Source organism: Neoarius graeffei, chromosome 16 (assembly GCF_027579695.1).
Source record: "Neoarius graeffei isolate fNeoGra1 chromosome 16, fNeoGra1.pri, whole genome shotgun sequence".
NCBI lineage: Eukaryota > Metazoa > Chordata > Actinopteri > Siluriformes > Ariidae > Neoarius > Neoarius graeffei.
In genome coordinates, this window is record NC_083584.1 from 44,141,183 (window position 1) to 44,285,361 (window position 144,179).

A 144,179-nucleotide genomic window follows, 5' to 3' on the forward strand; every position below is an offset into this window, starting at 1 on the left:
TGTTCCATATGTTATTTCGTAGTTTTATTGTCTTCGGTTTTGTCCTACAATGTAAAAAATAGTCAAAATACAGAAAAAAATTAGAATGAGTAGAGTAAGGGTGTACAAACTTTTGACTGGTACTGTAGAAATATATACATATAGATGTTGTGCTCTCTTTACAAGACCAGCTATGATCCTATGATGTGTGAGCTCTGAGATTATTGACGAAACACAAATAGACTTGAAATGTTTATGTTGTCATATGACTCCAGTATGTGTAAATCCATTGGGTTTTTTTATTTTTATTTTTTAGAAATCATGTTATTTTGTATTTAAAAACGGTGAATGTGTTGGCTGTATTATTGTTAATCGGGTGTAACTGGGTTTCAGGGTACAATTCCATGGGCTATGAAATGTCGAAGCCGGACCTGAGGGCAGAGCTCGAGGCAGACCTGAAACTCGTGTCTGAAGGGCGGAAGGACAAGGCATCTGTCCTCAGACATCATGTGGCAAAATACAAGACCGTTTTCATCGAATCTGTCAGGAAGGCAAAGAAGTACGTTCATACTGTTCTTCATAGTATTTCAGGGTTCTTCCTGGGAAGTGTGGAAAAGTACAGAAATGTAAAAGCAGTCATTTCCAGACCTGGAAGAGTAAGAATTCAGGAAACATTTTGAAAAAAGTATCCTGTTATTAAAGTGTTATAACTAAAAACTAGAAACTAAAGTAATGCTGCTGTCTAAAAGGATGACGGGAAAGCCGGCGTGTAAGTTGCTTCTAGGTTGGTGTGTGTGAGGGCAAAGAGACTTTTGGCTGACAGTCCCTGAGACACTTACAACAAATAAACATAGCAGCTTCCTTGTATGTTGATCTTGGTGTCCATGATCACCTGAGTACAGTGTAGAGTTCCAGTCTTTTCCCCTCTGTTTTATATCAGAACATTTTCTTTTCATTTCACTTAATTCAACTAATTAAAACCAGATTTTGGCATTTTCAGGTTATGCTGACGTGTGTGTGTGTGTGTGTGTGTGTGTGTGTGTCTAGAGAGGATATTACACAGTTCCGTGAAGATATGAAGTTTATCTTCGAATGGTGAACATATTCATGAGTGCTCACTCATTAAATATTTTTCAGCATGAGAAGATAAACTTCATATCTTTGCACCACCATGTAATGTTCTTTATATTATATAGACACATCTGAAAAAAAATATGCAAGTTAAGCAAAAGAATTTTAATTTTGAACTGGTTCGCCATTTTGACAATGTATGTCCAGTCAGTGAGAAAACATTGGAAGTTACATCATCAGAGTGAAATATCAGGAATTATTATACATACCGGACACTTTTTCCATGGTTTCCATGGAATAAAAACACGTGTTGTATTCCCTTCTAGCAGGTTTTGTTTGATAGCATGCAATATTATTAGCATATCGCTTATCCTACGTACATTATAGTACGTCACTCTACCCAATGGAGAATCCATCCATCTATTATCTGTAGCCGCTTATCCTGTTCTACAGGGTCACAGGCAAGCTGGAGCCTATCCCAGCTGACTACGGGCGAGAGGCGGGGTACACCCTGGACAAGTCGCCAGGTCATCACAGGGCTGACACATAGACACAGACAACCATTCACACTCACATTCACACCTACGCTCAATTTAGAGCCACCAATTAGCCTAACCTGCATGTCTTTGGACTGTGGGGGAAAACAGAGCACCCAGAGGAAACCCATGCAGACACGGGGAGAACATGCAAACTCCACACAAAAAGGCCCCTGTTGGCTGCTGGACTCGAACCCAGGACCTTCTTGCTGTGAGGCGACAGTGACTACACCACTGTGCCGCCCCCCAATGGAGAATGAGCGTTGAATATCTCATCTCATCTCATTATCTCTAGCCGCTTTATTCTGTCCTACAGGGTCACAGGCAAGCTGGAGCCTATCCCAGCTGACTACGGGCGAAAGGTGGGGTACACCCTGGACAAGTCGTCAGGTCAGCGTTGAATATGGTTTACAACAGGGTGTCAAACATATGGCCCGCGGGCCGGATCCGGCCTGCTAGATGGTTTAATCTGGCCCCAGACTTGTAGAGAAAAAATTTCTAAGGCTGTCAAAAAAAAAAAGTAAATCTCTAGCCCATTCCTGTGACAACTTCTCATCTCATCATCTGTAGCTGCTTTATCCTCTTCTACAGGGTCACAGGCAAGCTGGAGCCTATCCCAGCTGACTACGGGTGAAAGGCGGGGTACACCCTGGACAAGTCACCAGGTCATCACAGGGCTGACACATAGACACAGACAACCATTCACACTCACATTCACACCTACGGTCAATTTAGAGTCACCAGTTAACCTAACCTGCATGTCTTTGGACTGTGGGGGAAACCGGAGCACCCGGAGGAAACCCACACGGACAATATGCAAACTCCGCACAGAAAGGCCCTCGCCGGCCACGGGGCTCGAACCCGGACCTTCTTGCTGTGAGGCGACAGCGCTAACCACTACACCACTGTGCTGCCCCTGTGACGACTTATGAATTTTTAAAGAAATAACCGAAATGCTCAATTCAGCCGCTAGGGGCAGCCAAAAAAAGCAGCACTGACATAACAAGAGATCAGGAAATAAACAGCACATTTTAGCAACGTGCCCAGATATGCTGTCTGATTCCATGAATGGCAGTCTTGCCTCACCACTATTAAGTTGCTATCAAAATTATCAAGAGTGATACCCCCATTACCAAAATGTCTTTGTCAAAAAGAAGAAAAGTTGACAGAGTGCAGAGTTTTCCAGGAAAAATGGACTGAGTATTATTTATTCACAGAGGTGAATACAAAACCAGTGTGCTTGGTTAGTAATCAACAGGTTGTAGTGCTCAAAGAATATAATATTCAGCGCCTCTATGAGACTCATCATAAAGAAAAATTTCACAATTTGTATGAACAATTAAGAAAAGAGAAGATAAACGAATTGTTAACTGGTCTGAAGAAACAGCAGTCTGCATTTACTCGCAGCCATGAGGTCAGTGATGGAGCAGTGAAAGCATCCAAGCCATTTTCTGATGGTGAGCTTGTGAAAAAATGCATGCTGAAGGCTGCAGAAGTCGTGCGCCCTGAAAAGCAATCTGCCTTTGCCAACATTAGTGTGGGGAGTTGGTTCACGTTGTCAGATGTAAAAATGCATTCACTCAACTGTATAAAATTAAACCAGTTGTTTGAGAGTGAAATGCATTTTATTTCAAATCCATTGGCCTCTCTGTGAATAAATGTGTAATAATCTAGATCCCTTGTGATCAGTGATTATGTAGGCTACAAATGTAGGCTGAAGCATAAAGCATAGCCTACTGAAAAAACAATGCTAAAGATTTGGAGTTGACAAAGGTTATTTTGCAATTATTTTACTGGTCCGGCCCACTTGAGATCAGATGGGCTGTATGTGGCCCCTGAACCAAAATGAGTTTGACACCCCTGGTTTACAATATTGCATGGTTGTCGAGACAACATGATGTTATACGTCAGAGACGTAAAACTTCCGCACTAGTGAGCAATTGTGATAATTTTTAAATAAACATGGCCGCCAGGTTTGCTTTGTTAAATATGGAAGATTTTGAGATAATTTTGAAAGAGAAAGACGCATTGAACACCCGAAAGGAATGTATTATAATAATAATAATAATGGGGCGGCACGGTGGTGTAGTGGTTAGCGCTGTCGCCTCACAGCAAGAAGGTCCTGGGTTCGAGCCCCGGGGCCGGCGAGGGCCTTTCTGTGTGGAGTTTGCATGTTCTCCCCGTGTCCGCGTGGGTTTCCTCCGGGTGCTCCGGTTTCCCCCACAGTCCAAAGACATGCAGGTTAGGTTGACTGGTGACTCTAAATTGACCGTAGGTGTGAATGTGAGTGTGAATGGTTGTCTGTGTCTATGTGTCAGCCCTGTGATGACCTGGCGACTTGTCCAGGGTGTACCCCGCCTTTCACCTGTAGTCAGCTGGGATAGGCCCCAGCTTGCCTGCGACCCTGTAGAAGGATAAAGCGGCTAGAGATAATGAGATGAGATAATAATGGCTTTTTTCATGGTATATCAGATATATTCCATTCAGCTAGCAGTCTTCAACTCGTTCAATATGATGCTAGCTGAATGGAATATATTTGATATACAGTGGTGCTTGAAAGTTTGTGAACCCTTTAGAATTTTCTGTATTTCTGCATAAATATGACCTAAAACATCATCAGATTTTCACACAAGTCCTAAAAGTAGATAAAGAGAACCCAGTTAAACAAATGAGACAAAAATATTATACTTGGTCATTTATTTATTGAGGAAAATTATCCAATATTACATATCTGTAAGTGGCAAAAGTATATGAACCTCTAGGATTAGCCGTTAATTTGAAGGTGAAATTAGAGTCAGGTGTTTTCAATCAATGGGATGACAATCAGGTGTGAGTGGGCACCCTGTTTTATTTAAAGAACAGGGATCTATCAAAGTCTGATCTTCACAACACATGTTTGTGGAAGTGTATCATAGCATGAACAAAGGAGATTTCTGAGGACCTCAGAAAAAGCGTTGTTGATGCTCATCAGGCTGGAAAAGGTTACAAAACCATCTCTAAAGAGTTTGGACTCCACCAATCCACAGTCAGACAGATTGTGTACAAATGGAGGAAATTCAAGACCATTGTTACCCTCCCCAGGAGTGGTCGACCAACAAAGATCGCTCCAAGAGCAAGGCGTGTAATAGTCGGTGAGGTCACAAAGGACCCCAGGGTAACTTCTAAGCAACTGAAGACCTCTCTCACATTGGCTAATGTTAATGTTCATGAGTCCACCATCAGGAGAACACTGAACAACAATGGTGTGCATGGCAGGGTTGCAAGGAGAAAGCCACTGCTCTCCAGAAACAACATTTCTGCTCATCTGCAGTTTGCTAAAGATCACGTGGACAAGCCAGAAAGCTATTGGAAAAAATGTTTTGTGGGCGGATGAGACCAAAATAGAACTTTTTGGTTTAAATGAGAAGTGTTATGTTTGGAGAAAGGAAAACACTGCATTCCAGCATAAGAACCTTATCCCATCTGTGAAACATGGTGGTGGTAGTATCATGGTTTGGGCCTGTTTTGCTGCATCTGGGCCAGGACGGCTTGCCATAATTGATGGAACAATGAATTCTGAATTATACCAGTGAATTCTAAAGAAAAATGTCAGGACATCTGTCCATGAACTGAATCTCAAGAGAAGGTGGGTCATGCAGCAAGACAACAACCACAAGACAACAAGCACACAAGTCGTTCAACCAAAGAATGGTTAAAGAAGAATAAAGTTAATGTTTTGGAATGGCCAAGTCAAAGTCCTGACCTTAATCCAATCGAAATGTTGTGGAAGGACCTGAAGCGAACAGTTCATGTGAGGAAACCCACCAAAATCCCAGAGCTGAAGCTGTTCTGTATGGAGGAACGGGCTAAAATTCCTCCAAGCCGGTGTGCAGGACTGATCAACAGTTATCACAAACGTTTAGTTGCAGTTATTGCTGCACAAGGGGGTCACACCAGATACTGAAAGCAAAGGTTCACATACTTTTGCCACTCACAGATATGTAATATTGGATAATTTTCCTCAATAAATAAATGACCAAGTATAATATTTTTGTCTCATTTCTTTAACTGGGTTCTCTTTATCTACTTTTAGGACTTGTGTGAAAATCTGATGACGTTTTAGGTCATATTTATACAGAAATATAGAAAATTCTAAAGGGTTCACAAACTTTCAAGCACCACTGTACCACTCAATGTCAGCCATATTATTTAAATATGTCACGGTTTTGGTTCTCCATGTCCCGGATGTAGCTCATATGAAAAATACGAGTGGTGTATTTCCCAGTAAAACTCTCATGTCTATACACACATACACACTGTTGGTCATCATTAAAAATGTCCGCTTAATTGAGAAAAAGAAAGTCCACCCTCCTTCAGTTCTAGGCTTTTATTTATCAAGGTCTAAATAACAATTGTGTGGTCCTCAATAACTACTGTAAACAAATAACCTCAGGTGACCAAAAAAAAAAGACAGATTTCAATATGCAATCATTTTTATAGTCAACATTTAGAAACAAGGTAGGATAAAATAAGTACACCCTTCCTACTTCCACTGACATTAAGAGAGTAATCGTCAGCCGGGTGTTACTAATGAAATGCCTAAGACTGATTCATTCTCAAGAAGTGTGACTACTGCTATGAAAGCAGAACTTATGGTACTTTGGTGTTATGGAGCACTCAGATGTGTGTTGACATCATGCCAAGAAGAAGCCATGACCTCAGAGAAGCAAGCATTGATGCTCATCAATCTGGGGAGGGTTATAAGGGTTATAAATTTAAAATGCACCAGTCTACACTACCGTTCAAAAGTTTGGGGTCACCCAGACAATTTTGTGTTTTCCATGAAAAGTCACACTTTTATTTCCCACCATAAGTTGTAAAATGAATAGAAAAAATATAGTCAAGACATTTTTCTGGCCATTTTGAGCATTTAATCGACCCCACAAATGTGATGCTCCAGAAACTCAATCTGCTCAAAGGAAGGTCAGTTTTATAGCTTCTCTAAAGAGCTCAACTGTTTTCAGCTGTGCTAACATGATTGTACAAGGGTTTTCTAATCATCCATTAGCCTTCTGAGGCAATGAGCAAACACATTGTACCATTAGAACACTGGAGTGAGAGTTGCTGGAAATGGGCCTCTATTGAGGTATTTCACCTGACGTCACAGGGTCACGTGACGCCCCGGTGTCCACCATTTTGGACGGCAAGCTAGCTAATGTCAACAACAGTAGCTAGTATGTTACTGTAGCAATATTTACGTTCAGTCATTTGGATGACTGTTAAAACCTTTCAGTCTCAAGTTTTTCCTTTACTGGATTTACTAGTTTACTGAGCTAGCGCGCGATGGCTCCCGGCCCGGCCGGAGAGCGCGCGATGGCTCCCGGCCCGGCCGGAGAGCGCGCGATGGCTCCCGGCCCGGCCGGAGAGCGCGCGATGGCTCCCGGCCTGGCCGGAGAGCGCGCGATGGCTCGCGGTTTGGCCGAGCGCGCTAGCTCAGTAAACTAGTAAATCCAGTAAAGGAAAAACTTGAGACTGAAAGGTTTTAACAGTCATCCAAATGACTGAACGTAAACATTGCTACAGTAACATACCAGCTACTATGTTGTTGACATTAGCTAGTGCTAACAGCTAGCTGCTAGTACACTGCTACAACACAGACACCGACCCTAATAATACAGTTCTTAGTCATTGCCTGGTAACAGCAAATTTATAACGGGCCATGTCTCAACAGACTAAGAAGTTATTCCAATGACATTTAATAACATTTTGTTTATCCTGAGGACCGAAAGTAAATGAAAATGTGAACAAACCTTAGCTGTAATCAGATGGCGACCACCAGCTCCAGGGACGACCCACTGATGTAGGCATGTTACCCAGCCTGACACAAAATATTTGTAGGCATCCAAACTCTTATACGCTTTCAGATCAATACCTGTGTATGGCGATGGGTTTTTAACGACATAGGTATACAGATCATGTGGGCCGAAGTCAGGTAAAGACGAGGGCTTCGTGTACTTCCGTACGTCAGTGAACAATCCTGGTGGAAGCAGGTAAACATCGTTCTCTAAGCCTGCTAACCTCAATTTTTGCAAATACCTCTCCCTCTGCTCGCCCTGTAAATGCCCTACATCACTGGATAGTGAAGGTGTTTTCTGCATCTCGCTCCTTTTTCTTTTGTTTTTCGTTTGTCGCCTTCCTCGCATTCAAACTGATTCGAGCTGTGCCGTCCAAAATGGCAGCATCACATGACTTGGTCACGTGAGTGAAATACCTCAATACACCTCTGGAGATATTGCACCAAAAACCAGACATTTGCAGCTAGAATAGTCATTTACCACATTAGCAATGTATAGAGTGGATTTCTGATTAGTTTAAAGTGATCTTCATTGAAAAGAACAGTGCTTTTCTTTCAAAAATAAGGACATTTCAAAGTGACCCCAAACTTTTGAACGGTATTGTACATTCAGAAGGATTGTTTACAAATGGTGAACCTTCAAGACAGTCAAGACAACCAATCTTCCCAGGAGTGGGTGTCCCAGCAAATTCAGTCCAAGGTCAGACTGTTTAGTGCTCAGAGATATTAAATAAAAACCCATGAGCTGTATCATGTGACCAACAGGGCTCTGTAATCACATTAAATGTTTATGTTCAGGACAGCACAATCAGAAAAAGACTAAACAAGTATGGCTTTCAGGGAAGGGTGGTGAGGAAAAAGCTCCTTGTCTCCAAAAAGAATATGGAGAATGACTTAGGTTTGCAAAATTGCATCTGAACAAACCACAGAAGTCCTGGAATGATGTCCTTTGGACTGATGAGACCAAGGTGGAGATATTTGGTCATCATGTACAGCACCTTATTTGGGGAAAGCCAAGCATGGTCGCAGACGGGTGATGGATTTGGGCTTGTTTTACAGCCACAGGGTCTGGGAAAATTGCAGTCAACTGAAACAATGATGAACTCCATGTTATACCTGAATATTCTTGAGACAAACATGAGGCTATCTGTCTCGCAGATTAAGTTGGGTTGAGCAACAGAACAATGATCTCAAGCACACCAGCAAAACGACTGATTCTGAATGGCTAAAGAAAAAACAAATCAAAGTGTTGGAATGTCCAAGTCAAAGTCCAGACCTCAACCCTATTGAGACCAATGAACTGAAGCAACGTTGTAAAGAAGAGGGGGAAGGGGCAAAATTTTTGCAAAGCGATGTGAGACTGATAAACTCCAAAACTTTGTGTGCATCTTTTATTGTTTTGTTTTGAGCAGCCTGATAAACTCCTACAGAAGATGTTTACTTCAAGTTATGGTTGCTAAAGATGGTTCTATGTGTTTCTGAATTATAGCATGTACTTATTTTTTGCCACTTGGTTTCTGAAATTTTGTTTAATTTTTGAAAAAACTACATATTGAAATCTGTTTATTAATGTCACCTGAACTTATTCGTTTCTTTACAGAAATTTGCTGAAGGCCATACAATTTTTATTTATGCACTAACTAACTAACTAACTAACTAACTAACTAACTAACTAACTAACTAACTAACTAACTAACTAACTAACTAACTAGCAAACACTATACGATAGGAGGAGGCTGCTTTCTTTTCCCCATGTCTGTAAATATGATTGTGGTGGAGAACGTCATCCAACATGTCCATCTCTTGTGACTGCAAAGGCCATAGCATGATTATCATTATGCTTATCATTTTTTTCATATTCATCAAATCATTCCTTTACCCTTATGCACTGTAGATGTGGGCATCATCATCATGGAAAAGACCACACCCATCAAGATAGAAATGTTTCATTATAGTATAAGGATGATCTGTTAGAATAACTTCATTTAATATGTCACGTGTTTGCACATGATACTCTAAGAAATATCTCACTTCCTGAACTAGCACGTTGATACTGCCACAAGAACCATCATATGGTTTGTCCTAAACTTCATGTTTTTTGAACTTTGGGAGAAAATCTACACTCCACGGAGAAATACCCCCATCAACTGTGAGGTTTGAACCTAGAACCTTCTTGCTGGGAGGCAACAGCGCTAACCACTACACCACTGTGCCACCAAAACAATATGTTCAACAAACTAGTAATTTTAGTATCTAGTAAAATAATAGTACTAATAGTATCTAGTAAAATAGCATTTACTATAAAATCTACAACAGTTATGCATTTTACAGAAGGATGGCCCAGAAAGGGCACAGAGGGAACCCAGGTGGGCATCAATAAATAATAGTCAGTCACTGTCTCAGTATACTGCAATACAGGAATTTATATTAACATTATTTTAAAGGTTACTGCTGACAAAAAAAAGAGACTCATTTGACAGATGAGAGGTTACGAACATCACATACGAGATGTTCCTTGCATTTCATTCAACAAATTAAATGCAAATACTATATTTTATTAAAATGTACATCCAATTAAATTCATTTCTGTGTGTCGAACCTTTTATGTAATTAGAGACAGAGTCATCTTTTCAATTTCTATTTCTCCGACTGAATAAATTCATAAAACAGTTTTCTTTCTTTCTTTCTTTCTTTCTTTCTTTCTTTCTTTCTTTCTTTCTTTCTTTCTTTCTTTCAATGTGGCATTTAAATTGTAACAAAGCATACGTACCAAAATATATCGAGCATATAAAATCAGATGGACAAAGAGTTTAACAGTTAAAACCTTTAAAGTATAAATCGAAGCAATGGCACTTCAGTCAAATGCACACCAAATCAGAAATATACAGTGATTCAGTATCAGACAAACAGAGTCCATCAGTTAAAACAATCATTCTGCTTTTGTGACTTTTAGCAAACTGTTTTGCAAATTTCCTGTCTTTGTTTTCAGCTGATGTACACAAGGAAAGTAAATGTAACTCAGTTAATGAGGTGTGTAATATTGCTCAAGTTATTTTGGAGCAAATGTGGGTAACCATTTCAAAGTTAGTGACCCCCCCCCCATGCATTCATAAAAATTGAGGACTAGCTAAAGTCACCAAAGTGAGAGGTGTAGTAGATTCTAGAAAAAGTGCATAACATTGTCCAAGCTGATTTAAAGAAACGTTCAGAACCGACCGGATTTTTGTCTTCTAAAGAGTTATTTGTTAACATTTGATCACAGTTAAGTGCACCAAAGTAAAGGGCGTAGTACATTCTAGGGAAGGAGCATAACAATGCACAGCTGGTAGGTTATAACTTGGACTGGCTTTGTACAGTGCCTTGAAAAAGTATTCATACCCCTTGAACTTTCATCTCATCATCTGTAGCCGCTTTATCCTGTTCTACAGGGTTGCAGGCAAGCTGGAGCCTATCGCAGCTGACTACAGGCGAAAGGCAGGGTACACCCTGGACAAGTCGCCAGATCATCACAGGGCTGACACATAGACACAGACAACCATTCACACCCACATTCACACCTACGGTCAATTTAGAGTCACCAGTTAACCTAACCTGCATGTCTTTGGACTGTGGGGGAAACTGGAGCACCCAGAGGAAACCCACGCGGACAACATGCAAACTCCGCACAGAAAGACCCTCGCCAGCCATGGGGCTCGAACCCGGACTGTCTTGCTGTGAGGCGACAGCGCTAACCACTACACCACCGTGCCACCCCCTTGAACTTTTTCACATTTTTCCACCTTACAACCACGAGCTTAAAAGTTTTTTATTGAGATTTTATGTGATAGACCAACACAGAGTAGCACATAATTGTGAAGTGAAACGAAAATGATAAATGTCCGCGTGGGTTTCCTCCGGGTGCTCCGGTTTCCCCCACAGTCCAAAGACATGCAGGTTAGGTTAACTGGTGACTCTAAATTGACCGTAGGTGTGAATGGTTGTCTGTGTCTATGTGTCAGCCCTGTGATGACCTGGCGGCTTGTCCAGGGTGTACCCCGCCTTTCGCCCGTAGTCAGCTGTGATAGGCTCCAGCTTGCCTGCGACCCTGTAGAAGGATAAAGCGGCTAGAGATAATGAGATGAGAGATATATCACCTTACACTTCACTTGTACATCAGATTAGAGACCGAGTGGTTTTATTAGTTGCTGTTGTGTAATTTCATAAAAATTTCCTGCAAGTTGAACAGTATTATTCATCCAGCTGCTAATCCTGTTCTACAGGGTCACATGCAAGCTGCCTGTCCGTACGCTCTTTACTTTGAACTGTTACTGATTTTTTTTTAATGAATTGTGATTTGGAAAAAGTTGAAGAGCTTCTGGATTGTTGTTGCAGAACAAGTTGTATAATATTGTGCATCTAGATTAAATTAATTTTCCTTCTGTGGACTACAACAGATCTTTCATTTTTGTGACTTCAGCAGTGACATATTTTTAATGGCTTTTTATTTTTTTAAAAAAGAAGAAAAAAGGGGAGAGAGAGAGAGAGAAAAGAAAAAAAAATCAGTAACTTTTGAATGGTATTGCTCCCAAACAGCTTGTACAACATTATACACCATTTATAAAATATATTACAGTCTTTATTTTGACCACACAATAACTTCCAAAGGGTTAGCACTATTGTTCCAAAACAAAATTTGTACAATATTATGCACCTTCTCACGAATATACTACCTTTAAAAAAAAAAAAAACTTTTAACACATTCAGAGAGAGAATGTGAAATTAGTGTAACATTTCAGCCACATGAGAAAGAACAGGAACTTAAAGAACACGGTTCATGTCTACAGGAACATCATCGTCATTATTATTATTATTATGAATCACAAGTCTTTTTCATTCCTAATAAAGTGCAGTGTGCGCACTATACATTAGAAATCCTAATATGTCTAAATAATAAAACTAACTTTATAGTTAGTCAATATGTGCTGACATTTCTGCATGTTATCCTTTTCATATATTATATATCTATATATAGATATAGAAGATATATATATTAAAGTGGATGAAAATATTGTATATCTTACTTTTTTCCTCCTCTCGCCTCTGTGTCAGATTTGAGATTTTACCATCAGTAGCACAGCGTTTTTCTTTCTTTCTTTCCTTCCCTCCTTGTCTTTTCTCCTCCCCTTTCCCTTAAAAAAAATCAGGAATTCACAGAAAATGCATCTTCTTGTGCACTTGTGAATATATTCATCTGTTGGCTACAGAATCAGTCAGAAGTTTAGACACAATTCAGTGGATTTAAAAGAGGCTGTGGAGGAGGTTTTCACCCAAAGCACAGCTGTTAATTGAAAAACATCCCATGTGACTACCTCATGTAGTTGGTTAAGATAATGCAAATAGTGTGTAAAGTGTCAGCAAGGGAAACTCTGGATACTTTGAAGGATCTAAAACATGAAACATTGTTTGTTTGTTTGCAACACTTTTTACCACATAATTCCATATGTTCCATATGTAATTTCATAGTTTTGATGTCTTCAGTATTGTTCTACAGTATAGAAAATACAACACACACACACAATATTATATACATTTACACGGATCAGCCTTAACATTATGATCGCTGACAGGTAAAGTGAATAACACTGATTATCTCATTACAAGGGGGCAGCACGGTGGTGTAGTGGTTAGCGCTGTCGCCTCACAGCAAGAAGGTCCGGGTTCGAGCCCCGTGGCCAGCGAGGGCCTTTCTGTGCAGAGTTTGCATGTTCTCCCCGTGTCCGCGTGGGTTTCCTCCGGGTGCTCCGGTTTCCCCCACAGTCCAAAGACATGCAGGTTAGGTTAACTGGTGACTCTAAATTGACCGTAGGTGTGAATGTGAGTGTGAATGGTTGTCTATGTGTCAGCCCTGTGATGACCTGGAGACTTGTCCAGGGTGTACCCCGCCTTTCGCCCGTAGTCAGCTGAGATAGGCTCCAGCTTGCCTGGATAAAGTGGCTAGACATAATGAGATGAGATCTCACTACAATGATACCTCTCAAGGGTGCTAATTAGTATTAGGCAGCAAGAGAACAGTCAGTTTTTTTTTTTTTTTTTTTTAAAGATTTTTTTTGGGCTTTTTGCACCTTCATTGGATAGGACAGCGCAGAGACAGGAAACGAGCGGGAGAGAGACGGGAAGGGATCAGGAAATGACCTCGGGCCGGAATCGAACCCGGGTCGCCCGCATTCATGGCATGGCTCCTTAACCACCCGAGCCACGACGCCCCCAGAGAACAGTCAGTTTTGAAGTTGTTGTGTTTCAAGCATGAAAATGGATTTAGGAAAAATGTTCCTTTCTGTAACAGTAACTTTTTCAGCAGTTTGTGCTACAGTAGCTCTTCTGTGGGATTGGACCATATGGGCTAGCCTTCATGCCCCATGCGAATCAATGAATCTTTGACACCCATGACCCTGTTGCCAGTTCACCAGTTGTCCTTCCTTGGATCACTTTTGGTCGGTACTAACCACTGCATACCAGGAACACCCTACAAGATGTGCCATTTTCTTACTGAGTCATCCAGCTATCACAATTTGGCGCTTGTCAAAGTCACTTAGATCCTTACACTTGCCCATTTTTCCTGCTTCCAACACATCAGCTTTGAGAACTGACTGTTCTCTTGCTGCCTAATACTAATATATCCCACCCCTTGACAGGTGCCAGTGTAACGAGATAATGTTATTCACTTCTTCACCCGTCAGTATTTTTAATTTTATGGCTGCTCTGTGTAAATATATACTGTAGTCATGTATTATATTTACCTCCACCAACTTTGTTGGAGGTGGTCATGTTTTTGCCTCCATTTGCTTGTCTGTTCCCAATGTAACTCAAAAAGTAGTGAATAGATTTTGATGAAATTTGGTGTACAGCTTTCATATTATCTTAGTTTCAAGTGATTTCGTTTTGATAGGTGGCTTGGAAGAGGTATGCGTTCCACTGAGGGACCTACTAATTACATATAAAATGCTATTGCAGTGTACTTCAATTTTGAGTAGCACAAAATTACTTGGCAGGCCCCCCCCCCAAAAAAAAGTTGAAGGTAAAATATTATTACGGTGGTGCTTGAAAGTTTGTGAACCCTTTAGAATTTTCTATATTCCTGCATAAATATAACCTAAAACATCATCAGATTTTCACACAAGTCCTAAAAGTAGATAAAGAGAACCCAGTTAAACAAATGAGGCAAAAATATTATACTTGGTCATTTATTTATTGAGGAAAATGATCCAATATTACATATCTGTGAGTGGCAAAAGTATGTGACCCTTTGCTTTCAGTATGTGGTGTGACCCCCTTGTGCAGCAATAACTGCAACTAAACGTTTGCGGTAACTGTTGATCGGTCCTGCACACCGGCTTGGAGGAATTTTAGCCCGTTCCTCCGTACAGAACAGCTTCAACTCTGGGATGTTGGTGGGTTTCCTCACATGAACTGCTCGCTTCAGGTCCTTCCACAACATTTCCATTGGATTAAGGTCAGGACTTTGACTTGGCCATTCCAAAACATTAACTTTATTCTTCTTTAACCATTCTTTGGTAGAACGACTTGTGCGCTCAGGGTCGTCGTCTTGCTGCATGATCCACCTTCTCTTGAGATTCAGCTCATGGACAGATGTCCTGACATTTTCCTTTAGAATTCGCTGGTATAATTCAGAATTCATTGTTCCATCAATGATGGCAAGCCGTTCTGGCCCAGATGCAGCAAAACAGGCCCAAACCATGATACTACCACCACCATGTTTCACAGATGGGATAAGGTTCTTATGCTGGAATGCATTGTTTTCCTTTCTCCAAACATAACGCTTCTCATTTAAACCAAAAAGTTTTATTTTGGTCTCATCCATCCACAAAACATTTTTCCAATAGCCTTCTGGCTTGTCCACGTGAACTTTAGCAAACTGCAGATGAGCAGCAATGCTCTTTTTGGAGAGCAGTGGCTTTCTCCTTGCAACCCTGCCATGCACACCATTGTTGTTCAGTGTTCTCCTGATGGTGGAGTCATGAACATTAACATTAGCCAATGTGAGAGAGGCCTTCAGTTGCTTAGAAGTTACCCTGGGGTCCTTTGTGACCTCACCGCCTATTACACGCATTGCTCTTGGAGTGATCTTTGTTGGTCAACCACTTCTGGTGAGGATAACAATGGTCTTGAATTCCTCCGTTTGTACACAATCTGTCTGGCTGTGGATTGGTGGAGTCCAAACTCTTTAGAGATGGTTTTGTAACCTTTTCCAGCCTGATGACCATCAACAATGCTTTTTCTGAGGTCCTCAGAAATCTCCTTTGTTCGTGCCATGATACACTTCCACAAACATGTGTTGTGAAGATCAGACTTTGATAGATCCCTGTTCTTTAAATAAAACAGGGTGCCCACTCACACCTGATTGTCATCCCATTGATTGAAAACACCTGACTCTAATTTCACCTTCAAATTAACTGCTAATCCTAGAGGTTCACATACTTTTGCCACTCACAGATATGTAATATTGGATCATTTCCCTCAATAAATAAATGACCAAGTGTAATATTTTTGTCTCATTTGTTTAACTGGGTTCTCTTTATCTACTTTTAGGACTCGTGTGAAAATCTGATGATGTTTTCGGTCATATTTATGCAGGAATATAGAAAATTCTTAAGGGTTCACAAACTTTCAAGCACCACTGTATAGGATTCAATTACAGTCATGTAATTGACTAGAAATAAATGCATGAATGAGATTTTCAGCAGAATAAGAAACATTCTGAGGTTTGCAGTATTTTTTTTTTTTTAGATTTGTTAAAATTCTGTTGTATCTCCCAAGTTGTCACCCATAACTTACCTCAGGTAACCCAGGTAATATTTTGGGTCAGAGGAGGGGATTTGGATGAAATGTGCACTAAATGTAAAAGAAATCTGAATTTCAGTACCATAATATATTAGAAAGAACCAGAGCCAAGTCCTAAGAAACCCCTCATGCGATGGCGATTTTTGAGGCATAGCCAGATAGAGTAAGGAATTATTTTCTTAAAGACTTTCTAATGGAATATCATGGCACACTGTGTGGAAACCTGCACCAACATATAAATAATAAAATGAGAATCTCAAGAGAGCATTTGAGAGCCAGCCAAAATGAGTCGTTTATAATATTAACCAAGGAAGTCTTCATGCTATGGAACGGCTGGAATCCAAATTGAAAAGGCTCACACAAGTCATCAAGTTGCAGATAACATGATCCGAGTGACAACAACACATCCCAGGATTTGGGATTAAAATAATAATAATAAAGATTACAAATAGAATGGAAGTTTTTCATACCTAAAGGACCAAAGCCAAAGGTGTAGAAGAATCGGCTGCAATTTCCTGGTTACTAGTTGTCAGTGACATGACCAACAGGCATCATTGTCAAACAAGAACAATATGAGTAACAGAAAGACGGGCGTTGGTAAGTAGTGAGCAGTAAAACAAAAAAAACCCAAAACCCACAAGGATTTAAGATAGTCGTGATAGTTAACCACACATTAGATAAAACACCACAAGACAAATTCCTATTAAATTTTTTTTATTTCACGCCTGAGTCATACACAATTCACTACTGTTTTTTTTTCTTTTGTTGATTTGCATGCACATTTATTCACACTATACAATGTGTGGCAGATGTCATTGGATATTGCAGTTAAAGCTCAGGTATCAGAACAGAGAATGAGGATTAGACTCATAGTTCTGGCAGTCCAGGCATGGGAAACTTTCCAGCAAAAGCCTCAACTTCAGCTCGGATTTCTGCGATTCTCTTTTGGTATTTTTCCTCCTGAGCCAATGTTTCCTTGAACTCCTTCAGAGTGGCTTTGGGGTTCATGCTTGTCTGGATCTCAATCGTTAACTGAATGCCTGAAGCCAAAGAGACAAATTATAATGTTGATTAAAATGACAATACTTACCTTTATAAATAATAATATATTGTAAAATGCAAGTAGCTCACATCTGTGAATAAATTCTGCAACCACACGGAAATCCTCCTCCACTAGCGCTCGTGACGTGAGAGCAGGAGAGCCTAAACGGAGACCGCTTGGGCGCAAGGCACTCTTATCACCTGCAATGTGTAAAATCACAAAACAGAGGTTCTCTTATCTTGTTTTTTTTGTTAAAAGTGTGCAGTGTGTTCTTAAATATTAATTGCCAATTACTAATAATTCAATTTAGTATAAATATGGAGGTGATTATAGAAAATTGCATGCGCCGACTGGTTGAGAAATTCGGACTATTTCTCGATAATCACGTCGAGCGACTCGGCAAAATGGTGGCCAATAGCTTTGTCACTGTAAATGAGGAAGAATTACAAATGATGAAAGAAAATGCTGTTCCTAAAAGCACTAAAGATACTACAAAATTTGGTCTAAAACTGTTCAAAAGGGAAGATGGAATTGTGATTTATTTTATCGATTTCAAAACAAAAGTATTTTATGTGAGTCGGCATAGATAAGTGACAAGTCTGCGCCGTGCCGTTATTAGATCAGAAACACTTTATTGCCAGGTATGTGGACACACACGAGGAATTTGACTCCGGTTTCACTTAGCCCTCATAGTACAAAGCAGGTGGCGGCACGGTGGTGTAGTGGTTAGCGCTGTCGCCTCACAGCAAGAAGGTCCGGGTTCGAGCCCCGTGGCCGGCGAGGGCCTTTCTGTGTGGAGTTTGCATGTTCTCCCCGTGTCCGCGTGGGTTTCCTCCGGGTGCTCCGGTTTCCCCCACAGTCCAAAGACATGCAGGTTAGGTTAACTGGTGACTCTAAATTGACCGTAGGTGTGAACGTGAGTGTGAATGGTTGTCTGTGTCTATGTGTCAGCCCTGTGATGACCTGGCGACTTGTCCAGGGTGTACCCCGCCTTTCGCCCGTAGTCAGCTGGGATAGGCTCCAGCTTGCCTGCGGCCCTGTAGAAGGATAAAGCAGCTAGAGATAATGAGATGAGTACAAAACAGATAAAAAGCGTATACACAAAACAAACAACAAAAAATGGGGTACAATAGGTGCATAGTGCAAAGTAATCCAGGTAAGTCAAGTATGAAATAGATAAATAAACAAAGTATACAGTGTGCACAGAATGACGGTATGAGTGTTCAGATATTTTACAAGTGATATGACTGATATACGAGTCTGGTTTTTAGCTGCTTATTACAGAAAGGATTTTCTGTTTTGGTGCATAGTGCAAACAGGCTTTCGTCTAAACCAGGGAACAGGGGCGCTGCACCCTCTTACTCTTGGCGTGCGCCCCCTTACCGAAACGCCGATTGAACCCCAAATCACACTTAGGCCATGCACTTTATATGCTACTGCACAACATGCAATCTTTCTCAAAACGATCTTTTCTCCGTGAAAACATCCCAGCGACACCATGTGACAATGTGTCTGATCATCAAATACGTTATAATTACTCCAAAAATATTCCAATCATAGTAGATACACCGACAGACAGTGCAAAAACAATCCGAACTGGCGGTTTCCAGACTGAGGCGCCATGTTGTTTACTTGTCGCGGCTGCTCTCGCGAGATTTGACATGGGTTACATACAAGGTCAGCTGACTTGTAGAGCGAGATTTCTCAAGACTGAATGACCTTTCACCCACCGGGGCGGGAGCTTTTGACAGAAGTAGTTCGCGGGTTGTTTTTGTTGACACTTGGGCATTTAAAGATGTCATCCAGCAGCACGAAATGAAAGAAAGCCAAAGACTGTCCGGGGCAGATGATGATTAACCCCGCCGACAGTAGTCGGAGGGGTTATTATTTTCACCTGCGTCAGTCTGTGTGTGTGTGTGTGTGTGTGTGTATCTGTCTGTCTGTCTGTCTGTCTGTGTGTCTGCAAGATATCTCAAGAACCAATGGATCGATTTGGACCAAATTTTGTACATGTGTTGCCAATCACCCAGGAAGGAAACCATTAAATTTTGGAGGTCAAAGGTCAAGGTCATGGCAGAACTTCGAAATTTTCGCCCAATGTATTTTAATAAAGAAAAGGCGGGGTTTGCACTCGTTAGAGTGTCCCTGTCTAGTTACTTCTTTCTTTTTCAATGTTGACAGACAATTTGTTACAATTTCCCTCTCAGATAGCCTCAGAATGTCCCATTGGAGCCTCAATTTTTCAAAGGCTTCGCACGGTGGGGGGGAGACGGACAACTGGCACCATCCCCCCCCCCGTCGCTTCGCTCCCTCGCCATGGTGAGCGCCCTCATACTAAATTTTTCTAGAAAAAACCCTGGTGCAAAGATGAAATAGTAAATATAAATAAGTATAATAAGCGGAAGAAGACGAGACGAGATAATATAAGTAACAGTGAGCACAGAATGACTGTATGAGTGTGCAGATATTTTGCAAGTGATATTACTGATATAGGAATCTGGATTTTAGCTGTTCATCACAGAGACAGCCTGAGGGAAGAAACTATTCTTGTGTCTGGTTGTTTTTGCATACAAAGAGCGAAGTACCGAGGCAACCGTCCGCGGCGCCATCTTGGACAAACCAAGATATTACATTTTCATGCTGCTTTTGAAGATTGAAATAAATTATTTAAAAAACTTTTTTTTAAATAAATCACCTGTGTATTTATACTAAAACAATTATCCGCTTCAAGCTCAGTGAATATTGGTGAATAATAACCTCGACTTCGTCTCTGCTATCATTCACTTCACCTTCGGCAAACCACTGTTAATTATTCAATCAGTAAAGCAAAACATTCACAGCAGTGCACCACAAGGACACTTGATCACTCAGCTCGCTTTGATGCAAGAAAATAAAACCTGATAACACATATCGTCACCTGGGCAGGTATTCTTGTTACAAGCAATCGCACATGCCTCCAGCACCTTCTCCGCCCTTCCACCATCAGTTCCATTTGGACGGAGGTCAAGCAAGATCAGATGAGTATCAGAACCTCCTGAGAGCAGATAAGACAGATAATTGGTCCGGTAATAAAATGTACAAAATTTCTGCAATGCAAAGTTGGTCTGTTTCCAGACAGATCACAATTTAAATTTTATTAAAAATTCCTCCGAGAAGATATTCATAGGACAGAAGGTACGACGAATACTGAATGTGGCAAGTGAATCAAAATCAGGACAAAAGGCTTCCCCGTGAACTTAGAATGAATTTACTCCCATTAGTAAAACGGGCTTTTGTGAAACTATTTACTCCCGAGAAGTTCTTGTGAGACATGTGACCACTGCAACTGCAACTTGTTTTTGCACTATAACCTTATGTAATCAGATTTCCTCTAAGGTCAATATAAACCATTACATAAGTTTCTTACACATTTTCACTGCATGACTGCAGATGTCATAAAAAAAAAATTAAGTGTTCTGTTGGCAGGTAAGCCATAGCAAAGAAACAAAGTGAGCAGCATACACTGCTCTGGCAAACTAAAAACACTTCACTTCATAGCCTGAAAATGACAGTGGGGCAAAAAAGTATTTAGTCAGTCACCAATTGTGCAAGTTCTCCCACTTAAAAAGATGAGAGAGGCCTGTAATTTTCATCATAGGTATACCTCAACTATGAGAGACAGAATGAGAAAAAAAAATCCAGAAAGTCACATTGTCTGATTTTTAAAGAATTTATTTGCAAATTATGGTGGAAAATAAGTATTTGGTCAATAACAAAAGTTCATCTCAATACTTTGTTATATACCCTTTGTTGGCAATGACAGAGGTCAAACGTTTTCTGTAAGTCTTCACAAGGTTTTCACACACTGTTGCTGGTATTTTGGCCCATTCCTCCATGCAGACCTCCTCTAGAGCAGTGAAGTTTTGGGGCTGTCGCTGGGCAACACGGACTTTCAACTCCCTCCAAAGATTTTCTATGGTGTTGAGATCTGGAGACTGGCTAGGCCACTCCAGGACCTTGAAATACTTCTTACGAAGCCACTCCTTCGTTGCCCGGGCGGTGTGTTTGGGATCATTGTCATGCTGAAAGACCCAGCCACGTTTCATCTTCAATGCCCTTGCTGATGGAAGGAGGTTTTCACTCAAAATCTCACGATACATGGCCCCATTCATTCTTTCCTTTACACGGATCAGTCGTCCTGGTCCCTTTGCAGAAAAACAGCCCCAAAGCATGATGTTTCCACCCCCATGCTTCACAGTAGGTATGGTGTTCTTTGGATGCAACTCAGCATTCTTTCTCCTCCAAACACGACAAGTTCAGTTTTTACCAAAAAGTTCTATTTTGGTTTCATCTGACCATATGACATTCTCCCAATCCTCTTCTGGATCATCCAAATGCTCTCTAGCAAACTTCAGACAGGCCTGGACATGTACTGGCTTAAGCAGGGGGACACGTCTGGCACTGCAGGATTTGAGTCCCTGGCGGTGTAGTGTGTTACTGATGGTAGCCTTTGTTACTTTGGTCTCAGCTCTCTGCAGGTCATTCACTAGGTCCCCCCGTGTGGTTCTGGGATTTTTGCTCACCGTTCTTGTGATCATTTTGACCCCACGGGGTGAGATCTTGCGTGGAGCCCCAGATCGAGGGAGATTATCAGTGGTCTTGTATGTCTTCCATTTTCTAATAATTGTTCCCACAGTTGATTTCTTTACACCAAGCTGCTTACCTATTGCAGATTCAGTCTTCCCAGCCTGGTGCAGGTCTACAATTTTGTTTCTGGTGTCCTTTGACAGCTCTTTGGTCTTGGCCATAGTGGAGTTTGGAATGTGACTGTTTGAGGTTGTGGACCGGTGTCTTTTATACTGATAATGAGTTCAAACAGGTGCCATTAATACAGGTAACGAGTGGAGGACAGAGGAGCCTCTTAAAGAAGAAGTTACAGGTCTGTGAGAGCCAGAAATCTTGCTTGTTTGTAGGTGACCAAATACTTATTTTACCGAGGAATTTACCAATTAATTCATTAAAAATCCTACAATGTGATTTCCTGGATTCTTTCCCCCCATTCTGTCTCTCATAGTTGAGGTATACCTATGATGAAAATTACAGGCCTCTCATCTTTTTAAGTGGGAGAACTTGCACAATTGGTGGCTGACTAAATACTTTTTTGCCCCAGTGTATATGAAGAAATTAAATTAAGTGAATTCTAGAGTCAACACCATGCAAGACTGCACCAGGAAAGCACCAGCTCTTTCGCTTTACTGGAACATTATAACTTCCCGAGCACTTTGTATAACAGAAGGAATTCCTCCCAGAGTTATATTCATCTCATTCAGCTAGTTTAGATCCAGATTTGTTTTCAGATGCTACCGAGTTAACAGTCCAACTCCTGGGTCATTATCATTATCAGCCCTGCTGTAGACATTGCATTCTTCATCCAAGGTCGTTCCCTGAGCTGTAAAGAGGGATCTGTTAACATGAACGTCTGTGTTGTACGCGCTCAGCTCCACAATCAAACATTTTAGCTGAGCTGCCAAGTTGTCCACATGAATTAATTTTAAGGATGTACAACAGTATTCTTAAAGTGTATTATGATACACAGATTCGGTATTTTGCACATTTTATGCACCAGTTTATTTATCTTTGTTTTCACTTATCAAAAAACCCCCATCAAAGCTGGAAATGTAATTTGTAGCATATACAAGTTTACTGAAATGCAGTTTGCTGTATTCTTTTTTTTTATCCATCAGCATTTATTTGCTCTAATAAAACATTGGTTTTTGCTTTAATTATGGAAAAGACAGACTGACTACTTCCACCAAGTCCAGTGGAATTTTATCAGCCTTTCTACAATGTCTGTCTCATCTCTGCAAATAAGAGGCAGCTTGCAGTTGCTAGTAAATGATAAACAAACATCAAGCTTACCGGTCACAATTTTGTAGCCCTTTTCCATCAGAGCTGCTGACAAAGCCTTGCAATTTGCCAGCACTTGTAACTGGTAGACCTTGAACTCTGGAGTCAGTGCCTGCTTCAATGCTACAGCCACTCCTATTCATCAAACCCCAGAAAATAAAAAGCATTCATTGGAAACACACAGTCCTGTGCAAAAGTCTTAAGCACATGTAAAGAAATGCTGGAGACCAAAAATGGCTTAAAAATAATGAAATGTTTCAACATGAATAAAAAAATACTATTAAGAGCAGTAAGCCTTATAAATGAAACAAATGCCTTGCGTTTCTTGCACGTAGACCGGCTGTAGGAGCATGTACGGCCGGTCTACGTGCAAAAAACGCAAGAAACGCACGGAGGGCACGCGTATGACGTGCTGATTTTCGAGCCGTAGACTGGCCGCAGAGGTTCTTTGTCATGTCAAACAAACTCTATGGGCGCTTACGTTTTTTTCAGGTTGCAAGACAAACTTACGGCCAACGTGCGTCTTTCTCCAAGAACAAAAAAAAACCCGCAGCGATTTGGGAAATGCCAAAAAAAAAAAAAAAAAAAAAATCACACGGCCAAAAAATCGTACGTCCGGTTGTGACCTAGGCTATAGTCAATATTTGGTGTGAGACGACCCTTTATTTATTTAAAAAATAAATAAAATAAAAAAGTAGTCTCAGGTACAATGAGTGCAGTTTTACAAGGAAATGAGCTGTAGGTTTTTCTGAGCATCTTGTGGCCCTTTTCCACTACCCTTTTTCAGCTCACTTCAGCCCGACACGGCTTGCGTTTCGACTACCTCAGAGCAGCACGACTCAGCTCGCTTCAGCCCTACTCAGCTCCCAAAACTCGCCCGGTTTTGGAGTGGGGCTGAAGTGAGCCAAACCGAGCCGAGTGGGGCTAGGGGCGTGAGCAGACACTCCCCTGTGCACTGATTGGTGAGGAGGAGTGTCCTCACACGCCCACACACGCCCCGCGAGCACGCTGGGATCTGTAAACACCGTAAACCCGGAAGAAGAAGAATTACGAGAATTTCTGAAGCCTTATGCGCCTCGCCTCATCTATACGCTCTTGCCAGTATCTGTTGGCGTTGTCGGTGACAAGAAGCCACAGCACCAAGACCGGCAACACTAACGACTCCATGTTTATTGCTTACTATCCGGGTCGTGAGACTACCACTTAAAAGGTCACTGATGTCACTGTTTGCGCCGCCTAACGACATCACGTGACGTCCACCCACTTTCGCTAACTCCACCCAATGTGTCCACCCACTTCCAGCCAGCACGGTTCAGCGCGGTTGTAGTCGAAATGCAACTCCAACAGCCCCACTCAGCTCAACTCAGCCCAACTCAGCACGGCACGGCTCAGCCCAACTCAGCCGCGTTGGTAGTGGAAAAGCGGCATTGCAGAACCAGCCACAATTCTTCTGGACACTGTCACACTCGCGTCTTAATTTTGCAAAGTTTGCATGACAAAACAAAGTTTGCGGGGGGGGGGATTGTTTGTGTGCCTAAGAATTTTGCACAGTACTGTACATCAGTTCTCAATATTGTTGATATGTTTTATTTTGAATTCAACAGCATTTGGTGAAAGTGGGTCCACCCCCTCTTTTGGGCAGCCATGAGCAACCTTCCCTAAAGGACAGAGAAGCAGCTTTGGGACCAAAACGTTGCCAGAATATTTGTGGGTGGGGGAGTGAATGAAAAGCACTTTCTCCTCCCTCTGTATCATGACTAAAATATCCTTGTGCAAGGCACCAAACCCTCAACTGCTCCCTGGGGGCTGCAGCATAGCTGCCCACTGCTCTGGGTGTGTGTGTGTGTGTGTGTGTGCGCACTGTCTGTTGTTGCCCAAATGAGGATAGGTTCCCTTTTGAGTCTGGTTCCTCTCGAGGTTTCTTCCTCATGTCGTCTGAGGGAGTTTTTCCTTGCCACAGGCTTGCTCATTGGGGATAGATTAGGGATAAAAGTAGCTCATGTTTTAAGTCGTTCAAATTCTGTAAAGCTGCTTTGCGACAATGTTTATTGTTAAAAGCGCTATACAAATAAACTTGACTTGACACTCATTGCTCACTTGTGTGCATGTGTGCACGCACGCGTCTCTTCATTGCTTCAGATGGGTTAAATGCAGAGAAAGAATTTCACTGTGCTCTAATGTGTATGCAACAAAGGCTTCTTCTTCTTCTGAAATTACGGTTTGTGTTCCTCATACAGGTGGATCTGAACCCACACTTTAATCTGTGACACTGTAAAGTACTGTATGGAATAGCTGTCCAAATATACATGCAAGCAGTATCCTAATCCAGAATTCTCAAAAAAAAGATTCCCTTGTTTAGCCACCCCTATTTTACCTCCTTGTTAAAATTATATTAAGGGTAATTACATGTGGCTATCTGGGAAAAGCCTGTTGGATGTCACTGGGCCTGAATTCTAGCAACCAGCCAAAAAAACACCCCACCCACCACCATGCAGTTGGTTTTCTACATATATCTTCAAGGGAAAAAAAAAAATTAGAAAATGTTTTTGCTTGCTTGTCAAGGTTTCTACAAAAGACCAGATTAGGTAAATAAGGAGATAAGCCCGTTTACAAAAACACAGCTGTGAAAAAGGCTGAAGGCTCTGAATAAAAGTGAGTATAAAGACAGATGTTCTATTGGCATATTGATTATTTTTATAGTGTTATTTAAATCAAAATCAATAAATAACAGTTACTTAATTGAGACAAAGCAATGTTTTTGCATCATTCAGTGAAACTGGAATGCAGTCTTTAAATGTTTTTCACATTTTTTATTGAATCAGATTTTAAGCTGCTTTTTTTCTTCACTTTATCTCTCTGTACCTAGGAGAAACAGTACTGTGCAAAAGTCTTAAAGCTATACAGCCTTTCGATTTCATAAAATCATTGAAATTTAGTTCCCTCTGAAATTTGGTCATTGTGATATGTTTATTTCTGTAATATCTCACAAAATATCAGGCCATTCTGTGGCTGGAAAGTTATTTAATTTGAGGGGATTCTCTAGCAAATAATGTGCATGAAATTTGTGATTATGAAATCCCACAATGCCTTGCGTGAACGGGGAAAGCCCAGCACGTGATGCATGACATAGGTGGGGTTTACATTAGACCGTATCAGCGGATCATCAGATTAATGTTTTTAAAATGATTAGCGTGCACACAGCAACGCCAATACACGATTCGCCTGCACACAGCAACGCCAATACACGGATACGCTCGGCTCAGCAGGCATCCTGCGCTCCAAATCACTCCGCCCTGAACAGCGAGTGCCCTCTGGAGGGTGCGCACTCCGGCCCTGCGCAGCTCACAGAGTGCGCGAGTGAAGCGCACGAGCAGTGATTCGGGACTGAGCCGCTGTGTGTGTGATCCCAGCGCATATCACTTACCACTTGCAAGTGGAAGGATGGCAAGCCTAAAGACAATCATAACTACACAATGGGCAGTATTTGCATCAGTATTTGCAGTATTTTCATACTTTTATACTCTTTAATGAAAGGTGATACAAGGCGGAAGTCCGCGCCGTTTTTCAGCAGTCGCGTCACATGACCAACGCCAGCGAATCAGGAAGGTGGATGTCACAGTGACGTTGTCCAATGACGACGCCAGCTAGAGCTCAGCACAGCGTATCCGCGTATTCTCAATGTTTTCACAGCACCGGACCAGACACGATCCGGATTGAATACGTGGACCCTGGCGGATTCCCGTTTCCCGGCGTTTTAATGTAAACGGACAGTGCATCCGCGAAGAAAACGGGACAGATACGGTCTAATGTAAACTTGGCCATAGTATCTTGTTTTGTATCATGGTGAAGCAGGAAAAAAATAGCAGAGAATTTAGCGGCATGTGGAGATAAATCATTAACTGTTCTATTTTAAAAAACAAACAAACAAAACTAATAAAATTGGAATTCAGTGATTTTAATTCAGTAGCTTTCGGTGCACTAAACAAAAATAATTGGGTGTCAGGGAAAATTCTTTTTATGACCTACACTTGAAAAATCTGAGAGGAAGTCTACTTTCAAGGCATTTTTTTTTAAAGTACAAACTTTGTTCTAGATTTTTATTTGATAACTTCTGCATTATCAAGTCAGTACAAAACATTTTAGATTCTAAAACAGTTTACCAGTCAAAAAAAAAAAAAAAAACACCTGGTAAAATTTGTTAAAATGCTATTTTACTATTAACAGACGAACCGAGAAGTAGTTGTCAGTGTGACAGGTCTCTGAAACTAATAAAAGACAACAGTGACATGCAAGAAAATAAAAAGAAACACCTTTGCATTTCCTGTCAGAGTTATCGTCAGAGCTATTGATCAGAAAGTAACTAAATTGATAAGTTAGGAGATACTAAAATCGGTTACCTGCAATGGCATGGTTATGAGGTCCTCCCTGCAGCCCAGGAAACACAGCCTGATTGATCAAACTCTCCAGGTTGTACAGAGTTTCTTTCCCGGTTTTTGCATCCACACTGCGCACGCCTAACAAGCAACATTTTCACACATTGAAACCGATATCTCACACACACAAAATCAGCTTCACTGTACAATCTGCCCTTTGTCCACATTCACAAAGTACCAACCTTTCCTGTAAAAGATGATTCCTGCTCTGCAGCCTCTCAGGGTCTTATGGGTCGTTGTGGAAACAATATCACAGTAATCAAAGGGAGATGGAACCACTCCGGCTGCAACGAGTCCACTAATGTGTGCCATATCAGCCAGCAGGAAAGCCCCATTATCATCCGCTATCTTCCGCAGACGACTATAATCCAGGTTACGCGAGTAGCAGCTGGTACCTATGAGAATAAGACAAAGCAGCTCAGTACAGTGGAGCAAAAAAAGTATTTAGGCCAAGTTTACATTAGACCATATCTGTCTCGTTTTCTTCGCGGATGCACTGTCCGTTTACATTAAAACGCCTGGAAACGCCGGGAAACGGGAATCCGCCAGGGTCCACGTATTCAATCCAGATCGTGTCTGGTCCGGTGCTGTGTAAACATTGAGAATACACGGATACGCTGTGCTGAGCTCTAGCTGGCGTCGTCATTGGACAACGTCACTGTGACATCCACCTTCCTGATTCGCTGGCGTTGGTCATGTGACGCGACTGCTGAAAAACGGCGCGGACTTCCGCCTTGTATCACCTTTCATTAAAGAGTATAAAAGTATGAAAATACTGCAAATACTGATGCAAATACTGCCCATTGTGTAGTTATGATTGTCTTTAGGCTTGCCATCCTTCCACTTGCAAGTGGTAAGTGACTTGCGCACAGCAGCTCAGTCCCGAATCACTGCTCGTGCGCTTCACTCGCGCGCTCTGTGAGCTGCGCAGGGCCGGAGTGCGCACCATCCAGAGGGCACTCGCTGTTCAGGGCGGAGTGATTTGGAGCGCAGCCGCTGAGGAGGAAGCGATGAGCCGCACTGACACATTTCAACTTGCGTGCCGAATTAGTCATGTGATTAGCGTATCCATGTATTGGCGGTGCTGTGTGCACACGAATCGTGTATTGGCGTTGCTGTGTGCACGCTAATCGTTTTTAAAAACGTTAATCTGATGATCCGCTGATACGGTCTAATCTAAACCCCACCTTAGTCAGTCACCAATTCTGCAAGTTCTCCCACTTAAAAAGATGAGCGAGGCCTGTAATTTTCATCATAGGTATACCTCAACTGTAAGAGACAAAATGAGGAAAAAAAATCCAGAAAATCACATTGTCTGATTTTTAAAGAATTTATTTGCAAATTATGGTGGAAAATAAGTATTTGGTCAATAACAAAAGTTCATCTCAATACTTTGTTATATACCCTTTGTTGGCAATGACAGAGGTCAAATGTTTTCTGTAAGTCTTCACAAGGTTTTCACACACTGTTGCTGGTATTTTGGCCCATTCCTCCATGCAGATCTCCTCTAGAGCAGTGATGTTTTGGGGCTGTCGCTGGGCAACACGGACTTTCAACTCCCTCCAAAGATTTTCTATGGGGTTGAGATCTGGAGACTGGCTAGGCCACTCCAGGACCTTGAAATGCTTCTTATGAAGCCACTCCTTCGTTGCCTGGGCGGTGTGTTTGGGATCATTGTCATGCTGAAAGAACCAGCCACGTTTCATCTTCAATGCCCTTGCTGATGGAAGGAGGTTTTCACTCAAAATCTCACGATACATGGCCCCATTCATTCTTTCCTTTACACGGATCAGTCGTCCTGGTCCCTTTGCAGAAAAACAGCTCCAAAGCATGATGTTTCCACCCCCATGCTTCACAGTAGGTATGGTGTTCTTTGGATGCAACTCAGCATTCTTTCTCCTCCAAACACAACAAGTTGAGTTTTTACCAAAAAGTTCTATTTTGGTTTCATCTGACCATATGACATTCTCCCAATCCTCTTCTGGATCATCCAAATGCTCTCTAGCAAACTTCAGACGGGCCTGGACATGTACCGGCTTAAGCAGGGGGCACTGCAGGATTTGAGTCCCTGGCGGCGTAGTGTGTTACTGATGGTAGCCTTTGTTACTTTGGTCCCAGCTCTCTGCAGGTCATTCACTAGGTCCCCCCGTGTGGTTCTGGGATTTCTGCTCACCGTTCTTGTGATCATTTTGACCCCACGGGGTGAGATCTTGCACGGAGCCCCAGATCGAGGGAGATTATCAGTGGTCTTGTATGTCTTCCATTTTCTAATAATTGCTCCCACAGTTGATTTCTTCACACCAAGCTGCTTACCTATTGCAGATTCAGTCTTCCCAGCCTGGTGCAGGTCTACAATTTTGTTTCTGGTGTCCTTTGACAGCTCTTTGGTCTTGGCCATAGTGGAGTTTGGAGTGTGACTGTTTGAGGTTGTGGACAGGTGACTTTTATACTGATAACGAGTTCAAACAGGTGCCATTAATACAGGTAACGAGTGGAGGACAGAGGAGCCTCTTAAAGAAGAAGTTACAGGTCTGTGAGAGCCAGAAATCTTGCTTGTTTGTAGGTGACTAAATACTTATTTTACCGAGGAATTTACCAATTAATTCATTAAAATCCTACAATGTGATTTCCTGGATTCTTTCCCCCCCATTCTGTCTCTCATAGTTGAAGTGTACCTATGATGAAAATTACAGGCCTCTCTCATTTTTTTAAGTGGGAGAACTTGCACAATTGGTGGCTGACTAAATACTTTTTTGCCCCACTGTATACTAGGGGCAGTAACGATGCAACATCATGTAGTTTCGTTTTATACAAAGCTCTAAACAATCAAACAATACATTCAATACTCAGCATAATAAAGCGGGCTTTTCATCATAAAACCCTGCTTTTATTACACGAGGCGTAATAATGGCTCACAACAGCTTCCTCTTTATTTTGAATCATAGATTTTTACATTCAGCAGCAAGCAGAAGCTGGAAGATTCCCCCATTAAGATCTGATATTTCAGCTTCCAGTTAAGTGGCGATTCTGTTGGTCAGAGAGTGATGATGGAAACATTACAGTGTACCAGATGGGCCAAATATATGTACAACACATCAGTGCTAATATCGCAAACATACAGCTATAAGGTGTACACAAACGAAGCAAAAACACTCTGCTGTACTTATCCAGCATTTTCTCACAGATTCAATCCAGAATAAGATATACCCTGTCCACACTAGGGATTTTGTACCGATACGAAACTACTTTCATACCGCAACACCTGTCCACACTAGCAACTATACCAGTACTGTAGCGGTATAACTGTATGGGTTTCGTACCGGTACAGTATCGGTATTGTAGCGCTTCGCTGTAGTGTGGACAGATGAAGCAGTTCTGTATCGATACAAATATAATGCGCATGCGCAATGAATCATTCCTACTTCTTCCGGCAATACGCACGTGCTTTCCAGCTGTAAATAAAATGTCAACATGGCTCAAAACGACCGTGGAGCTACATGGAGCAAAGAAAGGAGGGAGGGGAAAAGAGGGAGGAAGAAAGGAGGAAGAGGGAGAGAAAGGGAGGGGAAGAGAAGGAAAGAGGGAGAAAGGGAGGGGAAGAGAAGGAAAGAGGGAGAAAGGGAGGGGAAGAGAAGGAAAGAGGGAGAAAGGGAGGGGAAGAGAAGGGAAGAGGGAGAAAGTGAGGGGAGAGAAAGGGAGATTCGTTTTCTTTGTTTCTTTCTCAACTGCCTCGCGCGTTTTATACGATTCGACTGAATAAATGACCACCAGAAATACAGACTGTACACTGACAACAAAAAGCACACACACGTTGTTTCATATTCTCGGAAGGAAGTTACTCGGTAACCACGGAAACATTTCGTGCACGCGCATTTCAACTACCGTGAAAGAAAACCGCAAACATTTCTCGCTAGTGTGGACAGATGCACTAAACTGTACCGGTACACTTTGTATCGATACAGTTATACCACTTTCGTACCGATATATATGTGAACACAGCAGAAATCACCATGTCGATTGGGAAGTCCATTCAGTTTCTGAGAACGCAGGATTCAAAAACACATATCTGGCAACAGAGAGTTGCGTGACAGTGTGAAAAGCCCCATGGTTGAGCCACCTCAGTGAAAGCTGAGCCAGGATTAATTTAGTTCCATTCTGATGCAGAGCTTTTGCTTCGTTACATGCTGCTCAGTCTGGATGGATCGCTCATTGTATTGAGTCTTTATTAATTTAATCGCTACTTTTATAAACGTTTTAATCAACTGAAAATGGAAATCTGAGGCACACATTCGGGGAATACTTATGTTTGCTGTATCAAAAATGTATCGTATTAAAAGGCACCACTGTACTGAAATCATAAATCTCATCTCATCTCATTATCTCTAGCCGCTTTATCCTTCTACAGGGTCGCAGGCAAGCTGGAGCCTATCCCAGCTGACTACGGGCGAAAGGCGGGGTACACCCTGGACAAGTCACCAGGTCATCAGAGGGCTGACACATAGACACAGACAACCATTCACACTCACATTCACACCTACGGTCAATTTAGAGTCACCAGTTAACCTAACCTGCATGTCTTTGGACTGTGGGGGAAACCGGAGCACCCGGAGGAAACCCACGCGGACACGGGGAGAACATGCAAACTCCGCACAGAAAGGCCCTCGCCGGCCCCAGGGCTCGAACCCAGGACCTTCTTGCTGTGAGGCGACAGCGCTAACCACTACACCACCGTGCCGCCGAAATCATAAATCAAATTTGATTTTTGAAACCTCTGTATCTTATGGAATTCTTTGTTACAGTGATGAAATAAATAACCAGGTTGTCTCACAAACCTGCAATGATCAGTTTTGGGTGGAACAGACGAGCATTTTCCTCTAGTCGGTCATAATCGATGTAACCAGTGTCTGGGTTGACCTAAAAAAAAAATGGGGGGGGGGGGGGGGGGGGGGGGGGAAGTCATGTAAAAATCACACTACTGATTCAAGATACACTCACTGGCCACTTTATTAGGAACACCCATCCACCTGCTGTTTGATGCGGTTCTCTAATCAGCCGATCCCTCGACAGCAGCACAATGCATCAAATCACACAGATACAAATCAAGAGCTTCAGTTAATGTTCACTCCAAACATCAGAACGGGAAAAATTGTGATCTCAAAGTGTGACTTTCACTGTGGCATGGGTGTTGGTTTGAGCCAGATGGACTGGTTTGAGTATTTCAGAAATTGCTGGTCTCCTGGGGTTTTCACACACAACAGTCTCTAGAGTTTACACAGAATGGTGCACAAAAAAAAAAAATCCACACAGAGTGAGCGACAGTTCTGAGAGTGGAAACGAACGCCTTGTTGATAAGAGAGGTCAGAGGAAAATGGCCAGATTGCTTCGAGCTGCCAGGAAGGATATAGCAACTCACAGCAACTCTTTACAACTGTGGTGAGCAGAAAATCATCTCAGCATGCAACAGCAGAAGACCACACTGGGTTCCACTCCTGCAGCCAAGAACAAGTTCTTATTAAAGTGGCCAGTGAGTGTATAATGATTTACCAGTCAGAGAAAAAGTTAAGCAATAGAATGAACCTTGTACGGCATCGACTCAAAGAAAATGGAGGTGGCTGAAATTTTTTTCTTGTCCGTCATAAATCCATGGGTCAAGTGTCCACCATCAGGGAGATCCAGACCCATGATCCTCCCATGAGGCTCCACTACTGCGGTGTACACAGCAAAGTTGGCAGGTGACCCTGAACACAACATGTTCATGAGTAACCTTTGATACGCAGAAGACCAAGGCCAGAGTTTAAACCAGCAAATGTCCAAACTTACTTACCAGAATAAGGTTGCACATTCACACCCCATTTCTCCGGGTCAAGACCGTAAACCTTCAGTGCTCTTTGCTGACAGAGACGCTCCAGTTCATCTATATGTTCCGTGCCACCATAGTATCTAATGATATTTTTGGCAAGAGCAGATGTTTAGAATTACAATATACAGCATATAACAAATACTAAATACCTTACCCAATATTTACCTCTGGCCAGGATATCCTTCTGAATACTTGTTGTTCATGCATGAGCCCAGCGCCTCCAAAACAGCCCGACTTGTGAAGTTCTCAGATGCAATGAGCTCTAAACCATTCGTCTGTCTCTTCTTTTCCTTCTTAATGATCTCAAATATCTATTGACATGTTTGGCATGGATACAGAATTTGTTTAACCCTTATCCTTGATGCAACATATTAAAATAGCAAGTTTACACAGCAACATACCTCAGGATCATTGATGCTGAGTGCTTCCTGCAGCATCCTGTTGTGAGACTCCCATGCATCTTTGTCAATGCAGCTGTTGTGTGCCATGTTCTTTACATTAAAAAAAAAAAAAGTTAGAATGACAAAAAGTACAGTAGGTTTTCAAAGGCGTATGACACAATCTTGAACGTTTTCTCCGTCTACCAGTGTTCAACTGTTAAATCTACCTTTAAGAACTTGGAAAAAGGATGCCCAAGGAATTCCAATAGGAAGAATTAGTGTCAGCTGTTTGCATTTGTTCAACATTTGCTGTAACTACAAGTTCTACACTTATATATGGCCAAAGGTTTGTGGACACCTGATCATCACATCCCTAAATACTTTTTGAAGATCCCATTCCAGATTTAGTTCCTTTTTGTTATTATGATAAGCTCCACTCTTCTGAGAAAGGCTTTCCAATATATTTTGGAGTGTGGCTAGATTTTGGATATGTTCATTCAGCTACAAAGGGTGACATGGTAGGGCAGTGGTTAGCACAGTCACCGCACAGCAAGAAGGTTCCAGGTTTGAACCTCATGGCCGATGGGGGCCTTCCTGTGGGGAACTTGCATGTTCTCCGTGTCTGTGTTGGTTTCCTCCCACAGTTGAAATACAAGCCAGTGCATGCATAGTGTTGGTCCCAAGCCCAGACAGATTGAGGAAAAGTTGCGTAAGGAAGAGCATCTGGTACAAAAACCTATGCCAAATCAAATATGTGGCTCCGGATGATCCTAAACAGGAGCAGTCGAAAAAAGTAGTTCATTCAGCTACAACTGCATTACTAATATCAGATGCTGATATGGAGTGAAGATGAGGGGTGCGGTCAGTGTTCCAATAGACCGTTTGCACTTACATCACAAATCTCCCATGATGCTCTCCGATTTTGTTGTGCCCGCCGTCTTTGTGGCATAGGATCCATGCCGACCGAGGAGAGTACATTGGCAAACTGTAATCTTTCGCAAATATATCACAAATTGAGTAATAGTGACAAGGTCAGGTACAGGGAAAAGATAAAAGAATGTTCGGGGTGGATCCGTACAGCAATGTTGTAGAGTATGAAGACGATGTACGAATGTGGCCAAGTGTGAATTACACGGACATTGTGAATTACCTGGTGTTAACTACTAGCTTCGGCACTGGGAAGCAGATGGTGGCATACAAAAGTTTAGCACAAGTTTACTGTAAGAATCTAGTAGGTTCCTGATGTGGGCAAATGTTACGCTAAACACACACACAAAAAAAAACCCCACCCCTAATTATCGACATCTTCTAAGGCAATGTTTTACCAAGCTATCTACCTACATTTTACTGGGGCTTTGTGCTATGCATTTGTAACTGCAATATAAATTGGAGTAGTGCTTACATGTATATCACTTACAATATGTCACATCTTTATATATATATATATTTTGTCTATGGTTCATATAAACGGTAGAAATATAAACTTACCCTTTACGAAATGATCTGCACATGCTCGTACATATTTGTAGCTGGTCTCTTATGTCCGATCTGTTCAGATTTGCAAGCCGTTCAGTGCGTTTACATGCACATAGAGAAAATCAAATTTCTGCCGTAGCTCGACTGAAATCGAAGTTCTAAATGCCATGGAAACACCGTAGCTCGGCTGAAATCGAACCGAACTGGATTTCTTGTAATCGAGCTACGCGACCTAGATTATGCGATTGTAGCCGAGCTACTTAGTGCATGTAAACCCTGTCGAGCTACGTAGTCGAGCTACTTACTTCAGCACTGCCCCTTCCGGAAGTGAAGAGTGACGAGACCACAAGCGGGAAACACAACAGCCTCGGTCGGCATGACAACAGTAGTAGAAACGTGCACTTCTGGAGCAATGAGGAGATAGAGTTCATGCTCATTCAGCTTAAGGAGTTGAAAATATATATATCTCGATGTTGCTGTCCTCGTCGTCGTTCTTCTTGTGAACACGCAACTGATAACTTTGTTTATACTCTTGAATAGCTCTTCTTCATGACGACAACCGGAAGTGTACCATCACGATGGGGTGTGTAGCGCCACCTGTGGCTCGGGTGCACAATGTACCTCACACAATAGCTCGATTTCCTTGTGTGCATGTAGGATTGGATTTCTCTGGCACCCCTGCTGGGACCCTTAGCTCGATTACCGACAGTAGCTCGATTTGGATGTGCATGTAAACGCACTGACTGTCTCTGCCGTCTACGGGTTAGATCTTCCATTTGGGGTCCTTCTCGCATCTTAACAGTGGGTAAACTAAACAATCTGATTCCAGCCTTAGCAGAGTTGTTTGCGCAAATTTGCAGCATTTCGTATTAAGGTACTTGTTGCTATGCATGTGTCATTCCACAAAGATGGCGGGCACAGCTAAATCAGAGAGGATCACGGGACATGTGATGTCATGTGCAAACGGTCTCTTCATCCCAAAGGTGTTCAGTGAGATTCAGATCAGGAATCTCAGGTTCTTCCGCTACATAGTGAATCAGCCATTTTGTAGTGCTGCTTGAATTCTCAACTGTAAACCTTATTCACTATACGGTGCTCTGCAAAAGTGTCACGAGGCACACCAAAATATAATGGTAAGTAAAGCAAGTTGTGCCCTACATTGATCAACTTAGACCATCATGCATTATGGCCCGTCTTGTGAAAATGTTGTCAGAGTTGCAGAAAAAGAGCCATCGGATGTCTACGATGGAGCAAAGACATGTTGTACACGTGCAAGTAGTGTTTGTTATTGTAGTTTTATATACAAAGTCAGGAATTGTCAGAAGTTCAGTCATATGGAACCAGAGCTAGTGAATCACTTTTAATGAAGTTAAGAAAGAGAATAAATAAAAAAGTTATATGTGCACAGACGTGCTATAAAGTTTTATTTCAGCGTTATGAAGAGATGTCAATTACAATGTGTACCTAATCAAAAACAGCAACATTCTTGTCCATGGGCTCACACATGTGATGCAGATGTTTGAGATAATAATTACGAATCTACGAATTACCTCCAAGTAGTGTTCAAAATGCATCAACAGCCTTTATCCCTGCATGAGTCTTCTATGTCACAAAAACAAGTGAGCAAGTCCGAACACAGCTCATGTCTTTGCGGGGTGCTTTGTACATGGGGCGTTGTCACACTCGATCAGTTTTGGACCGCTTAGTTCAAGTGAAGGGAAATTGTAATGCCACAGCAAACAAAGACATTCTTTTATCTTTACAGGAACAGTTTGGAGGAAGACCCTATACTGGTGTGATGGTCAGGCGTCCACCCTGTAGACAGGGACTTCTTACTTAAAGCAGATACGCAGAACCATGGCCTCACTTTCGTTTATAAATGCCTTGAGACCTCAAGAATGGCACAGGAATAGTTTGAAGCGCCAACAATAAATCTAATATAGTAATTTTTACGATTAAAGTGATTCATATAGGTAGCGGTCTGAGTGAATGACCTTGACGTCCGCAACGTCACAGCAGGAAGTCTATCGGTCTCATCGCCATTTCCGCTATACTAAAACACAGAGCTGACTGCAAATTCGATCCTCCATTTTGAGCTAATTTATCGCCATGCCATGCAGATGTGTTGCTGGCGAGTGCAGCAACACGACAGAAGGTGGATTTACGTTGCATTCATGGCCCAAGAATGTTCAAACTGCAAAGATTTGGACGCGTTTTGCGAGAAGTTCACGGGCACATTGGGCGCCTGTGAAGTGGTCTCTCCTCTGCTCTGCACATTTTACTGAAGACTCGTACGAGACCTCTGATCTGTTGAGGAGCGTTGGCTATAAACCCGTATTGAAAGAGGGTGCAGTACCAACAATTAAATACAACTACAAGAAAAGGAATGCATTTTTTATTTATTTTTTTAAAAACAGAAAGTAAATTCAGTAGCACCAGTTCTCCCGGAGTGTGAACCGGGGTTGTTGCTAAAACCCGGGACGGAATGGGACACATCGCTCGGGCAGTGACCTCCCCACGGTTGTTGCTAAAACCGGTGACGTCCCGGGTTTTAGTAATTGCCTGAGCCGAGCAGTAATGGCGGAATGCCCAGCATGAAGAAAACAGTGAATGAGTGGAGCAGCTGTCTTATTTCTAAACTGGACATCACTGCCATCTCGCCCTTACATGGAAGAAGTGAATGAACGGAGAACTGAACGAACAACTGAAAGTCAGATTGTTTCAAAAACAATCGACCACAAGACCGGCCTTCAAGAAGCGAGAACACAGACGGGTAAACTCCGACTCTCATTTGGATAAAAAAACAATACGTTGTTTACCTGCATTTAGATTAATACATGTAACATGTATTGTGTGTAAGTTCCCGGTATAAGATTATTTAATTTGCTTCAGAATGTGATTGTCTCAGTTCATCTGATTATTTAATTAGCCTTTTACGTTTCCTCATCTTATCTCATTATCTCTAGCCGCTTTATCCTGTTCTACAGGGTCGCAGGCAAGCTGGAGCCTATCCCAGCTGACTACGGGCGAAAGGCGGGGTACACCCTGGACAAGTCGCCAGGTCATCACAGGGCTGACACATAGACCCAGACAACCATTCACACTCACATTCACACCTACGGTCAATTTAGAGTCACCAGTTAACCTAACCTGCATGTCTTTGGACTGTGGGGGAAACCGGAGCACCCGGAGGAAACCCACGCGGACACAGGGAGAACATGCAAACTCCACACAGAAAGGCCCTCGCCGGCCACGGGGCTCGAACCCGGACCTTCTTGCTGTGAGGCGACAGCACTAACCACTACACCACCATGCCGCCCCTTTTACGTTTTATCAGTGAAAATGCATGCATGTACATGTATGCTGCATAAGTTATAACACCCATCCTGTTTTAATGAGAGTCAATCCACAATCAATGAAGTCAAATCAGTCTTAGTTAAACAAGTCAGTAACGGTATTTCTTACTTTCAACGTAAATTTTTATTTATATGACTTTGGTCTATAGCTGTAAAAGGCCTCGGCCTTAAAAGTCATAGGCAAGGGTCAGAAGTGGAACGTAGAATATCAACTTTATTTTCTAGAAGACCAACTCAAAAAGCAAATTCAATCTTCCTGGTGTCTTATTTGCACCCTAAAATTGAATAAAACGGTTAAAATATACTGGTTTGCGCAAGTTCCAAAAGTTTGTTTACATCTCACTTACGTGCACTTTTACCGCCAGGGGACCGTCGTCGTGACATCATTCAAGGCAAACAGACTGGGAGCAGTTCTGTTTACGCTTGTGAACCGAGCACACGTGTATGGACTTTGATCGTGAGAGGTTGTGTAAAATGTCTGATAGCGATTTTGAAGTAGGAACTCTCCAAACAGTGTGTGAAATATCTTGCAAATCAGAAATGGCCAACAGGGCTCTTAACTTTTCAACGTTCATGGCCAGCATTAAAAGTTGGTGGCCAGTGTGAATATATGACCCTCGGATGCCTGATGCACATCTAGTGTGTGTTTTTTGAAGTTCTGTGAGCCCAACACAAGAGGAGCATTCGCATTCTTGTGATATTTGTCAGTTTTCAGTCCGGGTTTTCTAACAGCGTACGGACCATAAATTGAACGGCAAGGTCAGCAAAACATCAGGTTTTGTGTATTTGAGTACAACAACCAACTGTATGTCTGCAGCCAACCTGGTTTAAATGTCCTCTCCCGCTTTTCTTCCTTATATCGCTTCTTAGTAGCTTTGATTTCTTCTTCTGTTTTCTTCTGCTTCACTTTTTTCTCAGGCAAACCCAGAAACTTCCACATGATTGTCATGAAAAGGTGAAAAAGCGCACTCCTGTAGAATCTCACGCAACAATGTCGGCAAAATGTAATGTGATAAACTGCTCATTTAAGAGATGGCAGCTGATTCGCTTTCGTTTTACAGATTTGTGACGTATCTGACAAAATAACCAATGAAAACAGTCCTTGCAAAAGGTGTACGTGTCGTGTTAGGGACATACAAGCATGAAATCATCAAAATGTATGTTCACGGGTGGGCCAATGTTTGTGGCATGACGGACTCGCTACTTTTTATAGTTTATGGCCCGATAAAAAAGTTGATAGCGTCGGGCTACCAGGCATGCGGTAATTTCGCACACTGTCTCCAAATTGAATATTGAGAGGTGAAACCATAGATGTATGAACCTATGGCCGTTGCAAAGCAATCGGTGAATGTGGCTCACTGGTTTGACCGTGCGGCCTCGGAATCGGACAGCGACTCGGCCGACTCTGATCGCGGTGACCCCGGACCTCAACAAGACTCGCACCCAAACGATTTATCCTGCTAGCTATGATAAATTCTTACTTTCGTCATAATATTAAATAACAGCCCTTTTGAAGAATAATTAAACCACACGAGCGCACACACAATCCCTATAATATAACGTGGAATTGTTTATATTGCTAATAGTAATACAAGCATTATACTATTTATAGCCTACTCTAAGCGAGGAAATATCCCTTTTGACTCATTTCCACAATGATTGTACAGGATCACTGAGGATTCTTGACTTGTCAATTGCAAGCAAAGGTGAAAATGTTTACCTCCAATCTTCTCCTTTTTGCTTGAGCATTGCTGCTCCGTTTCTTCTTTGACTGCTTGATTTTGTGTTCGAATTTTGTTGGAACAGCCTGAGGTTTGAGCCTTCTCTGTCCGACACTGACACCTAAACTCTCCAACAGATGGGGATTCTTCAAAAATCGAATCAATGCTCCCCCCTCGAAGTGATCGGAGCACAGAGTGGCATATTTACCCGGCTGCCAACCCTCTCGCTTCACGCGCACAATCCACTTTCTCCGCCCCTTCTCCTCTCTCGGAAAAAGGTAAAAACTTCTTCCTGAACCGGTCCCGTTGTTATAGTTCACTAAACAACAATAAGGCATGGAGTTTTTCTTTGGAAATTCCCGAACGCACGTCTGCACTCAAGCAGAACAGCAATGCAAATAAACGGAAGTGGACTCAACTCAAGCGATTTGTTTGCCACAAATGACGTCACGCGCCGAGTGGTCACGAAAATGGCTGAGCAAAAATTCACTGCGATCCGCGCTAACTCATCTCATTATCTGTAGCCGCTTTATCCTGTTCTACAGGGTCGCAGGCAATATATATATATATATATATATATAAATATAAATAAAGGAGTCATTCAGGATTCAGCCATGTTTTTGCTGAATCCTGAATGACTCCTATTTGTATAAACAGCCATGTTTAAACAGTTACAGGTGTTTAGCTTTCTCCTGAAATCTCATCTCATCCCATTATCTGTAGCCGCTTTATCCTGTTCTACAGGGTCGCAGGCAAGCTGGAGCCTATCCCAGCTGACTACGGGCGAGAGGCGGGGTACACCCTGGACAAGTCGCCAGGTCATCACAGGGCTGACACATATCGCGTCCAAATGGGCAACGATCTGTAAAATATCAGGTCCATATGGCAACGCAATGCTTGCTGAAAACGATGCAATACACATGCCACACCTCTAGGGGCGCTGTAAGACGGTCCCTTCGGAGACACCAGAACAATAGAAGTAGTAAGGACGCATGCGCATAAACTATTATGCGCGAGACTCCATATTAGCCACAAAGTCAGGAAAATCTGTTCGTAAAATTACATTATAATGACCAAATACAATGAAAAGTATTTTTCCAGTCTCACCTGTGAAAGGTAATACCATGTGATCTCGTTTGGACGGTAAACCTGTAGGTACAGTTAAAGGCAGCGCATGAATCTTTATTCTCCGCTTTGACCTTTCCAATATCGCGTCGAGGATGACGTATGATTCTACGCGGAAGGCGGCGTCTTTAATGGTCCGGAATAAATTGAATGCTACACGTTGATGGATTAATTTGCTCCTCTATGCCCTTTTTGAGGAATGTATTGTCGGACTTAAACCAACATCTGAAGAGGTGAGATCGCTCCTTTTTTTCCCTATTTTTGCTGGCGGGATTGACTCTGCCCTAAGGGCAGAGTCTCTCTCTCTCTCACTTTGCACCATTACACAATAAATATTCACAGTGAAAATATTTTGTAAGCGCATTTCATGAACCAAGTTATAGGATTTGTTGACAACTCGCATCGCAATGAGAAGATCATTGGCACTACTGGTGTTAAGAATCAGACCATTTCATAAATGAATATTTTGCTGTAGAGCTGCAGTGTTTGTACAATTGCATGTTTTTGCTTCACTATTACTGTCACTATTCTGCTTCTTGCATTACTACTGTGAACTAACACTGAACATAATAATAATAATAATAATATCCAAGCTCGTGTTTCACTCTCACTAGTGCTCTGTGCTCTATCCTGGTGATATCCTGGTGATATTCGTTACACTTCTACCTGGCGTGAAGGACTCAGTCATGTGGTTGTGACGTCATCGTAAACAAATCCGTTCTACTCATCCAGACGACTTCACAACGGCAACGTTGCCAGATCTTTCCACTCTGGAACCCGTTCTCAAAAAGATTGCGTTTTGGGCACCCAAAACGCCGGTGCCGTGTGGACGCCAGGCCTAAACGATAAGCAATTGTATCGGCGTCACCTGAATCCGTTGCCGTGTGGACAGGGCCATAGACACAGACAACCATTCACACCTACGGTCAATTTAGAGTCACCAGTTAACCTAACCTGCATGTCTTTGGACTGTGGGGGAAACCGGAGCATGCGGACATGGGGAGAACATGCAAACTCCACACAGAAAGGCCCTCGCCGGCCACGGGGATCGAACCCGGACCGTCTTGCTGTGAGGCGACAGCGCTAACCACTACACCACCGTGCCACCCCTTTCTCCTGAAATGTTTTCTTTTATTTCTTCTCCCTCAGGGTAGTAAAACTCACTTTCACTGTGAACACTGTCGTTATCGCTGTCCATGCTGTGTATATATATATATATATATATATATATATATATATATATATATATATATATAAAACACACACACATTTATGCAGCATACAAGAGTCAAGGATAGAGATACTATCCACTACTCAGAAATTTATTTAAAAATAAAGGTTCTGCGTATCTGCTGTAAATACAGTAGTATGTTGTGTTTTGGCAAAGCAGAAGCTCATCTTCACAAACAGGGAATTTCCGCTTCATGATGGACAACAGTGATTTCACTGCTAGTGAAAATGTTAATAACTCAGAGACAAAATGAGGGTCTGTTGAGTTGCATAAAGCAGATATCTGATCGCACATGGCCTCGTTTCCCGGTTCAACATGATGCAACTACAGCAGGAGTGTCATCTGCTAACATCAGGTCATATTCACTCAACCGGAAACAGTAAAGTGAAGTGTTGTAACTGAATGCATTCTCAGTCTTTATAATATAGCAAACAAACAAACACACACATTAAGCCACTGCTGTATTAACCACGTGGTGATCAATCTAGTTAGCAGCATGCTATCCTAGGGTACGCTTGCTAACACTATAAACATGGATTTAATCCAGTCTCGATATCTACTGATCACTGTAGACAACGTTGCCTGAAGCGATAATATGCCCTATTAGTGCTATATTTCTTGTTTATTTTTGAAGATTAGATTAGATAAATTTTTATTGATCCCTTTGGGAGGGTTCCCTCAGGGAAATTAAGATAACAGATAAACAGAGAAAAGAAATAGAGAAAACTTCTAGATAAATTAAATTAAAATAAATTATTTACATATACAAATATAAAAGAATAAGATATGGGGAAGAGAGGAAGGGGGGATTAAACATTTACACCGAAACATATTACACCGAAATTAAACATTTTATGCAGCAACATTACATCATCTTACCTTTACCACTGAGAGAGAAGGCAGTTGCAGGGATTATGTAAGCTTTTCATGCAATAAGATCAGGATTCAAAGTTTAGAGAGAAAGAGCCTAGTCCTCTCCTCTCTTCACATAAGAATAATATCAGCACACACGCGGCATAAGCGTTCCCACTGAGGGGCGGGTTTACACCACGCCAACCTGTCAATCATTACATCCTGACTTTAAAAATAATGATAATTTTATTATCTTCTTAACCAAGCAGACTAGTTTCGTAAACTTAGTTCTGAAAAAAGGCATTCTGAGTTCAGTACTCTTGTTATGGACTCTAACAGCAGCAGCATCCAATGACACCCATTCCCGCTTCAATGTGCTGTTTAAACAACTACTACTACTATTTGTACTACAACAAGTGTTCTATAAATCTAAATAATAATAATAATAATAATAATAAATGGTGATGAAATCGTAGAAATGAGCTGCAACATGCTTTTTAGAAAGAAGAGCTTTGCAGCTGTTTATTAACTTTTCATCCAGTCGGAACTATATCCAGGCAGCACAATGCGCAGGGGACTCAATTGCGTGCGGACCACGAAGAGATTTCTTTTATCCGATTGGTTAATCTAATGAAGTATAATAAACATACAGTTATAAATAAATAATAATCATATTATTAAATATATTATAATATAAATAGGTTTTATTATACGTCATTGGGTTTATATCTTTATGGTCCGTATGCAATTGCGTCCGTTCGCATTTTGCTGCCAATATGTAGTTCCACTTGGATGATATAGAAAATGGGAAATTAACACACCGTGTCTTTTTTTTCCTCTGGTGTATTTCATCCCTATTTTTATAATAGTGATCGTGAAATAAAGCTTTATGAACCGATGAAGCTTCGAATCCAAATGAGTCGAAAAAAGTTTCATCACTCGAAGCTTTGTCTAACACAGTGCACGCTAGCGGCCCCTAGTGGTAAAAATAATAATAGCAGAGGTCAATGTACTGTTTGTTTTTGTAGAGTGTTGCGCAAAAGTCTTAGGCACCCTATTTTTTTTCATACAAACTTTGTTAGAGAGTTCTATTTTATGACTTCTACATTATCGAGTCAGGACAAAAGCATTTTAGAGTCCAAACGTTAGTTTTCCAGCACAAAATTAAATGTTACAGGAAAAAAAATGTTTGTATCTGAGCAGCATATTCCATAATAGACTTCTTTTCAGATTAAAAAAAGAAAACATAATGAAGGCTGCTGGGTTTTGGTGCAAAATGAAGAAGCGAGTGTGACAGTCAAAACTGTGTCCAGAAGAACTGTGGCTGGTTCTGGAAGATGCTCAGTAAAACCTACAGCTCATTTCATTATCAAACTGCACTCACTGGACCTCAGACTACTATTATTTTTTTTAAGCAAAGGGTCGTCTCACACCAAATACTGACTTTGTTTCATTGATAGCTTACTGCTGTTCACGGTATTTTTAATTTTTTTTAATGCTGAAACATTTAATTGAATTATTTTTGAAGCCATTTTTGGTCTACAGCATTTCTTTACGTGTCTAAGACTTTTGCACAGTAATGTATGACTGATTTAGCATATGCAAAAACAATATATTTTGCTTATGTGACAGATAAACAGGTGGTCAGTAGTGAAGTACATTTACTTGAGTACTGTACTTAAGTACACTTTTTGAGTATCTGTACTTTACTTGAGTCTTTTTTTTAAACTTATGACTTTAACTTCACTACATTTGAAAGACAAATATCGTACTTTTCACTCCACTACATTTCTGTCAAGGTCCTTGTTACTTGTGACTATGAAGCAGCTTTGAAAGTGGATGTTTTTTCTTTTCTTTTCTAAAGCATGATGGTTTTTTCACAGGTGACACTGAGACAGACTATCAGTAATCATTAGGGTCACATCACGTCCATAGACTGGATAAAATCAAGCTCAATGATTTCTCAGCAGCATTATTTAATGGAAGAATGGAAGGAGGTGGTTCTTCTGGAGAATACACACACTCAAGGCCAAACCTAGAACCCATGTTTCAGTTTTCTGAAAGGAATAAAGATTCGTTTCGTTTTAAATGTTTTTGTTTGCCAAAAACGAACCACGTCACAGTCTACAAAAACTCGCCATCCAACCTGCAGAAGCATACTGAGGAATATAAACGTTTTATTCCAAGAGAAAGCTTGCAGTGAAGTTGTCTGTGCTTTTAGAGCTAGTGATAACGTTGCAATAGCTATGCAGTCTGGTCAGTCAAATGACTTTCTATGGATTTGCCCGCCAAATTGCCATCGCCTTGTCCACGGCTAATGTTTACACATAGCTAGTTAACTTGGACACTGTTAGTTAGCATGTAAACATGGAGTTACGCTAACATGAATAACGTTAACTTTTCTGAAGTCCTTTCAGAAATATGTTTCGGCATAATCTTGCCAAATAAACAGAATGTAGAAATCTTTCTTTTCTAGTAGCGTTAGCTACCCAATATGATTTCGAGTTTGAAAAGAGTTTGCTAGCATGTCAGGTGGCACTTCACTGACTAGCTAGCTTAATGTTAAACCACCATGATGGCACAGCATGCATTCATATTGTGAATTCACATTTCTGTCCTGGACGGCACGGTGGTGTAGTGGTTAGTGCTGTCGCCTCACAGCAAGAAGGTCCTGGGTTCGAGCCCCATGGCCAGCGAGGGCCTTTCTGTGTGGAGTTTGCATGTTCTCCCCGTGTCCGTGTGGGTTTCCTCTGGGTGCTCTGGTTTCCCCCACAGTCCAAAGACATGCAGGTTAGGTTAACTGGTGGCTCTAAATTGACTGTAGGTGTGAATGGTTGTCTATGTGTCAGCCCTGTGATGACCTGGCGACTTGTTCAGGGTGTACCCCGCCTTTCGCCCGTAGTCAGCTGGGATAGGCTCCAGCTTGCCTGCGACCCTGTAGAACAGGATAAAGCGGCTACAGATAATGAGATGAGACATTTCTGTCCTTGGTAGCGGCATTACGTATTGCAAGCGTTGTGGCAATAATATAACAATGCGTTGACAGAAAATGTACTTTTAATACTTAAGTATTTTTAAAAGCAAGTACTTCAGTACTTTAACTTAAGTAAAAATTTGACTGGACAACTTTCACTTGTATCGGAGTTACATTTGACCAGTGGGATCTGGACTTTGACTTAAGTAATGAAGTTGGGTACTTTGTCCACTTCTGCAGATAAACATGCTTGTGTGACAGTAAGACATGGGGAGTTTAAAGATTTTTATTTAGGAAAAGTATTTGTTCAACAGTCCTGGGGCTTGATCTGTTCCTTTTCTTATTAACAGTTTCCTCTGCCTTTGAAAAAAATATGTTCACATGGAACAGAGGAGGCGAGTTTGTTTCATTTGTACCAGTAAAACTTTCATAAAACTAAAGCGTGTGATACAATGTGCACAAAAACACCACATTTTAACTGTTTCTAAATCACTGATGATGGACGACACGGTGGTGTAGTGGTTAGCGTTGTCATCTCACAGTAAGAAGGTTCTAGGTTTGAGCCCAGTGCCCAATGGGGGCCTTTCTGTATGGAGTTTGCATGTTCTCCCCGTGTCTGCATGGGTTTCCTCCGGGTGCTCCAATTTTCCCCACAGTCCAAAGACATGCAGTTAGGCTAACCATTGATCAAGCTTGGAGAGGGGTGGGCTCTGCCAAGTATAAATGCCCTAGAGACACCAATGATGGACTGTTAAATGTAATCAGTGGTGCCCCTATGGCCCTTGTTGGCTATGGGATGAAGAATTACTGACAACTCAGTCACCCAGGTTTGTACAGAACAGACCTTTGGGCGTCACTCGATCACGTGACTTTGGCAAGCTTCGAATCAGTGCTTTGTAGAAAACGTTTTTAATATTAAATTGTCAATACATCAGCTATTACAATGCAAATATAAAACAGTCATAAAAAAGTCCAAAAATACATGTTTAAAGTTTGATGGTGGGGGTGGGAGAGATGAAGATCTACATGAAAATGTTAAATACAGTAGGCTACAAGCTGTTAGTTTTAATTACATTTTTTTTAACAGAGAATTTCATCAAACCAGACCCTGAGAAATCTTATAGATTTAACTTACTCAAGTGGCTGTCCGTACAATTTAAGAGAGATAGGTGTTGATTTTATGCCCCCTTGAGAAACAGACTACTTGTGTTTTGGCTACTGATGACTTGAATCCCCATTGGTTTGCCCATATTTCCACTTTGTCTACTGTAGCTTGCATTTTATTGTTGACATATTGCACATTAAGGCCTCTTATCCACAGAGCCCTGTCATCTGCATATACAAATTTCCCTATGTTTGGTTCAACTTGGGAGAAAATAATAATAATGAGCTTTGTACACTGCTTTGCAGGGCTCCATCCTCCACCATATACATCCTAGAATATTCAGTTGCTTCAAGGACAATCGCAAAGTGTCCCTCAAAACCCTAGAAATCAATCTCAACTCCTGGGAGTCGCTTGCTCAGGATCATCCAGCATGGCGAGCAAAGCTCACCAGTGGCGCACGTGCAGCAGAGATGAAACGCATCCCCGAGGCCCAGAAGAAACGAGCTGTGCGGAAGGCTCGAACTATCGCCACCCCTACTACAGCACCTACCCATGCATGCCTGACATGTAGGCGTACCTTCAAAGCCCGGATTGGGCTCATCAGTCATTTCCAGACCCACAGCCGCCACTCACCAAATCGACCCCGAAGGACGAACATCATCAGAATACTCAGTGCCTACTGTGACTTGGAATTTCCTGTTGCATAGGAAGTTCAGGACCCAGTTATACGTTCTACCACTGATGCCCAGTAACTTTAGTTTAATGAGTAGTCCTTCTTTCCAGAGCATGATATACATGGGTCTTTCCCAGGTTTTAGCACAGGCACTATTGTTGTCCGTTTCCACTCTGAAGGGAGTTGGCCAGTAATCTAAATCCTATTAAACAGTTTGAGTATTATGTCTAGCGTGTCCTCAGTCATCTGTGCTCACATTTTTTGGCATATTCTATCTCTCCCAGGAGTCATATATTACAATTGTCCTGCCCACTACCCTTTATCCTCAGTCACACTAAAGAGGCATAGTTAAAACTCAGACTCTCTGCACAACAAAGTCACATGAGCATTTTCCCATGCTGCGGAATCGCCTGAAGGTTATTTTCATACTGGAGATATGCTATCTGGCCAGAAGTCCAGTACTGTGCAAAAGTCTTAAGCACATGTAAAGAAATGCTGGAGACCAAAAACGGCTTAAAAATAATGAAATGTTTCAACAGTAAAAAAATACTATAAACAGCAATAAGTCATAATAAATGAAACAAGTCAGTATTTGGTGTGAGACGACCCTTTGCTTTAAAAAAATAATAGTAGTCTCAGGTACAATGAGTGCAGTTTGATAAGGAAATGAGCTGTAGGTTTTACTGAGCGTCTTACAGAACCAGCCACAGTTCTTCTGGACACTTTGACTGTCACACTCGCTTCTTCATTTTGCACCAAAACCCAGCAGCCTTCATTATGTTTTCTTTTTTAATCTGAAAAGTGCTCCCTTATGGAATATGCTGCTCAGATAGAAACTTTTTTTTTCTGTAGCATTTAATTTTGTGCTGAAAAACGAACATTTGGACTCTAAAATGTTTTTGTACCGACTCGATAATGTAGAAGTCTCATCTCATTATCTCTAGCTGCTTTATCCTGTTCTACATGGTCGCAGGCAAGCTGGAGCCTATCCCAGCTGACTACGGGCGAAAGGCAGGGTACACCCTGGACAAGTCGCCAGGTCATCACAGGGCTGACACATAGACACAGACAACCATTCACACTCACATTCACACCTACGGTCAATTTAGAGTCACCAGTTAACCCAACCTGCATGTCTTTGGACTGTGGGGGAAACCGGAGCACCCGGAGGAAACCCACGCGGACACGGGGAGAACATGCAAACTCCACACAGAAAGGCCCTCGTCGGCCACGGGGCTCGAACCCGGACCTTCTTACTGTCAGGCGACAGCGCTAACCACTACACCACCGTGCTGCTCTAATGTAGAAGTCATCAAATAGAAATCTATAACAAAAAGTTTGTATGAAAAAAATAGGGTGCCTAAGACTTTTGCACAGTACTGTATGTGGATACCTGACCATCACACATGTGGTTCTTCCCCAAACTGTTTCCACAATGCTGGAAGCACACAATTACATACAATGTCTGTTTGCTCTGGCATTACAGCTTCCCTTCACTGGAACTCAAACCTGTTCCAGCATGACAATGCCCCTGTGCACAAAGCGAGCTCCGTGAAGAAATGGTTTGAGAAGTTTGGAGTAGAAGAACTCCACTAAACACCTTTGGGATGAACTGGAACACCATCTGCACCCCAGACATCCTCGTCCAACATCAGCACCCGATCTCACTAATGCTCTTGTAGCTGAGCGATCACAAATCTCCACAGCCACACCCCAAAATCTAGTGGAAAACCTTCCCAGAAGAGTGGAGTTCATTATAACAGCAGCAAATGGGTAATAAATCTACAGTGTGACAGATCAGGTGTCCACAATCTTTTGGACATACTGTATAGTGTATTTATGGTGTCATTTAGTGAAACATAACATGATTATGTTTCAAGAAATTAAAATGATCCACAAAGCATGTTCCATTTTTCTTTATTTCCTAAAATTCCTGTACAAAAACATATAGTGGTCAGGGCTTTTTTTTTTAATGAACATTGTCGTTTTATTAGAACATTCTTGGCAACATGTCAAACATGATATAGCCTGGTGAATGTAGTGCTCTCATGATTACAGTGACTGAGGTGAGCAGAAGGCTATGCATTAATAAAGAATAATGAGGATGGCAAATAAGGTTGTCTGGATGGTTTCAACAAGAGAGGTATACACAGACAGCCAGCATAGGGAGTATATTTCAGAATAAGTAGGAAGTGTGATGGTTTACTGATACTGTTGTTAATACATTATTACATTGTTGAATGTGAGAAAATCCTGATGCCACACTTTCATAAAGTAATATTTTAATAGTTTACTCCATCTAACATAGCAGTTGCAACACATCATATAATAATAATAATAATCATAATAATAATAAAATCATTATCTATGCATTGTCATTGAGCCATGTTGCAGAGAACACCCATCAATTATTGGCTTTCAAGGTTTCAAGCACTGAGAATGAATAAATATCCCTTTTCAATGAAATGTCGCATTGTAACTTCTTACAAAGCGTAACACAATCACAAAACAAACCTGTCCTCAAAAATAGTAAATTATATATAATTTTTTTCTATCATTTCAGAATTAGTATCATTTCAGAGACAGTGTATGAAGTCCTTTTGCTGCTGCCTGTGCTGCTTGTGCTGCTTCTTTCGCTACAGTAAACAACACACACGAAATAAACAGGAATAAAATTGATAGTGCTTATAACATTACAATAAGCATTTCATAAGCCTTATACAACATGCCATTTACTTATATTCCAGAGAAAATAAAGTGTTCCCCAGTTTACCTTTCCTTTCCTCTTCTTTTTTCCTCGCAGCCTCTTCACGTTGCTTTCGAATGATTGCAAGCCGGGCTAAGTCTGCTTTGGCTTGATCCGTCTTTCCTGCTAAATGCATCTTCATGTATCTTTCTTTGGCCTTTTGCTTTTCTATCTCCTCTCTGAATTGGCAGATTGTCATACAAAATCGTGTCTTATTTTAAATTCCGTCAGACATAATTCAATTTTCATTGACAAACCATACAGTACGTATGGAAAGAGCAGACAAACAGTCAGTGTTTCTCAGCCATTAACATTTGCTCTACCCACCTTGGTGGCTCTTACCTCTCTCTTCTAGAAAGCTGTTTGGGTCCCTCAAGTTCTATGTCGGTTACTTTCTTGGCTTTCTGAGCAACACGATTAGGGTTTTCAATTTCTATTAATCCTTCCACACCTTTTCTTCGCTGTGACAAAGAAGGAAAATTCAAATGAAATTCAAACAATTTTAAACAAGATCAACTGTGAGCTACTGCTCACTTATGTATCCCCCGCTCTCGCTTACACTGTATCAGAATGCAAGCAATCGAAGGAATAGGACACTTATTATGAATGCTGACTTCAACAAATAATTAACCCTGAAACAAGTAAGTAAAGAGCAGCGTTCTCCCCAGGGATTTCAAACAGCATCCTGGTAAACTGTCATTTTGAAAGAGCATTTTGCTTCTTGAAATAGCGTCAAAATCCACCCTATATGTTCCGTAAATACATTCAGTCGGTAAACAGGAAGTCGATGTGCGACAGACCTGAAAACGGTATACAGGGTATAGAACCCCAAGCTGAAGTTTAGTACAAAGTGGCTAAGATTTGTGGTTACTGAGAAAAAGGGTGTTTCGGACAGACGGAAATACAGAGATACAGTGGTGCTTGAAAGTTTGTGAACCCTTTAGAATTTTCTATATTTCTGCATAAATATGACCCAAGGGCGGCACGGTGGTGTAGTGGTTAGCGCTGTCGCCTCACAGCAAGAAGGTCCTGGGTTCGAGCCCCGGGGCCGGCGAGGGCCTTTCTGTGTGGAGTTTGCATGTTCTCCCCGTGTCCGCGTGGGTTTCCTCCGGGTGCTCCGGTTTCCCCCACAGTCCAAAGACATGCAGGTTAGGTTAACTGGTGACTCTAAATTGACCGTAGGTGTGAATGTGAGTGTGAATGGTTGTCTGTGTCTATGTGTCAGCCCTGTGATGACCTGGCGACTTGTCCAGGGTGTGCCCCGCCTTTCGCCCGTAGTCAGCTGGGATAGGCTCCAGCTTGCCTGCGACCCTGTAGAGGGGATGAATATGACCCAAAACATCATCAGATTTTCACACAAGTCCTAAAAGTAGATAAAGAGAACCCAGTTAAACAAATGAGACCAAAATATTATACTTGGTCATTTATTTATTGAGGAAAATGATCCAATATTGCATATGAGTGACAAAAGTATGTGAACCTTTGCTTTCAGTATCTGGTGTGACCCCCTTGTGCAGCAATAACTGCAACTAAACGTGTCCAGTAACTGTTGATCAGTCCTGCACACCGGCTTGGAGGAATTTTAGCCCGTTCCTCCGTACAGAACAGCTTCAACTCTGGGATGTTGGTGGATTTCCTCACATGAACTGCTCGCTTCAGGTCCTTCCACAACATTTCGATTGGATTAAGGTCAGGACTTTGACTTGGCCATTCCAAAACATTAACTTTACTCTTCTTTAACCATTCTTTGGTAGAACGACTTGTGTGCTTAGGGTCGTTGTCTTGCTGCATGACCCACCTTCTCTTGAGATTCAGTTCATGGACAGATGCCCTGACATTTTCCTTGAGAATTCGCTGGTATAATTCAGAATTCATTGTTCCATCAATGATGGAAAGCCGTCCTGGCCCAGATGCAGCAAAATAGGCCCAAACCATGACACTACCACCACCATGTTTCACAGATGGGATAAGGTTCTTATGCTGGAATGCAGCATTTTCCTGTCTCCAAACATAACACTTCTCATTTAAACCAAAAAGTTCTATTTTGGTCTCATCTGTCCACAAAACATTTTTTCAATAGCCTTCTGGCTTGTCCACATGATCTTTAGCAAACTGCAGACGAGCAGCAATGTTCTTTTTGGAAAGCAGTGGCTTTCTCCTTGCAACCCTGCCATGCACACCATTGTTGTTTAGTGTTCTCCTGATGGTGGACTCATGAACATTAACATTAGCCAATGTGAGAGAGGCCTTCAGTTGCTTAGAAGTTACCCTGGGGTCCTTTATGACCTCAATGACTATTACACACCTTGCTCTTGGAATGATCTTCTCCTGGTGAGGGTAACAATGGTCTTGAATGTCCTCCATTTGTACACAATCTGTCTGACTGTGGATTGGTGGAGTCCAAACTCTTTAGAGATGGTTTTGTAACCTTTTCCAGCCTGATGAGCATCAACAACGCTTTTTCTGAGGTCCTCAGAAATCTCCTTTGTTCGTGCCATGATACACTTCCACAAACATGTGTTGTGAAGATCAGACTTTGATAGATCCCTGTTCTTTAAATAAAACAGGGTGCCCACTCACGCCTGATTGTCATCCCATTGATTGAAAACACCTGACTCTAATTTCACCTTCAAATTAACTGCTAATCTTAGAGGTTCACATAGTTTTGCCACTCACAGATATGTAATATTGGATCATTTTCCTCAGTAACTAAATGACCAAGTATAATATTTTTGTCTCATTTGTTTAACTGGGTTCTCTTTATCTACTTTTAGGACTTGTGTGAAAATCTGATGATGTTTTAGGTCATATTTATGCAGAAATATAGAAAATTCTAAAGGGTTCACAGACCTTTCAAGCATCACTGTATGGACGGACAGAGGTAAACCAGTATATGCCCCAGTATATGGAGCAGGGGTATAATAAAAAATTTTTAAAAATCTGAAATTTAGTTTGCAGATGGCGACCTGCTGGTGGTAGAACGCCCTCCATCACAAACAACTGCCATTTTATAACGTATGCATCAGACTGGCATAGTGGGAACATTGTACATATAGCAAAAAATATTTTCGAACGAGTTTCAGTTACTAAATTTCTAGGAATTCTTATAGATGAAAACTTTACTTGGAAAAATCATACATTTCCAACAAGACAGCAAAAAAATACTGGAGTCATCAGAAGAATAAGATATACTGTATGTTCACTAGAAAAATCCTTCTCAATTTATATTACACACCGATTCATCCTTACATGGTCATATTGTTTGGGCAAACACCTTTAAAAGCCACATTAATGGTATTTTTACTCTGCAAAAACGTTTCGTCAGAATGATAACATTTTCCAATAGATTTGCCAGTTCCACTCCTTTGTTTAAATCTCAATGTATTCTCCCCAGTTTGGATTTAAACCATTTTTAATCAGTCGTTTTGTTTTTCACAACAATCTATTCACAACCTACTCCCAGTATGTTTTCAAAATTTATTTCACTTCAACTTTCAAATCCATAATTACAATACAAGGTCAGCCAATCATCTCCGTCCCACCTTTCCTAGGACAACTTTTTCTAAAATTTTCAATCCGATGCAGAGGTCCTTCCTGTTGGAACTGATTACCAGTAGAGGTCTGCGCAGGACAGAATTTTCAGTCCCGCTCCTGCATTGTGCAGTCCCGCTCCCGCAAAGAATTATGATTTTCAGTCCTGCTCCCGCCCGCAAATCCCGCATGATGCAGACGTTCACGTTATTTCTCACGAAAGTTCTTGTCATTGTCTTGGGGAATTAAACATGCTGAGCTTAGCTGAGCTCTTCACTGACCGATCCTTCACCTAGCGCACGTAGCGAGGGTGCGCGTTGCCAGGCGGCATGCGAAGCTGAGGCTTTACAGAGATACCCATTGTGAGCTTCACTAGAGGAGATCTGCTCTTCTGCCATGATCGGAGATCTCAAACACGGAAAAGCGGAAAGGAATCAGAAACGTACGCGAGATTAGACCACATCCGCAAATTTAGGCATCTTAAAATGTTTTTATTAATGCCAAATAAAATATCCAGCACAAGTTATATATGATAGACATAAATTAATAATTTATAAAATTTATTTTAAACACGTTTTTAGTTAGCGGGACTGCAGCTTATCACCTCTTCCGCCCGCTCCCGCATTGTGCACTCCCCCTCCCGCCCGCGCCCGCAATGAGCTTTCAAAATTTGTCCCGCGCCACACTGCTTTGCGTCGGGTCCCGTGGGACTCCCGCGGGAGTGCAGGGCTCTAATTACCAGTTCATATTAGAAATTCCACCAGTATAAAATCATTTAAGAAATTAACCATACTCCTCTTACTGGATCAGTTAAGCAATACAACATTTTGCACTCGTTGCATGTCACTCTGGGTAACAGCATCTGCTAAATGCCATGTAATGTAATACATCATCATAACCCGCTCTCACTACCATATTCTGTGTTGGTACATTGTCACCATTTTTGTTCGACTTGTAACACACCTTCCTTTTTTTTTTTACATTTTTGTTTAGTTTTCGTGTGTATTTGTCTGCATTTCCTTAAAAGTAAGTTTTGATGTTGATTGTCTCACCATAGGAGGGCCACTCGATAAACCCTTATGGGTTTTATTGGCTCTTCCTGCACATTTCTTTCTTTGTTATTTTTTTCTTTTCTCAGCCTCAAAAATAAAAATTCTGCATGTATTGCTTATTTTGTATTATGTATTTTTTATTTATTTATGTGCAAATAAATAAATAAAACATTGGAGAGAAATCCTGAATTAAAATGGAATCTATTGGTAGAACATTCACCAGATGAAACACTGCAGTGCATATCCAACTTGAATCAAAGGTCAGTAGCTAAGCACAAAGAGAGCAACTAATGCTGTGTTCACACTTATACCGGTACGAAAGTGGTATAACTGTATCGATACAAAGTATACCGGTACAGTTTAGTGCATCTGTCCACACTAGCGAGAAATGTTTGCGGTTTTCTTTCACGGTAGTTGAAATGCGCGTGCGCGAAATGTTTCCGTGGTTACCGAGTAACTTCCTTCTGAGAATATATGGCGGATGAAACAACGTGTGTGCTTTTTGTTGTCAATGTACAGTCTGTATTTCTGGTGGTCATTTATTCAGTCGAATCGTATAAAACGCGCGAGGCAGTTGAGAAAGAAACAAACGAATCTCCGTTCTTCACTATTTTATTCAGCGAAGACATCGATTGAGGTGTGGGACTTTGCGCATGCGCATTATATTTGTATCGATACAGAGCCGCTTCATCTGTCCACACTACAGCGAAGCGCTACAGTACCGATACTGTACCGGTACGAAACCCATACATTTGTGGGTTTCGTACCGATACAGTTATACCGCTACAGTACCGGTATAGTTGCTAGTGTGGACAGGTGTTGCGGTACGAAAGTAGTTTCGTATCGGTACAAAATCCCTAGTGTGGACAGGGTATAACAGAAATACCGTCACTGATACACCTTCTTCTCTCACCACTCAGACCTCGAAACTACGCTAATGTTGGTTTATTTCTTTTTAATCCAAACTAAACAATGGCTCAAAAGGGAATTTGATAGATCCAAGGCTTACTCGAGAGCTTTCATCATCACTGTCTTCTGAACCTGATCCTGCAATTTTGTCATCTCTCTGATTATCATTCACTGCTGCTCCTTCTTCCTCCTCTTCATTCTGGGAGAAAAAAAAAACAAAAACATTAAGTCTTACAAACACGAGATACATTACTGAGCAGGCGATGGTTTCCACTCTTCAGCAGTCCAGTTGCAGTGAGCCTCTGCCGAGTGTAGCCTCAGATTCCAGTCCTAACTGACAGAACTGGAACCTGATGTGGAGCAATTCCAGCGTTATGGACGTGACACTTGAACTCAAAATGGCAACACATGACCCAGTGCATGTTTTATTGTCTCCCAGTATTTAAACAGGTGTTGCATATTTTAAGGCTGTGCCATACTGGAGAAGTGATAGAACAAGAACAATTCCCATAGTACATCTAGGGCATGCCAGAAAACGCCAATAAAAGATGCGTTATGGATGTGACAGAAAAAGTATCACTTTTCTTGGGTGACTGTACATTTTTATCAAACTCTGTGAAATTGTAAACCTAATGTCGAAATGGAGATATCCATTTGATAGAGGGGTCCAAGGTGAATATTAAAAAATCTTTGTTTAAAATATTTTGTATTTCATGCAGAGTTTCGGAAGGAAAAGTCAGCGTTATGGATGTGACGAAATTCTGTCATGGATGTGACGTGTGCTTTTCTGCTGTTGTAGCCCATCGGGCTCATCAATCGGCATATTGTGTGTTCTCTGATGCTTTTCTGTCCACCACGGTTGTAAAGAGTGGTTATTTGTTATCCATATTGTCCCTATTATATGTTCAAGTTACGGTACCATATCCTTCCTTTCAGATTGAAACATGATCGCCATTCTCCTCTGACCTCTCAATCATCAAGGCGTTTGTAGAACTGCCCCCTTGCTGGATGGAAAGATATAAGTATTATTTTGCACACCATTCTGTGTAAACTCTACAGACAGCTGTGTGTGAAAACCCCAGGAGATCAGCAGTTTCTGAAATACTCAAACCAGTCCATCTGGTCCCAAAACTCATGGCATGCAGTCAAAGTCACTGAGATCATTCGAAAGTTTGATGTGAACTGAAGCTCTTGACCTGCATCCGCAAGAGTTTATGCATCATGCTGCTGCCACATGATTGGTTGAATGGATTGTGAATATGTTTGTGTGTACAGTTGAGGTCAGACGTTTACATACACTCATCATGGGCATGAATGTCATGGCAATATCGGGCTTTCGGTGATTTCTTTGAACGGTTCTTTTTCTGTGGAAGAATGACTGTACAAGATACATCTTTATAAGGAAATAAGCAAGAATTTGGTGCACAAATTGTAATTTATTTTGGGTTTTCTGAAATCAATACAGGGTCAAAAATACACACATATCCACTTAGATTATTAATTTAGTGGTGCTGAAAGTCTCATGTCAAAATGTCTTATCTTGCCAAAGGCAGATTCTGCCGTAACTGGATCCATTAATCATTTGCCCACAAAATAAGAAATTTTTCTTGTCCTTTTTTCAGTGAGGTAATATTTTCAAGATTGAAAATATGGTATTTGGTCTTCTAAAACAGCACGTCATTTAAAAATACACTGAGTATATCAATAAAAGATTTTTAAAGAATAAAGTTCTATTTCTTTGACATATCTGACAGACATAACTCCCATTTTAAAAATCCCTTTCATTATCCCTGTTGCTATCGTCAGTGAATTTCTGTCAGATGACCTGACGTTAGACTCAGCCATTATGGATCTTTGGTAGTTATCGTGTGGAAGCAGGCTTTATCATTTTTGGGTGTCAACAGATAGAGTTGAAATAGATTAACAGCGAAAAATCTATTTCGTTCACGAGAGAAGCCCACAGTTATTTTTAAAAAATGCTATCGTCAGTCTGTCAGTCAAATGCACCTGACGATAGCAAAATTGAAGCCCTCACCACGCACATGTTGACTGACGCAAAGAGGAAATTCTACTGCGCGTGATTTTTGTGACGGCAGACATTTACTTCCGGGCAAGACTTGGAGTTCTGACAGCTAGATTTCATCAAATAAATCAAGGTAAGATTTTCAGTCAGCTATCCTGACGATAGAAATTTTTGACGATAGAAACATTGAGAATATATTTGTGCATTCATATTTAAATTTTTCTGGAGGAAAACTATCGTAAGTTGAGATAAATCAGAGCCACTTGCGACCCTTTCAGCCGACAGGCCATTTCAATGTGTTATTTCCCCGCGAAAGTGACACAGTCGTGTCTATCGTCACTGTTCTGACAATTATTGTTGATATTTCAATTTTGAAAATAAATTTTATCTTTTTTATTTCAATATTTTATTATTTGGTTCTAGTGATGAGGTATTTAATATTATTACTAAATTTGTCAGATTAATAATGTAAGAAACAGTCTTGTTGCTATTGTCATCTAGAGTGTCCGTCAGAATATGATGGTAGATGTTAGTTTGTCTGTCAGATTTTGATGATAGAAACCGATGTGTTTCTATTGTCATTTAGCATGTCTGTCATGTCAGGCTTTTATTAATTAGTTACCAGGACTACTGTCCTAAAATTTACTATGACTGTCCAAGATCCCAAATGCTACTAGAAAAACTTAATAGAATGATCAAAATAATCAATTCAGCAATTTAAGGAGTGGGACTTAACTGGCCTCTGTTATGGTAGAATCTGCCCAAAGCCTCTTACCTTCTCTGTGCCAACATAAAAAAAAAGGTTTGTTTGACAAGTACAAGTTATTGGGAATTGTAGCCAAGGTCTCAAAGAAGACCCCAACTGTCACCCTCAGCAGAGAGGAAATAACCCCCAAGCATAAATACAGTACATCATCACTTGCTTAGCACAATGCATTGTGGGGGATAGCCAGGGCTGGTAGTTGAGCAATATGATGGTTGTCAGATTAATTTTACATGAGAGGAGCGATTTTGCTGTGCTCGGTCGTGGAAGACAATGAAATTGGTGATTTAAAGAGGTGGATAACATGTCAAGGGTTTACAGCAGGAAAATCTGAATCCAAATCAAACTTGGTGAGAAGGTAAGAGTCTAGACCAAGTCTACCACACTGTACAACAACATCAAATCTCAGAATGTCTTATTTCTGAGGCTGTATATTGCACCAGCTAAACTTTATCAAGAAAACAAATCTATCTGAATATCGTGAATTGTATGTAGCCTCTCTGAAATTGGCTGTAATGTCTATAGTGTTCATGGCGATGTTATATTCATGTTAGGCCTACTACATTATCAGTAAAAAAGTGCAATTTTTTTTTTAAACACCCCCCCCCCCAGACTACAGGCCCTGGGATCACAAAGCAATCTTAGACTTGGGGCCCGTTTACACGAGGACGCTGTCGGGTAAAAACGACTAAATATTTTATCGGAAGTGCCTTTCGTCTACACGGGGATGGCGTTTCCGAGGCTGAAAAACGGAAAAATTTGAAAACGCCTTCCAGAGTGGATAAGTTAAAAACAGCCCCCGTTGCATATCCGTCTAAACTACCCAATACGCGAAACTCTGCTCGGATCTGCTCACGTCGGGTACGCGTTTACGTCATACATGTGTCATATACTGTACATGCCAGCCCGGGAAGTAAGAAAGTAAGTAAAAAAGTAAGAGCATGTCTGATTACATCGATCCAACGGACCTTCAAGCTGCTCTGGCAGCTTTAATAAACGTCCAGGAGTCCTTCGAACATCTATACCGAATCTGCACCTTACTTTCTTACTTACCATAGCCAGAGTAGTCAAAGTTTTCGCGGCGCAGATGTGCAGATCAGACAAGACGGAAGATGTTGCGCATGCGTGCAAACATAGCGGAGGTCTTTCACAGCACCACCTAGCCGCCTGGCATGCACATCCAATTGAATTCCACACATTTATGCGTCACCGTATAGACGCAGATTTCCTCCTTGAAAACGGTCGTGTAGACGTGGAAAAAAGTGAGAACGAAAATGGACTTTTGCGTTTTTGTTTCAGACCGTCCCCGTGTAAAGTGGGCATTAAGTCCAAATTTGTTTCTTTTAATCTTCAGTTATTCCTTACCATTTCCTAAGAAGCTTTGTTCAAATGAAATCTTAGCCTTGTACTTAATCTTGATCCATCACAATGAAAGTTACAGACGCAGTAAGGGAAACTATTATGAAAAATCAACTGTTGATTTAAGTCTAAGATTGCTTCGTGGTCCCGGGCCCAGATGAACACCATCAAAACATTTATAGATGAGTGACTAGTTAAATAAAACTTGATTTCAGGAAACATTACAAAAAACAAACAAACCCTCTGGAAACCCACTGATCTGCCGTGTCATGTTCAGTATAAATGCATTTTCTTCAATAAATGCCGCTAGTGAGGTACAATGAACATTATCCATACCCAAAAGAGAACCCTTCGTGGTTTAGGAGTTTTATCGGTCCGACAGGCTCGTTCGGCTGCCAAGTGCTTCGGCATGTTGAGAGGCAAAGGCCAAAGAATGCTTCTTTGTTTTACAAGCTTTGGAATATTGCTCGTTTCAGACGATGAACAGTGTCGACTGTTATAATCTTCTACAACCAAAAGCCTTTCCGCAGACCACGGGAATATCGCTGGGTCACAGTTTAAGTATGTCTTTTTCCCACCAGAGAAATGTAAGCTACAAACACTGATCCATTTCGATTCAGTTTGAAGGTTTTCGTTGCAGATTAAACTTATCCATTTCTTTCTTCTCTTCTTCTCAACTGGCAGCTGATAAAAGCTCAAATTAGGTGTTCTCTTTGTTGTGGAGACACAGTAAGGCACACAGCAATTTACTTTAGGCATGGTTAAAACTGGTTAGACAGAACAATGCAGTGTTTAACAAAGGTGAAAGTAAACAATATGGTGGCGCTGACCCCGGGTATCACCCATAATGCATTGCAGTAAACAAGCGATGACATAGTTATGGGTTAGGGTCATTGGTTCAGATGGTCAGGAACCACCAAGGCACAGGCCTGCCACTGGACTGAGAGGCTGCCATCCAAAAAATAAGACAGAGGAGTTGTTTGGCCACAACAATCTGGCACCAACAATCATGCCATGCAGTCAAAGCCACTGAGAATGAGGTATGTTTGGAGAAATGAGTGCGAGGTATTCAACCCCACGAACACTGTGCCATGTGTTAAGCAACTGTTAAGCATGGTTAAACAAAGTGGATGGAATAATGAAGGAGGGCAACTACCTCAGAATTCTTCAGCATAACCTCAAACCATCAGCTAGACAGCTGAAACTTGGACACAGTTGGGTGTTCCAACATGACAATGACCCCAAACACATCAAAGCTGGTTGGAATGGATAAAGTCGGTAGGGGTCGACCGATAATCGGCCTGGCCGATATATCGGGCCGATATTCTGCATTTTTAGGGTTATCGGTATCAGCCATAATTTCCACCGATATGCCGATAACATGCCTTTTTGCAGCCATTTCGTTCCTAACGCGACTGTCACTGCACGTCCTTTCCTGCACTCGCCTCTCTGAGTTCAAGAACACGGTCCCGCCCACCACAACATCTGATTTGTTTGGCACAAGAGATATAGCCAATCGACACGCGTAGCTAAACGCTGGGAACCGTTTCAAGGCGCCCGTACGGGCACTCGGGCAGAAGCAGATCCCACTTCAAGGTAAGGACACGCTGCTTTTGCCGCAATAAGTCACAAACACACAAGTTGCAAAAGCACATCATCATTATATGTTTACATTCTTCATCTACTACTCGTTAAAATTGTCCATTTGCATCTGTGTAGCCAGGCAAACTTAGCTTATGGAAGGAAGCACTTGAATTAGCCTACAACCAACTAGTCTCGCTGAAACTACATGTAATGTTGTCCATAGTAAGCAGTCCCCAGCATAACGTAGGCTGCAGTCATTTTTAAATCCCCGTCTGGAAACGTTGTGAATGTGTCAGTAGTTCTACTCGAACAGTAGAATGACAGCCATACAGAGAGGTGGTCAAGGGAAGACGAAATAAAATGCAGTGTTTGTGTTCTGTAGGCTAGCGCAAGCCTACTGGCTATTTGTTATGGTAATGAGTGAACTTCATGACGTGACTCGTGCTCAAAAAGCGCATTGCACTTGTATATGTTAGGTAACTTTATAAAGCGCTAGCCTATTTGAACATTTAAACAAGCCAGGTGTGATATGGTGCTAGTAGGCTGTGTAATACTGTAGGGAGTTTGTCAGGACGCTTGTTGTGGGCTCAGTAATTAATTGTGTCGTGGATGCACACTTGCTTGGATAAATGCTAATGAACGAAATACATCAATTAAACTCTTGACTTAAATGTTCTTATGCTACTTCACATTGCGCTGTAATGTACTCCACTAGCATTTATAATTCTTGCGCAAGTGATTCTCCTCGCTAGCGCTTCTGATTCGGAAAGCGATATACTCTTAAAGGAGCAGAGCCGTAGATGGTTACTTGTTAAGTTGTTACATAATAGGGAGTGATAGCCTACTTTATGTTTGATTTTACTTTTTAAAAAATGCTGCAGGCAGCTCCCTACACTTGATTTGTTATTTAAAAACTACTTGAAGTTGGTAAGTCTTACTTAGTTCTTAGTGTAAAAGAATCCAGAGTGTATTTTCATTTATTTTCCACTGAAAATGGTGAGCTGTAATATAGTAGGGAGTGATTTATTTTTTTTATTGGTGAATATTTATTTTATTATTATTTTATTTCTCATTTTATTCTAACTAATGTTTGACTTTATTGTACAAATGCTGCTGGCATCTCCCTGCACAAAATTTCATGTTCAATTTTACAATTAAACATAGACCTTCATATCCATGAAATGTGTGTCAGTGTGTGCTATGTTTAATTTCATGTGAATTATAATGTTTACATTTATCGGTTGCACATATCGGTTATCGGCATCCCAATTCCATAATAATCGGTATCGGCCCTGAAAAAAAACATATCGGTCGATCCCTAAAAGGCGGCGAACATGAAGCTTTTGGAATGGCCTTCCCAAAGTCCTGACCTCAACCCTATTGCAAATATGTGGACTGAGCTTAAAAATCAGGTCCATGCCAGGAAACCAATAAATTAAACTAAACTCTACCAATTCTGCCATGAAGAGTGGTCAAATATCCAACCAGAATTCTGCCACAAGCTTACTGATGGCTCGCAAAAGCGTATTTTAAAGGTGAAACTTGCTAAGGAACATTTAAAGGGCTGATGACACGAACATGACTCTATGCAATTTCTTAAATAAACTATACAACATGGCAAACATGTTAGATTTCTGTTATAATTACGTGAAAAGAAGCTGTTGTTACGCAAATATCCAACTTTTAATTGCACAGCGCAAGAAAACTGGGTCCGTGGCTTGCGGCCATGTTGTGACGTCAGCGGGAGAACACGCTGCGGTTCACTGGCTGTTCTACTCATAGACATCCTATGGTTCTACTCTGGTTCTACTCAATGGAAATGGCGCATGAAAACGCCGATGAACTCTCTAGTGCTAGCTCTTCCTCTTCTGGGAGTCTAGAATTGTGTTGATCTCTTCCGAATAGAATCTATGATAGCCTACCCTCTTTACCCTTTGCCTTTCGTTGCTAGGCGGCAGTTACATGAAAGCCGCAAGCTTTCACAAGCAAATACATGACTGATATCACGCCGACTTTATGATTACATTTATGATTATCATGTAGAATCTACAGCTCTGCGTACCTTTATCTTATGTCGTTTCACAACACATGTTCTGACAGGAGGACTGTCTTTGGATCCGGCATAGCTACTAGTAGACCCCCTCCGGAATACTGGCAGTGTTGCCAGATTGGGATTTTTCCCGCCCAGTTGAGCGGTTTCAAGTGCATTTTGGTGGGTTTTGAACATATTTTGGGATGGAAAACTTCAGCAGTATCTGGCAACACATACTGCTGACGTTTTCCAGCCCAAAATATGTTCAAAACCCACCAAAATGCACTTGAAACCGCTCAACTGGGTGGGAAAAATCCCAATCTGGCAACACTGTGTAGGCACTGCTGATGGTAGTAACACACGTTTGTGCTGAACTGAACACCCAAGAGATTCGTTTAAGCTGGAAAGGGTGTCAAAACAATCCAAATCGAAGTGTTCAGAGCACAGGACGGATGTTGGTGAGGGCTCCCACTTGTCACGAGTGCGCCTGACTTGCTTCACCCACTTCGCATGCAGCTCGGGATCTCTGGGAAACTTGAATAAACTTACCCCATCCTTGTAGGTTTTGGAGCAAAAGCCGGCAACACAACGCGAAGGCATAATAACTAAAATATATAATAATGTATAATAATAATAATAATAATAATAATAATAATGACAAACTGAACACCTGTCGCATCAACAATAAACTGGTAAGTTAGGAGGAAGGTTCTTTCGCTGACGTCATATAGCTCCTCCTCCTCCGTCTCCTGGGTGCTGCAGCCCTGTCAAATTTGCCCAAATAGCCGCGTTTATCATAACTTGTAAAACAGGCGCCTTCGTGAATTAATATATGGATCATCGGGAATTACTTTTTATGTTATAAAACATCGCCAAAGATGTCAAAAACGTGTCATCAGCACTTTAACCAAATATTAGATGTACTGTATGTATATTTTTGACCCAGTGTTGATTTCAGAAAACCCAAAGTTAATTCTTGCTTTTTTTTCTATTTAAAGATGTGCTGTACAATCATTCTACCACAGGGAAAAAAAAAAGTTCAAAGAAATCACTCAAAACCCAGTATTGCCATGACATTCAGATACATGATGACTGCATGTAAACTTCTGGCCTCAATTGTACACATATAGATCATGTTATTAGAATCATGCGTGTGAAGTACGCTTTCCATGTTAACGCAGAGTGTACCTTATTCAGATGATGTAAACATTACCTTTTTTCGCTCTTTTTCAGCTTTCATCTGAGCATCTATCTCTTCAGGACTTGTGTACGTTCTCATTCGACCCTTATGTCCACCCTTCTTTCCTGGAAACAGAGCATTTGAATAATTAGAGCAGAATAAATAAAACCTAATGAAGTAAAGCTGAATACATTTGAATTCACTGGATAAGTAAAAGTGGCCTAAACAAGAATACAAGCAGGATTCCTGCTGGCGCTCGTCATTGATGAACATAATCCATCAGTGACGAAGAGAAAATTACTAGCAGTCATCACAGTGATGAAGGTATGTCATCTTAAGTCATCTTTTATAGAAATCCAACCCCAGTGAAGAGACTTCGGGAAGCCAGAGTGTAAACAATGAGCACGTGCTTGTGAGTAATAAAAATCGACCACAGACAATGACCGAATGAGCGCCAAGCTTTGGACCAATCGCAGCGTGTCTTAATCAGCCTGGTGTGGCGGTGTAATTACCTCTGCGTGAACCAAACAATGGCACAGTCTAAGCTGATGAAGTTTCTGGATGGTCTTTGTCAAGCACACAAGATGATTTAAGGGCTGAAACAGCCATAGGGGAGGCTCACTCAGAGCCCTGACCCTCCCCTAGCACAACGGACAGTGTCGGTAAAAAAAGTGAAAGCGCTGTCAGCCGCAGCAAGCGATTGGAGGGAGCTATGTTTCAAGCGGCATAGCGTGTTGAGTTCCTGTGGCTAATCTTTAACTAAGTATACTCCTAAATCAGCATAATTATAATAGGAATTGTTATAATGTAATAATAATAATAAACTACTGATAGTAAATTAAATAAATAAAATACGTTATATATAGTAAAATATAAAATCCATATAGAAGCAAGTTCAAAGTTCAAGAGTCGCCTCCAAGGCGCACGCGACCCCAACCCAAATCACCCACCCTTCACTGTCCAAGCCTACTTGTTCTTAATTAAACCAAAGAAGGTGAGAAATTCAGGATAAAATCGCCTGCGCAACGAAAACAACCCCCAAACAGTAGAAATTCTGATGGAGAAGGTAAGATTGCTCCAGACTCTGACGCATTTGTAACGTACACTTGATTGGAATAAGAATGTTTATATAAAGGATATGAAAGCTATTATTCTATCAACATTCACTGGATATGAGCAATCGGGCACTCTGATTGGCTACTCTACTACTAGGCTATCAGCTCATATACCATGAGTAGAGAAAAACAAAATGGTGGAGTGTGCTGCTGAACCAACCGAGGATGAAATAAAAACTGAAAACAAAACCATAAAAATCATTAATCAAGTATTTAAAAGAAACAGCTTTAAAAAAAAATTAAAAAAAAGATAAAAAATCCCTCCCAATGTCGCCTGTTCCACACTTCAGCCCAGTCAGTGGCAATAATGCACCTTTAAGTTGGTTTGCCAACCGCCAAAAAACCCTAAAGAAGACCCCCCCCCAAAAAAAGCAACAAAATATGAAAAGAAAGTATTTGATGGTAAGAACGCATCTTTTTTATTTTTCAAAAATTATTCACATTTTCCACAAATATTTCACCGGTTTGTTTCCATTCTAAGCGGAAATGATTTTGTTGGATGTTTTGTACAAAGTTTTTATTTATCGAATTTGCAAAAAATAAAAATTATCTGCTTCTCAAAATCTAGTGAATGCGGACAGAATAAAACAGTTATTCCACTCAATCTTGTCATACATGGCTTCTAGCCACCTTGGTGCTACGTGCCTTGTTGGCTATCGGCTCATGTACGACTCAATTTTGTGGAATAACTGTTAAATACAGTCAAGCCGGAAAGTCTGCACACCTCTTTCACCTTCTCCACGTTTTATTACGTTACAGACTTATTCCACAACAGACTGAGTTCCTTTTTTGTCACAAAATTCTACACAAAATAGCCCATAATGACAAAGTGAAAGCAGGTTTTAGGCATTTGCTAATTTATTAAAAATCAAAATGCAAAATATATCATATGTACACAAAAGTGTGCACACCCTTTGATATGACACCCAAAAGTGAGCTGAGGCGCATTTTGTTGCCATGGATACTGCTTGAGATGTTTCTACAACTTAATTGGAGTCCAGCTGTGGTAAATTCAATTAATTGGACATGATTGGGGATTGCCATCACCTGCCTATATAAGGTCCCACAGTTGACAGTGCATGTCAGAGTAAACTCCAAGCCATGGGGTCTGCAGACCTCAGAAACAGGATTGTGTCAAGGCATAGATCTGGAGAAGGGTACAGAAAAATTGCTGCAGCTTTACAGGTCCCAAATAACACAGTGGCCACCATCAATCGTAAATGGAAGAAGTTTGGAACCACCAAGAATCTTCCTGGACATGGCTGCCCGGCCAAACTGAGCGATCGGGGAAGATGGGCCTTGGCCAGGGAGGTGAGCAGAAACCAGAGGGTCACTCTGATGCCCCTTTTCCACCAAATCAGTTCCAGGGCTGGTTCGGGGCCAGTGCTTAGTTTGGAACCGGGTTTTCTGTTTCCACTGACAAAGAACTGGCTCTGGGGCCAGAAAAAACGGTTCCAGGCTAGCACCAGCTCTTTGCTGGGCTAGAGGAAAGAACCGCTTACGTCAGCAGGGGGGAGTTGTTAAGACCAACAACAATAACAAGACCACGAAAGGTCGCCATTTTTAAGCGACGAGAAGCAGCAGCTGTACAAACGCGAAGTCATCCATTATTATTATTATTGTTGCTGCTGCTTCTTCCGTGTTGTTTTTGCTTCGATATTCGCGCCAAGGTTTATGCAAACGTAGCGACGTAACTGACGTATACAGCGACATAATGACGTATACAACGACGTAACTGACGTACACAGCGACGTAATGACATGTCTTCCCTTAGCACCGTGAGCTATGGAAAAGCAAACTGGTTCTCAGCTGGCTCACAAGTTGAACGAGTTGTGAACCAGCACTGGCCCCGAACCAGCCCTGGAACTGGATTTGGTAGAAAAGGGGTATGACAGACCTCCAGCGTATCCTTGTGGAGATGGGAGAACCTTTCAGAAGATCAACCATCCAGGCAGCATGCCACAAATCAGGCCTTTATGGTAGAGTGGCCAGACGGAAGCCACTCCTTAGTAAAAGGCACATGACAGCCTGCTTGGCGTTTGCCAAAAGGCACCTCGAGGACTCTCAAACCATGAGAAACAAGAGTCTCTGGTCTGATGAAACCAAAATTGAACATTTTGGCCTGAATACCAAGCATCATGTCTGGAGGAAACCAGGCACCGCTCATCACCTGGTTAATGCCATCCCTACAGTGAAGCACAGGGTGGCAGCATCATGATGTGGGGATATTTTTCAGCACTGGGAACAGGGTGAATAGTCCTGATAGAGGGAAAGATGAATGCAGCCAAGTACACCAAGATCCTTGAAGAAAACCTGCTCCAGAGCGCTCTGGACCTCAGAATGGGGTGAAGGTTTACCTTCCAACATGAAAACAACCCAAAGCACACAGCCAAGAGAACAAAGGAGTGGCTTTGGAAAAAGTCTGTGAATGTCCTTGAGTGACCCAGCCAGAGCCCAGACCTGAATCCAATTGAACATCTGTGGAAGGAGCTAAAAATGGCTGTGTACCGATGCTCCCCATCCAACCTGACGGAGCTTGCAAGGATATACCAAGAGGAATGGGCAAAGATGTCCAGAAACAAGTGTGCCAAGCTCGTAGCTTCTTTCCCAAGACACCTTAAAGCTGTAATTGCTGCCAAAGGTGCATCAACCAAGTATTAGGCTAAGGGTGTGTATGTAACCCCTAAATAACCTATTTTTGTCAGTAAAATAAAATTGCATATTTTCTAAAAACCTGTTTTCACTTCGTAATTATTGGCAATTGTGTGTAGATATTTGAGGCAAAAAAGGAACTCAATCTATTGTAGAATAAGTCTGTAACGTAAAAACGTGGAGAAGGTGAAAGGGGTGTGCAGACTTTCTGGCCTGACTGTACATATAATCAAGTAACATTTGATTCAATTGGACTTGAATAATAATTCAATAATATAAAATGAAATATCTACATACACACAAAGTATTTTATATATATATATATATATATATATATATATATATATATAAAAATCTCATATCCCAGCTGACTACAGGCGAAAGGCGGGGTACACCCTGGACAAGTTACCAGGTCATCACAGGGCTGACACATAGACACAGACAACCATTCACACTCACACCTACGGTCAATTTAGAGTCACCAGTTAACCTAACCTGCATGTCTTTGGACTGTGGGGGAAACCGGAGCACCCGGAGGAAACTCACGCGGACACGGGGAGAACATGCAAACTCCGCACAGAAAGGCCCTTGTCGGCCACGGGGCTCGAACCCAGAACCTTCTTGCTGTGAGGCGACAGCGCTAACCACTACACCACCGTGCTGCCCCATATATGTATTACAATAGTAGTGCTAGGTTTCATTTAATACTAGAATTTGTTTTGCATTACTGTATACCTACTTTTGCAGCCCCCTGTGTGTGTGTATAAGATAAAGCCTAGGTCACAACCGGCCATACGTGCTCCTACGGCCGGTCTACGTGCAAAAAACGCAAGAAACGCACGGAGGGCGCGCGTGTGACGTGCTGATTTTCGAGCCGTAGACTGGCCGCAGAGGTTCTTGAATGTCAAACCAACTCTACGGGCGCTTACGTTTTTTCAGGTTGCAAGACAAACTTACGGCCAACGTGCGTCTTTCTCCATGAACAAAGGAAACGCCAAAATCGCATGGCCAAAAAAATCGTACGTCCGGTTGTGACCTAGGCTTAAGATAGCCTTTTATTATCCCACAAGGGGAAATTTGCACACATTATATTATAATATATTATCCCACAAGGGGAAATTTGCACACGCACACACACATACATTATATATATATATATATATACACACACACATAGATTTACATAGAAGACTAGATGCCTCGTCCCCGTTGCCCGTCAACGAAGTCGAACGTCCGCACATGGCGGCCATCTTACCTCAGACAGCTGGCTTACCTATTACATTGTGTTGGTAGCGATATGTACTTTTCAGATGACCGTAACTTCCTCAAATTTCAATCGATATTCAAACGGTTTGGTTTGTTATATAAAAAAAACAAACGGAAGTATGTATTTATGATATTAATGATGAGGAATCTAGTCTTCTATGTAAATCTATGCCCCCACACCCCACTGTGGTGTTGTTAGGCCCCATCACTCGGTGCTATAGCCCCAGGTATTTTCACCCTCAGAAAAAGTAAGAGATTAATAGAAAACAACTGACTTGGATGTCATCTGGGATTTTGAATGCTGTAATATAATAATTGAGCTTAGAATTGGAGTCTTTGGCTACGTTCACACTGCAGGCTGAAGTGACTCAAATCCGATCTTTTCGCCCATATGTGACCTGTATCCGATCTTTTATTGACAATATGAACGACACAGATCCGATTTTTTCAAATCCGACCCAGGCCGTTTGGATATGTGGTGCTAATTCCGATTCCTATCCGCTCTTTTCATATGCGACTTCAGTCTGAACCGCCAGGTCGCATTCATCCGACTTACACGTCATCAACAAGCCATAAACGTCACTATTCTGCGCTGAAGTAGGCGGCGGGTCTCTCAAAAAAGTTACAACAACATGGCGCATAATCACGGGCGCAGATAGAGGGTGGGACGAGTCATATTTAAATTCACCTCGTTTGGTCCCCCCCACTTATAGGGAGGAAAAAACGTCTATGCTGTCTTTCTTTGCATAAGGCAAACCTCACGGAAAAATCAAAAGACTAATTACCATTCGGTTTATTAAGGTGCACAGCAGTGTATACATAGTTGCAACAACTCACATAAAACAAAACAAAGACTGATATTCGGTTGGTTGAGCTGCGCAGACTGCACAGGTTGCGAGCTCGAGCTTGGTTGCTATGGTTACTAACAACAAGTTTGACAGGCATATCGGGGTTGGGGTTGGTTTGCTGGCAGCTTTGTCCCCCCCCAGTTTTTTGTCCCCCCCAGTTCAAAAAACGTATCTGCGCCCCTGCGCATGACATCAATGCGAGGGACGCTTCGGGCTGTGAAGGTTCTGAATCTTCTCAATGGAAGGACGCAGAGGTTAGGGAGCTGATTTCCATTTGGGGGGATGCAGCTATTCAAGCTAGATTGGATGAGTCATACCGCAACCGGGCGGTTTTACTTCCGTAAACACTGGCCATGCTCACTGCGTGTGACGTCGTCGTATCCTGCAATGCGCATGCGGAACACTTTTAGGTCGCTTTTCGTTCATACTGAGGATCACATACAAGTCGCATATATTTGTTAATGTGAACGACCTCACAAAAAAATCGGATTTCACAAAAAAATCGGAATTGAGCATTAAGCCTTGCAGTGTGAACGTAGCCTTTGTGTCCTAAAGGAGAGATGTGTGAGTGAGAAATTATATATATTTTATTAAACTGATGATAAATTTTACTAGTGATATTTAATAGTTAATTGACACATGCCTCAGTTTCCTGAGATATTGAGTGTTGTTGTTGTTATTATTATTATTATTATTATTATTATTAATAATAATAATAATAATAAAACAGAAACTGAAATGAAGTACATAAATTGTGGAGATATGGGGTAATACCTACAAATCTAACCTGCAGCCGTTATGCACATTACAAAAAAGAGCAATAAGAATCGTCAATAAAATGGGATATCTTGAGCATACAAACGCATTATTCGTAAAAGCGCACACTCTGAAATTCACTGATCTGGTTAAACACAAGACTGCACAAATTATGTATAAAGCAAGACATAACCTTCTTCCGGGTGAGGTACAAAATACGTTTATGGAAAGGCAGGGTGGGTATAACCTGAGAGGGGAAATGAATTTTAAGAGAGTAAATGTTAGAACAACTATGAAAAGTATGTGCATAACAGTCTGTGGGGTGAAATTGTGGAATGGTCTGGATAATGAACTCAAAAATAGCACCAACATAAAACTGTTTAAAAAATTATATAAAAACATGTTAATAAAAATATATGAGAATGAGGACAGGCAGACTATATAGATGATGATGAAATTGAGAGTAAGTCTGTGACTGGTCTTCTTGTATTTAGTGTATAGTTATAGGTATGTGTATATGTATGTACTGTATATATGTATTGTATGTGTGTATATATGCATAACATAAGTATCTGTATATATGATTTGGTCGATATTATACCATGTCGGTATGTTGGTACGTTTTCTTTTTTGTTTATTGCTTTTATTTTCTTTTGTATATATAGTTTATTATGGTGGAAAGTGACATTTGATTAGCGGTGGTATGGGCAATTCCATGTAAATGTCAACCTCACCATGCAAAAATAAAGCAACATGTAATACATCAAAACCACTCCCAGAGATATCACCTAGGCCTGTATTTTACAGATGTGAATAAGTTGAACCAATTTGTAACCAACCTAATATGTCACTGTCAGTCTTTCTTTCTTATAATGTAAACCCCAAGCTAAAATCAACTTTGATCATGTACAATTCTATATTATTGCCACAAGCCACAGAAATGTATGCAAAAATCCACAAAACAGCAAAACAATAGCCATCCTAAATATTATTTAAGAACTTTGATAGTTTTAGCTGATATTTAGAGAGTTTTTCAAAGGGTTACGGTGGTTAAATTGCTGATTTTCTAAACATACGCCATGTCTATTTCAGACGCGTCACATCCATAACGGAATTTCGTCACATCCATAACGCTGACTTTTCCTTCTGAAACTCTGCATGAAATACAAAATATTTTAAACAAAGATTTTTTTAATATTCACCTTGGACCCCTCTATCAAATGGATCTCTCCATTTCGACATTAGGTTTACAATTTCACAGAGTTTGATAAAAATGTACAGTCACCCAAGAAAAGTGATACTTTTTCTGTCACATCCATAACGCATCTTTTATTGGCGTTTTCTGGCATGCCCTAGATGTACTATGGGAATTGTTCTTGTTCTATCACTTCTCCAGTACGGTACAGCCTTAAAATATGCAACACCTGTTTAAATACTGGGAGACAATAAAACATGCACTGGGTCATTTGTTGCCATTTTGAGTTCAAGTGTCACGTCCATAACGCTGGAATTGCTCGTATAGAGGGTTAGGATTGGATAAGTTATTACTTCTTCCTAATCCTTTCTGAACATTGTTATGTTATTGCCTTGTGGCTACGCTATTCTGTTTGTTTATGACGATGTTTTGATTATTGCATTTTTATTTAAATTTTTATTTTTATATCTTTCTTCTTTATTGTTCAGAATAAAGTAATCAATCAATCAATTTAAAAAATAGCAGTGCAAAAATCACTAATAAAGTTGTCATAACCTTTAAAATGTGTGTGGGTGAGATTTCTTGTAAAGTTAGATATAACCTCGCCAACCTATCTCTGCCAATCTCCCTTAAAACTACAAGCCCCAGGAGACTCTGACTCAGTCCTGGTATTTTCAGTAGCTAGAACAGAAACGGCCCTCTAGAACTAATGTATGCTGTAAATCGCGGTGTCGTTCTGTGTTCGGTTCGGAAATCGACAATAAACTCGGATTCCTTCACTGCTGGTTCTCCCCGAATCCCAGACTGTTCTCAACGTAAACCAAGTTTTCTGCTGAAATAAATAAAGGCTAAAGGGAGTCCTTTAATTCCATGAATAAATCCATGCTAAAAAACAAACAAACACAACAACAACCTGAAGTAAGTAAGCTCAAACTAAAGAGGTTTATTTTAGCCTGATGGTGCACAGAGCGCCCAAAATCAAGGCTCTTTTATTAGAGGCTGGACTGGAGCCCAAGTTTTATTTACAGTAGAGAGGCCTAGCTGGATCTCTACACATATTTGTATTGTGCCAGTTTGGTTGGTATTTAAAAAACAAACAAACCTGTATTAAGTTCTCTTTGACATGACAATAACTAAGAAAAAATACTAAGAAAAAGTAAAGAACACTTATATGACTTTATTTTTCAAGGGAAAAAGTGGACAATGTTTTTCAGAACCCTGCACAAGTGGGATGTAATTTCAAAGCACATTCATAGGAACATATTATTATTATTATTATTATTGACCTGCTTGTCTGTGACAGCTGCACTACTGTCACTCAGAATAAGATCAGTGTCTTACCTCCTTTAGGCATGATGATGACGTTCACAGACAATTATCCTGACGTCTACTTTAGTGATGTAAATAAACCGAATCCCAGTTTGGGCAACGCGGCAAACTGATAAAGTGAAACTATGGCTAGCTTGTGAGCTAAGCTGCTAACAATAGCCCAAGTTTTATGTAAGCGTAACCAAGTCTATAAGTATAATCAAAGTTGGGAGTACCAGTGATTAATTCCTTATGATTGTGGAATACGAAAGAAACAAATGATAACATCCAGTTTTCTACAAAACACTAACACCAGCCTACAGCATGAAGCCTAAAAATCATTTCACCATACCATCGCATTTATTTTCTTTCAGGCACTGCCGGGACACCTAACCTGATGCAATATGACAAAATCAACACACTAGAGCTGTATCCGAAATCACTCATTCATTCACTATTCCCTGCTCACTAACTAGGGAGGAGCTCACTGGTTTAAAAAAAAAAAAAAAAAACTCCGTCGCGCCGTTATTTACGTCATTACTGTCGCACAATTAAAACGTGTCAGATCAGTCGGTTGGTGGGTTTTCAAAATAATAAATACATGCATGTATTTCCCACATTAATAAATACAAAGTACTTTGTGTCTGCTGCATCTTTCAGTTCTTTTAAATCAAGGCTGAATACTTTCTTCTTTGCTACTGCCTTTTATTAAATCAAATTTGAGGCTTTTGATTAATTCCTTGCTCTGCACTGTAACTTTTATTTGTGTATTTTATCTGTCATTCTATTTTAGCCTATTTTCTATTCTCTTACTATTTTTAATTGTACTTGAATGCCCGTGGGGCGGCACAGTGGTGTAGTGGTTAGCACTGTCGCCTCACAGCAAGAAGGTCCGGGTTCGAGCCCCGTGGCCGGCGAGAGCCTTTGTGTGTGGAGTTTGCATGTTCTCCCCATGTCTGCGTGGGTTTCCTCCGGGTGCTCTGGTTTCCCCCACAGTCCAAAGACATGCAGCTTAGGCTAATTGGTGGCTCTAAATTGACTGTAGGTGTGAATGCGAGTGTGAATGGTTGTTTGTCTCTGTGTCAGCCCTGCGATGGCCTGGCGGCTTGTCCAGGGTGCACCCTGCCTCTCACCCGTAGTCAGCTGGGATAGGCTCCAGCTTGCCCACGACCCTGTAGGACAGGATAAGCAGCTACAGATAATGGATGGATGGATGGATTGAATGTCCGTTTATATCCATTCACCCCATATATTGCTTGTTTAGTTACCATGCAGTAGTTGTTCACTACTTTGAGCAACTACTATATGGTAACTAAACAAGCATATGAGAAAATGCCAAATGAATGGAGAGTGTGCTAGTCCCAATATACAAGAATGAGGGAGATGTGCAGAGCTGCAGTAATTGCAGAGGGATAAAACTGATGAGCCATACCATGAAGTTATAGGAAAGGGAATTGGAGGCAAGATTGAGAAGAGAGGTAGCAATCTGTGAACAGCAGTACGGGTTTATGCCAAGAAAGAGCACGTCAGATGCAATTTTTGCTTTAGAATGTTAATGGCGAAGTAGAGGGAAGGCCAGAGAAAGCTACATTGTGTGTTTGTAGACCTGGAGAAGGCATACGATAGAGTGCCAAGAGATGAGTTATGGTATTGTATGAGAAAGCATGGAGTCAATGAGAAGTATATTAGAGTGGTGCAAGACATGTATGAGAACAGTGAAACAGTAGTGAGGTGTGCAGTTGGAATGACTGAATGGTTCAAGGTGAAGGTGGGACTCCATCAAGGATCTGCTTTGAGTCTTTTCTTGTTTGCCATAGTGATGGATAGCTTGACGGACGAAGTGAGGCAAGAGTCACCATGGAACATGATGTTTGCGGATGATATTGTGATATGTGGTGAAAGTAGAAAGGAGGTTGAGTTGGGTTTGGAGAGATGGAGGTATGCATTGGAACGAAGAGGAATGAAGGTGAGCTGTAGCAAAACAGAATACATGTGCATCAATGAGAATGGGGATGAGAGTGTAGTGAAGATGCAAGGAGTAGACGTAAAGAAAGTTGGTGAATTCAATTACCTGGGGTCAAATGTGCAGGAAAATGGGGGCTGCGATGGTGAGGTGAGAAAGAGAGCGCAGGCAGGGTGGAGCAGTTGGAGAAGGATTTCGGGAGTCATTCGTGATAGGAAAATCCCAGCAAAAGTGAAAGGTAAGATGTATAAGACAGTAGTGAGACCAGCTGTGATGTATGGATTGGAGACCGTACTCTTAACGATGAGACAGAAGGCAAAGTTGGAGGTGACGGAGTTGAGGATGTTAAGGTTTGCGATGGGAGGTTGGACAGGATAAGGAACGAGCACATCAGAGGGACAGCACATGTGGAGAGCTTGGGAATTAAGCTAAGAGAGATGAGACTGAGATGGTACGGGCACATCCTGAGAAGAGATGCAGAGCATGTTGGAAGGAGAATGTTGAAGATGGAGCTGCCAGGCAAACGAAAATGAGGAAGGCCAAAGATGTGGTGAGAGAGGACATGAAAGTGTCAGGTGTGGGGAAGACAGGGAGCAATGGAGACGAAAGATCTGCTGTGGCTACAAGAAGAAGAAGAAGTTGTTCACTACTTTTCATGGTGCATTGTGGGATACTATGAGTTCACTATCTAGGGTGTAATAAATCTCACTATACATTCGGACAGCACTATAAAATGGCGAATTCACTGCATAGTTCACTATGTAGTGGGTCATTTCGGATACAGCGTAGTTCTTTTTTTAATGCATTTAATTTAATGTGACATTCCTTTAACGTTGCTGTATCACGTGTATTTTTATTATTATTATCTCACAAATGTTTTAAGTATACACAGTTTTATAGGATATTTCAGGACAACTTGCGTTTGTAATGTTTTTTTTAATTGATATGTCACAAAAAGCAAAGTAGGACCTCTTGTGTGACGTCATCAAAACGCGACTCAGAGAGTCTGTACTGTAGAAGCTCTGACATAACCGAGATCATTATTACTTATTATTTTTAGGATTGATTTGAAGTCATGCCCAAAGTGAAAAGAAGCAGAAAGCCACCACCAGACGGTTGGGAGCTGATCGAGCCCACTCTTGATGAATTAGATCAGAAAATGAGAGAAGGTAAGTTCAGACATGGCTCGCTTTTTAGATGTTTTAAGCGAACCGAGTATCTAGTCGGCTATTATTTGGATCATTTATGTTCATGTACTACTTCCAGTTAATTACATGATGAGCTTTTATTACGATTGATATATATTTGATATACAGTCATCAAATCCATGATTGTGTTTCACAGCTGAAACCGAGCCTCATGAGGGTAAACGGAAAGTCGAGTCGCTTTGGCCAATATTCAGACTTCATCACCAGCGGAGCCGCTACATTTTCGACCTTTTTTACAAAAGAAAGGCAATCAGCAGAGGTAATTTCACCCCTGTAGACTTCACCACTTAGTTTGTTTTGAAGTATACAGCTGTATATTATGAAGTTGTTGTTGTTGTTGTATTTATTTGGTTTACAGAACTCTACGATTACTGTATAAAAGAAGGATATGCTGACAAGAACCTGATTGCGAAGTGGAAGAAGCAGGGTTATGAAAATCTGTGCTGTCTTCGCTGCATTCAGACACGAGACACCAACTTCGGAACAAATTGCATATGCAGAGTGCCGAAAGGCAAGCTGGAAGTGGTAAGATCATTTTGAAGTTCTCATCTCATTATCTCTAGCCGCTTTATCCTGTTCTACAGGGTCGCAGGCAAGCTGGAGCCTATCCCAGCTGACTACGGGCGAAAGGCGGGGTACACCCCGGACAAGTCGCCGGGTCATCACAGGGCTGACACATAGACACAGACAACCATTCACACTCACATTCACACCTACGCTCAATTTAGAGTCACCAGTTAACCTAACCTGCATGTCTTTGGACTGTGGGGGAAACCGGAGCACCCGGAGGAAACCCACGTGGACACGGGGAGAACATGCAAACTCCGCACAGAAAGGCCCTCGCTGGCCGCTGGGCTCAAACCCAGGACCTTCTTGCTGTGAGGTGACAGTGCTAACCACTACACCACCGTGCTGCCCCAACAACAATGTGTTTGAACCTTTTTTAGACTCAAAATCTTCACCAAATGTAGGTGATGGCAAAATTAATCTCATATCATCTCTAGCCACTTGATCCTGTTCTACAGGGTCGCAGGCAAGCTGGAGCCTATCCCAGCTGACTACGGGCGAAAGGCGGGGTACACCCTGGACAAGTCGCCAGGTCATCACAGGGCTGACACATAGACACAGACAACCATTCACACTCACATTCACACCTACGGTCAATTTAGAGTCACCAGTTAACCTAACCTGCATGTCTTTGGACTGTGGGGGAAACCGGAGCACCCGGAGGAAACCCACACGGACATGGGGAGAACATGCAAACTCTGCACAGAAAGGCGAACCCAGGACCTTCTTGCTGTGAGGCGACAGCGCTAACCACTACACCACCGTGCCGCCCCGTTTTGAAGTTGCACTACATAACCATAAGTTCGATCATCGCACCTATATGTGGTTCTTCCCCAAACTGTTGCCACAAAGGTGGAAGTTGTTAGGTCTTGATCTGTCTGTACTGAAGGCGGTTGAATTGACAAAGTATGATCTAGGAATGTAGACCTCTGCCGCCTCAGAGATTCTGCCTCATGGATCGATCCAGGAGCAAACACTCAGTGACACAGACACAGCTGTTCAGAGATGTTTCTCAGTTTATTGTAGGACAAACATGATTATACGGTGGTGCTTGGAAGTTTGTGAACCCTTTAGAATTTTCTATATTCCTGCATAAATATGACCTAAAACATCATCAGATTTTCACACAAGTCCTAAAAGTAGATAAAGAGAACCCAGTTAAACAAAGGAGACAAAAATATTATACTTGGTCATTTATTTATTGAGGAAAATTATCCAATATTACATATCTGTGAGTGGCAAAAGTATGTGAACCTTTGCTTTCAGTATCTGGTGTGACCCCCTTGTGCAGCAATAACTGCAACTAAACGTTTCTGGTAACTGTTGATCAGTCCTGCACACCGGCTTGGAGGAATTTTAGCCCATTCCTCCGTACAGAACAGCTTCAACTCTGGGATGTTGGTGGGTTTCCTCACATGAACTGCTCGCTTCAGGTCCTTCCACAACATTTCGATTGGATTAAGGTCAGGACTTTGACTTGGCCATTCCAGAACATTAACTTTATTCTTCTTTAACCATTCTTTGGTAGAACGACTTGTGTGCTTAGGGTCGTTGTCTTGCTGCATGACCCACCTTCTCTTGAGATTTAGTTCATGGACATATGTCCTGACATTTTCCTTTAGAATTCGCAGGTATAATTCAGAATTTATTGTTCCATCAATGATGGCAAGCCGTCCTGGCCCAGATGCAGCAAAACAGGCTCAAACCATGATACTACCACCACCATGTTTCACAGATGGCATAAGCTTCTTATGCTGGAATTCAGTGTTTTCTTTTCTCCAAACATAATGCTTCTCTTTGGATTAGATTAGATATAACTTTATTGATCCCTTTGGGAGGGTTCCCTCAGGGAAATTAAAATTCCAGCAGCATCATTACAGGACAAACAGAGTATAGAAAGTAGAGAAAACTTCTAGATAAATTAAGTATTTACATATACAAATATAAAAAATAAGATATGAAGAGGAAAAAAAAAGATATGAAAAAAGTCCAGCAGGAGAGGTATTGCACATTATATTGCACATTGTCCAGTATTGCTTTTTGTCAGGCTAGGCTACTGCTCCTTCCCATCCTCTGTCCTCTTGTTACACCCCCTGAGAGGAGTTGTACAGTCTGATGGCGTGAGGGACAAAGGAGGTTTTTTTTAAGATATTTTTTTGGGCTTTTTTTCACCTTTATTGGATAGGACAGTGCAGAGACAGGAAATGAGCGGGAGAGAGACGGGGAGGGTTTGGGAAATGACCTCGGGTCGGAATCGAACCCGGGTCCCCAGATTTATGGTATGGCGCCTTATCCACCTGAGCCCCGACAAAGGAGTTTTTAAGTCTGTTAGTCCTGCACTTGGGAAGGAGCATTCTGTCACTGAACAGGCTCCTCTGGTTGCTGATGACGGTGTGCAGAGGGTGACTGGCATCGTCCATGATGTTCAGTAGTTTGTCCATAGTCCTCTTCTCTGCCACCGTCACCAGAGAGTCCAGCTTCATGCTGACCAGAGAGCCAGCCCGCCTGATCAGTTTGTCCAGCCTGGATGTGTCCTCCTTTGATGTGCTGCCCCCCCCAGCACACCACGGTGTAATACAGGACATTGGCGACCACGGACTGATAGAACATCCACAGGAGTTTCCTGCAGGTGGTAAAGGACCGCAGCCTCCTAAAGAATTACAGCCTGCTCTGTCCCTTCCTGTACAAGTGTTGCAAGTCCAGTCCAGCTTGCTGTCCAGCCACAGCCCAAGGTACTTGTAGGAATCCACAGCCTCCACCTCGACTCCCTCAATCAGAACTGGTCGTGACCTTGGTCTGGACCTCCCAAAATCAATGACCAGCTCCTTGGTCTTCAAGGTGTTGAGCTGCAGATGGTTCCTGTTACACCAAATGGCAAAGTCCCTCACCAGGCTCCTATACTCCTCCTCTCTGTTGTCCCTGATACACCCAACGATGGCTGTGTCATCGGCGAACTTCTGAATGTGACACAGCTCCGAGTTGTAGCAGAAGTCCACAGTGTACAGGGTGAAGAGAAGAGGGGCCAGCACCATGCCCTGGGGTGCTCTGGTGCTGATAATCACAGTGTCAGATGTGATGTCCTTCAGCCTGATGTACTGCGGCCTGTCGGTGAGGTAGCTGGAGATCCAGGTGACCAGGCAGGGGTCCATTCGCATCCTGTTCAGTTTGTCCTGAAGCATAAGGGGCTGGATGGTGTTAAAGGCACTCGAGAAGTCCAAGAAGAGGATCCTCACTGTGCCATTTCCCTTATTCAGATGCGAGTGGGCTCAGTGTAGAAGGTAGAGGATGGCGTTTTCCACACCAACACCTGCCCGGTATGCAAACTGCAGACAGTCCTGGGCATGTTGCACCTGGGGTCTGAGGAGGCTGAGGAAGAGCTGCTCCAACGTCTTCATCAGATCTGAAGTGAGTGCCACTGGTCGGAAGTCGTTCAGCTTGCTGGGCCGGTTCTTCTTGGGAACTGGAATGATGCATGATGTCTTCCAGAGGGTGGGCACTCTCCCTAGCTGCAGGCTGAGGTTGAAGATGCATTGGAGTGGTTCACCCAGTTCAGCAGCGCAGGTCTTCAGTAGTCAGGGACACACCTTGTCCGGGCCCGCTGCTTTCCTGGGGTGAAGCTTCCTCAGTTGACCTCTGACCTGGTCTGCAGTAATGCATGGAGGAGTCTGTGTTGAGGTGGGGGAGGAGGGGGCTGCTATGATGACTGGGGGGAGGTGTGTTGAGGGAAGAAGGAGAGATGGCTGTAGGGTGGGGGGGACGTGGGCTGGTTGAAGTCATTCAGCTTGTTTGCCCTCTCCACTGTCCCCTTTACGACTCTGGTCTTTGTGTTGTGGCCTGTGATGGTTTTCACACTTTCCCAGACCTCCCTCATGCTGTTCTCCTTCAGCTTCTGCTCCACCTTTCTCCTGTAGCTGTCCTTAGCTTCCCTCACGCAGCGTTTCATCTCCTGCTGTGCTGCTTTCATCGCCTCCCTGCTCCTGAAGGCGGCCTTCTTCCTGTTGAGGACAGCTTTGACTTCCTGTGTTACTCATGGCTTGTTATTAGGGTAACACTGTACAGTCTTAGCGGGGGAGACCACGTCTGCACTAGGGGTGTGCAAAATAATCGTCATGACAATGCATCGCGATACTAACTTTCACGATATACTGCATCGATTCTTGACGCCAAATATCGATTATTAATTTTAAAAAATGAATAAATAAAATTGTATGAATGGTTGGCGAACATCAGCCAAAAACAAGTAGAATACAACTTCCAGTCCTGTAGATGTCGCCGTGGAGTTTTTGACGCCCGCTGCCTTCATGCCAGTGGCATTTCCGGTGGCGGGCTACTGCGACCTAGACATTCTGCATAGACATCATATGCGACTGCGACTCTCTTTACAAATCTCGCTGGAACAGCGCGCACGACATGCTTGAGCACTTTTTAGAGCAACAGCCTGTCATCCACGCTGCACTCCTGTCTGCAGAAATACGTAAATCTGAGAAGGACATCTGCACACTCACCGAGTCTGACATAACTGCTGCGGTACTACAACATGCTAAAAGAAATATGCTAAGTGAGTGTATTGTTTCCTAATTTGAGGATGCTCCACAAACTATAAATGCATAAGGCATTTAAATATAATGTAAAGTAATGTAACAAATAATACAATGATGATAATTTAATGTACTGAGTAATATAGTATATATATTTTGATATTTATTATTGCCTTGTCCTCCCATACTGCAGGTGCTGCAAAGAAATTGAAAACTGCTGCTATTAGTTTTCTTTTATTATTTTTAGTTTTATAAATCCTATGCACTTTTTGTCATTAGTGTGTCCACTTGTTAAGTATGGAAACAGTAATATTTGTTTTAATGGCAACTACCTCCAAAGTCGTTTCAATAAATTCAGTTATGAACTGAGTTGCTCTGAGTTATGCATCAATTGGAGACACTATCCAGATCGTACACAGCCACTGGTAATTATGCTCTTTTTTTTTTACATTTTCACTGAAGTATGTTGAATATATCGCAATGCATCGCAATAATTCAAGAATCGTGATGCATCGTGATAGTATCGCATCGTAGCATGTGAATCGTGATTCGAATTGAATCGTGACTTCTTTGCCAATACCCACCCCTAGTCTGCACAGAAGTTGAGGTAATCCGTCAGACAGTGTGTCAGCCCCTCTATGTCCTCACAGTGTGGGCTAAGCAGCACATCCCAGTCCGTGGTGTCCTAACAGTCTCTGAGGGCATCTTCCATTTTCAGGGGACCACCTCCTGATGGAGCTAGTTGTTGCAGGCTGCCTTTGGACCAAGGGGGTGTATTTCGGCTGTAGACGAACCAGGTTGTGATCAGACTTCCCTAGTGGGGGGAGGGGTGTGACTCTGTATGCATCCCTCACATTAGCATATAGCAAGTCAATTGTCCTGTTGTTCCTTGTTGGACAGTCCACAACCTGGTAAAAAGCAGCCAAAGTAGAGTCCAAAGTAGCGTGATTAAAGTCCCCAGAAATGATCATAAATGCCTCAGGGTGCTGTGTCTGCAACCTTGCTGTAACAGAGTGAATCCTCTCACATGCAGCAGCTGTGTCTGCCCTTGGAGGGATGTAAACACAGATGGTGATCACGTGACTGAACTCCCTTGGCAGATAATATGGCCGCAGGCTAACGGCTAGCAGCTCCAAGTCCAGGTAACATAAGACTGTGTCTTTACAGCGATATGTCGTGGGTTATACCAGCGGTTGTTCACGTAGATGATGAGTCCCCCACCTTTGCCTTTCCCGCATGCTTTAGTGCAGGGGTGTCAAACCTGATCCATAAAGGGCCTTGTGGCTGCAGGTTTTCATTCCAGCCATGCAGCAGCACACCTGACTTGGCTCATTCAATCAACTGAACTGTCTTCACACAGTCAAATACTTGCAGCCACACCCACCCTTGATTAAAGGGTGGGTGTGTTAGTTGATTGAATAAGCCAAATCAGGGTGCTGCTGCATGGCTGGAATGAAAACCTGCAGCCACACGGCCCTTCATGGATCAGGTCTGACACCCCTGCTTTAGTGTCTCTGTTGGCTCTCACAGCAGTGAATCCCCGCAGGTCCACATTAGCATCCAGTACGAGGTGTGTTAGCCATGTCTCCGTAAAGATAAACAAGCTGCTCTCATGGTAAATCCGCTAGCTTGTCGACCTTGTTCGGCAGTGAGTTCACATTCCCCATAATGGAGGGAATGGATGGTTTGTAGTGCCGCTGATTGTCCGCTAGCCTAGCCTTTAGCTTAGCCCCAGCTCTGCAGCCCCTGGGTCTCCTCCTCGGCTCCGCCGGGATGGGGTGTCGTATCCCGGCTCGTCCCATTGTTATCAGGGCCAGCAGCTCCTCTCTCGAATAAGCGAGAAAACTGGCTCTTGTTTGCGTGTTAAAGTTAAAAATATCCATGTGATATGAAGAAAAACACACTATGTCTTCGTAAGAAGAGCAGGAAAAGTAAAAAAGTGGAAAAAAGAGGTTAAAGAGCTAAAAACTACAGAGCTACTGGAGAGGCAGCCGTCTCCCACAGCGCCACAGCTGAAACTTTAAACCAAAAAGTTCTATTTTGGTCTCATCCATCCACAAAACATTTTTCCAATAGCCTTCTGGCTTGTCCATGTGAATCTTTAGCAAACTGCAGATGATCAGCAATGTTCTTTTTGGAGAGCAGTGGCTTTCTCCTTGCAACCCTGCCATGCACACCATTTTTGTTCAGTGTTCTCCTGATGGTGGACTCATGAACATTAGCCAATGTGAGCGAGGCCTTCAGTTGCTTAAAGTTACCCTGGGGTCCTTTGTGACCTCGCCGACTATTACATGCCTTGCTTTTGGAATGATCTTTGTTGGTCGACCACTCCTGGTGAGGGTAACAATGGTCTTGAATTTCCTCCATTTGTACACAATCTATCTGACTGTGGATTGGTGGAGTCCAAACTCTTTAGAGATGGTTTTGTAACCTTTTCCAGCCTGATAAGCATCAACAACGCTTTTTCTGAGATCCTCAGAAATCTCCTTTGTTCGTGCCATAATACATTTCCACAAACGTGTTGTGAAGATCAGGCTTTGATAGATCCCTGTTCTTTAAATAAAACAGGGTGCCCACTCACACCTGATTGTCATCCCATTGATTTAAAACATCTGACTCTAATTTCACCTTCAAATTAACTGCGAATCCTAGAGGTTCACGTACTTTTGCCACTCACAAATATGCAATATTGGATCATTTTCCTCAATAAATAAATGACCAAGTATAATATTTTTGTCTCATTTGTTTAACTGGGTTCTCTTTATCTACTTTTAGGACTTGTGTGAAAATCTGATGATGTTTTAGGTCATATTTATGCAGAAATATAGAAAATTCTAAAGGGTTCACAAACTTTCAAGCACCATTGTATATTCACATTTAAGAGTGTGTTGTAGCTGTCAGATTGGATGATGATGATGATGATTTAATTGATGAAGCTACGTTATCTATGGTGATGCAAATGAAGAGACTTTATGTACCATTACATCACCCGTCAGGATCATAGTCTTATGAAGGAAGAAAGACATTACTGGTCAACATAACCTTCATTAAGCAGAGAACAAATGTGCAAGAGAAGATAAATCTCAAGGATTTAACTAACCAAACCAAGCAATCAGACCAGCCTGTACCAGTTTCAACCATTATCTGTAACCACTTATCCTGTACAGGGTCGCAGGCAAGCTGGAGCCTATCCCAGCTGACTATGGGTGAGAGGCGGGTTACACCCTGGACAAGTCACCAGGTCATCACAGGGCTGACATATAGAGACAAACAACCATTCACACTCACATTCACACCTACGGTCAATTTAGAGTCACCAGTTAACCTAACCTGCATGTCTTTGGACTGTGGGGGAAACCGGAGCACCTGGAGGAAACCCATGCAGACACAGGGAGAACATGCAAACTCCACACAGAAAGGCCACCATCAGCCACTGGGCTCGAACCCAGAACCTTCTTGCTGCCCTAGTTTCAAGCATGCCCAACATATATTTCTATCAGAAGCATACATTTGGATAGAATGTCTTTGAATGTTGTAGTATTAGTTTCCTTTCACTGGAACTAAGAGGCCCAAACCTTTTCCAGCATTACAGTGCCCCTGTGCATAAAGTGAGCTATATGAAGACATGATTGGAGTAGAAGATCTCGAGTGTCCTGCACAGAGACCTGATCTCAGCTCTACTGAATCCTTTTGGGATGAACTAGAACATTGACTGCAGCCCAAACCTCTTCATTCAACATCAGTACCTGATCTTACGAATGTTCTTGTAGCTGAATGGACACAGCCCCAAAATCTAGTGGAAAACTTTCCCAGTTATTATAACAGTACAGGAGGATTAAATTTGGCTTAAAAAAAACCCCACACATGGGTATGATGATCAGGTGTCTATAAAAGTTTTGGCTGTGGACTAAATGAGCCTCCGCCCCTAATTTTTTTTTCCTTCTAATTATGGCATTGAGGCATAAATTATTATCAGTAGAGATGATCATGTTTCATTCAGTCAGCATTCATATTCTCTCTCTCTCTCTCTCCCTCCCTCTCTCCCCCTCATAGGGTCGTATCATTGAGTGCACTCATTGTGGATGCAGAGGATGTTCTGGATGATCGACTTCTGCTGTTGGGACTCATTATATGTTAATCTTGTATCTTAATTTTCATAATGCTTTCAAATTTTCTTTGTGAATATTTTTTCATTCCAGATTATTTTTTGTCCTTTATTGTTTGAAAATTCAGTTTTCATTAAACTTTGCCATCTTTAAAACCGTTATCTTTAATGACTTTTAACTCATGATTTGTATAATTTATGAATTATGTTATGCTGTAAAAGCCATAGATTCTTAGGAAAAAGAAATTACACCTTCTTTCAATTCTGTGTTTTATTTGTCATGGTCAAAATAACAATTGTGTGATCCTTAGCAACTTCTATAAACATGCAAATAATCTCGTGACCAAAAAAAAAAAAAAACACACACACAACAGGTTTCTATATGTTGTCATTTTTCCCCAAAAAAATAAACCAACATTCAGAAACCAGGTGAGGAAAAATAAGTACACCCTTACTAATTTCATAATCTAAGATAGTAATTAATAGTCAGGTGTTAATAATGAAATGCATAAGATTTGTTCATCAAAAAAGAATATGGAGCATGACTTAAGTTTGCAAAATTACATCTGAACAAACCTTAAAAGTTCTGGAACTGAGGAGACTAAAGGTCATCATGCACAGTGCCATGTTTGGCAAAAACCAAACACATCATATCACCACAAACTCCTCATACCAGCTGTTAAGCAGGGAGATGATTTGGGCTTGTTTTGCAGCCACAGGATCTGGGAAAATTGCAGTCATTGAGAGAGAGAGATGATCTCCACTTTACACCTGAATATTTCTGAGACAAACATGAGGTTGTCTGTCTTGCAGATGAAGCTGGGCTGAAACTGAGTCGAGCAACAGAACAATGATTCCAAGCACACCATCAAATAGACTGATTGCTAATGGCTAAAGAAGAAAAAAAAAGTTGTTGGAATGACCAAGTCAAAGTCCAGACCTCAACCCCATTGAGATGCTGTGGCTGGATCTTAAGAGCTGTGCATAAATGAAGGTCCTCAAACATTAATGAACTGAAGCAACATTGTAAAGAAGAAGGGGGCCAAAATTTCTGCAAAATGATGTGAGAGACGCCAACAAAACACGTTCATTTCAAGTTATTGTTGCAAAAGGTGGTTTTACATGTTACTGAATTATAGCGTGTACTTATTCTTTGGCACCTGGACTCTGAATTTTGGTTTACTTTTTGGGAAAAAAAAAAGTTTTCAGGCCCCTGAAAAGTTGTGAGCTCGGAAGATTAGAAAGAAACGAGAGGGCCATGCTGCGTTGGATTTTGCATACCAAGCCTGACGATAGATCGAGCACATCTATCTTGAGAAGGAGGCTCGGTCTGACAGACCTGGAGTCTACCCTCAGGCGTCGGCGACTTCGCTGGTTTGGCCACGTGCAGCGTAGCAACTCCATCATCAATCGCGCATGCCACCTCGAAGTCGCCGGGCGTAAACGTCCTGGCAGGCCCCAGAAGTCCTGGCAGGAATGCGTGAAAAATGATCTGAAGGCTGCTGGTCTGTCTGCCAGCGACACCCAAGACAGAGCTCGATGGCATGCTGCTGTTCTCCATGCGACGTCCGACCCACTCTGATGTGGATACACGGACGCTAATTTCCGGATAGTGAGTGAGTGAGTGAGTGAGTGAAAGTGACTACATACTGAAATCTGTTGTGTGTTTGTTTTTGTCACCTGAGGTTATTTTTTTGCTTATATAAATTGATAAAGTCCAGATAATTATTATTTTGGCCCTTGTTATGTTGGTGCAGAGAGAAATACACGGCCAAGCATAAGTTGAGTTTACTCTTTTACTGAACTGTTATTAGAGGTTACATGTCTGGGCACATGCTGGTGCGTATCTGAATTTCCTCTAGCCCCCCACATACGTCATTACGTCACTGTAACAAAACTAATCACACAACATCCGACTTTGTCAGAAATATCTGCAGGATATTATTTAAACTAAATTAGCAACACATCTGTGCTTAAACTCAAAATTCAGGACTCTCTTATTTAAAGTCACACAGTACTTAAATTGTTTAAATTCAGAATATTCCCTTTTAAAATCACACAGTAAACTGTTTTAAACTTGAACTGTTTTAACTATATTTGTGATTCTGACTATTCAATAGAACAATAATAAAGCTCTGCATTCAGCTTTATAAATCAAGTCTCTGAGGTTTAATTACTTCTCTGCCACTCCTGGTTCTGGTGGCAGACTCTGAGTGTAGAGGTGGCTGTTGTGGTGCAGGAGGGGCCTGTTCGGGAGGTAAGTGCGGTTGAGGGGGACCCTCTGATGGGCCCTCTAGAGGTAAGAGGTCTTTTCTGTTCCTACGCATAACTCCCTGTGGTCCATCCACCAGGTAGGCTCTCGGGGCTGTATGAGGTGACAGAACAGTCCCTTCAGCTTTTACATCTGCCATCCACACCTCAGTGCCTGGTGAGAGTGGGCTCAGGTCACGTGCGCGATGTCTTTTGTTGAACACAGCAGCATCCTTTTGTCTCCTCTCCCTTTCTGAAGAATGCAACTGCTCTCTGTCTGGAAGCTCAGGGAGCAACACAGAAGGAAGTTGAGGGACAGTGGTCCTGAGCCTGTGTCCCATCAGCAACTGTGCTGGGTTGTAGCCATTGGCTAGTGGTGTTGCTCTATAAGCAAGAAGTGACAGGTAAGGGTCTTTTGCTTTTTTGAGCAGGTTTTTCACTGTTTGAACATGGCACTCGGCTTCGCCATTACTTTGTGGATATTTTGGGCTACTAGTGATGTGCTTGAAGCCATAGTCCACTGCAAACTGAGCAAAGTGACTGGATGAAAACTGAGGCCCGTTATCAGAAACAAGGACTTCTGGGATGCCGTGCCTAGCAAACATTGATTTTAAATGCACAATTACATCCTCAGATCTTGTAGGTGTAAGTCTGGCTATTTCAACAAAACGTGAGTAGTAGTCTACAACTAACAGGTAAGTAGCAGAGTCCAGCGTAAACATGTCAGCACCCAATTTTTGCCATGGACGGTCTGGCAACTCAGACCTAATGAGTGGCTGTGCAGGATTGGTTCGTTCTTTGATGCAGGTTTGGCAATGCAGGTTTGGCAATGCAGGTTTGGCAAGCTCGTTCAACTGTCCACTCAATCCTGGCCACCAGGATTGGCTCGCTCTCTACACTTTATGACCCCCTGATGGCCCTCATGCACTTTCTCTAGGACAGCATTCCGCATGGCAGAGGGTATCACCAGTCTAGTGCCTGAGAGTAGGAGACCATTTTGCACTGTGAGCACTGCTCTTTCTCGCCAGTACTGTTTGAGGACTGCATTCAGTGTGGAGTACTCTGGCCATCCATTTTGACACATAGACATTACTTGTGAACAGGTGCTGTCTGCTTGAAGCTGCTCTCTAAGTTCTGCAAGGTAAGTGTCGCTGGCAGGTAAGTTACACATGATGCTATGCACATAAATGTTTGTGTCCTCCATTAAGCTATTGGCTGTGCTGCTGGCTCTGGTGCTATTGTTTACTGGTGCACGTGAAAGCGTGTCGGCTGTAAGAAGTGTCTTACCGGGTACATGGTGGACTGTGTAGGAGTAAGTCATGAGCCTCATACGAAATCTTTGAATTCGTGGCGGCAGGTCAGACAGTGCTTGATTCCCCAGCAGACTGACCAGGGGTTTGTGGTCTGTCTCGAGCTGGAAATGCTGCCCGATGAGGAAGGCCCTGAATCTCTCACATCCCCACATCAAGCCTAGGGCTTCTTTTTCCACTTGTGCGTATTGTCGTTCGGTCTCGGTCAACGATCTAGAGGCGTATGCAACTGGCCTCCATTCACCCTCTTCTTTTTGCAGAAGGACAGCCCCCAGCCCACATGAAGACGCATCCGCTGACAGCTTTAGCTCTTTGTTTGGGTCATACAGCGCGAGAACAGGCGGTGAAGACAGCTCCTGCTTCAGACGATCGAAGGCAGTCTGCTGAGCATGCCCCCACACCCACCCGTTTTTCTTGGAGAGCAGGTCTCTCAATGGCTTGTCTCTTTCTGCTAAGTGAGGAATGAATTTCCCAAGCTGCATGACCATGCCCAGGAAACTAAGTAATTCACTGACATTGGACGGCTCTCTCATGTCCTGCACAGCACTGGTTTTCTCCGGGTCAGGTCTCACTCCGTTGGCTGATATCACGTGACCTAAGAAGTTGACCTCTGATCTGTTCGGCTCGCACTTTTCCAGGTTCAGCGTGAGCCCTGCTTTGTGGAGTCTTGAAAGCACATTGTGGAGCCTTTCATCGTGCTCGGCCTGTGACACCCTCCATATGAGCACGTCATCGATATGGCACACTGTGCCTGGCAGACCCTCCAGCACGAGTGACATCCGCTGCTGGAAATGCTCAGGTGCAGATGTGATGCCAAATGGCAGTCTATTGAAATAAAAACGCCCAAATGGTGTAATGAATGTGGTGAGCTTGGCCGATTCTTCTGACAGGGGCACCTGCCAGAAGCCCATATTGGCGTCGAGCTTGCTAAAGATGCATGCACCTGCTAACATCCCTAGTGTGTGTTCGACTGAGGGCAGAATTAATTTCTCCCTACACACTGCTTCATTCAATTTTGTTAAGTCCACACAAATTCTCACCTTGTTATTCTTTTTAGGCACTGGCACCATACCGGCGCACCAATCCGTCGGTTCATCCACCCTGGATATTACACCTAATTGCTCCATGTGCTCAAGCTCTTCTTTAACTTTCCCTAGCAGGGGTATTGGAACACGTCTGGGTGTAGACAAAGAGTATGGTGTAGCGTCCGGCTTCAGTTTAATCGTGTATGGCTGTTGCACCCTACCAAGTCCACTGCACAGTGATGGGTAAGTCTCTTTCAGTGTCTGTGTGTCAATGCTATCGAGTATAGCCACCAGTCCGAGTTTCGTTATGGCAGGCCGGCCTAGCAGAGGAGTATGCAGGCCACGTACCACGTACAAATCCTCCTGAACTGTGTTCTCGCCCTTTTTGAGTGACTCACTGACTACTCCAACAACAGAAAGGCAACTGCCCCCCGGGCCGAAGAGGAGTTTGTCTGTTTGGGCCATTGGGCATTCACCATCGGATTCCATGATCGCCTTGTAGGTCTGATGCGGGATGACTGACACATCTGCCCCGGTATCAATCTTAAACCTGACTTTGTGTTTGCGAATCTCTAAATCCACTGACCATGGGTTTGTCCCTGCCTCAACAGAGCCCAGGAAGAGGCCGTCAGGCTGTTCATCTGCAAAGCCTACTGCATTCACAGATGTTGCTTTCCTACAGACCTTCTGGAAGTGGCCTTTCTTCCCACATGTATGACACACTACATTTTTAGCAGGGCACTTTCCCTTGCACTGTAAAATATAATAAGTTGACTTTACTTAAAAAAAATATGCAAAGTCGTTGCCTCAAAAAAAGTCATTTATGTTGATTTAGATAAATTAGATTGGGTTAACTTATTTTTTGTGAGTTTGCAGTACTCAAATTAACTTAGATTAGTTTGATTACATTAACTTATTTATTTTGAGTTTGCAGTACTCACATAAACTTATATTAATTTGATTACATTAACTTATTTATTGTGAGTTTGCAGTACTCATCTTATATAATTTTGATTACATTAACTTATTTATTTTAAGTTTACAGTACAAGTTAATGTAATCAAAATTATATAAGATGAGTACTGCAAACTCACAATAAATAAGTTAATGTAATCAAATTAATATAAGTTTATGTGAGTACTGCAAACTCAAAATAAATAAGTTAATGTAATCAAACTAATCTAAGTTAATTTGAGTACTGCAAACTCACAAAAAATAAGTTAACCCAATCTAATTTATCTAAATCAACATAAATGACTTTTTTTGAGGCAACGACTTTGCATATTTTTTTTAAGTAAAGTCAACTTATTATATTTTACAGTGTGGGATGAGCTGCATTTCCACATTTGTGACAGGTTAATTTCTTTGACTGACTTTTAGGCTCAGATCCACTTTTCTTTTGCTGCATCTTTGGCTTGAACTTCCCTTGCATTTGTTTCTTATTTTTGAACATCACAGCATCCACTTCCATGGCGCTTTTCGTGGGTTGAGCATCTGCTCTTAAATCAGACTGCTGTCTTTTGATTGCTTAGGATTGTCTTGCCATTGTGACAGATTTTTCCAGAGTCAAATTTTTGTCCAATTGCATCTTTTCAGATAATGCCGTGTCTCTCAGTCCAACTACAAGTCTATCACGAATCAGTTCCTCGTTCAGTGCACCGTAATTACAGTTTTGAGCAAGAGCATACAATGCAGTGATAAAACAATCCACAGATTCCGTTCCTGACTGCACTCTCCTATTAAATTTCGCCCTCTCATAAATGACATTTTTCTTTGGGACAAAGTACTTGTCAAAGGCATCTCTAACGGGTTTGTACTGGTGTCTTTGATCTTCAGTCAAGTTTAGGGTGGCCAGATTTCCCTAGTCTGAAACCGGGACACTTTTGCTCACGACCATGCTGGTGCACGCACACCTTTTTTTTACGTAAACGTGACACTCAGAGAGGTGCTCTTATCATTTTGTTGAAGCTCACATTTATCAACATCTCACATGAAATAAAACAAACAGGCATTTTGTTATCTAGTAGCATAGTGGTATACAGATCAGTTAAATTATGGTCAGACAACAGATTTTGTAATGGCTGAGAATAGGCCAGGCTATGTCCATAGGCCACATTTAAACTGATTTATTTCCCCTGTTTGTGAGAACACCAAGAAGAATGCATATGCACATGTAGGCTATATCTCTAAAATTGTATGCACTATAGCATGAACTTAAAAAGTAGATATGTGACCTCAACATAGCCTAGGTCAGAATCAACCTTACTAACCATTCCCCACAACTGAATGAATAAAGCAAGATGATGTGTACAAAAGTGAACACTTTAATGGAAGTGAACAAGCTGTTCAACACAGCAATATGGCCAAACTGTCAGAATGGTATGTTAAACAGAAACAAAAAAGAGACAAGTGATTTGAGAATATATACTACGGAAGCCGAGAGAGGTCCTTCATATAATCCTTTTTTTTATTCACCTTGTTATCCCGAGATAACGACATAATCATGGATTAAAGTTTTCCGTTGTGTGACGGATTGCCGTCAACACGATTTCCGTTTTACCGGGACAGTCCCGATTTGGGGTTGTGTGTCCCAAGTCCCGACAAAAGTCTGTCGGGACACGGACATGTCCCGGTTTTCGCCACTCGCGATGTTTGCGACTGAGCAGCGTGGGAATCATTAGCGGAGAAATGTCTGCATTTACTATTTTAATGAATTGACAGGAATCGCAAACTTTCCTGGTTACTGCCCCCTGGCCCTGTGGCATGGGTGTTTATTTAGCCACATTATTCCAGACAACAGAACGTGTTGCCATGCAACAATAAAATAAACATTAACTGGCGCGAATGTTCTTTGTCTAGCAGCTAGCAGCAGTAATGCCGCAGCAATTATGCCGAAAAGAAAATGTACCTTTTCCAAAGATTTACAGGGCACCTACCCCTTCCTCCGAGAGGTGCAGGACAATGCGCACGAAGCCTACTGCACACACTGTAAGTGCTTTGTTCTTGTACTGGTAGCCTGTGTTGCAAATGCTGTGCGCTCCTGTGCGGGCTTTCCTCGGGCTGTCGCCCCTCTCCTCCTTTACTGCTGAGAGAGGCCCTTCATATAATCTTTTTTTATTCACCTTGTTATCCCGAGATAACGACATAATTAATTCAGGATCTCGAGAAAACAACACAACTAATTCGAGATCTCGAGAAAACAAAACCGTTATTCCGAGATCTCGAGAAAACAAAACCGTTATTTCATGATCTCAGCTGGATCACTGTATCTCCGTCGGTAGAGATGAAGCCGGGCCAGTCTTCTGCGGAGGTGCCGCGGACTAATTTTGAAATTATCCCTTATTAAAAGACTTAATGCAATCTCTCCCTGTGTCAACCCCTGATCAAAATATTGCCTTATTAGGTGATCGATTATTCCAGACATTCTATTGACCGTCAGCATATCACAAGTCTCTTGGCGCACCTGAATGAACCATTTCTCAGCTGTTTACTCGAGATCATGAAATAATTGTTTTGTTTTCTCGAGATCTCAGAATAACTGTTTTGTTTTCTCAAGATCTCGAATTAGTTGTGTTGTTTTCTCGAGATCCTGAATTAATTATGCATGGATTGAAGCAAAAAAAAAAAAAATTATTTGACTGAAAATTTACGGGGGGGGGGGGGGGGGGGGGGGTTATGGGTGGATTTCGATGAAAATTTCATCGAAATCCACCCATAACACCCCCCCCCCCCGTAAATTTTCAGTCAAATAATTAAAAAAAAATTATTTATTATTAATAAAGTTATCAGTTCTAAGTTAACCATTCTCAGAATTTCATCAGGAAATTCTGAGAATGGCTAACTTAGAACTGATAACTTTATTATCAATTAATTAATGGATTAATATATTCAATTTATTGCACTTTCTTTCCATTGCTTCCGTATATTATTTTTTTGTGGCAAACCACACAAATGCAAGCGCCTGGAATGTTTAGTTTTTTGCACCATGAACTAAATGGCTTTCCGTTTTCACCTATTTCGTCCAGCCAAGCCCACCTCCACTTGTTTTTTACACCTTTATCGATGGCAGACACATCAGTGCCTTCTTTCATGTAAAGCGCATCCATGCTGCCGAAACCGGAAGCAGAATGACATGCTCCTCTGTGCTCGACGTCAATATAGAAAAAAGTTTGGATCTTCGCTTAAATTAAAATTGGGGTTTGACCTTACTTTGTGTTGAATACGACTTCAAAAACAATTCAAGATTTTATTAAGAGAAATATTGTGGCGGGCGGCACGGTGGTGTAGTGGTTAGCGCTGTCGCCTCACAGCAAGAAGGTCCGGGTTCGAGCCCCGTGGCCGGTGAGGACCTTTCTGTGCGGAGTTTGCATGTTGTCCGCGTGGGTTTCCTCCGGGTGCTCCGGTTTCCCCCAAAGACATGCAGGTTAGGTTAACCAGTGACTCTAACTGATCTGTATACTACTAGATAACAAAATGCCTGTTTGTTTTATTTCATGTGAGATGTTGATAAATGTGAGCTTCAACAAAATGATAAGAGCACCTCTCTGAGTGTCACGTTTACGTAAAAAAAAAAGGTGTGCGTGCACCAGCATGGTCGCGCGCAAAAGTGTCCCGGTTTCAGACTCGGGAAATCTGGCCACCCTATTCTGACACCATGTTATGTTGGTGCGGAGAGAAATACACGGCCAAGCATAAGTTGAGTTTACTCTTTTACTGAACTGTTATTAGAGGTTACATGTCTGGGCACATGCTGGTGCGTATCTGAATTTCCTCTAGCCCCCCGCATACGTCACTGTAACAAAACTAATCACACAACAGCCCTGATGAATAAAAACAGAATTGAAGGAAGGTGTACTTTCTTTTCCCCCATGACTATCATCATCATCATCATCTTCTTTTGGCTGCTTCTGTTAGGGATCACCACAGCGGATCATCCTTAACAATTTATGATCCACATATTTGATCTGGCATAGGTTTTACACCGGATCAGGGGCTTCAAAGTTTGGGAGAATAGCAGGGTACAAATAATTTACAGCAGGGTGCAAAATGGTAAAATGTCTGCCAGCGGCACACATAATGCACACAAAGCGTGCAGGGATAAATAGATAGATAGATAGAAGTATGAATTTTTCATGGGGCGGGATGGTCTGGAACAGGCCATCTAAAATTGGGATAACATTTACCTGGGACGGGTATTTGAGGCGGGTCGTCTAGCTTAAGCTTGATTAGCGTTGTTACGCACGCCAGTGTTTCCCACAGAAATTTTGGAGACTATGGGGGCAAGCCATGGGGGAGGCACGGGGGTTGTTTAAAATTGAGTGATATATGTTAAATATTAAGTTATTACTGAAAAACTATTGATTAAAAAAACAGACACTGAGAAATGGTCCTATAAACAACTTTACCAATATAAAAGATTACCAGGACTACAAAAATGCAGAAAAATAGGCTTTATTGTATGTGCAGTCTGTATTGTATGTGACGACTTGAGTTTTTCATGGATGTTTATGACTTTTTTTAGTTGTTTATTTTTTACTAAATCTATAATATGTTTGTATGTCTTTTTATGTAGTTATGTATCTATGGACCACTCTTGTGTCTGAAATAAAGGTTGATTGATTTACTTATCCAAATGCACCTGTTGGTTCAAAAGTTAAAGTGCAGAGAACCTCACAGCACAACATGAAGTTACCTTAAAATATAATATAAATGCCTCAGCTTTCATGTAAGAAAAAAAAAAACTATTAATACTAGTACTGTGTGCAGGCAGTCTCTCCTGAAGACTAAATCTCATCTCATTATCTCTAGCCGCTTTATCCTTCTACAGGGTCGCAGGCAAGCTGGAGCCTATCCCAGCTGACTACGGGCGAAAGGCAGGGTACACCCTGGACAAGTCGCCAGGTCATCACAGGGCTGACACATAGACACCCATTCACACTCACATTCACACCTACAGTCAATTTAGAGTCACCAGTTAACCTAACCTGCATGTCTTTGGACTGTGAGGGAAACCGGAGCACCCGGAGGAAACCCACGCGGACACGGGGAGAACATGCAAACTCCGCACAGAAAGGCCCTCGCCGGCCATGGGGCTTGAACCCAGGACCTTCTTGCTGTGAGGCGACAGCGCTAACCACTACACCGCCTGAAGACTAAATTAAACAATAATTATAAACTAATAAAATAAATGCCTCAGGCCTCATACAAGAAAAAAAAATTTGAACAGAATCTCTCAGTATGATGCTGAAGCTGCCTAAACAATGGAAAATAAAATACCATTTTGGCAAAAACGTTGGCATCCATTAATTTCTTGTATTAAGTAAAAAAATATGTTGCCAGATACTGCTGACGTTTTACAGCCCAAAATATGTTCAAAACCCGCCGAAATGCACTTAAAACCGCCCAAATAGGGCGGGAAACCGCTCAATCTGGCAACACAGGCGGCAGTAATGGCTGCACTCGTGTCGAGGATGTAAACACAGTTGACGCGGCAACGGACATACATGACATAGTGGATGTAATTTACGTTCACAACTTTTTTTGCTGTCAGAAATATTTAATATTAAATTTTGTGACTCGACTGACAATAGCCGGCGGCATAACAAGCCATAGCCGGCGATTTGCCGCTGGTGACCGGCTACTTTTGAGACCGCTGCCGGATGCCCTAGATAGATAGATAGATAGATAGATAGATAGATAGATAGAAAGGAAGAACTATACAAAAGAGAAAGCTCTCCACTGAAATAACTATAGTAGTAAAAGCTGGTCAAAAAAAGATCTCAGACTGGACTGGAAAAGGAAAAAAATAACAGTGAAGGGGAGCACTATAAAGATATGTAAGGAATGGGGGTAAAAGTGAGAAAATAAGAGGAGGTAATGAAAGGGGGAAAAAGTCAGGAGATACTTTCTTGGGGCAAATTTGATCGGATACCACAGTTTAACACACAAGCCAAATACACGCGATGTGAGTGGTAAGATGGCGGCCAGATGGCTTCACTCTAACGAGCCGATTCTACATCCTGACAGAGGTCAGAGGTCATGCGCGCGAACCGTTCCGGAAGTGCATCTAAACGGTGCTGGTGTTTTTATTAACGTGGTCTGATTGTGCCATGTGGATTTATGAAATCATTGTGTCTGAAAAAAAAAAGACATTGCAATTTCTCCAAATATTTATTTTTTAGCTTCTGGTCGTTTATATCAGCTGTATTACTCCACAACTAGCTATTTATCGAGCAGTGTCGCTAACTAGCCTAGCCTAGCATTGGGTAGAGTTGGGAGAAGTGTTTTCAAGTGTTAGTTAAATAAGTTCAGTAAGTGGGCAGGGGGGAAATAATAATTTACAAAAATGCAGGAAATAATTGCCAGCGTTGATCACCTAAAGTTTGATCTGGAGATTGCTGTGGAGCAGCAGTTAGGGGCTCAACCGCTGCCGTTTCCAGGAATGGACAGTAAGTGGAACATTAAAGGTGCACAACAATAACAAAAGACACTTTTACATTAATGTACACATCCGGAAATTACGTCTACACTAACATCGGAATGCACTATGATCAAAACTTTGTGGACACCTGACCATCACATTCATGTGTTCTGCTTGTTGAGCATCATATTCCAGATTTATTTATTCCCCGCACTTACTTTTCTGTGATAATAACCTCCACTCTTCTAGGAAGGCTTTCCACTAGATGTTGGGGCATGGCTGTAAGGATTTGTGATCAATCAGCTACAAGAGCATTAGTGAGATCAGGCTTGATGTTCAACAAGAACACGAAACCAGTGTTTCAGTTCATCCCAAAGGTGGTCACTGGGGTTGAGGTCAGAGATCTTCTTATTTCGCCACAGCAGATCTGTTCTGCGTATATGATTTACACCGGATGCCCTTCCTGACGCAACCCTTCCCAATCTATCCTGGCTTGGGACCAGAACTAAGCATACACTGGCTTGTGCAACTCCAGTGACTGGGTATTTTAGCTAATCTGTATATCTTTGAACCGTGGGGGAAACGGTGGCACGGTGGTGTAGTGGTTAGCACGGTCGCCTCACAGCAAGAAGGTTCCGGGTTCGAACCCAGCGGCCGGCGAGGGCCTTTCTGTGTGGAGTTTGCATGTTCTCCCCGTGTCTGTGTGGGTTTCCTCTGGGTGCTCCGGTTTCCCTCACAATCCAAAGACATGCAGTTAGGTTGACGTGGGGCGGCCTTGGGCTGAAGTGCCCTTGAGCAAGGTACCGAACCCCTGACTGCTCCCCGGGCGCTCTGGGCTGCCCACTGCTCTGGGTGTGTGCGCGTGTGTTCACTGCTTCAGATGGGTTAAATGCAGAGGATGAATTTCACTGTGCTTGAAGTGTGCATGTGACAAATAAAGGTTTCTTCTTCTTAAACCCATGCAGACACGGAGAGAATGTGCAAACTCCATACAGAAAGGCCCCCATTGGCCATGAGATTTGAGCCCAGAACCTTTTAGCTGTGAGGTGACAGCACTAACCACTGCACCAATGTGCCGCCCAGGAGTTCATCCACTCCAAACTTCTCAAAACATGTCCTCGTGGAGCGTTTTGTGCACAGGGGCACTGTGATGCTGGAAAAGCTTTGGAATGCTTAGTTCCACTTTTGCCCCTTTTCCACCAAGGCGGTACTTTGCATTTCGATAGCTGACTCTTGACCAGGAAGACTGGTTTGAGAGCAGCACCAATACCATTGATGGTTTAAAACCAAGAAATGCTTATGTCAGAGGTTGGGGGTGGGATTATTGTGACCAAGTAAAAAGTTGTGACCGTAAAAAAAACCCATAACTAGTGTAGCATCTAGACTACCTAATTCAGTTGTCCACCATTGTTGTTGTGGTGCTTGGTGAGAAAGCAGAGATGTATACAGTGACATAATGACGTGGCTCTATGGTGACTCGCTGGCCAGTGGAAAAGCAAACCGGTTTGCATGTTGAACCAACACTAGCACCTTGTTCATGCAAGTGGAAAGGAGGTATTTGTGGCACTGTTTGGATAATCAGCACATGCGTGTGATGATGATTAAGTGTCCACAAACTTCTAGCCATGTAGTGTATGTTTTATAGTGATGTAATAATGCAATAAGACATTGGGTGGATGTAGGATGCACTTCTGACTGGCACGCTGTAATCCTTCACGTTTCTCTTTGCAGAATCAGGTGCAGCCGTGTGTGAGTTTTTCATGAAATCTGCTTGTCTAAAAGGTAATTCAAAATTTTTTCAATTAATTTTATTGTGCCAGGACTGAGAGAAATGGAGATGCATGTCATACATCTGGTCATTTTGAGCACATTCTATACTGATCCCTTTCTCTCTGAAGGTGGAATGTGTCCTTTTCGGCACATTAGTGGAGAAAAGACGGTGGTGTGTAAACACTGGCTTCGCGGCTTATGCAAGAAAGGAGATCAGTGCGAATTTCTGCACGAGTACGACATGACGAAGATGCCAGAATGCTATTTCTACTCCAAATTTGGTTTGTATCTTTCTTCTGTTACTCATGTGATATAAAGGGTTTTTTTTAGTTATTTGAAAAAAAGACTGTGTATTTGTATTCTTTCAGGGGAATGCAGTAATAAAGAATGTCCTTTCTTGCACATTGACCCGGAATCAAAGATTAAAGACTGTCCGTGGTATGACCGAGGGTTTTGCAAGCATGGTAAGGCTTTAAGTTAAGCAAGTTCCCAAGAAAGAATTGTTTTCTGGCAGATTTTGAGAGTGGTTTCAAATTTGAAGCATCATCTTGTCTATCAATTTCTTGTAGACAAAAAAAAAAAAGTGTCTCGCATTACATAAGAACATTCCCAGAGCTTTCCCCAGAAAAAAATTCGGAGCGGTGCTATTGATGTGGAGCCCCGGCCTGGAAAATTTTTAAACTAGAGACTTCAAATGGTGCATTCTGGTGGCACAATTCAACATGATTAAATCTGCTGTTTTTTACCTTGTCAAATATACAAGGGGCAAAATTAAAAGGGTAAAATTAGATTTGAAATGAAAACACTTCGTAGCACACCTTTTCATTTTCCAATTCCAGGATGCCAGGAACAGAATCGAGGTCAAATCGCACAATAGCGCCATCTAGTGACCAGCGCCGAGAACGTGGTTTTATGTATGGTTTCGAATGGCAGTCAGTGCACGCAGCAAAACTCTTTATTTTCACTTCTGGGTTGAGTACCAGGATAGTCTAGATGTATATATTACAATATCTTCCTATTTCTATAGTTATTACTCATTTTCAGAGTGGAATAGGAGATATTTATGGTATTTAATTTTTTTTTTGGTGTGCAAGTGACTGCACGGCGCTGGCGTCGCACAGCGTCGCGCTTTGGGGAAAGCCTTGATTCCTGTCTTAATTCAGGAATATCAGCTCATCTTAAAGTGTCTTATTTCACATTAGGAAATCTTAAATTAATCGATCCTCAATTGGCATTCTGTTACCTAGCAACTGGTGATACATGAAACTGAACATGATGGGTTTTAAGCAAGGTTAATGTAAATCAGTTCCCTATCGGAGATGTACAGTGACAACAGTAAAAGACTATGTGTTGAGGGAGGAAGGAAACCTATTAGGCTTTCCCCCATCTAACATACCATAGGTCTAAAAGTAAAAGTAATCAAACTAATAATGATTAAAATGGTTAAATAAACATGCTTATCAATACTATAAAATATCATGTAAACTAATAGCTAAGGTACAAAATGTATAGAAAGGTAGGTTAATGTATAATATCAGTACAAGTGAATTGCGGAAAAAACTGTAGAGGTTTTCAGAGATAACGGTCATTTTGAAACGATTAAGCTGGTCAAAAGTTACTAGGGTAAGATCGAAGGTGATTTTTGAGGGCACTTTAAAACCCAAGTAGAAATTCTGATGGTGTGGGTAAGATTATTCCAGACTTTAATGCATTTGTATCGTGCACTTTATTGGGATAAGGATGTTAACATAGTAGTTTTATGTAAAGAATATAAAAGCTACTATTACAGACTACATACATATCATGGGAGTAGGGAGTTGCATCAGAGCCAAAGCGAATCAAGAAATTAAAAACACAAAACCATTTCATTGGTCTCTCTTGGACCTCATATCCCGGCCGTGGCATCGTCCAGATTTGAACTCGCGACCACCGAATGACAGCGCGAAAACAATGGTGGCTTTATAGAAGAACTGAAGGCAAATTTTTTTATTATCAAAATTCTATTGATCTCATTTTATTAAATATAGGAATGCATTTTTGATAGCTGTTTTGTCACTGCTATAGCAAGTTCTGAGTGTATGAAATATGCTATGTAATCTATCAGTCCATATGTCAAAGCAATGGCCGTAAATGAGATTCGTTGAGACCTGTGTGAGACATCGTAGGATGGAAGTAAAACGTACAGCGGAAATCAAAGTGACCAACATCTGCCAACGTTATCAAAAGACGCGCGTGCCCTCTTTCGAATGCTGATGTAATCAAGCCAGAAGTTTTGTTTGTTTTGATAGCAATCAGGAAAGTTTGAAAAAAGTAGGCAGTAATCGTCATTTAAACTTGTTTTTGTGCAATGTTTCATTTGGAAAGCAGTTTTCAAAATGGTGGCACTGACCCTTCACGTTTCAAAGCCTTGCACAAGTCTCGTGAAGATCGCACGGATAAGCGACGCCTGCCGTGGACCAAACGAACTAAGTTCAACATGGCTAAAAACCAAATAGGCCGATAAGTATAATATTTAATTGCGATTAGTTGCCAATACGAGTCACGATATAAGGTTACTAAAACCGAAAACGTAATTGAATAACACGTTAATTAAGAAATAAAACAAGTTTAAAAATGACTTCAGTTCTCTTTTAAAGCCCAACAAAACTCTTGGCCCATACTTCATTTGTTGATCAAATGACCAGCAAGGGCCCTGATGTGGCCCTGCATTTCTTAATTAAAAATTAAACTTGATAACATCAATTTATCCATTTTAAAAGTTGCGATATTGCTGAGAATAGGCTTCCCTGAATGCAGCCCTTTGCATTGAAACTGGATATCTGCTTGTGACGGAGCACACGCACTAGTACACAGTTTACATTCGTAACACAGAGCCATCGAATCAAAAGTTTTCTGTAACCATGTAATTTTTACTGGCAACAAAATTTGCACATTGAATCCGTTTGCCAATAGACTTCACTTTCATGAAGTTTAAATCTCACTGTGCTAGATAACGCATACACAGTACTGACACAGATACGAGTAAACAATGGTCGTTGTTGCAGCACAAATGAGATTCTTGCTGTCTAAAAAGATCACTTTTCTCAGTGAATAAAAACAAACAAAAGTACGTCACGGAAAAATACAAGGGGCGGGAAAACCCCCCCACTGTGAGTAGCCAGAGATGCAGCGTTTATGGGCGGCAAAATCACTGGCTGCTGGCAGTTATCAACAGGGCTGCTGTGTCTGGGATTTAGATATCTGATGTATGTACACTACCGTTCAAAAGTTTGGGGTCACTTTGAAATGTCCTTATTTTTGAAAGAAAAGCACTGTTCTTTTCAATGAAGATCACTTTAAACTAATCAGAAATCCACTCTATACATTGCTAATGTGGTAAATGACTATTCTAGCTGCAAATGTCTGGTTTTTGGTGCAATATCTCCATAGGTGTATAGAGGCCCATTTCCAGCAACTCTCACTCCAGTGTTCTAATGGTACAATGTGTTTGCTCATTGCCTCAGAAGGCTAATGGATGATTAGAAAACCCTTGTACAATCATGTTAGCACAGCTGAAAACAGTTGAGCTCTTTAGAGAAGCTATAAAACTGACCTTCCTTTGAGCAGATTGAGTTTCTGGAGCATCACATTTGTGGGGTTGATTAAATGCTCAAAATGGCCAGAAAAATGTCTTGACTATATTTTCTATTCATTTTACAACTTATGGTGGGAAATAAAAGTGTGACTTTTCATGGAAAACACAAAATTGTCTGGGTGACCCCAAACTTTTGAATGGTAGTGTAAGCTTGGACAAGTGTATTTGACAGATTGCATGACGGTTCTGGAAGAGTCTGAATTATCGCTCACTTTTCTTCCTGTTTCTGTAATCTTTTCCCATGTGAACCACCTTGTGCTTACCAAAATGAAATGTGTCCACAGCGTGACCAGGGCTGATGAAATGTAGCTATTACGCCGCTTGTAAAAGTAATTCCTTTATAGGATTGGGGATGGCAAAAAAACCAAAAAGAGTTCCCTTTGCAATGTTCAGGCTTATTTTTTACACCCAAATGCTTGACACTTGGGATTTGGGCATCTATCAGGTTGTTTACAACAATATAGAACCGCGAGATGGCCTAGTGGTTAGCGTGCCCGCCTCTCGACCGGGACATCGCAAGTTCTACTTGCAGTTGGGTCATACCATCATAAAAATGGTACCTACTGCCATCTGGCAAGACACGCTGCAATATAGATGCGGGTAGGGAAGTCAAACTCATGCGGTTACCAGAGGACCTGCCCCCCACTGTAACCCAAGCTGTATAGGCGAGAGGCTGAGGGCTTTGGAAACTGAGATCAGTGCCACACCCATATGCTTTAAAGAGCTGGTTAGTACTGGGACAGAAGACTGCCTGGGAAGACCAGATCCTGGCGTGAGAGGGACTTTGACTTTTTTTTTTTTGGACCACAATATAGAAGTGATGTATCCACTAGATCTCAGCCTCGGTCTGTCATGTGATGTGTAAGTGATGTCACAATCTGGGATTCTCTCACGTAATTTGCACTCAGAGTATTTATACTTCGGAGAGAGTAAGATGTCAGCACACAGGGACATTGTTTTTCTTTTAAAATAAAATCTGTATACAGGTATAAATATGAACAAGTGAACAGTGCAACGTGCCTTATATGGATATTATCTGTCAGTATAAAGGAGTTTATTTTTTGGTTTTGTTTGTTTACAGAGCTACAAAAATGTCTTAAAGCTAGGGTAGGTGCATTTTTGGAGAAGCATTTTTGTTATAAAAATTCTCTTTACATTCTGAGAGCAATGAGAAAATCACATGGTCCGAAAAAGAAAGAAAAAAATCAGTCATGTATGGCAATCACAGGGCTGTAAAAAAAAAAAACTCCATGCACTCATCTCATCTCATTATCTCTAGCCGCTTTATCCTTCTACAGGGTCGCAGGCAAGCTGGAGCCTATCCCAGCTGACTACGGGCGAAAGGCGGGGTACACCCTGGACAAGCCGCCAGGTCATCACAGGGCTGACACATAGACACAGACAACCATTCACACCTACGGTCAATTTAGAGTCACCAGTTAACCTAACCTGCATGTCTTTGGACTGTGGGGGAAACCGGAGCACCCGGAGGAAACCCACGCTGACACAGGGAGAACATGCAAACTCCGCACAGAAAGGCCCTCACCGGTCACGGGGCTTGAACCCGGACCTTCTTGCTGTGAGGTGCCGCCCCTCCATGCACTCATTGCACGTTACTGCAAACTTCCACAAGGCTTGGCAGATATATTGCAGACATAAAGCTAGCGAGGTAGTTGACAGATGTGAATGTTAACAATAGCCGGGCTTGTTGTTTACAGTCATTATGATGATAATGTTAGTCGTTTTCTTACATGTGGATGAAACCTGAGGTAATTGGATATGACAACCGTGCATTACGCTCCTCTCCTCAGTGCTCTCTCTCAGCGACTCGTCCTCCAGCAGTAATCAGGCGGTTCATGTGTTTTGGAGGTGTGGCTTTGGGGAGAGTGCTGAAGGGAAGGGGTGGGAGTAATCTAGCTTACTTTTACTACTTTCCCCAAAATGACTTACCCTAGCTTTAAGCCACCATTAAGGTTATCCTGAAGTTTTGGTGAGGTAGATTGCTTCTGTAATCGTATTTCCTGCCTGGATTTCAAATGAAGAATAGTTGGTGTGCTAAATGAGGTCTTTACAGTAGTCATAATTATTCAGCAGAAGATTTTTCTGTAATACAATCTCTGGTCTCGTATAACCGAAGAGAAGTGCCTTAGTGTCACCCTGATGGTAAACTGTACTGTAAGGACTTGGGATGAAGTGAACCGGTGATCTTTTTGCACTTGAAACACTTTTAGAAAAGAGTAATGTCCATATGGAGTGAGCATATCATCTGGGTGAACACTTCCCTCCTCTTTTGTCTTGATTAAGGCCCGGATTGCCGACACAGACACACGAGGAGGGTCATCTGTGTTAATTATCTAGTCGGCTTCTGTCCTGAGGGCAAGTCATGCAAGTTTATGCAGTAAGTACAGTCATTTCACATCAAACATTCATTATGAACAGCTTTGTTTTGAGCTTGATCACAACCAATGATTGTTTCTAGCCCACGCTTTGAGCTGCCTATGGGGACAAATGAACAGCCACCTCTGCCTCAACAAGCCCAGACCCAGCAAAAGGTATTGGATCTTTTTATTTTTAGAACAAAGCACAACTGCAATGGCAAACACTAATTTTATTTATTTTTTATTCCACAATAGCAAAGCATACAGAACTTAAACAGATCATCGTTGTCACTGATCCAGTTAACCAACAACAACTCCATTGCCAATAACAACCATCAAAAACCTGCACACATTCTCGGAGCGTCACAGCCTCAGAACAACACGGGTGGCCCCCGAGGCCCTCGTCCACTGGACCAGGTCACATGTTACAAGGTCAGAGTTTATCCTTCTTTTCTGTCTGTGCGTGCGCACGCACGCACGCGCAGTTTGGTTTATCCTGGGAATCTTCAAACTGCTTACATTCTCTTTCATTTTTGCAGTGTGGAGAAAAGGGACATTATGCAAACAAATGCACAAAAGGACACCTGGCTTTCCTAAGTGGACAGTAATGTTCTTCTGCACCGTGTACGTGCGAATAGACTGCTGGGATTTCATCTCGTAAAACGAACACGGATTGCTCCGTTAGCTTTCCAGTGGTCACGGTAGTGGACATTCTTTGCCAAGTTCATGTGCTGGATGTTGGCCAAATTGGGTTCTCTGACCCTATCTTTTCGGTAGGCAGAACAAAGGTAATAAATCCAGCCAGCCTATTTGATTTGAATAGTAAAGCAGTATATTATTTTTTTAAGCTCAAGTCTATACTGGTGAAATCTAAGGGGAAATAAAATATTCTGACTGATAACAGAAGAGATAAAAATCCTGGGGATGAATGTGGTACTGTTTATATTCACTGTTACACAGTGCTCATTAATATCTACAGTACGGTCAAATCAGACTTCAGGAGTCGAACCATAAAACAAATACTTGGATTTTGATTGGATAATTTTGCTGTAAAGCAGCACTGGCTTTTTATGAACCTTTGAAATTAGTTGACTTTCAGGTGTAGATGTAGGTTTGAGTGAAGTGTGATTTGTTCACGGCGTGTTTTATAGTCATTGAATTTCTTCCATGAAAGGTGTACAAGTTTGTTCATTTGTAAAATTAGAGATTAGTACTGTTCTAAACCAAACCTCACAGTGAAATGTTTTTTTTTCCCTTCTTTGGTAATGTAAAACAGCTGATTTTGTCAGCAGACATTGTGTTTTCAGACTGTGAAACATTTAACACTTTAAAAATAAAACCTACACAAAAATCACTTAATTTTAGTTTATTTCTTGGTCACAAAAATTTACACAACAGCCACAACAGAAAGGCGTGTCTGAGGACACTTGAGGACAGCACACGAGTCTCAGTGGTCCACGATGTCCAAAACGTGTCAGTGGTACTTCCTCCAGCGGTCGTGCTCTGTTACAAAGAAAAGAAAAACGTCTCCATGAAAACGCGTCACGGATTCAAGTTCAGGAGTGCTCAGAGCAGTGCTGAGTTTAGTGTTCTACCTAAACGAGCTCGTTAGAACAGCCATCACAGATAAATCTATTACTGCGGCCCTCCAGGACACACATCTGATACGATGAGTATAAAGAACAAAACAGTTTAATGTTACTTACTAATATGATCATATTCCCAAACATAACTCAGCACAACATAACCGGCGAGGATCATGGCTACGCCGCCAAATCCTCCCTTCTTCACGTTAATGTACTTGTTGTAATATCTTTCATAGCCTGGAAGAGAATACACCAGATGAACATTTTTTTTAATTAATAGTCAAGATGAAGCATAGGATTGCAACCTTTTCAACACATTTCAGATCAAAATTCCATTACACTCGTCCCTAACGTTTCCTCTGGCTTTATTTGGCTGCTATCAGTAGTGGTTTGTTCGTCAATGTAGCCGATGGCTTCCCCCCTTCTTTTTATGGATTTCTTTCCTTGACCATTTTTGTGCTGCAGCTTTACTTTTAAAATTCCAAGTATAAAGAAAGGCCAATTATGTGAAACGACAATTCATCTGAATTTTGGGGGGAATTTAAAGCCTTCATTTCATCACACAGTACTGTGCAAAAGTCTTAGGCACCTTTAGTACAACCTTTGCTGTAGACTTATTTTATGACTACTTCATTATCTAGTTGGTGCAAAACCACTAGATTACATGTTAGTTTTCCAACACAAAGTTAAATATTACAGAAAAATGTCAGTGTAAAAAAAAAAAAAGCAGGAGATCATTGTATGCATGAGACTTTTCAGACAAATAATGAAGGTTGCTGGGTTTTGGTGCAAAATGAAGACGTGAGTGTGACAGTCAAAGTGTCCAGAAGAACTGTGGCTGGTTCTGTAAGATGCTCAGTAAAACCTACAGCTCATTTCCTTATCAAACTGCACTCATTGTACATGAGACTACTGTTTTTTTTTTTTTTAAAGCAAAGGGTCACCTCACACCAAATATTACTGCTTACTGTTTTTTTTTTTAAAGACATCACTTCATTTCATTATTTTTGAAGGCATCTTTCTTCTACAGAATTTTACACAATACTGTACTTTAGAGCACAGTGAAATTCTCTCTCTGCATTTAACCCATCTGGAAATGTGAGCATGCGCATACACCCCGAGCAGTGGGCAGCTGTGCTGCAGCTGCTCAGGGGCACTTCAGCCATGGATGTGGAGGGAGGGGAAGTGCTGTTCATACACTGCCCCCGCCAACACATTCTCCTGCTGGTTCAGGGGAACTTTTTGGTCCCAAAAGCTGCTTCTCTAACCTTTAGGCCATGGCTTCCCCATGTGGGAGGGAGGAAAACCGGGAATGATAAACTGACCAATCTGATTTCATTGCTTGTGGCAGCACGGTGGTGTAAGTGGTTAGCACGGTCACCTCACAGCAAGAAGGTTCTGGATTCGAGCCCAGCGGCCGGCGGGGGCCTTTCTGTGTGGAATTTGCATGTTCTCCGTGTGGGTTTCTAACTCCCAAATACTACCCAGGCGCTATTAGCATGGGTGCTAACAGCCATGTGTGTGCTCATTGCTTGTGTCCACGCGCACGTGTGTCCTCACTGCTTCAGATGGGTTAAATGCAGAGGGGAATTTCACAAGCATGTGATGAATAGTGTGTTTTTTTTTCTTCCCCTCTCTACAATTCAGGACAAGACTACAAATGACAGTTAAAACTGGACACTTGAAAACTAGACCACTATCAATCCTATTTCAACATTTGCCACAAATGGCCTCACCTCTGCGAACAGAACCAAGGAGGCCATTTGGAGTGAAGTCTCTTGTTCCAAGCCAGGAGGGCAGCTCACCAAGCTTCACCTCCATAAGCCTCTTCTCAGCCATGGGCACTGGAGACACAAAAACATGTAGTCAATTTGTGTTTCTAAAACTAGAGCTTGTTATGCCAGCATTTATTACAGTAACAAAATTAAAGAGCTGTCAAATCTGGTCTGTTTCACACTGTGCAATTTCACCAGTCTTAAGATTATAACCTCATCCCACTGTATTAGATGATGCCAATAAAATCTTGGCTGAACTCTAGAACAGAGTATACAATAACATTCTCCATGTGAGATTCTGTAACCACAGACCTGTGATTATTAAAATATTACTATTTTCTGCTTACTGGTGCAGAAAATGTGATCACCATTGCTGTCCACAGGGTTTCATGTGATCCTCTAGCATCCTCCCATTGGTGGCACTTGAGCATAGCGAAGAGCATCACACTCATTTTTATTTGAAATCTCTCACATCGCCAGAACTTCTGGAGTCATCTGCTGTCTTTGGTCACAGCAGCAGTGGCACTAAACTGTGAGCATGGCATACTACTGTGCTCCAAGACCATTGATCTTAATTCACAACCAAAGAATTCTTTTACACTCCATGACCGCAAACAGTGAGCCAACATTAAGGTATGCCGGGATCAGACTACACAAATTCAGCCCAAATGAGACACGATTTCCAGAACTGGGCCCAAATATAAACATCAGGCACGTCACCCAATCCTTGCAGCACGACATAATCGAAGAACAGCGATGTGGCACCTGTCAATTTAACACCTCGATTAAAATTCTAGCATGTCAATTTTTTGTATCTTTTTGACAACTCCTGAGGTGCTCCTTGATTGCCTTCTCCTCGATGATGCTCAAAGATACGAGCAATGACTCACTGGGGTCAAACATGTAGTGTTTCCAGTCTCCAAATCCTGACATGGTAAGAAATTATGGCACTATGATTGTCTAAAAACATTGTAAAGTCTGATCCCAGCATTATTGAGGTATTTCACCCACGTGACCAAGTCACGTGATGCAGCCATTTTGGAGGGCACGCTTAAGTCCTTCAGTGCAAGGCGGTATGAGATGGTGGAGACCTTTGCACATTTTAACAAGAAAGTAAGCAGTGATTCGTGTTCAACTGGATCTGTCTTTTATCACAAACACTGTACCCAGCCTTGGTATGGAGCCAAGGTTGTCGACAGAAGTCAACAGTTTGATGAAGGATGACCCCAGCAGTTTGAAACGGTACAAGGTAGGCTATGTTCACAACACTGTCTTGTTACTCGGGGGATCCGAGATCCCCTGAAACAGACATGAGATCCTTTGAAAACATGATTTGGGAAATGTTGGGGGGTCTCTAAAATATTGGCAAAATGATGTTTATTGACATAGCAATCGTGTGTAACGGGGAGCATTTGCATCTCCGAAGTGTTGTGTTTACATGACAACGACTGCTGCTGCCAGGTTGGTTGTTGAGTAGCCTGACTGTTTTTTTTTTTTCTTGCGTGTGGTATCATTGTTGACGCGAGGTTGTTTTTTGAACATGCCAATGCGGACACGATTTCCCCTGATGAGTTATGACTTCAGACGCGATGCGTGTGTGGAGGTGTGGAGTCCGCGTGATATGTGCATAAGATAGGCTTCTCATGTGTTTGGAGATCCGCGCTCTTTTTTCCCCCCTTTCTCTCTTTTTACTTAATTTCCCTGTTTTATTTCTGTGTCCCGTTTCTTTCTAGCCTCTGTTATTGCGTTTTATGTCTGATGTCTGCTACATGCAACCCTAGACAAATTAACATTGTCTTGTTTCACTGCTCAGATGGATTAACAAACACTGACCCATTTACTTTTTGCTATATATTTTATCAAAATTGCGTTAACTGATAAACTAACCTGAAATGAAATGATCACTGCAAAGTCTGGAGTACTCTGTTGGCTCCCAATCCTGTCTCTTCACAGCTGCAATCCCTCTTGTCTGGGTCAGTAGGAAACCGGTAGTGATGTGTCGGTCGCGAACGATCCGGTTCAAAGAGCCGGCTCTTTGAAGTGAACGACGGGAGCCGGCTCTTCGGTGGGAGCCGAAAGAGCCGGCTCCTTATAGTAAGAAGAGCCAAAAGAGCCGGCTCCCGAAAAAGAGCCGAAATTCCCATCACTAGAAACCGGTAAAAGGAGAGTCCTGCCTGTTGTGGCAGCCCACAGCACAACAAGCAAACACCATGGTTATTTATAGAGTGCTTACTGACAAATTAATCTATTCTAGGTGTCTGTAACGTTTTTTTTTTCAAGCCGGTTCTCCCTCTCTGTCTGCAGCATTAGTATGTAGCTTGACGTTCAAAATGGCGGACACCGGGGCGTCACGTGACCCTGTGATGTCAGGTGAAATACCTCAATACAGCCTGCTAACTTCACCTTCTCCACAGTCCTGCATTTCTAAACAATATCTTACGGATACTTATACAGAACATTAACATTTATGCGGAAGATTAAAAAACCTATTTTTCTAAAGGGAACTTTAATCTTGAATGTTAATTTAGAAAAGGAAAAAAACTAAGCTTTTAGCAATAAGACTCCTTTTACATACTTTAGGTATTTATTTCAATGTATTTAATAATTTGCTTCTTGTCTTGTATGCAGTAGTGTGCTTGGTTATATTTTTCTATGCTATTGAGGTATTTCACCTGACGTCACAGGGTCACGTGACGCCCCGGTGTCCGCCATTTTGAACGTCAAGCTACATACTAACGCTGCAGACAGAGAGGGAGAACCAGCTTGAAAAAAAAATGTGTTACAGACACCTAGAATAGATTAATTTGTCAGTAAGCACTATAAATAACCATGGTGTTTGCTTGTGCTGTGGGCTGCCACAACAGACAGGGACAGCGTGCAGGACGCTCCTTTTACCGGTTTCTAGTGATGGGAATTTCGGCTCTTTTGGCTCTTCTTACTATAAGGAGCCGGCTCCCAAACGGCTCCTGAGATTTTATTTTTGATTTAATTGCTGCAATTAACTAGTTAATTAATTACATTATTATTTATATTTTATCAATAGGATGTTTTCCATTTTATTTTTTAGTTTTTGTAGCTATTGTAAAGCTTTGTAAAGTATAGCAGTGTAACAATGTTCTAGCTATAGAAATAAAACTTACTTACCAATTAATAAATTATTTTCTCACAAACAATGCAAAACTGTTATATTACCAATATAAAATACACAGCTGATTTTCCCCTCCTCAGGTGCCTCACAGACTCCTCTCCCCTGCGCTCCACAGCTTTAAGCATTACACCAATTTTCGTATTTTCGCAGCTGTGAATGACATCAACCCCCCCAACCAAAAAAAGTAGGCGCACACCATGCTACTTTTTTTCCTTTGAATGGTAATAGACAACACAAAGACGCAATCGGACAGCAACTTTTTTTGTGAAAGTCTCTAAGTCTCTCTCTGAGGCACCTAAGGACAAAAAACTAATTCGGCTCCCCGAAGAGCCGGCTCTTTGAACCGGATCGTTCGCGACCGACACATCACTACCGGTTTCCTACTGACCCAGACAAGAGGGCCAAATGGATTGCAGCTGTGAAGAGACAGGATTGGGAGCCAACAGAGTACTCCAGACTTTGCAGTGATCATTTCATTTCAGGTTAGTTTATCAGTTAACGCAATTTTGATAAAATCTCATCTCATCTCATTATCTCTAGCCCATAGACGTCGCCAGACCCATTTTAGGGTAGCTCCAGCCACCCTATCTTATGGCAAAGCCACCCTATATTTTTTGCCCTTTTTTAAATTATTTATATTTTTATTTTTTTTCCCCCCAAAAAAACAAAGGCAGTAAAGCACTGAACATGAGCCATCAAGAACGCAAGTTAATCCGAACAACAGTTTCTGCTTGCTTATTTATTGTTTAATGCAATATTATTAATATCGTTATGATTCCTCCTCATTGGCTCTGTGTCAAGCGTCACGTCGAGTGGTAGGCTAGTAGGACTTAAAAAACTACGCGGGCATTCTGCAGCAGGCGCGGTGCGGGCTTCCATTGAGTTGGGTTTGCAGAGAGTCAGAATTCTATGCTTTCATTTGCAGACACACACGGTGAGATTGTAATTTGATGTCAGTGGTTCGCATTTGCTTAACTTTACCTAGGCTATATTGAGCAATGGGTAGTGAGGAAAGGCGATATTGTAGCTTTTCTATTTCAACTGTAAATCTGGCACGTTAGCATGGTGAACAAACTTACTAAGCTGTGTGGGTTGTAGCCTACTAGCATTAGTTTTGGCATGGAAAAAGATTATCTGTCTGTCTATCCTTTGGCTAGATGGATATACGAAGATTTTTTAAGAAAGGGAGTCTGGTGAAGTTGCTTCAGCAAGCAATTAAATGATGAAAGCAATTTTAAAATAGAATAGAAATGGTGGGAAGTGTGTCCCCAAGGTGTGATGCTCTTGAAATAATGAATTGATTGACAGCCTTAGTAGGTGCTCTGAAAAATGTTCGGCGCGCGCACAATACCTTTTCTCCTCTGGGTGCTAAGCTACCCGTGTCTCTCAAACCTAGTGACGTCCCTGCTCTAGCCGCTTTATCCTTCTACAGGGTCGCAGGCAAGCTGGAGCCTATCCCAGCTGACTACGGGCGAAAGGCGGGGTACACCCTGGACAAGTCGCCAGGTCATCACAGGGCTGACACATAGACACAGACAACCATTCACACTCACACCTACGGTCAATTTAGAGTTACCAGGTAACCTAACCTGCATGTCTTTGGACTGTGGGGGAAACCGGAGCACCCGGAGGAAACCCACGCGGACACGGGGAGAACATGCAAACTCCACACAGAAAGGCCCTCGCCGGCCCCGGGGCTCGAACCCAGGACCTTCTTGCTGTGAGGCAACAGCGCTAACCACTACACCACCGTGCCGCCCCAATTTTGATAAAATATATAGCAAAAAGTAAATGGGTCAGTGTTTGTTAACCCATCTGAGCAGTGAAACAAGGCAGTGTTAATTTGTCTAGGGTTGCATGTAGCAGACATCAGACATAAAACGCAATAACAGAGGCTAGAAAGAAACGGGACACAGAAATAAATAAATAAATAAACAGGGCTCCATACCAAGGCTGGGTACAGTGTTTGTGATAAAAGACAGATCCAATTTAACACGAATCACAGCTTACTTTCTTGTTAAAATGTGCGAAGGTCTCCACCATCTCATACCGCCTTGCACTGAAGGACTTAAGCGTGCCGTCCAAAAATGGCTGCGTCACGTGACTTGGTCACGTGGGTGAAATACCTCAATTACTGTCTTGATTGTAAGAAGTTGTTACTTTAAATTAGTTAATTAGTAAGTACAAAAATTGTTCAGGAACTTATTTTCCAGGTTGGTTAACGCTGTAAGCAAAAGTCAGGCCTGCATTGGGGTTTGATTACAGTCATCAAGCTGGGATTAGTAAAAGACTAGCCTTTATAAACATGCTAAGTGCTAGTTAGCCGTGTTTTGCCCTAACTAGCAGTCATTCGGTTATATGCCCACTTTTGACATGACAACATGCAAATCGTGCAGCCTAAACACAAAATAAAAGGAGTAATTAAAGTGATATAACCCCCCCAGTGTTAAAATGAACTCGTTCACACCAGAACCGACAAACCACAAGAGTGTGACACAAAGTCCTTGACTTGACTCGAGCTCGCTTGCGCGCGCTTCCTCAGGTCTTTATCACATTAATTGCTTACAAATAATATTACCACCTGCTTTACTCGTCTACTGGAACATAATAAACGACCTGAATGTAACCATACGATAGTTCATTAGGTATATAAACGCAACCCATTCCCCCACCCGTACCTGGTCTGTCCGCCATCTTGCTTTAAGGTCGGAAGCTGCCGGCCGCGCTGTATGTTGGGATTAAGATGGAGTGGAAGCGCAAGGGGCGGGGCGCACAGAGTTACACAGAAGACTAGATTCCTCACCGCGTGTTCCAGAACGTCCCCACAGGGCGGCCATCTTACCACAGACACGCAAGCACAGCACTCACATTATGATTTACAGGAAATCAAAGTACTGACTTTGATGACAAGATGATGTGTGTTTTAATTGTAGATGTTTATATCAGTATGTTTAGTTTTATTTTAACTGCACATTGGAGCCTAGTCAAATGAAATTTCAATCTTCTGTGCTAACATATATTGACTTTGACATGATAATCAGCTTTGAATGTTCTTTTTGTAAATGTAAAGAGATCTTTTTATCCTTGGAAGTATAACCACGTGATTAATTAAATGCTTTTTTTTGTCACAAACTACCGTGAGTCGCTGTCGCTGTTTTATACTATTACTTACTCGGGCAGTGCATTTGTTATTATGCTGTGATGTGAGTTTGCGTTTTTATGCTATGATGAGAGTTTGCATTTGTTATTATGCTATGATGTGAGTTTACATTTGTTATTATGCTGTGATGTGAGTTTACATTTGTTATTATGCTGTGATGAGAGTTTGCATTTATTATGCTATGATGTGAGTTTACATTTATTATGCTGTGATGAGAGTTTGCATTTGTTATTATGCTATGATGTGAGTTTACATTTGTTATTATGCTATGATGTGAGTTTGCATTTGTTATTATGCTGTGATGAGAGTTTGCATTTGTTATTATGCTATGATGTGAGTTTGCGTTTGTTATTATGCTATGATGTGAGTTTGCATTTGTTATTATGCTATGATGTGAGTTTACATTTGTTATTATGCTATGATGTGAGTTTGCATTTGTTATTATGCTGTGATGAGAGTTTGCATTTGTTATTATGCTATGATGTGAGTTTGCATTTGTTATTATGCTATGATGTGAGTTTGCATTTGTTATTATGCTATGATGTGAGTTTGCGTTTGTTATTATGCTATGATGTGAGTTTGCATTTGTTATTATGCTATGATGTGAGTTTGCATTTGTTATTATGCTGTGATGTGAGTTTACATTTGTTATTATGCTGTGATGTGAGTTTGCATTTGTTATTATGCTGTGATGAGAGTTTGCATTTGTTATTATGCTATGATGTGAGTTTACATTTGTTATTATGCTGTGATGAGAGTTTGCATTTATTATGCTATGATGTGAGTTTACATTTATTATGCTGTGATGAGAGTTTGCATTTGTTATTATGCTATGATGTGAGTTTACATTTGTTATTATGCTATGATGTGAGTTTGCATTTGTTATTATGCTGTGATGAGAGTTTGCATTTGTTATTATGCTATGATGTGAGTTTACATTTGTTATTATGCTATGATGTGAGTTTGCATTTGTTATTATGCTGTGATGAGAGTTTGCATTTGTTATTATGCTATGATGTGAGTTTGCGTTTGTTATTATGCTATGATGTGAGTTTGCATTTGTTATTATGCTATGATGTGAGTTTGCGTTTGTTATTATGCTATGATGTGAGTTTGCATTTGTTATTATGCTATGATGTGAGTTTGCATTTGTTATTATGCTGTGATGTGAGTTTACATTTGTTATTATGCTGTGATGTGAGTTTACATTTGTTATTATGCTGTGATGTGAGTTTGCATTTGTTATTATGCTGTGATGAGAGTTTGCATTTGTTATTATGCTATGATGTGAGTTTACATTTGTTATTATGCTGTGATGAGAGTTTGCATTTATTATGCTATGATGTGAGTTTACATTTATTATGCTGTGATGAGAGTTTGCATTTGTTATTATGCTATGATGTGAGTTTACATTTGTTATTATGCTATGATGTGAGTTTGCATTTGTTATTATGCTGTGATGAGAGTTTGCATTTGTTATTATGCTATGATGTGAGTTTGCGTTTGTTATTATGCTATGATGTGAGTTTGCATTTGTTATTATGCTATGATGTGAGTTTGCGTTTGTTATTATGCTATGATGTGAGTTTGCATTTGTTATTATGCTATGATGTGAGTTTGCATTTGTTATTATGCTGTGATGTGAGTTTACATTTGTTATTATGCTGTGATGTGAGTTTGCATTTGTTATTATGCTGTGATGTGAGTTTACATTTGTTATTATGCTGTGATGTGAGTTTGCATTTGTTATTATGCTGTGATGTGAGTTTGCATTTGTTATTATGCTGTGATGAGAGTTTGCATTTGTTATTATGCTATGATGTGAGTTTGCGTTTGTTATTATGCTATGATGTGAGTTTGCATTTGTTATTATGCTGTGATGAGAGTTTGCATTTGTTATTATGCTATGATGTGAGTTTGCATTTGTTATTATGCTGTGATGAGAGTTTGCATTTGTTATTATGCTATGATGTGAGTTTGCGTTTGTTATTATGCTATGATGTGAGTTTGCATTTGTTATTATGCTATGATGTGAGTTTGCGTTTGTTATTATGCTATGATGTGAGTTTGCATTTGTTATTATGCTATGATGTGAGTTTGCATTTGTTATTATGCTGTGATGTGAGTTTACATTTGTTATTATGCTGTGATGTGAGTTTGCATTTGTTATTATGCTATGATGTGAGTTTACATTTGTTATTATGCTGTGATGTGAGTTTACATTTATTATGCTATGATGTGGGCGGCATGGTGGTGTAGTGGTTAGCGCTGTCGCCTCACAGCAAGAAGGTCCTGGGTTCGAGCCCCGTGGCCGGCGAGGGCCTTTCTGTGTGGAGTTTGCATGTTCTCCCCGTGTCCGCGTGGGTTTCCTCCGGGTGCTCCGGTTTCCCCCACAGTCCAAAGACATGCAGGTTAGGTTAACTGGTGACTCTAAATTGAGCGTAGGTGTGAATGTGAGTGTGAATGGTTGTCTGTGTCTATGTGTCAGCCCTGTGATGACCTGGCGACTTGTCCAGGGTGTACCCCGCCTTTCGCCCGTAGTCAGCTGGGATAGGCTCCAGCTTGCCTGCGACCCTGTAGAACAGGATAAAGCGGCTACAGATAATGAGATGAATGAGATGCTATGATGTGAGTTTACATTTGTTATTATGCTATGATGTGAGTGCATTAGGTTTTTGAGGTGGATGAAGTATTTCTGAAGTTTCAGAAGTGAGTAAGACTTTAGCTTCCCCTACGGCCCTATCACATGTAAAAATATTTTCACTAAAAATTGGAAATAAATTGTATGGTTATTTGTCCTAAGGCCGCAGTTCTCCATAAGTATGCAGTGTTAGGCTTCTCACAGCAGAGGAATTTCAGCATGCATCCTGTCTTACAGTCTGTAGTATACTGAAATATTTTCGCCAAGCTATGCGTATTTTTTTAAAACATAAAATGATTATTCATCATTAATATCATAATTACATACTTCCGTTTGTTTTTTTATATAACAAACCAAACCGTTTGAATATCGATTGAAATTTGAGGAAGTTACGGTCATCTGAAAAGTACATATCGCTACCAACACACTGTAATGGGTAAGCCAGCTGTCTGAGGTAAGATGGCCGCCATGTGCGGACGTTCGACTTCGTTGACGGGCAACGGGGACGAGGCATCTAGTCTTCTATGTAACTCTATGGCGGGGCGTTTAAAATAACGGAAGTGACGTATGCTTCTCCTGTGGTTTTACTCATAGACATAAACTGACTGTAATATAGTAAAACAATTTCTAACAGACCTTAGTTTCTATCTTTTTGCGCAGCAGGGTCATTATGTTTTCACTCTTAAAGATATTTTCTTCTACTATGAAAACTCAACTGATTTATCGTTTGAATTTTTAGTTAATTTTTATATTTTACAGGCTAAGTTTTTCATTCATAAACAGAAATGGCAAAAGAATCAGCCTCTCTTTAATATTTTTATTATAGAAATGACCTCTCTTCTCATCTCTCTTAAGTTTGTACATAAGAAAAATACAAGACTTCTGAACGTTCTCTAATATATATTCCTCTTTTTTTCCTTTTTAGTTGATTAATGTAATTTACTTTATGTCTTTATGTACTTGTATTAGTCATTTGCTCTTGTTTTACCTTATTGTCACGTGTCAATGTCATTGTTGTTTTATTGCAATAAAAAAAAAAACTCATAGACATAAACATAGACGCCGCATTGAGCTGGTGGCCCGTTGCTGGGATACGTCAGAGTGTCCGCCATATTGGATGTGGCAACTCTTCCCCGTAAACCAATGCAAGTAAATGGACTGAACTTCATAAGGCGCCTTTCTACAATAATATTTAACTCGATGCCTTTTATTCACCCATTAAGATACACACGTATATATTTGGGAAACAAACAGGCATCAAAACAATATATATAACTTTTAATGTGATGGTTATAAATAGTGTGCGAAATACCCTGTCCACTGCTAACTAGCGGCAGATACGCGATAGATAGCTCAGGTAAGCTAATCAGTCAGTATACCGTAGCAAGCTACCAAAACCTGAGGCCACAATAACCAACCTACAAGACTGAATATGATAAATGATGGAAATAGTGGAAAAACTGGAAATAGTGAATGAAAATAAAAATGTACTGTTGTATTTATTGAGTCACCACACAGATCTACTCTCGTTGAATAAAGTGAGCTGAATGAGCGCCAAACTGAGTTCGGCCAGGTTCTAACGTCATACCAAAACAAAACATCACTGATTCCTTCACATTCAGAAAGGTTAAAAACATTCATCATACGTTCAAAAACGTTCATCATAGTGTGGCACTGTATTATCTAATTCTCACTGCTTGTAACTATACACCTACCCGGTGGAGATGAGCTGGGAAACTGAAGACTGAAGGAACAGCTCCCTCTCTGATCCTGACTGTCTGACCTGTTCTGTCAAAATCCTCCGTTCTGAAGTGTTCACTGCAGAGCATGGATGACGGAGTAGCAGAAAACCCTTCCCGTCGCACAGCTGTCTCCCACTGCTTTTTCATGTCTTTATTTTTGGGAAACCTATATAGTATGTGAAAAGTTAGCTAAGCAACTAACAACAATCAGCGTAGTTACGAAGGAAATACTTCGTTGCTTGGAGACAGGTTTCACTGAGCGGCTATTATGCGCGAGACTTCATATTAGCCACAAAGTCAGAAAAATCTGTTCGTAAAATTACGTTATAATGACCAAATACAATGAAAAGTATTTTTCCAGTCTCACCTGTGAAAGGTAATCCCATGTGATCTCGTTTGGACGGTAAACCTGTTGGTACAGTTAAACGCAGCACATGAATGAGGCATCTTTATTCTCGGCTACTGTCTAGACGCTATACCAGAGACGGTTGAAGAATCTCCACTTTGCCACATCCAATATGGTGGCGAGGATGATGTATGATTCTACGCAGAAGGCGGCGTCTATGTTTATATGTCTATGGTTTTACTGATGTGTTGCTATTCATTAGGGCCTGAGCACCGTTTTTCGAAGGATTATTATTATTTTTTTTTTTTTTGTCGCGTTTGGCCTATTTTGAGGCATTTCCCATGCACAAAAACTCATGAAATTTGATACACACATCAGTCATTGTAACCGCTTCTCAGCCACAGACGTTTGGCCCCGGGCCTGGCCCAGGGACTTCATAGCGCCCCCTAATTGAAACAAAACTCTTTAGAACTTATGGCTAGAACCTTACTCAGAACCCTTAGATCGGTACAAAAATGACATGAATCATGATCGTTGTCCTAGCAACAGACACACACACAATAATAGTGACCTGCCATCATTGTGCATTTTGTTGCAAACATATGAAAACTCTGCATGTACACACACACACACTGCAGACACAGGAAAGCTACACTACCGTCCAAAAGTTTGGGGTCACTTTGAAATGTCCTTATTTTTGAAAGAAAAGCACTGTTCTTTTCAATGAAGATCACTTTAAACTAATCAGAAATCCACTCTATACATTGCTAATGTGGTAAATGACTATTCTAGCTGCAAATGTCTGGCTTTTGGTGCAATATCTCCATAGGTGTATAGAGGCCCATTTCCAGCAACTCTCACTCCAGTGTTCTAATGGTACAATGTGTTTGCTCATTGCCTCAGAAGGCTAATGGATGATTAGAAAACCCTTGTACAATCATGTTAGCACAGCTGAAAACAGTTGAGCTCTTTAGAGAAGCTATAAAACTGACCTTCCTTTGAGCAGATTGAGTTTCTGGAGCATCACATTTGTGGGGTCGATTAAATGCTCAAAATGGCCAGAAAAATGTTTTGACTATATTTTCTATTCATTTTACAACTTATGGTGGGAAATAAAAGTGTGACTTTTCATGGAAAACACAAAATTGTCTGGGTGACCCCAAACTGTTGAACGGTAGTGTAAGATGACTTAAGATTACAGCATGAGATAAAGATAAGGAGGAAACACATGTATAGTTTTGTACATATATAAATGTACATTTTCACACCACGGAAACACACACACACACACTTACAGTCTTTGTCTGTCTAACTCTCATCCATCAAGCAGTCATGGCATTTGCAACATGCACATCACCTTTGAACATTTGATGAATATATGAAATGTGACTGTTTTGTTGGGTGGTGGAATGTCCTGGGTTGCGGAACCACACGTGCGAGGGCCCGTCAAGGCCGCTAGCAGCTATAATTTATTTTGGCTTTGCCCTTATTCAAAACTTTTGTGGAGTAAGCTTACTCGTCTTATTATCGACTCCATTCACTCAGACTTTAGTCTGAAATGGGAGAATGTCTTGTTTGGCTTTTATGATGGCAGAAATCTTGTCTCTCATTTTTATTTGATTAATTTGTTAATAATATTGACAGAATACTACATTCACAAGTCTAAATTTCAGAATAAAAAGCCTAATTTTACAGAACTTAGTATAGACATTAAACAGTATGTAACCACAATTTCTAGCAGCAAGAATAAAGAAAGAAAGCACAACTTTATTCATCACACACTTGTGAAATTCCTCTCTGCATTTAACCCATCTGAAGCAGTGAACACAGACATACCCAGAGCAGTGGGCAGCCATGCTAACAGCGCCCAGGGAGCAGTTGGGAGTTCAGTGCCTCACTCAAGGGCACCTCAGCCCAAGGCCGTCCCATATTAACCTAACCGCATGTCTTTGGACTGTGGGGGAAACCGGAGCACCCGGAGGAAACCCACGCAGACACGGGGAGAACATGCAAACTCTACACAGAAAGGCCCCCGCTGGCTGCTGGGCTCGAACCCAGAACCTTCTTGCTGTGAGGCGACCGTGCTAACCACTACACCACTGTGCCGCCCCTAGATTAGATTAGATTAGATAAAACTTTATTGTTCCCTTTGGGCGGGTTCCCTTAGGGAAATTAAGATATCCATGTTATATAGTAAAACACACTATGTCTTCGTAAGAAGAGCAGAAAAGTGGAAAAAAAAGAAAATTTAAAGAGCTAAAAAATACAGAGCTACTGGAGAGGCAGCCGTCTCACACAGCGCCATAGATATAATATCAACCTAAGAAGGCTGTCAAAACACAAACACTTTTTGTGCTATACAGTGTGTTTTTATGATGCTTTTTGGTTTTTTGTTTATTTATTTTGTAATGTACATCCCCCTGGCATAGTTGCACCAATGCTATTGTATTGGATACTCTTTGTCTACTGTTTGTATACTTGATTTGAGCTAATAAAAATAAAAAAAACCCTGATGTGTTGCAAACAACAAAATGGATTACATACCGCCAACTACTGCTCTTACACCCTATTTATAAATTATTATTTTAAAAATATATATATTTTTCATATCACTAAAACGTTTAAAAAATGAACAGAAAGACTAAAAATATATTCTTCAATGCCGCAGTCCTTGCTATTTTAATCAGTCTCTTTTGTGCTCCTTTTATGAAAACCTGATATAGCTTTGATCCATCCATCCATCCATCCATCCATCCATTATCTGTAGCCACTTATCCTGTTCAGGGTTGCAGGCAAGCTGGAGCCTATCCCAGCTGACTATGGGCGAGAGGTAGGGCACACCCTGGACAAGTCGCCAGGTCATCACAGGGCTGACACATAGAGGCGGTATGGTGGTGTAGTGGTTAGCACTATTGTCTCACAGCAAGAAAGTTCTGGGTTCAAGCCCAGTAACTGACAGGGGCCTTTCTGTGTGGAGTTTGCATGTTCTCCTCATGTCTGCGTGGGTTTCCTTCGGATGCTCCGGTTTCCCCCACAGTTCAAAGACATGCAGTTAGGTTAATATGGGGCGGCCTTGGGCTGAAGTGCCCTTGAGCAATGCACCTAACTTCTCCCTGGGTGCTGTAGTATGGCTTCCCACTGCTCTGTGTGTGTGTTCACTGCTTCAGATGGGTTAAATGCAGAGGATGAATTTCACTGTGCTTGACTGTGCATGTGACAAATAAAGGCTTCGTCTTCTTCTAGAGACAAACAACCATTCACACTCACATTCACACCTACGGTCAATTTAGAGCCAATAGCTTTAATGTTTTTTTAAATAAAATTTTTCATTTATTAACCTCCATTCTAAGCGTTAATCTGGAATGTCGTGCTCTAACGTATGTCCTCTACAGTGTAGCCGCAGCATCTATCATTATTAGCGGAGGTTCCCGTGTACAAAGCACATGGCACAGAGCTCCATACTGAAGAGAATATGGTAATGGATCGAGCTGATTTTTGATGGATTTTTTGACCGTATGATATCCATACATACAAACATATGAACAGTGTACGAGTCCCATTACATATCACAACGTATCTCATAAACACTTGACCGCCGGACAACAAAATTTGTATCTTTACTGACATAAGATAGATGGGGTTTTATCCAGTGCTTATTTTTAATTTGCTTTTTAAAAAAATAATGTGGGATTATTTACTAACACATTTTATGGAAAATATTGATTAAAAAATACTGGGTTTTTTTTCATCACGGGCAACGTATCTTTGCATTGTATGCTTTTTTTTACCTGAACGATTTCTTACTCTGCACACTCATGTAAACTTAATTATTGTATAGTTCAATAGTAAGTATGAGCATCTTTCCTTCGTGTGAGATGAGCTAAAGCGACCACAGATCAATATCGATTAGTTCTTATGCCCAGTAATATTGGATGGTAACTCTCTCGTAATGATATAAAGTGAAAGTGCTGGTTCACTGCTGTCCACCAGGCACCCAGCAGAGTCACACTTTAATAAATGTCGTGGTGTTGTTTCTGGGTGTCAAAGAAAGGAATAAATATGTACTCGTAACTGCGATCTCGTTATTTATTTCACTGTCACAAGACAATGCAGCAATTTCTTGATATGAAATACACGACACGACAATTTGATGGTTAATATGCTATAATATTATTATTATTATTATTCTGTTCAGATTGACCTTGCAAATATTTTGCTCATACACTCATCGAGAGCTCCGGTTTTAGAAAGTGACTAAATATATATTAGTTGAAATAGTTCCTTTGTGTACTTCAACTCCCTGTCTTGTTTTGTATACTTCCTTGTGCTACTTTAAAAAAACAACTCCAACTCCTGTGATGATGAGTGAAAAGGATACTGACTAAAGCAGACCCTGTTTTTCTTTTACTTGTTTTTTTTAAACTGTTTTTATTCTACTAGTAGGTCTGATGCTCAGAAACTTCTACAGAAAATTCTAAATACCACAAACCAGACCATCACATCCATGTGTGTTTTTTTCCCTGTAGCATTAAAATTTCCTTTCAGGCCTAAATCTGTTCCAGCAAGCTCCATCCATGAAGACATGGTGTGTTAAGGATGGAGTGGAAGATCTTGAGTGTCCTGCACAGAGCCCTGACTTCAACCCCAGTGAACACCTTTGGGATGAACTGGAACATCGATTGCATCCCAGACCTCCTCATCTAACATCAGTGCCTGAGCTCACTAATGCTCTTCTGGCTGAATGATCACAAATCCCCACAGCCACGCCCAAAAGATCTAGTGGAAAGCCTTCCCAGAAGAGTGAAGGTTATTATAACAGTAAAAAGGGACTAAAGCTGGTATGGGATGTTCAACAAGTAAAGTGCAGAGGAGTAACAGACCTTTAATTATGCAAAAACAAATTATCGTTTAAAATTCGGCGTGTCAGTTCTGATTTAAAATTGGTTGATTTGCATGGTTTCCTATATTACCCACAATGCCTATCAAGTGGTATTGTGCACAAAGTATTGTACAGGTGTTGTCATCTTGTAAAATGCTAATTACTTGAGTCTCAGCACTCTACAATTGCGTTATATACCTGCATTAAGTCTAACTTTGGCTGTCCCTACTACTTCTGTAATTATTTTATTTTATTTCTTTTTTATTAATATGACATTGAGCATTGTTGATGCTTCCTATCAATATGATTTATTTTGATTAATATGACACTAAATGTTGCTGATTACTTTCCAGTGCAAACTAGCGGGCATCCTGAGCCATAGGAGCTTTCACTGCCTAGCAAGCACATATCATCCAATAAGCTAACAAGACATGAAAAGATGTTCTTGCTCTTTTGTTTTAGGAGCTAACAATGAAATCTGAGCATTCACTTATGTGAATGTTAAACAATATTGTACCTGCACTAGCAATGTCTTCCTCAGACATCAGCACAGCAGACTTACAGGGGGGAAAAGGGCATCAAGCATCAAATTAGCACCAGAATCTCTAAGGACAATCCAATATTTCAATACAAACATATTTAATGTGTTTTAGGATGGATCTCTGCTTTAAAATCAGAGGTAGGAAGGCAAAGCTTATTCTAAGAGTGGCAGTACACACTGCACAAGTCTTAACTGTATAAATATGATATCTCCTTCCTGACTTAAGTTAGGTGTATGGCTCGATGCTTTGCTTTATGGATACTTGTGTTTAATGAAAGTGTCACCCTGTCTGGCACATATCCCAGAAGACTTACTCCTGTCATTTCTTATATTCCTCCGAAATAATGTGCTGTCCTATTCATTTGTCCTATCTTAGCTCAGCAATTCCTTTGCCATTTTGTCTTCCCTGTGACCTCTACATGCAGCACTACCGTTATCTTCTGATAGTTTCCTATTAACGCCAGATTCACAACTGTGTCATCCATCCATTATCCGTAACCGCTTATTCTGTGCAGGGTCACGGGCAAGCTAGAGCCTATCCCAGCTGACTATGGGTGAGAGGTGGGATACACCCAAGACAAGTCGTCAAATCATCACAGGGCTGACACATAGAGACTAACAAACATTCACACTCACATTCACACCTATGGTGAATTTAGAGCCACCAAGTAGCCTAATGTCTTTGGACTGTACCCAGAGGAACACAGACAAGGGGAGAACATGCAAACTCTACACAGAAAGGCCCTTGTTGGCCACTGGGCTTGAACCTAGAACCTTCCCACTACACCACCGTGCCGCCCTGACAACTGTGTCATGTTGCTTTAAATTTCTCATAGAGCCAAGAATCACGAATGACTAATGTCTCAGACTGATTTTTCAAGGCTCTGCATCTTCAATCAGGAACATGCATGGATTTGTTTTTATACTGGCAGCATCACCTGTAGCCCAGCGGTTGTAACCACTTCCTTCTGTTCTTCTGCATTAATATGCATGCACACCTCTTCATATGACTGCCTTCCAGATTTATTCAGAGTTGAAATGGGAAAATCATTTTATTTTAAGGTGACCTACCAAGTCATATCAGGCAAAAAAAAAAAAAAGTATATCTCATCTCATCATCTCTAGCCGCTTTATCCTGTTCTACAGGGTCGCAGGCAAGCTGGAGCCTATCCCAGCTGACTACGGGCGAAAGGCGGGGTACACCCTGGACAAGTCGCCAGGTCATCGCAGGGCTGACACATAGACACAGACAACCATTCACACTCACATTCACACCTACGGTCAAATTAGAGTCACCAGTTAACCTAACCTGCATGTCTTTGGACTGTGGGGGAAACCGGAGGAAACCCACCCCACGCGGACATGGGGAGAACATGCAAACTCCACACAGAAAGGCCCTCGCCGGCCCCGGGGCTCGAACCTGGACCTTCTTGCTGTGAGGCGACAGCGCTAACCACTACACCACCGTGCTGCCCTTTAATAAAAAAAAAAAAAATATATATATATATATATATATATATATACATTAAATATTTTAAATAGCATATTCACGAGTGATTTTTTTGGCTTTAAAAAAGTCAGTTTATCTTTGACTTTTTAAATACTTGCCCCATAGCAGGATATAGTCCCTAATTTTTTAAATATCTATTATCTGTTATTACATTTTCAAGAGCTATGCCAAGGTGATTCAAAGAGGTCAGAGAATTTCATGTTGACCTAAAACACCTCATTAAAATGCATGAGAGACAGAGAAGAGCCTGATTCACACTGTGGATGCATTAAACTGGAGGTTAAAGGCTAAGTGCGATCAATGATTATGTTCTGCAATTAAAATCATAGGTAGAACAATATATGGAGATAGAAAATGGTATCACTTTCTTAAGAGCAAATCCACTAATAATATCTCAGTATTACTGTAAATGTAATACAGATTATTATTAGTCGTATCATTTATCATTTGTGCAAAACCTGCTGATTCATTTTAGATCAAATCCATCTGAGTGGTGTCTGAACATGTGCTTAAATAGAAGAGATTAGACATGGGGAAAATCTGACCTTTTCCACAAAGCAGTTAAATAGGGACCTAGTAATAGAGCAGAATCTTGAATATTACATATTCAAGATATTAAACATATACTTTCTTTGATTTAAATATTAAAGAAAACCTTCTGTTTATTTTCAATTTTAAATGAAAAAAATTTCCAGATTTATTTATATTATATAGATACAAATGTTTTACTGGGAAATACGCCACTTGTATTTTTCATACGAGCTCCATCCGGGACACAGAGAACCAAAACCGTGACATAAATCTCTTTATTTTTTTCACGGTCCAGTTTCCATCAAATCCTGCGCTCTGATTGGCTGGCGAGCGGGTCCGTATCCTACGGTACGGACCCCGGTTATGGACCTCTGGCAACTTGCTCATTCACAACAACAACAAACATCGTAGCAATTTTTGTCAACATTTATTTTCTCATTTCTCAGGAGAACAGCATTAATTTTACAGCATGGATAGTGATAACGACAGGGTTCACAGCGAAAGCGAGTTTTACTACCCTGAGGAAGAAGAAATAAAAGAAAACATTTCAGGAGAAAGCTAAACACCTCTCTCTAACTGTTGCTAACGCCGAGCAAAAACATGGCTGAATCCTGAATGATTCAATTTTGTATAAATAGGGAACTACATAGGTGGCAAAATGTAGTTTTTTTTCCTGCCATGAAAGTGCACTTGTATACCGAGGAGGAAGCAATTTGCATTACAGCCGTGAATGAGGATTCAAAACAGCGGCTCAGCTCAGTTTTCCCTTTCGGGTGCTCTCGTTTTCTGTTAGAATTTGGTAAAGAAAAAAATAAATATATTATTTACCAGCTTAAGGTCGGTTCGTATGGTGAAATACCGTGACCTCGGCCTTGAATACTGACCTCGGCCCAGAGGGCCTCGGCCAGTACTTTCAAGACCTCGGTCACGGTATTTCACCATACGGACTTCCCAGCTGGTAAATAACATATATATGTCACTCGTGAGGAAATCGATGAATTGTTTTGATAAATTTGGGGACTTTTTGTTTGTGAATGTGTCGATATAAAAAGAAAATCACACGTTGGCTTAAAGATATGAAGTTTATCTTCTCATGTTGAAAAACTTGTATTTTTCATATGAAATACATTGCGGATCTGAGAGACATATTTCCTGATATTTCACTCCTATTACATCACTCCCAGTGTTTTCCCACTGACTGCATGTTGTCAAAATGGTGAGCCGGTTCAAAATTAAAATTCTTTTGATTAACTTGCATTTTTTTTGTGGATAGGTCTACATAATATAAAGAACATTACATGGTGGTGTGAAGATACGTATGAAGTTGATCTTCTTGTGTTGAAAATATTTTCACTTGTTCACTTCGATCACTCGTGATATATACATTCACCACTCAAAGATAAACTTCCTTTGCACAACCGTGTAATATCCTCTCTCTCTCTCTCTCTCGCTATATATATATATATATATATATATATATATATATATATATATATATATATATATATATATATATATAGTCAGGTCCATAAGTAAGTGGACAGTGACACAATTCTCTCTGTATACCACCACAACAAATTTGAAATGATGCAACCAAGATGTGATTGATGTGTTGGCTTTCAGCTTGCAGGTTTAATTCAATGTGTTTAACAAAAATATCTCATTAACGGTTTAGAAATTACAGCCATCTGTCCCTCCATTTTCACAGACTCAAAAGTCATTAGACAGTTGACTCTTAAGCAGTTTCATGGCCTGGTGTAACCTCTCATCTCTCATCTCATTGTCTGTAGCCACTTTATCCTGTTCTACAGGGTCGCAGGCAAGCTGGAGCCTATCCCAGCTGACTACGGGCAAAAGGCGGGGTACACCCTGGACAAGTCGCCAGGTCATCACAGGGCTGACACATAGACACAGACAACCATTCACACTCACATTCACACCTACGGTCAATTTAGAGTCACCAGTTAACCTAACCTGCATGTCTTTGGACTGTGGGGGAAACCGGAGCACCCGGAGGAAACCCACGCGGACACGGGGAGAACATGCAAACTCCGCACAGAAAGGCCCTCGTAGGCCACAGGGCTCGAACCCGGACCTTCTTGCTGTGAGGCGACAGCACTAACCACTACACCACCGTGCCGCCCCCTGGTGTAATCTGTTTCCTCTTTATTTCATGACAAATTAAGGAGCTAAAAGGTCTGGAGTTGATTCCTGGTGTTGAATTTGTATTTGGCAGCTCATAGGAACTCTCAATATCCGCTCCAAAGAGGTGTTGATGCAAGTAAAGGAGGCCATCGTTAGGCTGAAAAAACAAAACAGACCTATCAGAGAGACAGCAGAAACTTTAGCAGTGGCCAAATCAGCAATCTGGTACATTCTTAAAAAGAAGGCTTGAATTGACGAGCTCAGCAACATCAAAAGGCCTGGAAGACCATAACATGTATCATTGTCAAACCCTTTCATCAAGACATAGATCATTGGTAGCACTCAAGAACAGAAAGGATTTTTTAGGATTTTTTTCAAATTAGACTTTGCCAGAAAGCCTACCCAGTTCTAGAACAAGATTCTTTGGACAAATGAAACAAGATTAACTTGTACCAGAATGATGGGAACAGAAGAGTATGGAGAAGGAAAGGGAGGCCTCATGACCCAAAGCATACCACATCATCTGTCAAACATGGTGGACATGGGCAGGTATGACTGCCAATGGAACTTGGTCACTGGTGTTTATTGATGATGTGATAGATACTGATAGAAGTAGCAGGATGAATTCTTAAGTGTATAGAGCTGTACTTTCTGCTCAGAGTCAGTCAAGTGGTGCAAAACTGATAACTCAGCACTTCATAGTACAGATGGATAACGACCCAAAACATACCATGAAAGCAACCCAAGAGCTTCTTAAGGCAAATAAATGAAATGTTCTTAAATGGCTGAGTCAGTCAACCCTTTTCACTTGCTGAAGACAAAACTGAAGGCAGAAAGACATACAAACAAGCAGCAACTGAGTGTGACTGTAGTAAAAGCCTGTCAAAATATCTCAAGGAAGGAAACTGAGCATTTGGTGATGTCCATTGGTTCCAGACTTCACGCAGTCATTGACTGCAAAAGATTTGCATCCAAGTATTAAAAATAATCCTTATACTGTAGTTATATTTTAGTAGTTTGTCCAATTACTTTTGAGCCTATGAAAATGCAAGGACTCCTAAAAGGTTACTGCAAAACCTCTTGAATTAAAGCTGAAAGTTTACAATTCATTCACATCTTGATGGCTTCATTTCAAATCCATTATGCTGGTGTACAGAAGCAAAATTAGGAAAATTGTCTATATAAGATTTTACATATTAAACCAAATGCAGGTACTTGTGTATGACCTTGAGGCACTACACACCACTATTTTCACCAACAGAAAAATGTTTACTCATTATGCCGCTTTTCTGTGCCTTGCTTTTCAATTTTCAAGTCATGCAGCACGGCTTATAAGTACTGTATATTAAATGGCAAGCCTAATTCATTGAGAATTAAAAAAGGGAGAAGAAGCCGCACGGCTGATTTTATTGCAAAAGATAAGCGCTTGAAGTGTCTCCAAGGAGATGCCCATCATTCCTAAAGCTAATAGCACTTGACAATAAATCACAAATCTGCTTTGCAGAGGAGGAGACAGGCAATTATGTTTGGCATGAGGCATTCAGCACTGCATTCAGTACAGCCTCACTGTATATGTCTGCATTGTCTTAGTTGTCACAAAATATATTTAAAAAAAAATCTTTAATTATATTTATTGTAGTTGCTGAAAATCATAACAGCAATTTGTTACAGCATTCAAAGCATGCCTTATGCAGTCTGACATTGTGAATGTAACTACCACAGTGGCAGAGATAGCAGCAAAAGATGTAATTAATGATTTAATAAGGGCAGTGTTGGAGCCCTGCCTCATTGCTCTGCAGAGGGTCTGGTATCTGCTTCCTTCTGCCATTAGTCTATGGATGTTACAGAAGACTCTGTTATGGTTTCGGGATTGCATATCATATACTGTATGTTTCACATGTGATCACATTATTTGTGAATAACATGTGATCATGCTGTATTTGAAAAACATATGAATATCATAATTTCATCAAATTGTGCCCTGCATTTCCACATGTTAACTCAAGTAAACATGTCATCATTGATCTATATGTGACTGTGGGAAAAGAATTAGTCATTTGAGAAGTTTGCACGGTGGTGTAGTGGTTAGCACTGTCGCCTCACAGCAAGAAGGTTCTGGGTTTGAGCCCAGCAGCCGGCAGGGGCCTTTCTGTGTAGAGTTTGCATGTTCTCCCCGTGGGTTTCCTCCGGGTGCTCCAGTTTTCCCCACAGTTCAAAGACGTGCAGTTAGGATAACGTGGGGCGGGCTTGGGCTGAAGTGCCCTTGAGCAAGGTACCTAACCCCTGACTGCTCCCCGGGCACTGTAGTGTGGCTGCCCACTGCTCTGGGTGTGTGTGCGTGTGTTTTCACTGCTTCAGATGGGTTAAATGCAGAGGATTAATTTCATTGTACTTGAAGTGTGTTTCTTGCTGCATCACAGCTCCAGGGTCCCTGGTTTGTATCCAGCGCTCGGGTTACTGTCTTTGTACATGTCTTCCTTGTGTTTACGTGGGTTTGCTGGTTTGCTGGTTTCCTTCAACCTCCTGAAAACATATTAGTAGGTGGATTGCTGCTAGGTGTGAATGTGTTTTGTGTGTGTGTGTGTGTGTGTGTGTGTGTGTGTGTGTGTGCGCACAAGGTGCCTTGTGATGGACTGATGTCCCATCCAGGGTGCATTCCTGCTTCACACCCGGTGCTTCCCGGGATAGGCTTCGGACCCACCAGAATCCTGATCAAAATAAAGCACTTACTGAAAGTCAGGGAGAGAAAATCAGATCTGAATAAATCAACGTGTGGAAATAAAACCAAATGTGAGTGAGAACTAGAGCTGTACAATTGAACGTCAGCAAAAGCAAAATTGTTGAGCAAGTTATTCTTTTTCTGTTTGAGAATTCAGAAAAAAAATTATCTATACAAAGGATAAGCGCTTCTGCTGTGAGAGCAAAGGTTAATTAAAAAGCCTTCGCTCTGCATGAGCTTAACTCTGTGTGTCATGTCTTTGAGGGGTTTTATGGACTCAGAGCAGAATAGCAATGCAAGTGAAATAGCTAATAACATCCCAGTTAACCATCCAGGGATGAGTTGTTGAAATAAATTGAACAACCAGACTAAAAATATGTCTGTGAAGGTTCTCAGTCATCCAGGTCATAGTAAAACCATAGGTGCTAAAGAAGGCGACTGAACTTGCTTGAAATTCTTGAAGACGTTTCACCTCTCATCCGATAGGCTTCTTCAGTTCTGTCTGACTAGTGGGGAGGTCCAGGTATTTATCCGCTAGTGGACCAAAAGTAACCCTAAAGAGAGTCGTTGAGGTCACATGTTCTGAACATTCCTACAATGGTAGAGGGAAAAGAGAAGGTGCAAAAATACATCAAGGAAGCACTTCAGAAGTGCGGGTATCCCAACTGGGCTTTTGCCAAAACCAGAAAAAGAAACATAATGGACAGGGAAGAAAACAGCAACAAGCGCAAGAACATTGTCATTCCCTACATTTCTGGACTATCTGAGAAACTCAGGAAGATCTTCTACAAACACAACATTCCTGTACATTTCAGACCCAGCAACACTCTGAGGCAGAAACTGGTCCACCCTAAGGACAGAATCAGGCCCGCCGACAGGGGGGGACAAAAGGGTATGTTGTCCCGGGCCCAGGAATGGGGAGGGCCCAGAACTGGGCTCTCATGAAGTTGCGATTAAATTATTTTATTTCATTTCAAAATGTGCTGATTTGGGGGAGAAATGTGCTATATTTGCATTCAATAAATGATTTCTAGATCTTTTGCCTTTATTGTCTTTGAAAAAGGCGTCAAGAACCCCCTACCACCCCTAATGCAAAAATGGTTTGGTCTGACTCTTTGATTAAGGGGAAAAAAAATGACATCATTCGATCATAGCGCTTCGACAATCAGCGTGCGTGCCATTTGCCAACATGCACAAGTCAGGAGCACAGAAAAGAAAAGAGAAAAAGAGAGGAAGAAACCAAGAGACTCAGGGGCTCACTGCATAAATATTTTAAAAAAGATTCGGATGATGCAGCAGGTACTAGCAAAGGCAGTGGGGCAGCTGAGCCAGGTAAGACACAGCCAACTTTTTCCAGCCCCGTAAAGTAACCCCAACCAAGGCACGCGCGGCACGCAATTCATGTTACAAACGAGGGGAGAGCAAGTCACACTGAACACCATATCAAACGCACAGGGCATTGAATCATTTCATAACCACAACGGCTTAATAACATTGTGTTTCATATATCTGATTGAAGCTAAGAATATTCACATTAGCCCGCAATCATATCCCGCCGTTTCTTGAGTGGTGTGTTCTTCTCTGCTTTTCACACTGGACAGTACGCACGCACAGTATACTATGTTCGCCCCCAGCCCTGCCCGAAATCCCCCGTCCATCGCTGCTCCTTCAAGAGCACCCCAATCGCGTGATTATAGTAGACTATCCACGAGTTTAGGAAGGCATTGCGGGGGCTGTCGCATGCAGGCTTGGGGCGTAACGGAATACATTTAATGGCGTTCGGTTAAAGGATACAAAATAACAGTAACCGCTTATTCCGTTACAGTACAGGGGGGAAAGATTCAGTGAAATTGGGGATTACTTCACAGGACCACAATGTGTGTGAGGTTGCTGGTTTTGGGCTTTTTTTTCAAGCCTATAAGAGAGGTGTGTGTGTGTGTGGGTTGCCCCGGGGGGGGGCCCATTCAGAGCATTTTGTCCCGGGCCCAGCCAAAGCTGTCAGCGGCCCTGACATAGTGTATGCAATTCAGTGCAGTGAGGAATGCATAGACCTGTACACTGGGGAAACAAAACAACCGCTTCACAGGCACATGGCTCAACACAGGAGAGGCAGTTCCTCAGGCCAGGACTCTGCAGTCTATCTTCATCTCAATAACAAAGGACACTCATTTCAGGACTGCAATGTACGCATTTTAGCCAGAGAAGACTGGTGGTTTGAAAGAGGAGTAAAAGAAACCATCTTTGTCAACCTGGAATGACCATCACTGAACAGAGGAGGTGGTCTGAGACACCACTTACCAGCCACCTACAATGCAGTCCTTGGCACACTTCCCAGAAAACTGAATACACATCCACACCAAGACTCAGCTGACTTCAGTGACTCACATGATGCCAGAGACTGCCAATGACCCACAGATCACCCTAATAATTCTCTAGGCTGCCAACACCGTTCACACCCGGCCCCCAGTGACCTACACCTACAGGATGACTCAACAACCCAGGTGACCTTAAAGCAGATACGCAGAGCCTTTATTTTTAAATACATTTCTGAGTGGATAGTATCTCCATCCTTGATTCTTGTATACTGCATAAATGGGAATAAAAAATATATGTTTTTGAGAGTTAAAATTGACCGCAAAGTTGGCATTTGAGCTGCCCCGCTGAGCCAGCCAGCCCTGAGTGCGTGACGTCACAGTGGGAACCGGTTTTAAGGCCGAGGCCTTTTACAGCTATAGACCGAAGTCATATAAATAAAAATTTATGGTGAAAATAAGAAATACCGTTACCGACTTGCTCAACTAAGACTGATTTCACTTCAGTGATTGTGGGTTGACTCTCATTAAAACAGGATAGGTGTTATAACTTATGCAACATACATGTACTTGCATGGATTTTCACTGATAAAACGTAAAAGGCTAATTAAATAATCAGATGAACTGAGACAATCACATTCTGAAGCAAATTAAATAAATCTTATACTGGTAACAAACACATAATACAAGTTACATGTATTAATCTAAATGCAGGTAAACAACGTGTTGTTTTTGTCATTTTTTTTATCCAAATGAGAGTCGGAGTTTACCCGTCTGCGTTCTCGCTTCTTGAAGGCCGACCTTGTGGCCGATTGTTTTAAAACAATCTGACTTTCAGTTGTTCGTTCAGTTCTCCGTTCATTCACTTCTTCCACGTAAGGGCGAGATGGCAGCAATGTCCAGTTTAGAAATAAGACGGCTGGTCAATTCATCTTCTCCATACTGTGTATTCCACCATTACTGCTTGGCTCAGGCAATTACTAAAACCCAGGACGGAATGGGATGTCACTGGTTTTAGCAACAACCGCGGGGAAGTCACTGCCTGAGTGATGTAGTAATAATAATAATAATAATAATAATAATAATAATAATAATAATAATAATAAGTTCAATTTATATAGCACCTTTCACAAACCCAAGGACGCTTTACACAGGAGTTACCAAAAAAAAAATTCCGTCCCGTTCTGTCCCGGGTTTTAGCAGCAACCCTCGGCTCACACTCCAAGAGGACTGGTGCAACTGAACTCACTTTAAAAAATATAATAAAAAACTTTCCTTTTCTCGTTTTATTTTTCTTTAATTGTTGATACTGCACCCTCTTTCAATATTGGCTTATAGCCAATGTTCTTCAACAGAGCAGAGGTCTCGTATGAGTCTTCAGTAAAATGTGCAGAGCAGAGGAGAGACCACTTCATAGCCGCCCAATGTGTCCATGAACTGCTTGCAAAATGCGTCCAAATCTTTGCAGTTTGAACATTCTTGGGCCATGAATGCAATGTAAATCCACCCTCTGTCGTGTTGCTGCACTGGCCAAAAACACATCTATGTGGCATGGCGATAAATTAGCTCAAAATGGAGGATTGGCGTTGCAGTCAGCTCTGTGTTTTAGTATAGTGGAAATGGCGATGAGACCGATAGACTTCCTGCTGTGACGTTATGGACATCAAGGTCATTCACTCAGACCGCTACCTATATAAATCACTTTATTCAGGGTGCGATTTGTCAAAAAAACAGAAGGGGGGATGTTTTTTTTTTAAATCATGAAAGGTCACAAAATTAAGGTAACAATAGGCTAACAGCTCAATAACATCCGATGATATCAAATGAATAACACTAAATGAAAACGAACACTAAACCAGAGATAGTAAATTCATCTTCCTATCTCTCTGACTAAATACACGAACACTAACACAACAAAGTTCGCATTGCTTGTCGCGTTGCTGTGATGTTTCTCTCCCTCCGGATTAAATGGACAGTGACTCGAAAATCACTAAAATACATGAATACTAAATGAACAGTTTGCTCTGATGGCGCAGTTCACATTGTGCGCAGCTTTCCGATTTAAACTGTTTTTTTCTCATCCTTATACTTCCTGTTTCATGGACTGTAACGGATTTGCTTATTTAGTAATTTTAATACAGAATTTACTTTGAAATTATAATCAGACACTCCAACGCCCCCCCTAAAAAAAAAAAATCGGCCATGAAAAAGGCGGCATCCGCCAAAAGGCGCGCTGTTTGCATCCCTGCAGATACATTGATACATTGTAGATAATAACAATATCTTTGCGTTCTATGAGAACGCAAAGATATTGTTATTATCTACAATGTATCTATTTGCTGGGGACGTTCGTGAACATCAAAGCTGCCACTTCGGGTCATTTTGAAAGTGAGTGCAGTGTAGACCATAGAAAACTGTGTCACAACATGCCTGTCATGTCAACTTTTTTTTTTGGTTTGTTTGTTTTATTGACAGGGTTGTCCCCGAGGATTTTTTTTCAGCAGAGATAAAAACCAGAGGGGGGGATGATCCCCACCATCCCCCCCAGCAAATCGCACCTAGACTTTATTCATAAAAATTACTATATTAGATTTATTGTTAGTGCTTAAAACTATTCCTGTGCCATTCTTGAGGTCTCAAGGCATTTATAAACGAAAGTGAGGCCATGGTTCTGCGTATATGCTTTAACGACATTCCTTAGGGTTGCTTTTGGCCCACTAGAGGATAAATACCTGGAACTCCCCTCTAGTCAGACAGAACTGAAGAAGCCTTTTGGATGAGAGGTGAAACATTTTCAAGAATTTCAAGCAAGTCCAGTTGCCTTCTTTAGCGCCTATGATTCAGACTAAAAATAGAATTATTTCAATTGCATAGAAATACTGTTGACTTTGCATGAATCAAAATGATCAAAACAAAAGAAAAAGAGTATGCTAGGGGAACATTCATGTAATAAAAGTACTGCAAGTTCAAAAATAGTGCCCTAACATTTAAGAGAAAATATTGCTATTTTTTTTTCACAATGAATAACCATGATTGATAGCAGTACAGTCTTATATTGTTCTTAGAGTTCCACTTAGGGTGACTGGGACAGGACAAAACTGAGCAGCTGCTTATCTTCCAGACTTACTCTGAAGTGAAAACTGGTAGTGATCAGTATGCAAAGTCACGCATAGCCTACTGATGCTCGCCTGCAGGATAAATATAGAACTGAGAGCCTTTCAGCAGGGTTTTTTTTTTTTTTTGCTTGAGAGCTGTTTTTGCAGCATCTTTGTCAAATTGTAGTCAAATTTACTTTGCTATTGTACATGCTTCCTGGAAGACATAGTAGTGTCATTTACATACTGTGTATTCAGTTGCTTTCAAACACTTCTAAACATGCAGAAATAGTGCTGTTCGGTAATATTATGAGTCTTTTGGAATAAATATGTCCTTAGTGTTTGAGAGTTATGAGTTATTTCTGTGTGTTACCTCAAGATTAATAATGCTCTGTTCATAGTATTTGCATGAGATGATTTCTATTGCTTAGGAGTTTCTTCATTCATCTTCAGTAAACACATTATGCTGGTCATGGTTTGATGGGAAACATACACTGGGAGAACATGTGAAACTGTACATAGAGAGAGAAAAAACCCAGCTCAGGATTGAACTGGAGGCCCTGGAGCTTTACGGTGGTAATTCTGTGCAACATTACAGTGCTGGCTTTGAAGCCGGAGAATGGAGTAAATGAAATATAGTCTCCTAGGAACCAGTCAAACACAGCATGTAATTCTGTTTCTCCAGTAAAGGGACAATTATCAGTACCTTTAATATTATGTGATTTTTTTTTCTTTTTGTTCTCTCCTTGATTAAAAAAATGCATGAATATTCATTCATTCATTCATTCATTCATTATCTCTAGCCGCTTTATCCTTCTACAGGGTCGCAGGCAAGCTGGAGCCTATCCCAGCTGACTACGGGCGAAAGGCGGGGTACACCCTGGACAAGTCGCCAGGTCATCACAGGGCTGACACATAGACACAGACAACCATTCACACTCACATTCACACCTACGCTCAATTTAGAGTCACCAGTTAACCTAACCTGCATGTCTTTGGACTGTGGGGGAAACCGGAGCACCCGGAGGAAACCCACGCGGACACGGGGAGAACATGCAAACTCCACACAGAAAGGCCCTCGCCGGCCCTGGGGCTCGAACCCAGGACCTTCTTGCTGTGAGGCGACAGCGCTAACCACTACACCACCGTGCCACCTTGCATGAATATTGTGATAGGAAAAGTGATTTTTTTAAAAAATACAGTATATTCAACTGTGAATAAGACAAAATATGAATCTTATGGTTGTATTTTAATACAATATCATGTGCACACTTCATGGCTGAAGTACTTAAAATTTCCAATGCCTTGTGGGTGTGCTGTTGTTTTTTATCATCATCATTATTATTTCTCTCAAATGTAAATAAGGGACTCTTGTGAGCTCGCTGCTTATTGAGTGTCTCGGCAGAGCTTTGATCAAGAACAACAGTGTACTGATGTTGGCTCAATTCCTAATGCATTTCCAGATAATTCACTGATTTGCCAAATACACATCAACCTTCACTATGATGTGAGTTAGACTGTAATATTCCTCCAGCAGGAACATTGACCATGACATGGCACCACGGGCGATTGCTCTAAGACAACGAGGGAGGCTCAGCCTCCTCTAAAAATTCTGGATCTGAAATAGCAATGTTATAAGTTATAACATTGCTATTTCAGATCCAAAATCATAGAAATATATGTACTCAACCCAACTACAGTGCGAAATCATTCCGTTATAACTTTCCCCAGTTCGCCTAATGTGTGCGTGAGTTTTTCCCCCTCGTGACAGCGCGATGCAGCCCAGCCTCAGTGCACTTCAATGGCATTTGGGAGCTATGCGCTTTTCAATATCAAAATGCAAGACGATTATTGGACAAATACTGCGAAAACGCCCGCCCACGGACTCCCAGCCTCACAGTGGGAGAGACATGGCAAAGCTTTCCGCGAGGAGACTGGTGATTGGTGAAAGCGGCCGGATATTTTCTTTGATTGACAGCTCGTTTCAACTATAGACAGGCAGCGGTGAATTTCAGTTCAGTCCCATGCGGATTCGCAAGTGCTGTGGTGTATTGTAAGAGATCAGCTTACATTTCGATTTCATTAATTACATACGGTTTCTACCAGCTTTTTTAGTTTGTATATATTTTCATTGTAAATAAAGTGTAAATATAGTGTTGTCAAGTTTGCTATCTTAGTTCCAGAAATTTTGTTTATTTGAATGACTGAACTTGAACTTGAGGGGGCTAGTCAGCTAGCAAGAAAGCTGCACACGGATGCCAAGCATTGCTGATTTAATTGTGGCGAAGCCATTTGCCAGTCTTCCTTTCGAGGAAAAAATTAAAATTAAAGAGCAGGGTAGACCAACGCCTCAAATTGACTTGGTGAAAAAGGTAGGGAATAATACTCGTTCCTTTCAGCTCTCCTGGTACAAGAAAGTGAATTGGCTAACAGCAAGTGACCCACATCAACAACAGTAACTAGGCTACTTTAGTAATATGTCATGGATGGACCAAAAATATAGAATCTATTTAAAATGTTTATGCTGAGTATATTATATTGGAATATATATTTTTCTGGATATGAATTAAACACAGCTACAATTTGGAAAACATTTTTAAACAAAAACACAGCCAAGAACATTTCACACTACAGACCTGGATTAAAAGTGAAAGGTTATCAAAATTGTCAATAAAACATCTCATCTCATCTCATTATCTCTAGCCGCTTTATCCTGTTCTATAGGGTCGCAGGCAAGCTGGAGCCTATCCCAGCTGACTACGGGCGAAAGGCGGGGTACACCCTGGACAAGTCACCAGGTCATCACAGGGCTGTCACATAGACACAGACAACCATTCACACTCACACCTACGGTCAATTAAGAGTCACCAGTTAACCTAACCTGCATGTCTTTGGACTGTGGGGGAAACCGGAGCACCCGGAGGAAACCCACACAGACAATATGCAAACTCCGCACAGAAAGGCCCTCGCCGGCCACGGGGCTCGAACCCGGACCTTCTTGCTGTGAGGCGACAGCGCTAACCACTATACCACCGTGCCGCCATCCCAGTATGTATGATATGCATTTTTTTAAGTTCGAAGCGTTTAAAACAATTAACACACCCATCTGAACCAGTAATAGTTTCACTGTACATTTTCACTGATGTCACACAAATTACATAGAGCTAGTTTCTCAAACACAAACCCCCCAAATATCTATGTCTTAAAAATAGTTAAACAGCCACTTAAAACCTTTGATATTAATATCAACAAGATTTTACACATACAACAAAACTCAGTATGAAGTTCACATTTCATTTCAACCTTCAATCTTTGCATGTTCATGACTAATAACCCATTTAAACTTACACTCAAGTTCATTTTAGCCATGTTAATAATTTACACAACACTCTACAATTCATAATCAGCTCAGGTCTGTGATAGATTAAATGAAGGGTAGTCATGAAGTGTTTTAGTAAGGTGATGGGCCACCATATCAGCTTTAATAACAGTTTTAATGTGCCTTGGCATAGATTATACAATCTCTGAAACTGTACAACACTGAACACCTTTTGTCCAAAAAATAAATAAATAAAAAATCCTCCAGCTGGTGCTGGAGAGCACTGTCTAGCACATTGCTCCAAAGTTTCCCATACAGTGGTGCTTGAAAGCTTGTGAACCCTTTAGAATTTTCTATATTTCTGCATAAATATGACCTAAAACATCATCAGATTTTCACACAAGTCCTAAAAGTAGATAAAGAGAGCCCAGTTAAACAAATGAGACAAAAATATTATACTTGGTCATTTATTTATTGAGGAAAATGATCCAATATTACATATCTGTGAGTGGCAAAAGTATGTGAACCTCTAGGATTAGCAGTTAATTTGAAGGTGAAATTAGAGTCAGGTGTTTTCAATCAATGGGATGGCAATCAGGTGTGAGTGGGCACCCTGTTTTATTTAAAGAACAGGGATCTATCAAAGTCTGATCTTCACAACACATGTTTGTGGAAGTGTATCATGGCACGAACAAAGGAGATTTCTGAGGACCTCAGAAAAAGCGTTGTTGATGCTCATCAGGCTGGAAAAGGTTACAAAACCATCTCTAAAGAGTTTGGACTCCACCAATCCACAGTCAGACAGATTGTGTACAAATGGAGGAAATTCAAGACCATTGTTACCCTCCCCAGGAGTGGTCGATCAACAAAGATCACTCCAAGAGCAAGGCGTGTAATAGTTGGCGAGGTCACAAAGGATCCCAGGGTAACTTCTAAGCAACTGAAGGCCTCTCTCACATTGACTAATGTTAATGTTCATGAGTCCACCATCAGGAGAACACTGAACAACAATGGTGTGCATGGCAGGGTTGCAAGGAGAAAGCCACTGCTCTCCAAAAAGAACATTGCTGCTCGTCTGCAGTTTGCTAAAGATCATGTGGACAAGCCAGAATGCTATTGGAAAAATGTTTTATGGATCGATGAGACCAAACTAAAACTTTTTGGTTTAAATGAGAAGCGTTATGTTTGGAGAAAGGAAAACACTGCATTCCAGCATAAGAACCTTATCCCATCTGTGAAACATGGTGATGGTAGTATCATGGTTTGGGCCTGTTTTGCTGCATCTGGGCCAGGACGGCTTGCCATCATTGATGGAACAATGAATTCTGAATTATACCAGCTAATTCTAAAGGAAAATATCAGGACATCTGTCCATGAACTGAATCTCAAGAGAAGGTGGGTCATGCAGCAAGACAACGCCCCTAAGCACACAAGTCGTTCTACCAAAGAATGGTTAAAGAAGAATAAAGTTAATGTTTTGGAATGGCCAAGTCAAAGTCCTGACCTTAATCCAATCGAAATGTTGTGGAAGGACCTGAAGCAAGCAGTTTACCCACCAACATCCCAGAGTTGAAGCTGTTCTGTACAGAGGAATGGGCTAAAATTCTTCCAAGCTGGTGTGCAGGACTGATCAACAGTTACCGCAAACGTTTAGTTGCAGTTATTGCTGCACAAGGGGGTCACACCAGATACTGAAAGCAAAGGTTCACATACTTTTGCCACTCACAGATATGTAATGTTGGATCATTTTCCTCAATAAATAAATGATCAAGTATAATATTTTTGTGTAATTTGTTTAACTGGGTTCTCTTTATCTACTTTTAGGACTTGTGGGAAATCTGATGATGTTTTAGGTCATATTTATGCAGAAAT

At 41.5% G+C, this 144,179-nt stretch overlaps 5 protein-coding genes across 7 annotated transcripts; 2 read left to right on the forward strand and 3 right to left on the reverse strand.

The window, feature by feature from the left end:
* Positions 1 to 16,954: 16,954 nt before the first annotated feature.
* Positions 16,955 to 43,814, reverse strand: LOC132900757 (serine hydroxymethyltransferase, cytosolic-like). Of its 2 annotated transcripts, none has more exons than XM_060943033.1 (12): positions 43,647 to 43,814; positions 33,880 to 33,969; positions 33,644 to 33,789; positions 33,443 to 33,558; positions 33,196 to 33,356; positions 32,451 to 32,532; positions 27,801 to 28,013; positions 27,583 to 27,699; positions 23,198 to 23,320; positions 20,217 to 20,333; positions 17,389 to 17,499; positions 16,955 to 17,297 (listed from the first exon to the last, which is right to left on the reverse strand). In XM_060943033.1, exons 2-12 carry the CDS (start codon positions 33,964 to 33,966, stop codon positions 17,125 to 17,127), a joined length of 1,446 nt encoding a protein of 481 aa, XP_060799016.1. In that variant the 5' UTR covers positions 33,967 to 33,969; positions 43,647 to 43,814; the 3' UTR covers positions 16,955 to 17,124. The 2 variants fall into 2 exon arrangements, with proteins under 2 accessions (XP_060799016.1, XP_060799015.1); XM_060943032.1 differs by lacking the exon at positions 43,647 to 43,814 and adding an exon at positions 36,885 to 36,946.
* A 6,458-nt stretch (positions 43,815 to 50,272) lies between these two features.
* pdap1b (pdgfa associated protein 1b) lies at positions 50,273 to 75,073 on the reverse strand. The gene is made up of 6 exons (XM_060942111.1): positions 74,724 to 75,073; positions 65,584 to 65,675; positions 56,710 to 56,808; positions 51,460 to 51,578; positions 51,145 to 51,296; positions 50,273 to 51,007 (listed from the first exon to the last, which is right to left on the reverse strand). The coding sequence occupies exons 1-6, from the start codon at positions 74,734 to 74,736 to the stop codon at positions 50,943 to 50,945; spliced, it is 540 nt and encodes a 179-aa protein (XP_060798094.1). The 5' UTR covers positions 74,737 to 75,073; the 3' UTR covers positions 50,273 to 50,942.
* Positions 75,074 to 77,607: 2,534 nt separating this feature from the next.
* Positions 77,608 to 87,227, forward strand: bud31 (BUD31 homolog). The gene is made up of 4 exons (XM_060942112.1): positions 77,608 to 77,822; positions 77,998 to 78,120; positions 78,220 to 78,386; positions 87,020 to 87,227. Exons 1-4 carry the CDS (start codon positions 77,729 to 77,731, stop codon positions 87,068 to 87,070), a joined length of 435 nt encoding a protein of 144 aa, XP_060798095.1. The 5' UTR covers positions 77,608 to 77,728; the 3' UTR covers positions 87,071 to 87,227.
* Positions 87,228 to 98,701: 11,474 nt separating this feature from the next.
* cpsf4 (cleavage and polyadenylation specific factor 4) lies at positions 98,702 to 108,212 on the forward strand. 2 transcript variants are annotated; one of them, XM_060943034.1, is made up of 8 exons: positions 98,702 to 99,104; positions 100,808 to 100,858; positions 100,975 to 101,127; positions 101,215 to 101,310; positions 106,785 to 106,878; positions 106,960 to 107,032; positions 107,114 to 107,290; positions 107,398 to 108,212. In XM_060943034.1, the coding sequence occupies exons 1-8, from the start codon at positions 99,002 to 99,004 to the stop codon at positions 107,464 to 107,466; spliced, it is 816 nt and encodes a 271-aa protein (XP_060799017.1). In that variant the 5' UTR covers positions 98,702 to 99,001; the 3' UTR covers positions 107,467 to 108,212. The 2 variants fall into 2 exon arrangements, with proteins under 2 accessions (XP_060799017.1, XP_060799018.1); XM_060943035.1 differs by lacking the exon at positions 101,215 to 101,310.
* On the reverse strand, positions 108,210 to 116,148 carry atp5mf (ATP synthase membrane subunit f). The gene is made up of 4 exons (XM_060943036.1): positions 116,046 to 116,148; positions 110,181 to 110,288; positions 108,565 to 108,681; positions 108,210 to 108,361 (listed from the first exon to the last, which is right to left on the reverse strand). Exons 1-4 carry the CDS (start codon positions 116,059 to 116,061, stop codon positions 108,333 to 108,335), a joined length of 270 nt encoding a protein of 89 aa, XP_060799019.1. The 5' UTR covers positions 116,062 to 116,148; the 3' UTR covers positions 108,210 to 108,332.
* Positions 116,149 to 144,179: the final 28,031 nt, after the last annotated feature.

Bases quoted from the DNA above. Each gene is read 5' to 3' on its own strand.
- LOC132900757 (XM_060943032.1), bottom strand. From the start codon at position 36,908: ATGCATTTTGAACACTACTTGGAG. The intron at 33,559-33,643 runs GTAAATATTGGG...AAATATCATTAG, and splicing joins GAAGGATATCCTGGCCAGAG to ATACTATGGTGGCACGGAAC. The intron at 23,321-27,582 runs GTAACCGATTTT...TTTGATGAATAG, and splicing joins TCATAACCATGCCATTGCAG to GAGTGGCTGTAGCATTGAAG.
- pdap1b (XM_060942111.1), bottom strand. The intron at 51,297-51,459 runs GTAAGAGCCACC...CTGCCAATTCAG, and splicing joins CAGCTTTCTAGAAGAGAGAG to AGAGGAGATAGAAAAGCAAA. The intron at 51,008-51,144 runs GTAAACTGGGGA...TGTTTACTGTAG, and splicing joins AAAAGAAGAGGAAAGGAAAG to CGAAAGAAGCAGCACAAGCA.
- bud31 (XM_060942112.1), top strand. From the start codon at position 77,729: ATGCCCAAAGTGAAAAGAAGCAGAAAGCCACCACCAGACGGTTGGGAG. The intron at 78,121-78,219 runs GTAATTTCACCC...TTTGGTTTACAG, and splicing joins AAGAAAGGCAATCAGCAGAG to AACTCTACGATTACTGTATA. The intron at 78,387-87,019 runs GTAAGATCATTT...TCCCCCTCATAG, and splicing joins CGAAAGGCAAGCTGGAAGTG to GGTCGTATCATTGAGTGCAC.
- cpsf4 (XM_060943034.1), top strand. From the start codon at position 99,002: ATGCAGGAAATAATTGCCAGCGTTGATCACCTAAAGTTTGATCTGGAG. The intron at 99,105-100,807 runs GTAAGTGGAACA...TTCTCTTTGCAG, and splicing joins GCCGTTTCCAGGAATGGACA to AATCAGGTGCAGCCGTGTGT. The intron at 100,859-100,974 runs GTAATTCAAAAT...TTCTCTCTGAAG, and splicing joins GAAATCTGCTTGTCTAAAAG to GTGGAATGTGTCCTTTTCGG.
- atp5mf (XM_060943036.1), bottom strand. The intron at 108,682-110,180 runs GTGAGGCCATTT...ATTCTCTTCCAG, and splicing joins CCTTGGTTCTGTTCGCAGAG to GCTATGAAAGATATTACAAC. The intron at 108,362-108,564 runs GTAAGTAACATT...TCTTTGTAACAG, and splicing joins TTGGGAATATGATCATATTA to AGCACGACCGCTGGAGGAAG.